This window comes from Aphelocoma coerulescens, chromosome 1, assembly GCF_041296385.1.
Source record: "Aphelocoma coerulescens isolate FSJ_1873_10779 chromosome 1, UR_Acoe_1.0, whole genome shotgun sequence".
Taxonomy (NCBI): domain Eukaryota; kingdom Metazoa; phylum Chordata; class Aves; order Passeriformes; family Corvidae; genus Aphelocoma; species Aphelocoma coerulescens.
Genome location: NC_091013.1, coordinates 76,391,816 through 76,535,994, shown reverse-complemented (window position 1 = coordinate 76,535,994; position 144,179 = coordinate 76,391,816). Strand labels below are relative to the sequence as shown.

At 42.5% G+C, this 144,179-nt stretch overlaps 4 protein-coding genes and 1 long non-coding RNA gene across 12 annotated transcripts in view; 1 reads left to right on the top strand and 4 right to left on the bottom strand.

Annotated features, from left to right (window-relative positions):
• GJA3 (gap junction protein alpha 3) overlaps positions 1-8,991 on the bottom strand; it is a 13,620-nt gene extending 4,629 nt beyond the window's left edge. Inside the window, exons 1-4 of one of the 3 annotated variants that reach the window (XM_069013902.1) lie at positions 8,176-8,991; positions 7,281-7,358; positions 6,963-7,064; positions 1-2,026 (exon numbers count right to left, since the gene is read on the bottom strand). The exon at positions 1-2,026 is cut by the window's left edge and continues 4,629 nt beyond it. In XM_069013902.1, coding sequence (XP_068870003.1) covers positions 474-2,009 — 1,536 coding nt within the window. In that variant the 5' untranslated portion in view covers positions 2,010-2,026; positions 6,963-7,064; positions 7,281-7,358; positions 8,176-8,991 and the 3' untranslated portion in view covers positions 1-473. The remainder of the gene's footprint in view (positions 2,027-6,962; positions 7,065-7,280; positions 7,359-8,175) is intronic. The other 2 variants (XM_069013922.1, XM_069013912.1) reach the window with 2 other exon arrangements.
• Positions 8,992-17,769: 8,778 nt separating this feature from the next.
• GJB2 (gap junction protein beta 2) lies at positions 17,770-23,110 on the bottom strand. 2 transcript variants are annotated; one of them, XM_069013885.1, is made up of 2 exons: positions 22,894-23,110; positions 17,770-20,926 (listed from the first exon to the last, which is right to left on the bottom strand). In XM_069013885.1, the coding sequence occupies exon 2, from the start codon at positions 20,902-20,904 to the stop codon at positions 20,227-20,229; it is 678 nt and encodes a 225-aa protein (XP_068869986.1). In that variant the 5' UTR covers positions 20,905-20,926; positions 22,894-23,110; the 3' UTR covers positions 17,770-20,226. The 2 variants fall into 2 exon arrangements, with proteins under 2 accessions (XP_068869986.1, XP_068869975.1); XM_069013874.1 differs by having other exon boundaries at positions 22,900-23,110.
• A 20,954-nt stretch (positions 23,111-44,064) lies between these two features.
• Positions 44,065-85,083, bottom strand: LOC138109774 (gap junction beta-6 protein). 5 transcript variants are annotated; one of them, XM_069013835.1, is made up of 3 exons: positions 84,998-85,083; positions 82,083-82,178; positions 44,065-45,868 (listed from the first exon to the last, which is right to left on the bottom strand). In XM_069013835.1, exon 3 carries the CDS (start codon positions 45,849-45,851, stop codon positions 45,060-45,062), a length of 792 nt encoding a protein of 263 aa, XP_068869936.1. In that variant the 5' UTR covers positions 45,852-45,868; positions 82,083-82,178; positions 84,998-85,083; the 3' UTR covers positions 44,065-45,059. The 5 variants fall into 5 exon arrangements, with proteins under 5 accessions (XP_068869936.1, XP_068869926.1, XP_068869943.1 ...); XM_069013825.1 differs by lacking the exons at positions 82,083-82,178; positions 84,998-85,083 and adding exons at positions 54,922-54,998; positions 55,367-55,509; XM_069013842.1 differs by lacking the exons at positions 82,083-82,178; positions 84,998-85,083 and adding exons at positions 54,922-54,998; positions 55,371-55,509.
• On the top strand, positions 55,601-63,216 carry LOC138119076 (uncharacterized). The gene is made up of 4 exons (XR_011155378.1): positions 55,601-55,679; positions 57,920-57,989; positions 62,035-62,140; positions 63,127-63,216. It is a non-coding gene; the product is annotated as an uncharacterized lncRNA (long non-coding RNA).
• Positions 83,471-142,018, bottom strand: CRYL1 (crystallin lambda 1). The gene is made up of 8 exons (XM_069013809.1): positions 141,909-142,018; positions 139,105-139,212; positions 131,495-131,621; positions 118,848-119,009; positions 114,666-114,860; positions 105,748-105,853; positions 87,538-87,644; positions 83,471-85,734 (listed from the first exon to the last, which is right to left on the bottom strand). The coding sequence occupies exons 1-8, from the start codon at positions 141,938-141,940 to the stop codon at positions 85,621-85,623; spliced, it is 951 nt and encodes a 316-aa protein (XP_068869910.1). The 5' UTR covers positions 141,941-142,018; the 3' UTR covers positions 83,471-85,620.
• Positions 142,019-144,179: the final 2,161 nt, after the last annotated feature.

Here is a 144,179-nt window from a genome sequence, read left to right as displayed (position 1 = left end):
AGGGCTACGTAAGATTCAAGAGGAATAAAGTAAGTCATTGCATCTGCTCATGTAGAGCTTCTGTGGACGAGTGGAAGTGAAGGCAAGGGCAAGAGGGAGATGACAGCAAGGTGCACGGGCACTAGGGATATTAACATTTTTCTCGGATGAAAGTCAGCCTCAGGGCACATGGCCAGCTACCATCGCCACCTGCTATCTGTGCAGGCCTCCCCTATGGCTGCCCTTGAGGGATCTGCCATGAACATGAAGGAAAGTGGGACTGGTCTCCTGGCCCACAGGCTGCGCTTTGGTCACCCCTGACCTATTAGAAAATGTTGATAATTTTCCCCACTACAACTCACAGAGTGCAAAAACAGCAAGCGTCTAAGTTTGAAGCCCAGGCCTTCTCACCCACGCCAGGCCTGGCCTCCCCGGGCAGCTCCCCTGCCCACTCCGCCTTCCACCACCTGCTCCCCCGAGCAGGGGCGACCGCCCTACACAGCCAGGTCGTCTGACCGGGCTCTGCAGCTGCTCGACTTACTGGCCCTGCTCAAGCGCCGCGTGTCTACGAGCAGCGGTGGCTCGTGCATCTCCACCGTGGTGCAGGCAGCCGAGACGGGCCGTGCCCCCGACAGCTCCACCTCGCCCTCCACATCCCACCTACTGCCGCTCGCCCCGCTCAGGCTGGTGCTGCTGCCGCTGTTGGCTGTGGCAATGGGCAGCACAGCTGGGGGTGGGAGTAGCTGCTCCAATGGCTCCTCCTGCTCGGGAAGGGGATGCCGGACACTGCTGGGGGTAGAGGAGCCTGCTGAGCTGGAGGAAACCTTCCCCTGCTGCTCAGCTGCCATGTTGACCCAGTTCTGCTCAGATGTCAGGGCACGGCTGCTGCTGTTGAAGTAGTTGATGACGGCTGGTGTGGGCGTGGGCATGGGGGTCGGGATGGTGACAGGAGTGGAGATGGGTGTGGGAGTCACAGCACGGTGCCTCTCCTCAGGAATTTGTGGAGCAGGAGGGTAGCTTGCCATGGACGTTGTGTTGGAGGGGGGTCGTGGTCTTGGAGCAGCTGTAGCATAGTATGATGCCATGGTCACTGGGGCCAGTAGTGGTGTGACAGCACGGGTGTCAGGCAGAACAGGGGCCGGCGTGGCAGTCGTGACCACCACAGGTGGTGCTGGTGGTGGCAGGGAAACAGGTTTGGACTCCCCTGTTACCATAACTGGTGTCATTGTTGCAACAGGCATCTCAAGGATGTACTGGCTTGTCATGCCCTGCTTAAGCTTCTTCCACCCCAAGTGATATATCTCAAGCATGTTCAGCAACAGGGAGACTGAGGCCACCACCAACATGAAGATGATGAAGATGGTCTTCTCCGTGGGCCTCGAGATGAAGCAGTCCACAGTGTGTGGACAAGGTGAGCGGCTGCACTGGTAGACTGGCTTTAGCTCGAAGCCATATAGGAAGTACTGGCCCACAATGAAGCCCACCTCAAACAGTGTCTTGAATATGATATTGAAGACATAGGTACGGAGCAAGGCACCCCCCATACGGATTCTACCACGTTCATCACGGATTGGGAGCTTCTCTTTCCCCCTTTTGACAACAGGATCTTTGACATTATTGCTGCCTCCTCCACCACCACTGCCAGATGCTGCTGCTACTGGGTAGTTGCCATCTTTGCCGCTTCCCTTCTTTTTCAGCTCCTCTTTCTCTTTCCTCTTCTCCTCCATGCGTACAATGTGCAGGACATGGCCCAGGTAGATGAGGGTTGGAGTGGAGACAAAAATGATCTGCAGCACCCAGAAGCGGATGTGAGAAATGGGGAAGGCTTTGTCATAGCAAACATTTTCGCAACCAGGTTGCTGAGTGTTGCATGTAAAGTCCGACTGCTCGTCTCCCCAGACCTCCTCAGCAGCAGCCCCCAGCACCAGGATCCTGAAGATAAACAGTACCGTCAGCCAAACTTTGCCAATAACCGTGGAGTGCTCCTGCGCATTCTCTAACAGTCTCCCCAGAAAGCTCCAGTCACCCATTGTTTCAGATTTCTAACCTACAATAAGAACATCAGAGCAATTAGAGCAACGTTAAATCATCTTATAATTACACAACACTGGGGCAGAACAGATTGATCCTCAACAAATGATATTTCTTAAGGGCATTTGCTTTTGCAGAATATTGCACACCTACATTAAGAACTAGATAACCCCAGGACCATGCAACCACAGGCTTTGGTGAGCACAGAAGGGAGATGTTTAGTGCTCTCACAGGCTTAAGTGCCTATACACAACTGGCAAGAAGGATTCATAAGTTAGAATTTCTACAAGATTTAAATATTTTAAAAAGCATTACTTCTGTTTCCTCTGTCTGAGATGGCTCTAACTGCTCCTGCTCATATTTAGAAAAGAACAGGTAGAAATCAGATCAAATAAACAGAATAATCTTACTATTAACACAACTGCACTGGTATCCAGAGTGTGATGCGAAGTTTGCCTAACTCTAATAATTTTATTGTTATCAGAGCTTATTTATTCCAGCATTCAGAACGTTAGTAATGTCTCAGGCCTCTGCTATTTTTGAACTGTACAAACACAGAAAAATAATTACTCAAAACCTACGGAATTTAGAGTTTAATTTTGGAATCTGTACAACTCAACAAGCATGTCCTCAAAGCCTAATCATGTTCAAATTTGTTTATTTCTAATAAAATCCAGACATGTTAATAACTTGAAATATTGGGAAGAATGGGAAATTCTGAGACAAATGGTGAAAAGGTTTCTATGCCATTTCCCCTACTGTCCTGGCAGTTAGTGTTACTGAATCATACCTACTGCAACATCATTAAAACAAAACAAAACAAAAACCAAAACAACAAACTCAAGGTCACTTTGGCAACTATATACAGAGATTTTCCTGGAAAAAAATAAAAGTACATCCTATGACCTTACTTCTGTGACAAACAACTGGCATATATTCTCAGCAGTTTCCACCAATTCATGTATGATGGGCCTCCCAAGTCCAATTCTAGGCAGAGACACAATTGCTGATTTGGAAAGGCTTAAAATGCAAGACTTTTTTTAATATCAGATTCCTCGCAAGTTTCCTCCAATTGAGAAACAGGAGAAATCTGCTGGTATCACTTCTGTTATCCTGGGCCTGTTCCTAACTGGATTATATGTAAGAATATTGGAATATATGTAAGAAGTACATTTCATTCTCCTGATAAACTCCTATGTTTTATATGTCAACCTTCAACCGAAAACAATAAAAATTTTTGCTTTCAGTAACTTCAATACCTTCAGAAATACTTGTATTGTAATTCAGATCTAACAATTTGCATACCAAAAAAACACTATGAGAAAGGCAAATATCTTCTTGTTTAAAAATCTTAGAATATTTTATAAATATAACTTAATTACTTCTTACTATACCTATACTTCTTATCCAAACACCTGGGTGTCTTACAATTCCCAAGAAAAAGAAAAGGTGTTCATCACCACAGCTAGGAATTTACACCTGAAAAAGTATACTATTCTCATCATTATATGAGTGTAATTTCCAGCAATTATGTCACTGTTTTTCCAAAAGAAGTATTTCCAAAGTCTGTCCTGAACTTCTTTCAGGCTTTTAATTAAGGCAATTAAAGAAATAAAACTTATTTAAGGCACTTTTTTATAACTTGATTTTACTGTGAGACAATGAAATACCTCGAACTGCAGACTAGTACGCTTTCACACAAAAAGCAACAACACACCCGTTAGTATTTTGCAGTTTTGCAAATCCTGGAATACTAATTCGCTTTTTTATCCCACAAAGTTAATTGAACAAAACCTCCCCCTAAAAATACGTATTTGATATTCTTCAAAAACACATTCCCTTTAATGTAAGTGAATTCTTTTTCCAACATAACACGATAAACTGCAAACAATGATACTAAAAACAAAATAATGATTTTGTGTATGTATGTTCACAGTCCTGAAACATTTTTTAACATATATTTAGGTTCTTTTTGAAGAATGTATTTTTTCTCCTCTTAAAACAGTAGCCCAAAGCTGAATAAATTTTTATGGTATTTTTATAGTCTTAATATGTTTATATTATTTTAAAATTTAATCATCAATCTTGATTTTATAAGGTTTAAAATACTTTGGATGGTTAAATAATTTTAACCTTGACAAATAATGATTTTTAAGGGAATAATGAATTAATTTTGTGGGGTTTTTTACTCAAAACCATTTGAAGATATACCCAGTTTAGTTCCAGGTTTGAACAGAACTAAACTGTTGTTTGGGCATGTTCTTATTATGAGTGGGAAAATGTAGGAAAAGCAAAATGAACAATGTGATATTTGATGGATTAAAGAAGTTTAGCACAAACCTAAGTTCAGTATTTCCTTTCTCTGCTATTCTTGACATTATTCTGTGCCTCTCAGTTCAATACTCTCTGCCTCACTTTATTTTCCATTCAGATCAAACAAAATAGGCAGCTCAGCAGCCAAAGTTATGGTTTGTTCTTTTGTTACTAATACTTGTAATAGAAAGTTTATTAACCAGCAAAAAGATAGACCATTAAATCTTCTTGAATTCAGCACTCATGTCCCATTTTCTTACCCTTGTATCCAATGCCACAAAGGCCACATACTGGTTTTTTTATAAAAACAGATATTACCTTCTGTTGCATACAAAGAAGGAAGTTGGTCTGCCCTCCTGAAAAATGATAAGCCCTGCACTTGTAAGGTACCAGTTTTTGTCCCCTACAGGCACGCTGCTGTGCATCCCTTACAGAGATCAACAGGCAATGATGGCTACAATAAAAACAGGATATTTTGTGCTTTTCTGAGGATTTATCTAGTGATTAGCAGAAGAACAATAACAATCTGTAAAACTTAAAGATGACAAATAATATAGCCATCTAACTTATTCTGAATTGTTCTCCATTCACCAATACTACTCAAGAATTTTTTTCTTTTTACTACAGGTCAGCAATGCCCAGGCTGAGATAATTCAGGACACCAAAGACATGACACAATGCACTTCTCAAAGGATACACATAAAAAAGCTATTCTAATGCTTACATTAGTTAAAAGATTTATTTCTGTATATCGGAGTGTGCAAAATCATCCTGCACACAAGAAGAAGGTGTTTAAGCCGTGAGCAGATACTTCACAGCATCTTAACTTCACAGAGGTGAAAAACCTCAGTGTACATCTTAGTATGAATTGCAGCAACTGTTGCCTTCACCACAAACGTGTCTTGTCCCTAGTACATAAATACTGGAAGGACATAATTTCCAAGGGCAATGCAAAGTTACACATCTCCACTGGCTGGAGAGTTCCCAGAAATCCAGGTCCTGTGTCTTTCTTCAATGTCAATACATTCTTCAGCGAGCAATTCTTAAGGCAAATGTAACTCATCCAAAAATCCGACCAATAATTGTAAAGGGGTGCCTTGATACAATAATGTTTAAATTACATCAAATGAAAACAAAAGGTTCACAAAGCTCTCAGAATATTTGATTTTTCACTATTGAGTTCAACAATACCTATATCTAAATTTAAACAGCCACAACTCAGTATTTTAATTGAGAATAATCCCAAGCTTGCTTTTGTAGTATTACATAACTTCAGCTATATAGTATTACTTTCAGTGCTGCCGAAATACAGAGACAGGCAACTATTAAGACCTAATCTTCAATATGGATTGTGAAAGGAGACATTTTTTCTTTTTGTGCTTGGAAAAAAATGCAGATTAAGAAATGAAACATCTTTATCTGCATTTCATTATGTCCATGAATACCCACAAGGGAATGACAGAGAATCTGTCTCAGAAAACAATCTAATTAAACAGTCGGAAAAGCAAGGACTTCATGAACTTTGTATCATTTAATAAGAACTGGGAGTCTTGTATTATTTGGTGTATTGAATTGTATTGTATTATGTTTCTTGTATTAGAAAGTCATTCCTCTGAGACCAACACTGAAAAACGGACATTCATAAAAATCGGCATGGCATTTAAGAATCAATATTGTGTTATTAATCACTAGTTTAGTACATGCACAAACACACTTTGCATGTGACAAAGAGAACAAGCAAGCAAGAATAAACTTTAGAAGCTGCAATGTCATATCAATCCCTCTGCAGGAGAGGAATAATTATAACGTAACACAAACTGGCCAGTTATTTTTATTTTGGATGACATCACTGAAGAAGTTCATCACTATGTATTAGGTGTACAAAATTCGACATTGTATTATTTATAATTTTACTCAAACATCTATATGTTTATGTATTTATATACACATATGCACACAAATAAGTACACAGCTGTGTTAAATACATTACCAGATTATGACACTTGACGTATTTACAATTTCATTATACTGGTACCTCCAAAAAATGCCCCAAAATAAATATTTAGAAACCTAACAGATATCCTTGTCTGAATACAATTTCTTAAATTCAGCCCACATTTCCTTTGATTTCTCTGGACAGTCTAAAAACTTGGGATTTGGATTTATTTTCTTCGAAATTATCTACATTTTATAAAGCAGTATGACAAAAAAAGCTGTTAAAACAACTTGAAATAATTTATTTGTTTTTACACCAAACAATCAGGCATCTCCCCTAGTACCAGGTTCTTAACTCTGCTAATTTAAATCAGACAAAAGCAGTCATCCTGCAGAAAAGTCTGTAGCGTGACCATGTAATTCCAGACAAACTGGCATATATGCTGGCACAGAATAAGATACTATAATTTCCAGTGAAACTTAATGGTATTTGGCCATGTCCAAATATATGAAACACAACGGTGAGTGTTTCATAAAACACAATAGAGGTTTCACAGTTCATTTTATAAACTTGTTTAAATGAGGATTTTAAAAATACTTTTCTTCATGCTCCCAGTGTCATACTTTCAGACACATCTATCACCACTCTCACTGTATTTTAAACACTTGTTAAAAATTAATTCCTTGACTGATCTTGTTATTACCTTGAACTTACTTTACTGCTATGGAGCCTCCTCCTTAAATCCCAGGCAAAACTTCTTTTGACTTCTTCTTGACTCCACTTGACCTCTGAGTGAAAGTTTGGCCTGAGTAAAGGAAAAGCGTGAGGAGTGCAGGGCTGAGCCCAGGAGGAGAGCTACACTCCACCTGTGAAACTCCTCTCTTCCCTGCTGGAACAAACCCCTGCCCTGATTTGTTAGCCACAGGAGAAAAACAGGAACAAAAAGCAACCCCGTTTGTCCCCCAGAATACTCAAATGCCATCTTAGAGCTCTACATGGGAATGAAAAGACAGTGACTTACCAGTAAAGCCAAAAGGCGTGAAGGGTGTGGAGCTACCGGGGGACTGCGGAACAGCCGTGGAGCATGAGGGCAACAGTCCTACATCCCGAGTGAGTGAAGCATGAATGAGACAGAGCTGTCAGGTGCCCACATATCATCAGCCACACAGATCTAAAAACTGCACAGTGAGGAGTGTCCCGCCCCCTGCCCCAGATGTAAAAAGAAAAGAAGAGCCTTTCTGGCATTCAAACACTCAAGACCCTTTTTCACTGCAGAGAACCAGGGACTCCAATGTTTGAGTATCCGTCTGAGAGGACTTCAGGCAAGTTACAGTAACTGCAAGGGAGACCCTGTTCAAACTTCTTAAAGTACACTTTTGTACTATGAAAACCATTTAAATTTTTTCTAGTTTAATTCTAAAATGTTCTAGTAGGATTCTTTCATTTCCCTTTAAATTTACCTTAAGGGTAAATTTAAATACCTCTAGTATCTCTGGCTACTCAGTTCAATTTATTCTTCATATCTATGTCAGTGTCTTAAAGACCAAACACATTAAGGATTCCTAATAACATGCTAGGCTTATATGATTTCTTCAGTGCATCAGCAATGAACCCAAATACTTTTTGCCTACAGGAAAAAAAAAGATACAAATGAAACAACGTTTTTGGTTATAACATTGGCAAGTTTTTACTTAATCAAGCTTCATACCTTCCAAAGAATATTTATTCATCTCAGTACTTTGCATCACTTCTGAGTCCTAAGTGAACAAGTGAGTAACTGGCACGTTTTGATAACTCTCAGACCAAAGATGTGGACAGAGTGAGGTAAAGGTCTGGTCAATGCAGGGAGGCCACACGGCCGTTTTCCCTACTATCAGTAGAAAGTGCTTGTATGGGCCAGATAACTTAGAGCTCACCTCAAGGAACCCCGGAACCGTCTTGGGTTATGCTCGTGAACTCCATCATTCTGTGTGGCACCACTTACAACGCTGAAAGAAATTCTGGCTCTGCTTTATATTTAAGACTTAACTTTACTCCGAGTACAAAACTGGCTTGAGATGCACATCAATGTTCACATGTTAGTGGCAACTTCTAAGAAGATATTACGTGCCCCTAAACAACAATCCTGGATATAAATACTTGTTGCTTTGTCCTCATCTGCATCTTCTGAAGCATTTGGTGACGTTTGGACACTTCTCCCTGCCACACCAGGCTCAGTGACCGTCCCATCTGCGAGCGCCGCTGCCTGCAGACGGTTCCCCCGGTGGGGCAGGAACAGAGGGACACTCGCGCCAGGGTTCCTCAGGAAGGTATTCAGAGCAGTAGGGCCCCTGCCTCGACTCCTCCTCAGCAGGATGACCAGGCTCGGCCCCGCCCTGCCCTTCCCCGGCGCCCATCCCACGGCCGGGGGACACGGCAAGCGGGCAGCGGCCCCGGGCAGGCTCCCGCCCCCAGCGCCGGCTCGGAGCGTGCCCGCGGCCGCGTCCCCTGTGCCGGGCGGCGCGTCCCAGCCTGGAGCCGAGCGGCGCAGGCCAGGCTCGCTCTACTTACGCTTGGCGGGAGGAAGGCTTTTTTAAGCAGCAAAGGCGCGACTCGTTCGGAAGAGTCCGGGCGGCGATGGCGCACAGGTCGTTTAAGCGGGAGGAAGAGGCTCCCCCAAACTTTGCTGGGGCTGTGGCAGAAGCGGCGGGGCGGGGCGGGCGCCGCCGGGAGCCCGTGCCCAGCGCCCTGCCCTGCGCCCTGCCTGTTGCTGCCCGCGCTCCCCCGCCGGCACCTCTGGCGGCCGCCCCGCAAGCCACCGGGCACCCGGCCCTCCCTCTCTCCCCTCCCCTCCGCTCCCCGCCTCCCGCCGCGGCTTCACACGGGACGGGCCAGCCGCCCCTCTCCGCACCCGCGAGGTTCCAAGCGGATTCTCTGCGTGGATTTTGAAATGTTTGTCACTGCGCAGATGACCCATCCCACCTCCGCGGGATTTCCTGGGAAATAAAAGAGTTTCTTTCCCGCGGAGGATAGAAGCATGAGGAACCCCTCCCCGCCCCGCCGGGCTGCGGCGGAGGCAGCGCCGCGGGAGCCGCCGCCCGCTCGGTGCCGCCGCCCGCTCGGTGCCGCCGCCCTCTCGGTGCGCGGGGCGCGCTGTGGCCGGGGTGCGGCTGCGGCCCCGCGCTCAGAGGGCGGCTCGCCCCTGCCGCCGAATGCACGGCCCTCCGTGAGGTGTCAGAGACACCTGAGCAAAACAGCCGAACAAGTTCTTCACCAAAAGGAGAGTTTTCTCTCTGAGAGCAGATAAATCTCGCAGGTGGCTGCCTGTGCTTCCTGCATGAAGAGCCCCAAGGGGCTGCCATCCCCTTTTTTCTTTCCCTCACACCCTCCTTAGTCAGGATTAGCTGTCAGGCTATTGTGCGCAGAACTGTTGGGGACAAAAAACCCAAAACCCCCAAAAACACAGATCAGTTGTCACTGTTCCGAAAGTTATTATCTAAAAGCAGCTCTTGATATTTTCAGCATCAGTACTCAAAAATATTACTATCATGTATGTTTTGGTTAGGCTTTTGTGTGTTCTGTAGTGTTGCCCCAGAGAAAGGATAACAGCCACACAGCCTGGGCAGCATCTAAAGCAGAGTGGGACGTGGTTCTGTTCAAAGCAGGTCCAGGGAGGTGATTCTCCCCTGCTATTTCGCTCTCATGAGACCCCACCTGGAGTGCTGCGTCCAACTCACGGGGCCCCAACATAAGAAGGATGTGGACCTGTTGGAGTGAGTCCAGAGGAGGGCCATGAAGATGATCAAGGGGCTGGAGCACCTCTCCTATGAAGACAGGCTGAAGAGTTGGGGCTGTTCAGCCTGGAGAAAAGGGGGCTATAAGGAGACCATACAGCAGCTTTCCAGTTCCTAAAGGGGCCTACAAGAAAGCCAGAGAGGAACTTGTTACAAGGGCAGGTAGTCACTGGTCAAGGGGGAATTGCTCTGAACTGAAAGAGGGTAGATTTAGATTAGGTATTAGGAAGAAACTCTTTAGTGTGAGGGTGGTGAGTCCTGGGAACAGGCTGCCCAGAAAAGTTGCAGATGACACATCTCCAGAAGTGTTCAAGGCTAGGTTTGATAAGGCTTTGAGCAATCTGGTCTAGCAGAAGGTGCCCCGGCCCTTGGCCGGGGGAGTTGGAACTAGATCTTTCAGGTTCCTTCTAACCCAAGCCATCCTATGATTCTATGGAAGAATGACTTAAAGTGGTATGATGACTCAACAACTATTCAGCAGTAAGACAGGAGTTTCTCTTGATAGCCACTCTACAAAAAGCTGGAGCCAGAACCACACCAGTCATTCTCAAGGCTTTATTTAGTAAAAAAAAAAAAAAAAAATAATCCATAAAATTTTGAGACACTTTGAGGGGCTGTGTGTAGCAGAGGACTGTTGAGAAACTGAATCTGACCATGCCCACGTTCTTGTACTCTTGCAATGCTTGATTGGTCCCTATAAATATTTCAGCTGAAAGCACTAGAGAGGAAGATCACTGTTGACCCTAAGCACTAGAGGTGGCACAGGGACAAATGACTGTTCAGAGATGGGTGATATATCTGAAACACAGTGCTGCTGTGATTGTAAGTGTAGTAGTATCACAGGGTTGATCCTGAAGCCAGTGGGGCATGAGAGGCCATGTTGGGGTACCGGATGGAATCTCAGCAGCCCCAGTAACTCCTAAAATTAAAGCTTCCCTCGTGCAGTGAAGTTTCTCAGCTCATAATGTCAGTTGAAGGGCAGGAGGTTTGATTTTAGGGAGTAGACAGAGATCTCTCATTTTCAACCATCTGTACAAAAGTTTTAATAGCATGAAGTACTGGTATTTCTCTGATGGCTTTTTCCCTCTCTCTAAGTTTCAAGTGGTATTTCCCACTATCTGTACAGACTGGCCTTGACACCTGTTTTTTTAAGAAAAATATTCTTACTCAGGGGGGCAGGCAATTCTAGAGCATCCTTTTAGTAGTGCTACAGAAGGTTTTTATGGTAGAATCCTTTACATTTCAAACTAGGAGAAGCTGATGCAGTCCCTGCCTGCCACGGGACTACACCCATCAGCTAACAATCTCCTTTCCAAGAATTCCCTTCTGGGTTCATACAAGAAGAGGTTTGGTCTGTCAGCAAAACCCTCTGGATCATTTGTAGAAAACGGGATAGGCAAGGATGCAAAATCCATGAGGAAAACTTGAAGAAAGCAGTTTTAAAAGTAAAGAACCAATTATGTACTGGTGAAAGCCCAAGCATGAAAGCATGTTGAGGACATATGGAGGGCTACTTGTTAATCATACACTAACAGGAGGTTCTGTAGCCAAACAACGGGGAAAGAGAAAAAGCAGGACTTGTCTCTCTGAGGATTTTATTCAGAAAGAAAATAGGCTCAGATTTAGTTAATGGTGTCTCTTCATGTGGACTTTCTGACAGAAGGATTTCCATGGAAGAGCCATCCTGCTAGTTTCCTCACTTATCTTTAAAGCTGCACAGCACTGCTAGTCCTCATTATGTTTTCTGTCCCTCATTAACACTAGACAGCAGCACACAAGGTGACATTTAAATTTTTACATTAAAATGCACACTTACGAAATTTTCAGCCTTTTAATTAACACAGAATCACAGAATGGCTAGGGTTGGAAGGGACCTCTGGAGATCATCCAGTCCAACATCCCTGCCAAAGCAGGGTCACCTACAGCAGGTTACACAGGAACGTGTCCAGCTGGGTTTTGAATGTCTCCAGAGAGGGATTAATTATCTTCTTTAGTACCATCTTTTGTCTTCCATCCAAGCCTCCACACAGGTGACAACCCCTGTTTCACATGTAGACAGATATTTAGCAGGACATGATTTGGCTGGCACAGAAACAAAGTGAATTCAAGAAGTGGGGAGACAGAGCAGTCAGGCAGGTATTTTTAAGATTAGGTGAATTGTGTTTTCATGACAAGGTACATGGAAAGAAAAAAAAAAATAGACACCAAACTTTGTGAAAGGATAAAAAGATCTCATAAGTTAAGGAAGTATTTCTTGATTGATCTTAGTCTGAACCTGAGATGCTGCCCAATAAGAAAAATGGACTTTTTCAGATCAGTATTGATCCAAAACAGTGTTTTACCCCTTGCTATTTCTAATTTAAACATCTATTTTGAAATACAAAAGAGGATCACTCTTACATAACTGTGCATCCAAGCATGGTCTAGTGGAAGGACCCCTAAACTGCAGTACATGTCATCAGTCATAAACAAGCCATGCCAAAGTGACACATGGCTCAGCAGTGCTGACAGTTCTGTCCACGCAGTCAGCCTAAAGAAAGAGCTACAAATGCCGTCAGTTCAGCTCACTGTGGCACTGTATGGTATGTCAATAAAGAGAATTGCACTTGACATGCTGCTGCCCTACAGAAGATGGCACTAAAGATATTTAAATGCTGGGAAAGGGTACTGCTACCTCCGGAGGCAAAGCTTGACGTGAGAAGGATTAAAATCACTGTTTGTTTTCTACATGGATGAATCGAAGGGCTTTAGAATTAATTAAAAAATAAATATCATGGCAATAAAAAGACTGAAGTTGTAGTTTGATCTCATATTTTATTATTGTACCAGTTAGTGATTAGTGTTCTGTTCTGTTCGACACTACTGCCAAGCACATCAGAGAACGCAGCATAAGAACTGGTGTATTATGAAGAAGTATTATTATTCCTAATTTTTAGGACAACACTGAGAGTTCTAGTTTTTAGGAATGGAGGCACAGGAAGACTAAATATCTCGTCCTAGATTATATGGTTCTGAGAATAGCACTGAGACTCTAGGCTGGTGTTTCACCTACCAGAACCAGCTTCCTCTGGTCCTTTCTGGTTCTTTTCTTTGGAAACGTGGGAAGTCTTCTAATACAACAACAAAGGAAAAGTCTGATTGTTCTGGGATATGTAACAGTGAGATGCTTTCCAGTCATCTTCATGAAAGCAAAAGCTCCTTGTAAGGTGTAGCAAAGGAAGACCTATAACTGCACAAGCCAGGCATCTGTTAGGAGGAAGAATCAAAAAGAGAGACACAGGACATGCAGAATCCTAAGAGGAATTATGCCTGCTATCCTTCTGTCATGGTGTTAATGCTATTTTTTTTCTGACACTGCAGACAGAAATATGAAATAAAAATATCGGTGTTTGAAACACAATGATTGCTGCCACAAGTCTGGCAGAAATCTGAGCTGAAGAAAACAAATTTAAAATGCAGAGTTCAAATAGTTCACTGCTGAGTTAGTGAGCTAAATCTACTCATACAGAAGTTGAGGAAAGATTGTGTTGGAGCAAGGAAGAAGATGACCAGTAGCTGAGAAGCAGGGCCAGGAGAGGTGAATAGAGAGCACAGAAGGAGCAGCAAAGGGAGAACAGGCATTTAAGATTTTTGCCTTTCTAGTAGCAGTCACTCAGGAAAACACAGCCAGAGGCTGTGGTTTGAAACTGCAGCATGTGTAGCAGCAAATAACTTCATGCTGCCATTCCCTCCACCCCTTCCACTCACTCCCTGCTGCTCTTCTTGCCCAACACCATGGCCTACTGCCCCGCAGTCTTGTCAGTGTGGAAGTTCATATGGCCTCCCTGTAAGGCAGGTCAAGGAATTAATCCATCTGAAAAACAATCCAGCAAAGCAAAACATCTGTTTCTTCATCAGCTAAAACAGTGGGCCAGTCCAGTGCTGAGCACAGCTGTGCAAACAACTAAGCTGGCACAGTGCAGGTCCTGGAGTGGAGGCACCGTGTTGAGTGGGAGAGAGATACATACAGGATAAGAGTGAGCAGGAAGGAATGACATCAGTATTAATGCCCTAAACTAGTATTGCCAGTGAGCAACTGATTGTGCCAAACCACAACCAAGGCTTCTAAACAAGGATGTTTTTTTTCATTGTGTTCAGGATAAGAGCAAATATGGTATGTTTTACCAGGAATTTACCTGGGTGTCATGTATGATGAATTCGTAAAGCCTCAAATAATTACTGCCTTCTACAGAAAGGAACAGCAATAGGCATCTTGCTTTGAAATAGAAAAAACAGTATTACTTGGGGAAATTTCTCTACAAAATTCAAACTGCTGCACGAGGTGATGATTTGCCTTTGGAATTGAAGAAATCAGTAGCAAGAAATGGCATGCCATTGGTGGGAAATAATCTCATGGCTGCAGACCAGGCTTCAGTGAACTTCACCAATGTTTGCACATATAGTGAAATGGGCAGCAAAACTGAACAGCGTTCTGGGTTTCCATCTTCCTCCGGTTGGGATGAATGCCTGTTTTGTGATACACACAACCAAGGCATAAGGAGCTTTTTACTAACTGTGCTGAGGAGAAAAAAAAAAAATCCATCACCAATTTCACTTATATTAATTGGAATTTTATTTACTCACAATGCCACCTCGTATACTTAGTTAGGTGGAACATACTACAGCACACAAATGTCTTACTTCAATTGCTAAAAGCACAAAGGGATCACGTTGACAGAGATCGTGCTGGACAAACCCTGCACTGGCAAATAGACTTTTGGGTGCTAACAAGACTGAAAACTTAATTTCAAACATCCTGGTTTTGACAAACCTTTAATGGGTACCACTATGATGTTTTTTCAGTCAATCGTTATTGTCTCAGGTTCCACCGATGATCTTCCACAAACTCCAGCTCTTCTTTACAAAACTGTTCTTTGCTTCAGGTCTCCATATGACAGTTTGCAAATGCTTTATGTTTCACAATAGAAGCACTTAGACCTTCCTACCTTCTGAAACTGCTATTATTAAACCATTTCTCCTGGTGATAAAGATTTTATTGAATCCTAAGCTTATCTTTTCATGTACCTGCAGCTCCTCCCAGCTGCATACCGTTTATCCCATTTGGTGGATCCTGATGCTCTGACAATGAGTCATTAGTAACTATTTTACTGCAATACACAAAAGCTTCTATCATGGCATAGGCAGACAAATCCATGTTGCAATGTCTCATTCAGTCTTCTATCAGATAATAATGAGAGACTGATGTAGTCAGTTTGCTGCTCTGTCTGTGTGCATGTATGTGGGCAAGGGAATAGACTGGTTTTGTTTATCTGTGCTGGGCAGATTGTGGAAGCTGTTTAAACTGTATATTAAACACTCAGTCCTTGGAAAGGATGCAATACCTCGGGCAGGGACATGACTAACTGTAAGCAGACATTACACTAATGATGCAACATACAATAGGTTTGAAATGTTTACCACACAGTAATTATATTTTTTCTGGCACCTGTTGCAATGATCTTAACAAACAATGCTCGATTAAACTCTTCTAATCCCTGTGAACGTGAAGAAGTTGTCACCTTTATCTTTCAGTTGGGAAAACTCAGGAACAATGCGAGTCTGGGTTGACTCTTTGTACCAGGACTGCCATAATACTTTCAAATCAAGTGAAAGAAGTATTGTGACAAAGGAAATGTTGATAGTTGGATACCAAACAGATAACAAGTTTTCCAATCATCACAACAGAAGTGCATCATTCCTCCTGCTACTGTGTGGATCGCTGAGTGGTGTGGGAGTTTTTATGTGTTGTCATAAAGATTGAACCTCCACAGAAGATTATCTGCAGAACACTTTTAAACCAGATTCCATTATCTCGACTCACACAGTTTTAAGCCTGCTACTGTCTTTCCTAGCTGACATGTCTAAGTTGCCATAATAGCTAAGACAACAGAAAAGATACATCTTGCATAAGCAAGTAAACCTGCCCAGCACAGCTTGTCCATTGAAAAATGCCAGCTGCTTCAGACCAGTGTGTCTGCACCACACACTACAGTATTCCTTTTCCTGGGGACTGTGCCAGGCTAAGAGCGAAATGCTGGTTCTTAGCAGCACACAGAATATATGCTGCTGTTCAAAACATTCATCTACAACATGCAGTCATTCATGGCTCAACTCTGCAAGTTCTCTCAGTTTGCTGAAAACATACTTCCCTAAACTGTATATCATCCTGATACTGTATGACTCCTTTACCACAAAGAATTATGCAAGCATCTGTCTACCTGGTGGTATTCTTGTAGAGAATATTTTTTAGTAAATAGCTAATTAAAATACAATGGATTTGGCTATTCACATACATAGAGCAGATAGATGTGAAATAATCTCTGAGTTAGTGGCAGTGATTAAATTTTTTCCTCAGAAAAAGGGAGAAGGTAAGTGCAATGATGTGACCAATTCTGACATTTAAATCTGTCGTAGGATGGGGGACCAACCATAGCAAGAGCACGGAATGTTCTCAGAGGTGGAGAGTCTGAGATGCGACTAGTTTCCTCATCTGGGCCTTCCAAATTAAAGATCAATGCATTTCCAAACCTAGGTTATAAAGACTTTCTTTTGGTGTCTAGGAAACTATTTAGAAAATAGCCAGGTCAAAGCCAGCTTTACAGAAGAGAAATATACTCTGTAAGAGAAAACAGCAGTGACAAGCTAGGTTGGTCAGATGGGGACAAAAGTGTAGGTACCTTCTGAACTGTCTTGAAAGTCATTACCATTAGTCTTAGCTCATTAAGCTTCAAATAGTTACCATTACTCTTGCCACTGCCTGCAAACAGGTTCAAATGACTGTGTAGATAATAAGATGGTGAAAAATCAAATGAACCTGTAATTGGCTGTCAGGGTAGTGGCTGTCCTGAACATCAGAACAGGTGACCAAAAATACAGTGCAAATCTTTGTGACTTTGTTGCATGGTAAAACCCATTAGCCTAATTTTCAGGTGAGGAAATTATAATTAGGGAAAAAAACAGATTAATTTTCACCAAGTTTAGTTTCTATCAAAGTGATCTTAGCTGTTGCTTACTGCTGCAGTACACCTTTTACAAAATAAAGCAGCTTTTAACAGAGTTGCTATTTGGAATTGAACCTCCATAGTACAGGAGTGCTCTTCTCTGTTATCGACCATATAATTTCTTTGATATTTGTCCTATCAGACACAACTTAGTACATTGGCTCGTAATAACTGTAAACAACCAAAGGATATTTTTATTTTTATCTAAGAAAACCTTTAATAAAGGTACTTCTATATCCAAAAGTCATAAATACAGAAGATTTATACTTCCGATTTTCCTTTTCTCCCAAGGTAGTTAGGATTTTTTCTGTCTGAGTCCATGACTTACTAATGAAGCTTGCTTCCCCTCATCTCCTTCCTCTTCTGACAAACATTTGTCATTTTGGTTTCAAGGTTTTAGATGGAAGTTTAACCTGATTGAGTCAATGGTGGTTTTTCCTGGCAATTTCAGTCAAGGAGTAATTTCAGCCAGTCCCATTCTTACACTTCCCAGTTCTGATACCAATTATTAGACACTTTACATCCTGGCTACACCAGACACTGAACAATGAGGAATCAGCCTCTTTTACAGTCATGACCTCAGATTTGCTGCTTAAGTTTTCAACATGCTTTGCAATCTTTATTCTGAGGAAAGCCTAGGAACCAAGTACCAGAAATGCAGACACTACTAGTGCATTTCAGGAAAGAACACACACAATTTCAACACAGCAATATATTTTAATCTGTATGAAATCAATCAGTAGAAGGTCAGCTATGCAGTGTAGCACACGTAGAAATAGGTGCAATTCCCATGTTCCGACAAAGTATCTGATTTTTTTTCGCATGCAAAGCAGCTATTCAGTCAAATTAAATATACACAGAAAACAAATCTCAGAGCTATTATTGCCTGATGTTGCAGTCCTGGATCAAAGCCCTCTCTTGGCTACATCCAAAAACTTTCCCCAGTTCTATCTTTTTTGCCTATCTGATAATCTGGTTGCCAAACTGCTATTGAAGATAACTTTGTAGTGTTAGTGTTAACAGTTTTGGTGTCTCATTCCAAGTTCCAGCTAAATTCAGAGGTACGTGGGGAAAACAAACTCTTTCCCTATGGAGCTGGTATCACTGGCCTTTTCCAGCTGCAAGGCTGTTTTAAGTAGCATATTTGATTTCAAGTAGAGCACATATGTGACCTTCCACTAGGAGCTCAGGAAACCTCAGGATAACAGGCAGTGTAACGAATTGAAACACCAACCTGCAGCAGAAGGCTAAAATCCTTACCCTACCCTTGGCTGTTAAGGATAGTATTGGTGCAGACATTTTTCATTATAGTAAACAGATTTTCATTAGACACATTAGGTAACACACAGCACATACAAGTAATACAGAAAACAGACACAAGAGTGCTTTAATTATAATTTCAGGAAAAAAAAAATCTTGTTACAAAAGAAATGTAATACTAGAGCACTGGGACTAGTTTGTTCTCTTTGTACTTGTACATGAAACAATGCAGGAACTGTGTCAAGCACAACCCTGATATGTGCCAAACTGTGTTCTTTGGAGTTGAATTGAGGTTGTTTTCACAGTCTAAGTTTCCAGTCCAGCTCATTATGAATGACTGTCTATCTTTTTGTTCATGGTTCTGAGAATGGTGTTGTTTTTATGGTTTTCTTGCTTCCCTCTTAGATGACAGACTTCCATCTGCAGTCAAGTTGTAACACTGGATGTAGCTCACAAGCAATGGAAGCCTGTTTATGTTCCACTTTCAGTGCACAGTGAAGGGTCATGGGTCTTAATTCATGCAGCTTTGTTTACTCCAACAGTGACAAAATTAAATGTACAGTAAAAGATTAATACAAATCGAGAAGCTGAGAAGCTGGGGAAAAGCCAGTTATTAAAGTTAAGGAGGAGAAACAGACAGCTTTCTAGAAGTGAGTTCAATGGGAGCACAGCAATGTGAACTTTGTGGGTCCCTTTGCTACTTTAGCTCTGCAAGCTGTGTGTAATTCCTGCTAGACCAACTCTAAGAAAAGAAATGGTGATTTAATCTCACAATGTGGAATGTCAGAGAGACCGGGAGTGGTTTGCTCAACTCATTTGAAAGGTACCTCAGATAGGGAGAAGGTTTTATGAAGAAAAGCTGTGCAGGCTAGACAGAATAAAAGGAGCAATGGAAGGAGCACTGGATATCACGCTGTAAGTTGAAGCACTTCTTTTGGATAACCAACAGAATGAAAAAAGGTGCTTTTTTCTTGTTTTTTACTGAAAAAATGAAGTTTTAAAAGCGTACAGCAGAGTGAGGCACAGTTAGGTGGTAAAAAGTCTCTTCATCAGATAAAGTCTGCTGTACTGAGATTCTTAACAAAGTATTGGGGGAGAACAAGAGAAGGAGGAAGACAATTGCACTGCCTCCACCTTCCCAGAGATGACATTCCTTTTTTTCATCTGATCAAGAGAATGAAAAATGAACTTCATTCCTCCCACTGCTGCAGTCTCTGTGACTATGGAGAGGCAGCATTGACCTAATGGCATTCACAGGCAATTGAAACTGGCCACCTCCAACTCTTAAGGAAGTGCTTCTCAGTGCAGGCAAGAAGATGAGAAACAAAGTAAGATGCTGGTGCCCAGCAAAGCTGATAGCATGCATTGCCAGAATATCTGTGTTCCTACACCATCTCCTTGCTCTCCAGATTACTTAGAGAGGACACCTACTACAAACACAATCACCTCCCTGTCTTCTTCCTTTCAAAAGCTGTAATATGCCCCAAAAATCCTTTACCCCACTTTTAAACCAAAAACTTTTGTTACTGGCTTGCATCTGAGCCAACAGTGTGCTTGTGATTCCTGGATCTCCTATGGGCACTAAAGCCTTCTCTGGTCCTTTCCACTCCCACTTTTTGAAGTGACAACAGGATCCCAGCAGTAGGCATACTTGAAGAAGCTAGTGCCAGAAGGCTGCTTCCTGTAATTGTGGATGCAAGAATATTGAATTAGCTTATGATCTTTTAAAACCTGCCTCTGCATCAGCTTCCCAGAGAGGCTATCATTTTTAAAATACAAATGAACATTCATATTTTTATCCTTTTCCTTGAGTGTGAAAATATTGTTTATTGTTTTCTTACACCTAAGAAAGTTTAAGGGAAATGGGGAGCTAGTAAATCCTGAAACTGGGGAATTATTTCGAAACTGTTGTTCTCCTGGATTCTTTCATGCAAATTTTTATCACTAGGTAGCACAACTCAGCCAGATTCAACATCATGCAGATTCCAGATACAGCAAGCATGAAAATAGTAAATGTGGTTTTCTCAGTGGGCCGAGACACAAAACAATCCACAGTGTTGGGGCAAGGCCAAGCATCGCACTTCACCAGGCGAGGCATCTGGTAGCCATCGTACATGTAATAGAATATGTACATGAAGACAGCTTCAAAGACGATCCTGAAGAAGATGCTGCTAGTGTATGTCCACCACAAGGGGCCCCGAATGTGAATCTTTTCATTTTTTAGCTCTTCAATATCAATTTTCTCACCATTTCTGAACCGCCTTTTCTTCTCATGCCTGGTGTAAGCCACATGCATGGCCACAAGCAGCGCAGGTGTGGAGACAAAGATCAGCTGCAAGGCCCAGAGTCTGATGTGAGAAATGGGAAAAAAGTGATCATAGCAAACATTTCTGCAGCCAGGCTGAAGTGTGTTGCAAACAAAATCTTGCTGTTCATCTCCCCAGACTCTTTCTGCAGCCACAACCAGGATCATGATACGGAAGATGAAGAGGACTGTGAGCCAGATCTTCCCGATACTGGTGGAGTGCTTATTTACACCTCCTAAAACAGCCTGCAGAGTTCCCCAGTCCATCTTCTTTTCTGTATCCTTCTACCTGCAGGATGACACAATACACAGAATGGTCACTTTTTAAATTGTGAAAAATCAGATCTAGACCTCTGAAAAAGAGAACTGCCTCTAGTATTTTTTACAGAATTTCTTTACCAACACCACAGCCCTAGAAGGCTGAGCTGCTTTGTCTCGGAGGTAAGTACTACTTGGCCTTCTTCAGCAGAAGTCCTCGCTCCACCCAGACACCTCCAGCAGACCTCCAAGGCTTTCTGTTGCAGCTCAGACAAGGCCCGTAATCTCAAAAGTACTACGCTTGAATTTGCCAGCACTGGTGAGAAGCCTCAAGCCAGCTCTGTCAGGGTTGCATGCTTGTATAGCACAAACCAGCAGGCAAAGGCAGATAGAGCAGAGCCTGCCCTTCCACATTTATTGCTATGTCATCCAAAAAAGGAGGCAAGCAGAGTCACAGAGTTGAGAAGAAAAAGTCCTCAGCTCTAAAGAGTTTATGTTGATTTTCTAGATGCCATTGCACTCCAGCAGAATACAGTCAGTCAAACTTCAGAGAAGCTTCATTTCAGCTTTCCTCCTACTCTTAAAAACTAAAATCCACACTCTTTCCCCTTTTGAAAGCAAGTTTTACTGAAGTTCAGACTTCAGTCTCAGGGCTCAGCTTTCACTGATTGCAGCCATTTGGAAACTATCACTGAAGTGGACAAAACACGTTGAAACCCGAGCTAGGAACCTGCATAGCTGGTTCATCATCTCTCAAGGCTAGACTGAACTGTGCTGTGTGGGAAAGCCACACCAGGCCATGGATAAGAGCTCCATCTCCTCTTGGCGCTGGCTGTGTGCTGTGGAGAGAGCTTGGTACCTTGCAACGCAACACTGGCCGAAGTTTACAAAAACCTCTCATTCTCACACAGCAGAAAGAGAAAAGAACTTTTTACCCTCGTGTAGTTACATCTCAACCAAAGGACAAACGTGCCCCAACACATACCCGTGGTACGAGGGCCTAGCTTGTATGGACAAGCCTGGAGGCAAGAGGGAGAGGTCAGATTTACTGTGATGCGGAAAGGGGAAATTGGGTAAGGCAAAAAAAAAAACCAACTTTGAGAAGATGGCTGGAATTCCTGAGACTTCTCATGCTTTGTCTCTGCTGCAATTGGCATCATTTTATGCAACGTTTTACACTGACCTAACCTGCAGGCTATGATCAGATACCTGCATCGTTCTGGTAAGAATTTCCTCATGTCTGTTGCATAGTCATTAAAATATAGTCAATGAAACCTTCACAAGAGGTTAATCAGAATTGAAGGAAAGTACTGGAAGTGCATATCGCTGAACCGAACAGGTTCCAAATGCCGTCTCACACTGCAGTTTTGAATCAGTGCTGAAAATTTTGGGGGGAAAAAACTTTCCTCCCTGCTCATCTGCCACTACAGAAACTGCAATTGGCCGTAGGGAGCCTGTCTACCCGGACACCCAACTTGCCAACCAAGACACCATTACTGAAAACCACTCCAAATGTCCACTCTGGGGTTCGTAGCTGTATCCCAGCCTCTCCCTCCCTCCCTCCCTCCACGCCGACCTTTGTTCCGCCGAGTTCCCGCGCGGTTGCGAGCCTTCAGCGGTGGCCTGCCGTCCGCTCCTGTCAGCGGGCACCGCTGGCAAGCACTGGGTTTGGCTCGGAGGTCCGACGGCTCCTCCCGGGACGGGCTATGCGGTCCGAACGTCCCGGCCGGCCGCAGTCACAGCCCCTGGCCCGCTGCCCCGCCGGTCCCGGGGCTGGGGGCTGACAGCGCCCGCCCAAGCACGGCTTGCCGGGGGTCGGGGCCGCGGCGTGCCTGCCCCAGCCCCGCAGAGCTCCTCTCCGAGCGCAGCCCCGCCGGGACGGCCCCGACCCGAGCCCCACTCGGGCACACTACACGGACCGCCACCCACTCGGAGGGGCGCACAATCCCAATCCCGATCCCGATCTCACTGGTGCGGCACGCGGGAGCCGCTCCGGACCTTCACCTGGCACGGCCGGGCAGGACACGAGGAAGCCGCTCTGGACCTTCAGTGGCACACCTGGGCAGGACACGCGAGAGCTGCTCCGGACCCTCGCCTGGCGTGGGCGGGCGGGACACGCGGAAAGCGACAGGCACCGCACTGCTCCGCTCCCAGGTCCGCCGGTACCTACGGAGCGGGCAGCCCCAGCCTCGCCGCCCCAGAGCTTTAAGGTCCCTCCCCGTTCACCTGCCGCCGCTTTTAACCCGCCCCTCGCCCGCCCCCGCCCGCGCCCCGCTCCTCCGGCCGCCCGTGGAGGCGGCGGTGGGAACCCGGGGCGGGGCCGGTCCGGGGGGCAGAGCCGGAGCCGCCGGCGCTGGGCTCTGCCGTGCCCGCGGGGCGGGAGCTGCTGCGGACGGAGCGGGGCTGGGGACGGTGCCCTCCGCCGGAGCGCCCTCGGGTTCTCCCGGGATGTCCATGAACACAGGGCGCGCATCGGGCGGAGCGCACCCGGTACCTTGCAAATACCGCCCTGCGCCGGGATTGATTCCCAAGTGTTGGCAGAAGACATGTCCCGGAGGGAAATCCAGTCCCGCGGGACACTCCGAAACTGCCCCAGAGCCGTGGCAGCTGGAGGAAATCGTCACCGTGAGAAAGTTCGGGCAATGGTCAGATAAAACGTAGCTCCCATAGATTTTCTGTATGGTGAGGTAGAGCTAGAGAACGAAACCTCAGAGACCTTCTTAGAAGGCCTGAGTTTGGAAGACAAGGAATAGGTAAACTAGCTAAGGAATTGATAATGAAAAATGGATCTTGGTAGCCAGATGTATGGATGACAAGGGCATCAGGCAGCTAAGGGCAGGATAGAAGTAAGATGGTTGTTTTTCTTTTGAAAAGGAAATCCTCACTAGGGTGCACAGCCTTGATTCCACTGCTACTGCACAAAGGGAGTGGGGGTTAAAGTTGTTTTTGTGGGAGAAAGTAATCTAGCAGGAAGTAAAGAGTGACTCAAATACGAATTACTTGCCATGTGAAGATCTGTCATTAGGTGTTATTTGTCTGGCGATTGAGCTCTGTTGTTCACAGTAAAAAAAACAAAACAAAAAAGTTTCTTCTTATTATAGTACCCTTTAAGCCCCATCTTTAAGGAAAGCTTTTGTGGACAAAGTCCAAGCCAGCCAGGCATGAATTACTTGCATCAGCACCGCAAGCCCTTACCTTGGGCTTCGCTTGTAAAGTATACCTAGTGTTGCTCTCAGGCTCGGGTTTGCCTCACACAGTGTGCACTTCACCCAAAGCATGCAACCAAAGAATGAGTTCTATTAAATGATGCTTGATTACAACTTAGTAAAGAGTCTTGGCTTTTCAAAACACTGACAAAAAATCCTACCAGGAATGAATGCTGTGTTAAAAAGGATGTGTAGGAAAAATAATAAAAATTTGTCTGAGTAGGTAAAGTACTGCTGAAAATGCTGTGTTTGTTACTGTATACTGAAGTAAAGCTCTGTGTGTTACACTTAGTACTCAGCCTGTTTTTGTGACATGTGTCTGGAAGTAGAAATGCTTTCATCAGTAGGGACTTAAATAATGTTTAAACTTGATCTAGCAATCTGTATAGACAATAATTGCTAGAAACTTGAACTTGTGTGTGTACCTGCAAAATGACAAAGTTAATTTGGCTTTGCTCTCAGAGGTTTAGAAAATTAAGTTGGACATCATAGAATATTCTGAGTTGGAAGGGACCCACAAAGATCATCGAGTCCAACTCCTGGCCCCACACAGGACACCCCAAGAGTCACACCATGTGCCTGAGAGTGTTACCCAAATGCTTCTTGAACTCTGTCAGGTGGTGCTGTGACCACTTCCCTGAGGAGCCTGTTCCAGTGCCCAACCACCCTCTGGGTGAAGAACCTTTTCTAATATCCAACCTAAACCTTCCCTGACTCAACTTCAGGCCATTCCCTCAGGTCCTGTCACTGGGCACCAAAAGGAAGAGGTTAATGTCTGTCCCTCTGCTTCCCCTCATGAGGAAGCTGCAAACTGCAATGAGGTCTCCCCTCAGTCTGCTCCTCTCCAGGCTGAACACACCAAGTGACCTCAGCCACTCCTTGTATGGCTTCCCCTCAAGGCCCTTCACCATCTTCGTTGCCCTCCTTTGGACACTCTCCAATAGTTTTACGTCTTTCTTACATTGTGGCACCCAAATCTGCCCCCAGCACTCGAGGTGAGGCCGCCCCAGTGCAGAGCAGAGTGGGACAATCCCCTCCCTTGCCCGGCTGGTGATGCTGTGCCTGGTGCCCCCAGGACAGGGTTGGCCCTCCTGGCTGCCAGGGCACTGCTGACTCATGTTCAACTTGCCACTGACCAGGACCCCGAGGTGCCTTTCCACAGCTCTGCTCTCCAGCATCTCATTCCCCATCTGTCCATACATCCAGGGTTGCCCCATGCCAGGTGCAGAATCCAGCACTTTCCCTTGTTAAATGTCATCTGGTTGGTGACTGCCCAGCCCTCTGATTTGTCCAGGTCTCTCTGCACGGCCTCTCTGCCCTCGCAGGAGGCGATAGCTCCTCCCAATTTACTATCATTGGAGAACTTAGTACATCTTTGAGTCCTGCATTCAAGTGATTTATGAAGATGTTGAAGAGCACAGGGCCTAAGATGGAGCCCTGTGGAATCCCAGTAGTGACAGGTCACTGGTCTGATGTCACCAATTTCACTGTAACCCTTTGTGCCCAACCTGTGAACAAGCTGCTCACTGTGTTTGCATGACGTGTTTATCCAGCTGTGTACTGAACATTTTGTTCAGAAGGGTGCTGTGAGAGTACTAAAAGCTTCACTGAAATCTAAGATCTTTAAATAATCTAAAAAGAAAGATCTTGAATAGTTATCTATGTTTTATGAAATGATACCCAGGTTTGATAGTAATAATTGTAATTGCTTGGAAGAAATTCACAGCTCATGTTGCTCAGTATTGCCACAGCATTTTTCATTTACAACCAAACAAAATCTATGTTAAAGCTGAGTGCTATTTTTAGTTTCCTTGATTTTTGTTTGCTTGCTCTTGTATGTAATGCTTCATTTGGGAAGGAGAGGGAAATCCTAGCAAGGAATTCTGACAGAACAAAAATCCAGGGTTGCAGACTTGTTGCATACACTTTTCTTAACACCTGTTTCATTGGCAGGAGATGTGAGAGACAAGTTTTAACAACTCTGGAATCTGTAAAGGTTCATCTGTAAGGAAGGGGGAGCATAGAAACTGGTGACTGCTACCAAGTGTTTGTGTATATACAAAACATTGCTTCTTGTGGATCATAAAGTGAAGCTGAAATAAAAGCTTTATAAAAATAGGAAAATAAATACTGTTTTAACTTCCTCAACTCAGAAACAGGTTTTAGCTTATCTCAGGCTAGCAGAAATCTTGGCATCATCTTCTGGTAATTCCTTATGGCTTTCCAAAGACTGTGTCTGCATCTCTGCATTCAGCAGCCCCCAGGCACCTCCAGAGGCTCTGTCTGGATCTGTAATTTTAATAGCACTTATTTCACTCTCTGCTTTGCCTAACTATGTTTTGATGTCATCTGTATATGGCTTAAATACTGTATAAGTACTTAATATTTATCTCATATATATATATATATATAAATCCACATGATCCTGGAGTAATTAACTCCATAGCTTAATTATGTGTGGTGAAAGAGAAAAAAAGTTTCATTTCCTGAAAACTTACTCTTAGATAACTTCATGGGACATTCCTGACTTCTCAGCATTGGGAGCAATAGCCAATCTCCTGCTCATCTCTGCTCTGCTCATCTCCTTTAAGAGTGCATAAACTTCTGTCATATCTTCTCTCCATCCTTTTTATTCTGTGCTGAAAGGCCTAATTTGTTGAAGCTGTGCCATGCAGGAGCTGTTACATATCTTTATTATTCTCATCACAACTTTGTGTGTCTTTTTTACAAGAGCAGTCCAAGTACCTGTACAGTTTAGAAATTCACTGAGCAATGCTTCCTGTGGCATTCACCATCATTTTCTAGTAATTCCTATTTACTTATTTTCATTTTTAGGACACTGTATAGCAGTAAGTTGATTTTTTTCATAGTCAGACCAAGATGCTTTCCCAAGCATTGTTAAAAATTAGAACAGTACCTCCTGGGGTACATATATGCCCATACACTTCAATAGGTGTATTTTGAGCTAATTTTCACCCTGTGTGGTTTGCATCAGCAGATGCCCAGGTTCACTTGCAATTTTATTATCCAGTTACATGGATAAGACCTGCTATTCTCTGTGGTCAGGTTTAGTTTTGGTTACCACAAAGCATCACTTTTATAATTCACAAACGTTTTGAGTTTTGCTGATTCATGTGTGGAGCAACTTCCTTATTCACCACTTTTGCTTCAAATGAGGCTCTTTCAACACCTAGCAGCTTACTTGCCACTTGTCATGCACAATTGTCATTAATCAACTGGAAATGCAGCTACAGACTCAGACCACGCTTTGGAAATAGTTTTCATTTCTTTGAGGACGGATTAAACATGTTATACCTGACATTTTTGCACAAACACCAGCAATAAAAGCACCTTCCCAGTTCAACTCAGCATGTGTAACCAGTTTGCCTCTCCTGTTCAAACACTCATTTTAGTCATTCTATGACTTAGCCCATGAGCAAATAATTTTGTCTCCTTCAATATCTTTACATGTATATTAGTGAAATAGGTACCCAGTCTTTTTTATTATGTTCACTTTAATTGCCCTCCCAGCTTTTTAAGAAATAAGCTTTTGTATTTTGTAGAAAAATGCCTGAAGTGCTGTTGGCAAGGTCTGGCTAATAAAACTACATAGTTGTAGGAGCTCAAATCCATAAAGCCGTAGCTTCCATGTCTATTACACAACATTGAATTCTTAAAGCTTACACAGCCACCATGTTGGGTACAACTCTGCCTCCTCCCTCCCCACACAGAAGTAATGGGCTCGTGTCATTTTCAAGGAACATTTTATTTGCAAAGAACAAGCTTTCATTGTTTGTCATAAATACTTTGCTACTTTGTAATCTTTCAGCTTTTTTTACAGTAAAATATTAATGTGATAAAAATACTGCTGTGGTTTATGCTATAGTAGGAGGATCAGAGATTGAGAGGCTCCTCTGTGTGTGAAAACAGCACTCAGTGTGCTTTGTAAACTCAACTTGATGTAAGGACTGCAAAGGTGCTGGTTTATGTCAATGTTGCTGCAGGAGACTCTCAGTTCTCTGGCCACAGGCATCAGTCCCATGATCTCCGAAGGCTTCTTTGCCAGACAAAGCTTAAGATCACTGATAAAAGAAGCCAGCACAGGAGACCTCAACCTTCATTTACGTTCGCTGCCTAGTTCAAGCAATTCAGGAGACTTCTGGAGAGGGACACAGCCCCTAGTTTACTTCTCTGAGTTAGAGGTGTCTTCCACCAGAAGTTCCTCAAAATCATCTTCCAAATTTACTTCATAAAGCAGCATGGGCTCTGCCTTTTCTGTTGGCTGTGCAGGATAACAAGGAAGTTAAACAGGTTTCATAATTTCATCCAGCTGTAAAAAAGACACTTTAACACAACACTTAATAGACACATTTTAAAGTGTCATAGCTGCCCGATCCTTTGTTTCGACCCCCTGTGGCAACTAGAATTTTCTTTGTAGTAGCTGTTTGCCTTTTCTCCCTAATTAGAATAGATAAGTGTGCTTCCCTCAACTTCTCAGGTCTTTTGTCCAAGTCCTGCGGCTCCAGAGACACCTTCACAGGGCTGCAGCCTGTCCCCCCAGGGGAGCATCTGGCTGGCCCAGCTCGCCTTGCAGCTCTCAGGGTCTCCACTGCCCTGAGCTCCACAGCCTCTGGCCCTCCTTGTGCACAAGGCTCACACCCCTTTACAGGTAAGACAGAGCTGGTGGGTAGGACCCCTATTTCCTACCCGTAGTAAAAAAAAAAGTTTTGTGATAGGGTGGGGAGTTTCATGTGAGAGAGTGATACCTTTTCACAGAGAGGGTCACAAAGATGCACCACAAGGCCAGGCACAGGCAGAGCAGGGTCTATAAAGGAGCTTTATAGTGATTTTCTTTGCTTCTGGGGAGATGCTTTCCACTGTCTCTCAGAAATAATCTCTCCCTAAAGAAGAGGGGTGTAGGGCACAGCTAGAGCTAGGGGCAGACCTTACTTTTGACCAACTCCCGCCCTTTGCCATGCATATTCCATGTCTGTAAACGCACTCTTAGGGTTCAGGCAAACTCTTCTCAGGTTTGCCAAGAACACTTTTAATCTTTGATGCTTATCTGAGGAGGTTTTGTTCTTCTCTATCTCTTGGAGCACACAGAGAATAGAAGAAACCCGCATTTATTCACAGATAAGGGTGGGAAGAAGACAATGAGAGATATCAGTGACAAATGCTGGAGGCTGGGGAGAGAAATTGCTAAAAGCTGGATTGATGAAGCAGCCATAAAAGCTTCTAAATACAAAGGGTAGTGCCAGTGAAGCCTAAGGAGAGGCTGGATGCCAACAATGGGAAAAGATCTGATACTGCACACCCCACAAGGAGAAGGGGAAGATGTGGGTGGAGAGCGTTGTGATTAAAATATCTGGTGTGAGTCGGACTCGGTGACAGGAGCTCAAGGGGAATGGTTGGGAGAGCAGGCAGTATCTGAGAATGATGTACGATTCCTCCATGAAAGGTGGGCTGGAATCACATCTTTTGCATTGTTTTAATTTAATCCAGATAAAGTACATTTTCTTCTTCCTTTTGTCAATATTCAAATCATTGACTACATGACTGATCCAGCAGTTTGCCAAGGTCTGAAATTCAAGTCCTGAATCAGATTAAAGACAAGAATAGGATGATTCAGTAACGACCTGGTTGCACCTATGTATGCATCATATTAACCAAGTCATTTCTTGCATGCAAATATATAATGGGAAACGCTTCCTCTTGCTAAACTACTCAGAGATAAAGGAGTCGAACTGGGAGTTTAAAGGAGTTGGGAAGGAAGAGTCATGAGGAACTAAAGGGATGCAGTTGAAATCTCATGCTGTTAACAAAATTAAGAAAAGCAGTGACCATTACAAAGAGCTTTCCAGACAGAAGCTACGGTCAAGACCACACCAGCATGTTCCACCAACAGATCTGTGCTGGATTACAGCTGTGACCTGGAGGTCATGTGTCTATGTGGTGCTCTCAGTCAGTGACAATCCCAGGGCCCTTTGGGTGCTATCCCCATGCCCAGTGCTATTCCCTGGAGCAATGCCCCTGAGAACATGCTTGTGAAGCTGTCTGGGATGTATCCAGGCTGTGCCCCAGGGACGTAAGGAGACAAGTCAAATTCTCAAATGATCACTTTGTTTTTTCATTCCCTAGGTTTTCTTCATTCCCCACTTTAAAACTTTTTTCCTGGCAATTCAACTACTTGTGAAACACCTGCCACACATCCCATCAGATAACTCCTTCACATGGCAAAGCCAAGTGGCTCTCTCTTTGTTTGTGAGTATCCAAGAGCAAGGGCTCCACTGCCACTGAGGGGGAAGAAAATTTAGCACATTGCAAGGGGATTATGCACATAATTTGGAGAGTGCTCAAAATCTGCTGACTTTCGGCAGCCATCTATATTCAGTGGAGGCGATTAAAAAAGAACACAGGGTGACAGAGTAAGATTGTTGTGCTGATGGGGCAAAATCTGCAGCACCTGAAGAGCTCTTGGGCACTGAAGCACACAAAGCTGTGTGCAAAGCCGGCACTGGTGCCCCTGTGCAGAGGCAACATTAGGAGAGCTCCTGACCTGACAGAAACCAAGCAGGCAGCTGCACACTCAAACTTGACTGCAGTTGGTCAATGGGGAACAATTTAGAGCTGTAAAGTTAACAGAAATTATGCAAGACTGCGGGGTTCTGCTTTGTACGGGAAATAATAAAGGAAGCTGAAGTAGGCTTCAGGAAGTCTTGTTTGGCCAAGGGCCACTAAGTCTTTCATAAAAAAGGATATACATCCCGGTTATACGCCACCGTGTACCTGAGGGAAATGTTACCAGCAGAGTGGGGAGTGAAGTCAGCTTACTGGGATGATTCTGCTGACTTGAAACAACCAGACAAAAAAACAAACAGCAAAGTACACAAAAATGCTGTTGAGCTGAGGGCATTTTCCTCTGTCAGAGGAAGGTAAATCATGCTTCTTTGGGGTTTGGGGGGGGTGGGGCTAGACTACAGCATAAGCATTGATGCTTGGAAGAACTCTTCTGAGTTCTATGGTACTCACAAACTCCAGACTAGTTGCACAAGTCTCAGATAGTGTATTTGATATGTAAAACCTGAAAAAAAACCCACATTAGTTAAGCCAGGGAAAATGTTAGATACCTTGCTAACATTAAAATCAAACAATAACAAGAAAATCCCAACAACTTTTTTACTAAAATAATTATTCTGCAGCTGAATAAAATGTTCATGGGCCAGTGTGACCCTTTTCTTGCCCAAGTGTTTCTGGTTTGTTGTGTTCCTTTCCTGCATTTCTACAGATGATAAACAAATGTTAGGTATAAATAGAAGAACTTTTGATTTTTAAGGGCTAAGTAATGGTCAATTCTTATAATTTATGACCCTTACTGATAAATTGGGATGACAGTTGGAGATAACAACTAGGGACTGAACCATTATTTTATTAAAAGAGTCAATCATTTATGACAGTATAAATTATTATGAATAGTTATGGGAAGGGTGAAGTGGTGGTTTTGTATTCATCAGTTTCATAGCTCTTGTCTGTAACAGGTTGGAAAGGGTTAAGTATGTTGCCTCTTCCCCTGCTTTGTGCAATAAAAGGTGGAGAACACTGAACATGGCAGTATCCTTGGGGTACAAAGGCTGCTGGTAAAGAAATCCCTGGAACTCTTGCCCAAGTAATCTGAATTATCTGCTATTTTAGGCTCTTCCTGACATCCTTACAAAATGTACATCTTCTTCCCAATCCTGACTTTTCTCACACCCCCTTTTCCTTGCCCAAAGGACAGTGTCCTTTCATCTTTGTCACTCTCCCCAGTCTTTTTGTCAGCAGCTGCCACAGGCGGGAGAAACTGAGAACTTGTTTCACTTCTGTGTTTGTTTTTCTTGGGTACCAAGAAGTCTCTGGTGTGCAGAATAGTCCCAGAGAGAAGAAAGACTTTTCCCTGGGTCTGACTAGGTGGTGGAAGGTGACTTTAAAGCTCTTTGAGGAGACTTGTACTGTCAGATTTGAAAGGAAGGTAAGCTGCAAACTGCCAGGATGTTCCCTGAAAGATCTCAAGGATTTCTCTGCAGATGCAGGTGCATTTTAGCTACACAGAACCAGGGAAAGGAGCTCAGGTGGTTATTAAGTCTACACATAGACTGAATTAGCTGGACTTGGAACAAGCCAAAGGGACCAGATCATTTAGGATTGGATCGGCAATTACTGCTGAATGGATATGAGGAAGGAGTCCTTTATTTCTGGACTGTGTGGTGGAGCCCCGGGGAAGATAATGCTCCAGGTACCAGTGTCTCTCCTCCTTGCTTGTCATCATGCTGCTAACCACAGGAGTCCCAGCAGAGCCCACTGCAGAGATCTGTGGGAAGGGATCTTGTAGACTTGGAAGAAACAGAGATATCACGCCAAGAAATTACAAAGACCCACACAGAATCTCCTCAGAAAGGTCACTGAGCTTATTCCCAAGCAATGTAGGCATTCAGGATTACAAAAACTCCAGATAAACAAAAGAAATATCCCTTTCAACCAGCACCCCAAAAGAAGGAAACCAAATCCCTTTGGGTCAGGAATGTTTCTACCTCTGCTCTTTACTTTATTCAAGTACACCATAAAGGGATTTGCTTCAGGCAGGGAAAGGTGGACATCCAACAAAACCACTGTCTTTTGCAATGTTTGCATTATCCATGTACTCTCAGTACTTAAAACCTGGCTAGAAGTCAAGGGCTCCAGCTGAACAGGTGCTTGGTGACCTGCTAGCATAATTTAATGGGTCAGTAGATAATTTCTTTTGCTAAGAAATACATTTTTTTGCCGGGTTGCTGCTCGTTATTTGAGATTCTTTCTCAGCACCACCACATGTCTGCTGCTAGGTGGTTCCTGTTTGAACTGATATTTTTATGAATAAATGGTGGGTGGCAGAATAAAAGGACAATGGGGGGGGGAAAAAATCTGTTCCTTTGTTATTTGACTACATAAAAGGGTAGCATTTTGAAAAAGAGGTTGGAATTGTTTGAGGCATGCTCAAGGGGAAGTACCCAAACCCCACACATTAAGCACATGCAGAGCTGTATTAGCTGAGGCTTCCTTACCAGAGTCCCTCTTGGCTCAGCTGCACTTGGCCCTAGCTCTGCCCTGCACCCCCTGTGTACCTGCTCCCAAGTGGTGACAAACACTCTGGAGTGTCACAAGAGACCCCCAGTATAACTCCCAACATTTTTGGCAGAGCACTTTTGCCCCATGCTGCTGTGTCTGATCATAGCAGCAGCTCCAGACTCACAGTCCCTCTGCTGCACACACCTCAATTTCTCCTCTCTGACCTGTGTGTGCAGTCCCTTCTCAGTGAAGTCTTTCCTGGTCAAGACAGCACAAGGAACTGGGTGTTGGCTGTCTTGGCACATAGCTAAGTGTACAAATGTAAAAAGAAGGAAAAAGTCACTCCCCAAATATGTTGGGCTTTCAGAGAAAATTGAGAGGATGGGAAGACAGGTAAATTTGGGTCTTGGTGACCCACAGGCTGTGAGGCTCCAAACCAAAATGAGACCAGGCACTACCAGGAGGGATTCACAGTGAGGCTCACCTCTTGGGATCAGTGTGGGGAAGGAACATGGTGCTCCTGCTGGCATTTGCCTGGTGTGGGCTGGCTGATGTCCTGAGTTGTACAGGGAATATTGTCTGTACATTGGAAAAATGGGATTGAAATAACCTCACAGCAACTCTGTTCATGTCTAGTTTGTGGAAAAAGTGTAAAATAAATCAGGTCTAAACCACACCAGGTGTTTTACTGCTAGATATTTTGTCATTATGGGTAGAGTGTCTGGCAAGTGTGCTCATAAATCCCTTGCCGTAGTTTCTATCATTTCAAAAGAGATAGAATCTACTGGAAATTATTTGGATTTGTAGCATTTATGCGAAGCCACAAGGAAATTCCATTCAAGATCAGAACATGCAGAGTTTTCAGTTCCTGTCAGGGACTGCAATTGCTGTTGAAACACTTGATTTCCAAACTGCAACCCACAGCCTCAGGTGAGGTCATTCTTCCTTGTGTCGAGACATGCTGCATTGTTGTGCAGCCTGTTGTATGTCCTGGGAACAGGTATTTTGCCTGTAAGTCAGCAAAACGCACATGCATGTCTATAACTTCAGAGACACGAAATGAAAAACATAAGGACATAAAAAACAAGATTGTTCATGCCCTTGTATAGCTCTAGTTGGCATGGTTAATTGTATTTGCATCTCTTTTTCCTTTTCTATGGCATTCAGTACACTTCCAGCACTACCCAGTAATGTAACTGCCTGCTGATGTGAAAATCACAGCATGATCTCTAAAAATAGCTAAATTAATTCTTATTTTTCCTTTTGCTTTTTTGACATGTGCTATGACAGAGTTGTGGCCACAGTCCGGCTTCAGGAATAAAACAGCTTGTTGAAATTGAGAGAGCAATGAAATTCCTTTGAAATTCCAGAGAGCAAAGGAAGTGCAAAAGAAAGTTGTCTAAATACTCTCCAATTAGGCCTAGAAGCTAGTGGCCAGATTTCTGAAATCCACCACTTTCTGGAAAGCATTACATTTCTATACCACAGCCCAGGACAGCTAGCGAGGGCTTGTGAGCTGTGCCAGTGGTGGGGGTGATACTCTCGCCTCTCTCTCCTGAGGTTAAGGTGGAGATGTGGGTTTGAACCCTGCAGTCTAAAGGAATCACTTCAGCAACATGTTTCCATCGTCAGTGGTGTCCTCCACCCTCTGAAAATGATAGTTAAAACCCAAAATAACAAGTATTCGGGTTTTTACTGTCAGTGTTGCTGGGCTTGGTTAGTGCTGTGAGTTTATCCGGTGTTCAAATTGTTTAGCAGCACCGACAGCTTACCAAAATAAGCTAAAATAATGCATCCAAACTTCAGATTAATTGAAATATACCTACCACATGAACTTATCAAGATAAATATAAAATTAATTTAGTTAATCAAAGCAGCCTTTCTGCTATAGGAAATGCTCAAGCAGGATCAGGTAGCCCTTATTCTTCAAGAATTCTTCAAGTCAAATACACCTCAAGTATAACCCAGGTGAATTTGATTCTGCTTCAGATTTGCAGATTGGGCTGTGTGACATCTCATTTTAATATTCACCTTTTATCATTGGTTAGTTAAGTGTGGAAAAAAGTAACTTCTCTTCCTATTTTTCTAACAGATTCATGAAGAAATAACGCATTTACTGCTGGCTTTTAATCATGTTTAATAGGTAGCTATTCTTCAGTGGTCAGTTGGATAATACCTCCCAGCTCTTTCTTTAGTGAATGAGGTTGTAAAATATCAGAACTGTTAAAAAAGAAAAAAAAAAAGTGAGAGTTAGCTTGCTAAGGAGTAAGTTAAGCTGGTGAATTGTGTGTGAACCAGGTGATGTCACAAGACCATTGGTGCCGAGGACATACAGCTGTATGGGTTGGGTCGGTCCTCCAGAGGCTGTGAAGTGTTCCCTTTGGTTGGTGATTAGCTGGTAGGATGTCTTTGTCTGCCAAAACCTTTGATAGCTAATCAGGGTTTCCCTACACAGTGATAAAGGGGTTGGATAGGTTTTGGGACGAGATCCAAGAGACTATTTAGGTACTTGATAGGATTTAAATAGATGTCAGACACCTACGTTCAGCGCTGTAACAGAGGAAACCCCCATCCAGCTGCCACCCAGCCCTCAGGCACTGTATTCACTGGACGCCTTCCATTATCGCCTGCAAGTTCACCCACAACTCCTCTCTCTGGTGTCGCTGGAGGGACCAGATGGGTGGACAAGGGGCTTCTCCATGTAACCCCATATAACCTCCGTATCAACCCCACCTCGGTGCTGGGAAGAACAAGGGAGATACCAGAGGGAGAAAGTGTGGGCGGCAGTTCGGCAAGTCAGGCTCTCCCTCCACAGGAAGCCCCGGGATGCCTTTAATCTTTACAATAAGCAGTGCATAAACACAAAAATAAGCTTGGAATCGAGGTTATCCCTCTTGGCTGTGAGGAGGGAAAACTGAGTTATGCGGCATTCCCCTTTCATCTCTAATTCCTGTGGAATAATACACAGTAAATGCAGTTCCAGATTATCAGTTTCATGTGTCTGTGAACAAGTGAAAAAGTTACTCTTATTGATGCTGCGTTTTCTCTTTACAATAACCAAGAAAAAGGAAGCTGTTTCTGGTCATCACTTCTCACCTCTGCTGGGTGTGGGCACACCTTCCAGCTCTGTGCCAGAAATCACGGATGTCTTTGGGAGCAACCCCCTTACGTCTCTGACCCCCAGGGCAGCTGAACCTGCCTCCCACCTGCCAGCACAACTGGGTGATATAATTATCTATTTCATTACCAATTTTCTTTCTTTACACATCTAAATAGTTTTAATTTTGTTTTGTTTTTCTTTCACCTCAGGGCACAGAGCAGAGCTGACTGAAGTGCCAGCCCAGGCAGCTCTTGCTCCTGAAGCTGTTCAGGCCACTGGAAACCAGGGAGTTGGATGAGGAGTTTAAATCTTTCCTTGAAATTAATTTTATTTTTCACCTACCATAGTGTGACTGCTAGAAAGATTGTTCCCCAATGTGCTTTAATTCTTCTCTGATCCAAACTAATTCTCTCTCATCATCTAATGATTTTATCTTCTATCAGCCTCTTCTGCTGAAAAGATCCCTTTAAACATAAATAATTATCAGAGATGCCAAAAGAAAACTTGAGTCCTTAATCCAGCGTTTAAAACATTTGCTGGGAACCCTACCTTTTGCTACACTTTTTCTGTGTCAATACAAACTATTATTTTCATTATTCCTCCCTTTGGAACCATGGTATCAGAGCTGGGTTCAGCCCCTTTTGGACACCTGTGGTGTGGGAGACACGAGTGTTCTGGCTCACTGCACAAGGCTTATCTGCCCTGGGAAAATTTGCAGGGACTGGTGAACTAGCTAAATTTTTACCAGATAAGACTTTTACCAGAAAACTGAGTAACTGTGAGTGTGGCAATTTTTTCAGACAGCTTCTGTTGGATGCTTTCAAAAGTTTTTTTTATTATCTCCAACTGAACACACACTGTGTGCCTACCTGGGCAATATTTTAATTAAACACAAGCTATCATCCCTAAAAACAGGATTAAATTTTCCCTCCTGTGTCACCCACATCTGGCTAAAAGGGTTCCAGGTTCACTGTTGTAAACTTCAGTCCCAGGGACATACAGGGAGTTTTACCTGGGCCACGGGGTTCACCAGTTGCTTTTCTTTCCAGGCTTTTCATATATCCTAAGTGGCATCAAAGGATTCTTTCTCAAGGTTATTGTCATTCGCTGTCATCGTTGTTGTTGTTGCTATTTAACACTTGCCTTAATTTCCCAGATGTCCCAAAGACATCACTGAGACTAGTCCCTTGCCTGAGAGGCGTATCATGTAAATTGTAACAAGGGGATGGTAGCGTAAAATACTGGGAGAAATTAGATTAGCCAGGACTCCACTATGGTTTTGATAATACAGAAAGACTGCACCATGCTGCTCTGGATTGTTAGGAGCAGAACCAGCTCTGTCTCTGGGTCTGAAGGAAGTCAAATAGCCTGACTGCCATGGTCCAAGAGTCCTGTTGGGTCGGGAGCCAGCAGGGTGTAAAACCTTCCTGCTTTACTGATCTTGCTGATCCAAGCTTCTCTGATTCATGGGCTCATACACAAGTAAATGGCTCCCCAACATCCAAAACAGCAGAGAAAAAAGGCCCTCGGATTTGTTAAACCAGAACACTCTAAGGAGCTCTCCCCCTCCTCCTCTAAGTAATAAAGTCTTTTCTGCAGCCACTAGCAGAAGCTGGAAATGGCTAAAATGGCTGTGAGAGCCATCACATCAGTGTAGGCTCTTTGGCCTGCATAATACCAGGGCAGCATCACTGCTGGAGTGGGTGGGCACAGCCTGAACTGGGAATTACGTATCCAATTTGGAGATCTGCTGCCAGGAGGTAACAGCTGCTGTGTGAAATGGGACCTGAAGTTGCAAAAGGAGAGCGCAGAAAGCGTCTGGGTGGTATTGCAGTGTTTTTAAGGAGTTACACCCTTCCTAAGGGCCTGGCCCAAGCCTGCTTGGAATCAACATGGATTTGCTGAGTGACAGTGAGGAGCTTTGGATCTGGCCCTGAAACATCTGCAAGCTTGCAGAAAGGGCCAACGTGATGTTCACAGCATCGGCGGGCGTGGGGAGGCTGAAGTACAAATTCAGGCATTGATGGGTGTCCCAGCAGCTCAGGCAGGTGGCAGCCAGCTGTGACAAGGTGCAGCGAGCGGCACTCCCACCCATACACCTCTTGCCAGGGATGAAACAGGGTGCTGACTAGCCTTGCTGGGACTTGATAGCTGAGTCAGGACTCTGCAAGCACCTCTCCCTGTCTTCTCCTCCCACAGACCCACCTGTCCATTGCTTTGTGTGCCAGACACAGCGTTGGGTGCTTCTTTCTGGAGAAGCCCACCCGAGCCACCCGGCTGTGCGTGCATGCTGGAGAAGCAGTCGGACTCCAGAACAGTATTGGGGTGCAGGGCCAAGCGGGTGGGAAACTGCAGAAGTGTTATTTGCACCCCACCCCCATATCTTTGGTGAAGCCAATTTTTGGCTTCTGTGGAAGTTGAAAAGGAGGCCATTCACCTTTACATGCCTAAGCTGAGAAATACAAGCCTGCCAATACAGGCGCTCTTCAGGGAAATGGGTGTACACGCTGCCTCTGGCAGGGGAAAGGCTGCCACACCAGTCATGCTCTCACTGCAGCCTGATGCAATGTCCCTATGAGGAAGTTTGCTGAGGTGGAGATGGTCTCTGCCCACAGGCCCACCTGAGGGGACAGCAATGGCCAGCATGGCATAGGGTCTCAGCTCTGACAGTCCCTCTGGCTTCAGAGGCCATGCTCTCTGAGAGCACAGCTATGCTAAGGCACATGGAGGAAAGGGAGGCGATTTGAAACAGCCAGCACAGCTTCACCAAGGGCAAGTCATGCCTAACCAACCCAGTGGCCTTCTGTGAGGGGGTGACTACATCAACGGACAAGGGAAGGGCTACAGGTACTGTGGCAGGACCTTTCACCCCCTGATACAGCAGAAACTTATCTCCCCATCACATATGGCTAAAGTCAGGCCAGAATGGTTTGTCATGGGATGAATTAACTCGGCTGAAAACCACCTTAGCCAGCAATAAACATCCTGTCTTGGCTTGAGAAAGGATGAACCAAAAAATAAAGTGACTGCTAGACAAGCATTTTTACAACTATAAAAGACCACTATGATTTCCATTAAATCAAATCTCTTAATACACTCTCTAAGTGTGTGGAGAGTTCTCCTTGATGACCAAGATGTTGGCATCGAGATACTTCCCTGGGGATTGAGAGGAATTAGGAGATTCTCTGCACACCACTATCATTTGTTGGTAAATGACATTGGCTCCTAAACTATACTATTTCTTTGCTAGCTCTAATATAGGTACCTTTATCGTGCGCTGTATTTTATTTACTGGTAGTATTTCTTTTGTTTATCCTGTGTAGTAAGTAAGTCTGTTTAGAGCCTGTTTAAAGTCTTATGTCTGTTTTCCTTGGTCTGTTCAAATAAATATTTCATGTTGTAATAGGCCTAATCGGTCATTATTAAGAACTTGCGAGCAAGACTGGGTTTTCGGGTGCTGGCTGCCTCAATAAAGCTGCTGTCTACTGCCAGAAACCTAGAAAGGCAGGGATTTGTCTAAGCTCTCCCCTTGTCTCCATTTATAATAATGGAGAGATGGATTTAATGGGCATGCTGTCCAGTAGATGAGTTGGGATATCCCAACCTCATATCCAAAGAGGAGTGGTCGATGGTTGAATGTCCCAATAGAGATTGGTAAAAAATGGTGTCCCTCAGGGACCACCTCCATACTGGGACCAGACTGTTTAATATCCCCTTTCCTCTGCCATGGCAGGGGGTTTCACACCAGATGACCTTTAATTTGAGCCACTGAGATTATCTCAGTTGGTTAGAGCATGGTGCTAATAGCACCAGGGTTGTGGGTTTTATCCTCATGTGGTTGTGGGTTTTATCCTTCACTTAAGAGTTGGACTGGATGGTCCTTGTGGGTCTCTTCTAACACAGAACATTCTGTAATATCTCCATCAGTGATATGAGACATACACAGTAGGCTCAAGTGCACCCTCAACAAGTTTTCAGATGACACCAAGCTATGTGGCACAGCTGAGGGACCTGGACAAGCTCAAGAAGTGGGCCCATAGGAACATCACAAGATTCAACAAAGCCAAATGCAAGGTGCTACACCTGGGTCAGGGCAACCCTAAGTATCAATAGGATGAAGGGATTAAGAGCAGCCCTGTGCAGAAGGACTTGGTGGTGCTGGTGGATGAGAGACTGGACATGAGCTGTCAATGTGCACTTACAGGCCAGAAGGCCAATTGTGTCCTGGGCTACATCCAAAGCAGTGTGGGGCGGCAGGGCCAGGGAGGGAATTCTGCCCCTCTGCTCTGCTCTGGTGAGACCCCACCTGCAGTGCTGCATCCAGCTCTGGGGTCCTCAGTATAGCAAAGATGTGGACCTGTTGAAGTGGGTCCAGAGTAGGGTCTAAAAAATGATCAAGAGGGATGGAAGGCATCTCCTATGAAGACAGGCTAAGAGAATTAAGGTTGTTCAGCCTGTAGAAGGGAAGGCTCCAAAGAGACCTTTTTGCAGCCTTTTAGTACTTTAAAGGGGCTTATAAGAAAGATGGTGACAAACTTTTTAGCAGGACCTGTTGCAATAGGACAAGAGTAATGATTTTAAACTAAAGGAGGGCAGATTCAGACTAGATAGACATAAAGAAGATATTTTTTACGATGGGGGTGGTGAAACACTGTAACAGTTTGCTCAGAGAGATGGTAGATGCCCCATCACTAGAAAGATTCAAAGTCATGTTGGATGGGACTCTGAGCAACCTGATCTAGATGAAGATACCCCTGCACATTGAAAGGGGGTTGTACTAGATGACCTCTCAAGGTCTCTTCCAACCCAAACTATTTTTTGGTTCTATGAAATAGATTTATTTCAGCAGGACTGTAGCACAGCCTTGGCTCAGTGAGGGGAATACAGACATCAGTGGCAATAGAAAAACCTACCAGGCAGCTGGGAGCAGAGGTCTACCTTGTGTTGGCTGTGGCAGTGCTTCCCAGCACGTTCTTGCAGGGCAAGGGTGGGTGAGGTAGTGGGCTGACACAACACACACCAGCAGAGGGGCTGGGGAGCCAAAGTGACTCTAACCTGGCAGCAAAGAGCCCATGGCTGCAGCACCTCGAGTAGGGGAGGCAGCCTGACTGTGCAAAAGGAGGAGAGTAGGTTAAGACCATCCCACAACTGGTCTCATTTGCTTTTAGAGTTTCAGCATGCAGGGTTGCTGGGAAGGGCCTAGGTCAATGGAAAACCAAGAGTCAAAGTTGCAATGGGACTGGGCTGAGAGGAAGAGAGAAGGATGGAGGAGGGCAGTGGTGCTGGAGTCAAGGGCTGTGGTGTGTAATAGGAATAGAGTCCAGCAGCCAGTACTGCTGCACGTGTAGGTGGTCAGGACTCCTGCCTATTTGAAAGGAAAGCAAGACAAGAGGGTGGGAGGGCATGCGGGGAATTTGCAAGAGAGCTTTTCCAGAGGCTCTGATTAATCATTTGGCATTAAAACCAATTTAAGCAATCTCTGCCCCAGGCATAACAAAGGAGAAATCACAGGGTGGGGAACTGTAGCAGGGATGGGCAGAGACAATTAAGCCAGCTGCCATCAGAGAAAAACTGGCTGAACTACCATGGGAGGATGGTGGTGCCAGTACAGTACAAACCAGTCACCAGTGGGTCAGAGATTTAGAGGGCTGGGGAGACCCTCTCCCAGAAGGATGGCCGCAGGGCAGGAGCAAAGGCAAGCACAGAGAATGTCTGGGGGCAGGTGTGCTTTGCAGTTCAGAGCAGCCCCAGCCAGCCTGGGAAGACACAGCCTGGGAAATTGGAAACCAAGAAAAGCACCTTAGCTTTTCCCAGCAGAAAGGGTTAACTACGACCCTACTAAACACAGCTGCCTCCTCTGCTGAGGCCACAAAATGCAGCAGGCAGGGGGAAGCGGACTTTGAGAAACAAGTTACTGAAGCTGTCATTTCATCATGATGCCCTCTACTAGGAATAATTTAAAGAAGGCACTAAAACTGTCAGGGACTTCACCTTGGCAGTAACAGAAGTTAGGAGATATTTCAGAGGAGAGTGTCCATAATTAGACTGAGAAGAAATATTCCAGCCAAACACATCAGTCACAACTGGTCTTGCCTGCTGAGACAATCAATGGTTTAGTGCTAGTGAAGCCTTGGATCAGCTCCGGCTCTTTGATTTACAGCTGCCCTTGGTGTAGATTGGACAGGGACTGGCACATTTGTTCCCAACCCATCTGGCTGCCAGGACACCACAGCAACAGGACAGTGTTGCCAGACTGCACCTTACCAGGTCCTGCTACCACACAGGAAATGTCCAGCCAACCCAAATCCATTTACAGCTCAGCCACACACAGAGTTGTGCTGGCCTACAAAGGACCACAAACAATCAATTTCTTCATTGAAACTTTGCCCACTTACCCAGGATGGAAAGAAAAACAGTCATGGAACTGATGTTCTAGAAAAAACTAGCTGCTGGAATAGAACTCACTATTTGAAAACCTGTGAGCAGGACAAGAAAAACCATAGAGAGAGCTATCACCATATCCCCATTTGGGGGTTTGCAGGTCTGCATTTTATCATAGACCAAGAAAAACTACCCCTCCTCCATTTGAAGAAAACATATCTATCTTAAGGTATGTTCACAGGTTTACTGGCATTCAGCTTAGGGCTATTTCAAATTGATCACCAAAGAGGTAAGACACAATCAAGCATAATTATTAAGTGATCTGCATTCATATTCACAATATGGTATGTGATCCACAGCATGTCCCAGATGAAAGTCAAGTCTCAAGTTGTTCCATGAAACACAGTCCTGGGAGAGGAGCAGCTGTATCTCCACACCCTGAAACCACCACAATGCTTGTGCCCCTGGGAAGACTGGGGGTGATCCATTGAGGTACAGCCTGAGCACTCACCTTCCTGACCCTAAGGGAACAGCTTCCTTAAATCTGCAGAGAGAACAATATACACTAATACATTTGTGTATACTTTTTCCTCGAGCTTGCTGGTAGACACGTTCAGAAGACTAGCAGCAATTTCTTTCCACAACAGTGATTGAAAAAGAAAATGTGCTGTGAAGGCAGGAAAGATCAGGAGTTTGCCAGTGGAAGAGAAGAGATAAATGACAGGGCTCAGCTCAGGCCCTCATGTAGGGACAGAGCTGACTCTAGGTATTTTCTCTCTCCTGTTGCTTGTGCCTGCTCTGTGTCAGGGTTTTACTGGTCACAAATAAAACGACCAACCTACCCAAGCCCACTTACAGCATGGACACACATAGAGCTATGCCAGCACCTGTAAGAAGTGTTACTACACAACAGCATGAGGAAAAGGGCACTCTGCAATCGCTGCTCCTAAGGATACCTTCTCTTTGTTATGCCCCTTGGAAGAGCAGTTACATTATACAAAAACAGTGAGGCTAATCCATTTATTAAAAAAAACAACAACCAAACAAACCCCCAAACCTTAGCTATACAGAGGTCAGTGTATCCATGCTGGTGAGAAGTGCTCCAAAATAGGAAGCACACAAGACAATATAGCTGGGGTCTTGCACTGTGCTCTTTCAGGTTCCCCTGCTTTCACAAGCATACCCTCCCACAAGCACATACTGCCATGCACTCAGAGTTACCTGCTTATCTCCATTAGAGTATGGACAACAGAATTAGGGCATCAGTGCCCTGGAGGGGAATGGGGGGTGTCTAGGGGTTATGTGCACTTTGTATGTACTGTCTCTACTTGAAAAAGTTTTTTGTAAGTTCCTACTTAAAATCTTGCCTAGCATTCACATATAGACTCTCACTTCTCTAGGAAAGGTTAAAGTGTTTGCCTTTTATTCAGAAGACTTGCTCCATTTCCAGTAATACTTTTCCATGTCCTTGAAACCAGACAGCCTCTAGTCTCGTAACAGCACCATCAGTCTACTACAAAAAAAGCAAACAAATCAAAGCCGAAGAAGTTCCATGATGTGATACAGCATAAAGAAACAAATACAGCTAATACATTAGAGAAATAAACATCTACATAAACTTATGCAAGTTGCTATAAAACTGGCAGTAAGCAATTAAAAGACTGATAAAATTATGAGGTCTGCTAGATGTTTAAGCAAGTCTACATAGGCTGTAACTATATTCTTGTGCTGTTTTTAGGCATGACTTTGCACTCAGAATCTAGCTACCTCAATTATCCACACCGGTGGGCTTTCATACAATTCCTCTACAGCCAGCAGCATGTATGCAAGTATCTCAAGCTACCTGTCCAGACTCAAGCAGCACTTGTAAAGCTGTGAAGATGTATGTAGCCTATTGCTGTCTCTTCCCTATGAATATGGTATTACAGGGTTCATCTGCATACGCCTGGTTAAGAAACAAAACAGTCAGTTGTGTGCTATAACACCTTAAGTAACATGGAATCTTAGATTTTAGAAAAATATTTTAATCATCAGTTCACAAGTAAAAACTATCACTATTACAAAACATCATGTAATACTAGAATACCTAGCTTGGAAAATTTTGTTCTTATTGCTGTTGCATTTAGTTTTCAGGAGCTGTGTCAGCATGAAGGTGGGAGTGGGCTTCCCACTTGTCAAAGTCAGCTTGTAAGGGTACTCATAGGAAAGTGTATCTTCCTATTTAATCCTCACACAATTTTCACATGTTTAGGCTGCCCTGACTTTTTCCCAGACGTGTACATCTGACACTATGCATCAAAATCTCACCCAACTTTGTTTCATACAACAAATTTCATTTGCAGCCTTTAAATAAAACATTCACTCCAAAAAGAGTGAACATCAGCATTGACACCACTTTAGCTACTTGAAAACCCTATAACTGTGTTCTGGCAGCTATCAGATATTAACTCATTCATTTCATTTTGTTTGGTTTCCTCCTTATTCTCATGGTTGGGTTGCTGTTTCGAATTTCCAGCTTTTTTAGACCTTCTGAGGAAAAATTTTGTCAGTAAGTAACATAATTCAGCCACATTTAAAAGAATGCAAATGCTGGACACAGCAATCATGAAAATAGTGAACACCGTCTTTTCAGTAGGTCGGGAAACAAAGCAGTCTACAGTGTTGGGGCAGGGCCAGGCATTACACTTCATTAAGCGAGGCATTCGGAACCCATCGTACATGAAATAAAACGCGTACATGAAGACTGCTTCAAAGATCAGTCTGAAAAAGATGCTACTGGTGTATGTCCACCACAAGGAGCCCTCAATACGAAACCTCTGTTTTCTGATTTCTTCGATGTCCTTGTATTCACATTTCTGGTCTCCTTTTCTGAACTGCCTTTTCTTCTCATGCCTCCTGTAAGCCACATGCATGGCCACCAGTAGTGCAGGTGTGGAAACAAAGATCAGCTGCAAGGCCCAGAGTCTGATGTGAGAGATGGGGAAAAAGTGATCATAGCAAACATTTCTGCAGCCAGGCTGAAGTGTGTTGCAGACAAAGTCATCTTGTTCATCTCCCCAGACTCTTTCTGCAGCCACAACCAGGATCATGATACGGAAGATGAAGAGGACTGTGAGCCAGATCTTCCCGATACTGGTGGAGTGCTTATTTACACCTCCCAAAATGGTATGCAGAGCTCCCCAATCCATTGTCTCGTTTCAATCCTCTGACAAGACAAGACAAATATACAAAACTAAGATTAATCAAGACAGGAAACAAATACCATCAAGCATGTGGTTTAAAATAAAGGCAATATCATAATTGTAACACATCCACTGGCTGTGGTAACATTTTGTTGACGCAGTGCGTTTACCTACAGCTAGTCATAAATAATAACCTAATCACATATCAGCAGGTAGTATTTCATTACTGGATAACACACATGGCACCACATTCATTTGACTTCTAGGTGTATTTGCTAATGCCACATTAAGAAAGACAGATGGGAAAATGATGAACACAGCCTTAAATTAAAAGATACAACTTTCAGCAGATTGATAACAGTAACAAAACAATAAAAGATATCAGCCAAAAGTAAGCTAGATGTTATGTTAAAAAATAACATGTTAGACAGATAGAACTCCTATACAAATCAAGGCAGATTGGTTTATCCTTATCTTCAGAGAGTAAATAATGATTTGAATACGTTCCAGCAATAAAGACAGACCCTGAGTAACTGCTGCTAATGCTCTGCAACTTGCATGAGAAGGTCTGGATAACCTGTGTCCACCAGTTCAAAAGAAGTGTGACTGCATTCTTAGTCAAAGCAAACTCCAGACTACCTTGAAACAACGAAGGTAAAATCTTGGTTATTATCCAACTCGAGTTGGATGTTTAAAATCAATGCTTAAGATTCATACCAAAATTGCTTTTCTCTCCACTAACTACAAAAACAGCCTCGGGTAACTAGACAAGGACTCCTTTGTGGCTGTCAGGTTGGGGGTTTCTTTTCCCCCCTCATAACACAGAGTTAATTAGTCCTGGAATAGGGGAGATATTTCACAGGCTGGAAGAGTGCTATGGTCAGCATTTGAAGAGTTCCAACAGGCTAGCAGTAGCTCAGAGACTTTTTCAACAGAAGCACATAGTTTCCAGCAGGTCAGTTACAAAGTACCATGACTGTAATAAATTGAAGATTTCACCTTTTTGTCTCCTCAGGAATACCACAACTGTCTGGGTTTCCACAGCTTCCACAGTGTTTCACATAGAGCATTCAGAGGCATTTCAGCCCATCTCCCCACACCCCTCCAGTTCAGATGGATTTACAGAAAGTTAGTTTGCAAGCTATTGTGTATTCAAGAAACTGGCATTTCTTGTGCCTATCAGCCAGGACCCTTTAAGAGGGCTAACAGATCTCTTGGCTCTGAAATTCCTCATGAAGGTTTTTTTATTTCACAACTTAGTTAATTTGTTTGTATCTCGGAGAGTATTTCTTTGGAATTTACAGCACAGGACACCAGTAAGCAAAATCACCTTTTCAAAGTTGCTTTAAAGAGCAGCTACTGGCAAAAAGGTCATCATATCAATCACAAGATTTTCCTGACTCTGAGTTGGATCACGCTGCATGAGGAAGAAAATGACGACGTTATTTTGTAGTTGTCTTCCACATCACACTCCCATTCTGAGTAATGTCAAAAACATTTCTGGTTTACAGTGAGTTATATATAATCAGTAGGTCACACACAGTAACACAGAGTATCAAAGTACACAACAGCTCAGAGAAAACGAGGACACTTAATTGTTACATAACACAATGGTATCTTTTCCTGGAGTTACTGGAATTTAAATGTAATCTCCCTTCACTAGCTGAATAAACTGCATTTCCCTTAGATCCTGCTGGTTGTGTGGGGTTATACTCCAGGAGGTGAAAACCAAGGGGGAGGCCCAAGATCTTATTAAGATTGGAGAGAACTTTTCCTGAGCCTCCTCCAGGATGCAGAATCTATTTGAGCTATTTCCTCTGTATCTGACTCAAAACAGTCCTGAAACAGACTTACCTTGCTAACCTGCTAGGCTTTTTTTTTTTTCCCAAGAATAAAGATTCTTTTTCATTAGCATACAGTTACAGAAAGTCTCTGTAGGTTAACAACCCTATAAGGACACAGGAAAGACCCTTAATACCAGAGATACTTACTAAACATATCAGGTGGATTCTTAATTGTTTGCTTCCACCCCTTTTTCTGTCACCTGATTGAAGAAAATTCTTTCAGAATTTGCCTTGGCAATTATTGCATTTTAAACAGAGGGACAGTTACAACTTTTTAGTGTTCTCTGTTACTATTACACACATATGGCCACTACACTACTTATAAAATGACACTACAACTAAGTATTATGACTAGAAATACTTATGAACATTTGAAAATAAATCCTGTAGAAGACTGGCACCATGTAAACACACATTATTCACCTATCCTGTAACTCCACCGGAGTCCTTACTTTCTTCTCAGTCATTCTATCTTCTTCTCCCTGCCTGTCAACCATCTTCTTACAAAGTGAAAGAGCTGTGAAGAGAAACCTGAATATTCCCTCTTCATAAACCCTGTTTCTTAGCTTCACATCTCACTGCACACCAATACTGCTGCCATTTTGTTATAACTTCACATGGATTTGTTTTCTCCTTCCTGTACAGAAGGGGATTCAAAATACTAGTTCCCCAGTGTGTAGTCAGTCAGCTCAAGAAGCTCCCCTAACCCTGTTTTCTCCTGAGGTCACACTGCAATTCATCTACTATGACTTTGTGAAGGTGTGTTATGAAACAGGGGACTTGGGCATAATTTCTTCCTAGGACTAGTATGTTTTGGTTGGTTTGGTTTTTTTGAACCTGATCCATTTCACCAATCTACTTCACAGCACAGACCAACAGATCATCTGAAAAGGAGAGCTTCATTAAAAAAAAAAAAAAAAACAACAAAACCAAAAAAACCCCACAAAACAAACAAACAAAAAAAACCCAACAAAAACTCCTGGCTGCAAATTGCAAAGCATGGGTAAGAATGAGCAGTCATTGGGGAAGAAGGGTTGGCAAAGCTTTAATGCTGAGGATAATGCACACTCCTCTTCATCTGACTTGCTCCATCTTCTCTGAGAGTACATTGTGCTTGCTAAGCCAAAAAACTGTCCTTCAATTCTAGCCAAGACACATCTGTATCTGGGTCAAGAAAAAAGAGAAAGCCACCACAGTTTGAAGACGCAGTCTTTTGCCCAGACTCTCCTAGTGGCACCTCCTTTCCAAAAAAGCCTCTCTCTTTCATATCTGCCCAAACACTCCTCCCTTCACCCTTCCCACATACCTTTCCAAATCTTCAGGCTATCTCTTCAGCTCCTCCTGCCACCATCCACTGTTCTTCCCACTGCTTGCCAAGCAAGTGACCAACCTTTGCCCCTTCTTGTTCATGGCCTCTCAGGCTTGTTTTGACACTGGTGGAAAGTCATATGACTTCTGGACTACTCCAGAGTGCTACAGGCACTGATCAGACACCAGTGAAGTCTCACTATCTTCTCCCTAAAAGGTGGCACATGTAAGACTGTAGTGCCATATCCAGGCAGCCTGAATTCCATCCAAATACTTTGGACACAGTGTTTCCTACTAGCTGGCTTTAAACAGCTCTCCTCCGTGCAACTTAGAGGATCCAATGAAGGCAATTCAGACACTGCCAAAATGTCAACCCCTCTCCAATAAACAGACACAGTGATCCAAGCAGAATTTAAGTTAGGCAAGTATGGCCCTTCACACTATTAAAGCCACCAGTGCAGATCACTCCAACTAAACATCCCAGCAGGGCTGCCTGTACTGATGTGATGGCTCATTTACTCTTTACTCACCCAAAAGCTAGAACCTTGATAATAGGTTTTCTTTCAAATACTTGTTTTCCTTTTTACTAGCAAGTAAAATATTAACTGTCTTGCTGACCAAAGGAGAAGAAAGCAGGAAAATTACATCCCTTTAATGGGTTGGTAAGTTCTGTTTTCATAGAGCCAGTTCAGATACTATTTCTATGTGAGCAAATCCTGCCAAATGCTTACAGAAATAGCATGTAGACAGGCAAGGACTTACCTAGCTTGCTGGTCTTAGAAGTACAGCACACTACAAGAATACACTAAAGAAATGAAAGCTTTGGCAAATTTGGGGGAAAAAAATGTAAAGTAGGAATAAGGATAGGGATTGAGTATAAAGGCAGAAACTGGGAACAACAGAAGACAGCTGAAGTTAGCGAGGTTGAATAACTACGCATTTAGAATAATTTCTAACATGGGAGTGCATTAAGTGTTAAGTTCTCCTTCACAAAAATTGCAACTGGACATGAAAATAAGCTTTTCCAAGCATCTGCATAGACCTCTGTTCTACTACCAGCGGCATCTTCTGTTTCATTTCAACAATTAGAGGGCTACAATGGTATATGGTTGTTACAGTAAGAGTTGAAAACAATCATAAAAGATCATCATGCTCGACTGAAAAGTTAAGTTACAAGGGGAACAGTTCTGTATGATCACACAACTTAGCCACACAAGCAGGCATTTCATTTGGGGTTTAGGTTTTTTGTTGTTGGTTTGGGGCTTTTTTCACTAGTAAGCTAGACAGCAGCAAGAGAACTACAGCTTAACTGTTTCTGTAGTTCTACAGCTTATGGGCAGTATTTTGAGCTCTGTGTTGTCATGGTTAGACTGCCTTCTACTTTAAAGCTAGCTCCTGTAAGCCTACATTAAACCGCAATCACAGCACGGTGCATACATCCAGTGAAAATCCCTGCAATTCACAACACCGAGGACAATTATCACTGAGCTGCCCTGTTTATGAGTACAGCCAGCTTGTTAACAGACACCATTTTCCTCTGCTAAAGACTATTATACTGGAAAATTATTAGTCAGTGGCTAAATCCACAACTAGAATACAGTGAAGGTGAAAAAGCAAGAGAAGATACGTCTCTATCATATACATATATGGTGCCTCTGCTATAGGATATTATCAAGCAAAAAAAGTAGTCATAAGCAAGTATTACAATATTTGCTTATGCTACAGGAACACCAAGGAGACCTATTCAAGAAGAGGTCCACAGACCCCTAATGTATGCATAGATTCAGAGTAAGATTATACCCTTCTCGCCTTCAATTTGGACACCAACTTCTTTACCATACTGGATTTACACAGAAATTTAGAGGGTGTTCACAATGACTCCAGTTCTATCCGAATTTTAGTGTAGAGTGTACCAGGAGCTACCAGTTTGGTGTGATATTTCACCACTTTCAGCAGTATATCCGGATACTGATAAAAGATCAGCAGTCTGCCAAGACAAAAGTCACTTCATCCCATGTGGGAATGTATTAACCAAGATAATCTTTAAGCAAAAAAGCACTGGTCTCAAGTGTCTCTGCCTACCTCTCAAGTTGGGGACAAAGGTAACTCACCCTATAGTGGCAGAACTTTAGCCACAGAAAAGCTTTAGAACATCTAGACTAACAGATGAAAAATCATTACCAAAATTATTTTATGACCCAACTTAGCACAAGAAGTATTGCTGCATGTTGAGGTCTAACATGCATTCAAAGGCAGTGCTGAGACAACTTTCCCTTCAGGTGTTCATCTCAACAGTTGCACTGGGAGCAGTGGCTCATAGAGGGGCTGATAACCAGCATTGAGGTGTCCCAGAGCTATAACGCTGTGTCATTACCCAGATTTGAAGAACACGCTACTCTGGGTTTCAGCAGTTTTGCATGATGGCAACCTGGCATCAATTTTACAGCAAGCACTTAACTGCTAGTGTGTAGATTTTGTTATTCCTATCACTGAGTTAGTTTGGGTGCTGTACCACAAGAACAGCAGCACTGCCAAGGCTGAAGCAAGGAAGCTTCTAATAAATACAAATTAACATCTTCCAAACGACAGCATCCTTTTATTTCACCAAAAACGGCTGGTACACAGGCTACAGCAATCACTTACGAATTTGCTCAGACTTCCTACCTAATTTGTCAGTTTGCCCCATGCCTCAGTTTCCCAGACATTACACTAGAGAGAACAAAAATCTCACCATCTCACAGGGCTGCTCTCCTGAAATGCTCCACTGTAATTACAAGCTTCACAGGCTCAGTGGACCAAGACAGATAAGTATCAATGCAAAGCTGAAAGCACAGAGCTTGAATTCAATCATCCAGGATGTTTCTGACACCTGAAAAAGAATGCAGCTCCCTATATTGCTATAGCTTTAATGCAGAGTCCAAAATGCAAGAAGACAAAGCTTTCAACTTAGACCTTGACAGCTAAAAATCCTTTAATAGGTAGCTTCCAGCTATTTTAATTTTACAGCAGTATATTAAAAACTTCAAGGAATATGCAGCTGGAAGACTCTGGAATATCAACAACTCTACTTCTTTCCTAAAAAGCTGAAAAAGATCAAAGGAGCAGTCTAACAACCACAAAAGCCTGTGCAATTCTCTCTAGTAGCTCTTAAACTCTGTTCTGAACAGCTATCTCCAGATCAGAGTGGAAACTGGAGAGGAGAAGAGCTGTGACAGAGCGATTACAGCATATCTGATTTGACACAAGAACAGGCAAAGACTAATCAGAAACAGGAAACCTCTGACAGTTGCAGGTCTGAACACTGCAAGCATTGTTCTTTCCTTCTACTCAAGTTTAGGAAAACAGGAGGCATTCTTTGCTCTAATTAAACCCAGCATAAAACCCAGAGAAACCCAACAGATTAGGACCCAATTTGTATGTGGTTAAATGTTATTAAAAAATGATGCTACTTAAATATCAACAGCATTTAAGGGTTCAGTTTCTACCCACAATGACACCCTTGTGACTGTCCCATATTCATGCTCTCACATAAGTTTTAAGTCATTTTCCAAGGATGCTTGGAAATATCCATATCTATCTCACTAGCATGCAAGTGTAACTGAAGGATTACTATCTCCAGAATATCTCTGCACAAAATTCATTCCACTCATACAAAACAGGAAATCAGAAGTTACACTTGAAGGCATAACAAGACAGCACAAGTCCTACTAGAATTTAGCCCGTCTCAGCTGGTTTCCCTGTAAACCTTTCCTTCAAAGCGTGCTTAAAGCTTCTTGCTTTGGAAGAAAGCCGAATCCCAAGGACTATGTCTTTGCTGATACAAGTGTCCTATTTCCCATGCTTTAAAGAAAGTTTTAGAGATACTGTACCCTGCTCCCAGTCATCAAAATAACTTTATAGTTGTAACATTTTTATGTTGCTTTTTCTTCTTTTTTTTTTAAAGCCTGTTACCTAATTCATATTTCCATCCCCCTACACCTAAGCAAATGTCTACATTCTGTCTACAAATCTCTCTTTTCCTCCAAAATTGGCTAGACTCTGTCTTCTTTCACACACAGAATTTGTACTCTTTTGGAAACACTAACTAAACTTACAAACACTAAGATTTTATACCGCACTGCAGCTTTTCCTTGAGCATGTATTTTGTTATTTCATTCATCAAGAGTAAAGTCAAAAGCAACTTTTTCCTTTTTAAAACTCTATTACAGAAGGAAATGCAGCTGTGAGATAAGGAATAGAATTAGTTTCAACATTCTTTTATCAACTAATGTATTTATCTTTTTCCACATTCCTGCTGTTTTGACAGCATGTTACCTCATATCATCACTTCAAGTTTTCCTTACACAAACTGGTGTTTAGCCAGACAAGAGCCACAGTTCTCCTTTCAGATACCTCATCAGTCATCATTAAGTAACAATTAAAATCAACAAGGAACAGAACAAGAGAAAACATCAAAAGAAAAAACAGCTTCAACCCATGCTCCTATTTCACACAGTGTCTGGGACCACTGATTTAATTGAAACTTTTCACAAGAATCAGGCTTGTAGAAGCATCCTCTTTACTCACAAGTACCCACTGAAGTTATGCAATGACTGTTATGAAGAACTTGTATGTGTAACCCAAAGCGCTTGTATTTTTCTAGCTACTGAGAGAGTCTGCTACCTTTTCCAATGTATAATTACTTTTTTTTTTTTTTTTCACAAAATAAATGAGGTTGCCCAAATAATCTACCTGGGCTGTGCATCAAGGGATGGAAAACAGCAACACTGTCAGAGGCTTCAGAGGCTCAGCTTCAGCAAACTGAGACAACTGGCCCTGTCAGGACAGAATCAATTTCTCCATAGAAATATTTTAATTAATGGGGTTTTACTGTTCCATTTTTAAGCTCTGCAATACATCGTACTACCAGTTATGAGACTGACAGTTCAGGGGACTGTCTGAAGTCTCCTAGAAACCTTGACACATGCAGTACAGATGTAATCTTATGGCTCTGGAAATGTGTTGGAAGGCCCACCTGGAAATTTACATTGCAATGCCTAGTTGACAGATGGAGGTACCTCCTTCTTCCAGGCTGAGGCTTGTCCCACCATTGCCTTGTTCTCTAAGACAGATCTAACAATCATATGCACATCCTTTTGCCTACGCTCTTTTCACTGGGGCTCTTCAAGGGATATATCTGGCAAGTAGAGTTCCCAGGCTGAGCAGTGGAGGCCAAGAGACATTAGGAATTACCTAATTCCTTTAACAAAATCAAGGATGAAAATACATTTCATTCTGCTTTTGACTCGGTGTACACAAATACACTGGGGTGATACCAAACCAAATCCACACCCAAACCCTCATATCATTTCATACAGGTCACAGACATTAATCCCATTAATGATCAAAGTTATAAAAACTGGGTTTAAAAGAACATTCTTAAAACAAATGACTACTTCCTTCTTTCAACCCTCTGCCTGTTCTCTCAAGAGTATTTCCAGGCTACATGGTGAAAACTAATGGAGTACAAGACAAGGAAGTAATTTCCTCTGTTGGGGGCAGGGAAGAGATTCTTCAAACACAAGAGACTGTGAAAGTAACACCCAGCCTAGGAAAGCCCGATGACGGAAAAAACAGTCATGCCCAGAACATGCCCAGCTACCAGCTAGTGCCAGGAGCTAAGCAAGCACTCCTGCCCTTACTCCAGCACGTCCTTCGTGTTTTATTCAAGGCCTTAAGTACTCATTCTTTGTGCGATCTTATCCAGCCCCGATACTGAGAAATACATTTATTTCTGACTCACACCTCATTTCCTATTCCTCCTGTAATTCTAAGAAATGTTTCCAGTGTGTGATCAGACACTCACAGGACCTGTCAGTTTTACTGATGCAAGCTGTTTACCTTCCCGCAGCTCTCTTAACATCTGTAGGCGTGTCACAAATTACCTGTAATTGCAGGAGCCTTGATTTTGCTTGGTATTGTAGCTGGTCGTACGTACTTCACATAACGCGCTTACAGAGAGCTGGTGGGAGGTGGATACAGATTTCATTGCAAGTTAAACGCGTAACCAACGCAGACATGAGCATTCCCAATCAAAACTGCTCGCGGGGTTCGAGCACTCCCCGTGACGCGCAAGCTGGGGACGGGAAGCGGAGAGCGCCCATGCCGAGCAGGGGAAATCCTGGCGGGACAAGAGCAAATCCTACGGGGGCAGAGTGGGCAGCGCACACGGCGGCTCCGCTCCCGGCCCCGCTCCCTCCCCGGCGGGCAGCGCCACCAGAGCTCCCGGCTCCACTGCCGCGGCCCCGCGCTGGAGTGCAACAAGTGCGGCCTCAGCTGCCCGGGGCACCTGCCCCGCCGCGCCCCTTCCCTGCCCGCCGCGCCCCTCACCTGCCTCAGCGGCGCCCGCTGCTGAGGGGCAGTCACCCCGCCGGGAGCTCCCGGCACCGCGGCCGGCCTGCACGGATCAACGTGGCTCTGCCGGTGCCTACGGAGCGGGCAGCCCCAGCCTCGCCGCCCCAGAGCTTTAAGGTCCCTCCCCGTTCACCTGCCGCCGCTTTTAACCCGCCCCTCGCCCGCCCCCGCCCGCGCCCCGCTCCTCCGGCCGCCCGTGGAGGCGGCGGTGGGAACCCGGGGCGGGGCCCGGCGCCCATCCCCGCCGCTGCGCCCCGCGGAGGGGGCTGTGGCGAGCGGGGCTTCCAACGTAAGGAGGAAAAAGCCAAAATAAGGGGTGGGAAGGGCTCGTGTCCGTCCCGGGGCGAACGCCTCCATCCGACCCCCGGCCGCTTCCCGCCGCCCAGGGGCTGTTTTGGGGCTGCATGGGGAGAGCGTGTGGGGAAGGGAGATGAAGGTACCAGCAGATACCGGGGGGAGAGGGGGGCGCGGTTTCAGGGGAAACGCACGTCTATTTAAGATAACAGGGTTGTATTTCTATCTTGAGGAGGCCAGGTATTCAGAAGGGCCTTGGGACAGAAAAAAGCCAGGTCTTTTCTCCTGGAAATCATTAAAAGAGTTACTGGCCAAACACACAGGGGAGAGCCAGTAGTTTCTGGCTTTTTGAGGTTTGTTTTCCAAGTGCGATTGAAATGCTACAGCAGTGCCCTGCAGACTCGCAAGCTTTCACGGAGCTGCGCATATTTGCCAGTGCAAAGACTTATTTTGGAAAGTTTTCTGTTTCCAAGGAATATAGTTGCTGAGGAAACAATTTACTTTAGGTTCAAAGATCTCTGCCCAAAAGGGTGTATTCTGTCTTGCACACAGGCACATCAAACTAAATAAGTGGTTTGCAAACCTCTTTAGTTCTAAATTTCCAAAGAAAACGTACACCACAACTGGACAAACAGGACATTTGCTCAGACTTCAGGTGAAAAATGCATGTGTTTGTGCTTGTTTAGAGTATGAGGACTTGAATGATAAATGATTTCCAATAAAATTGTACTGCCTTGTTTTTCTACCTTCTAGAATACAAATAATCCCCAGGAAAATGTTTAGCAAAAATAGAGTTACTTAGTTTTGATTTCATGTTCAGGAAGAAGAGGTAGAAATTTCTAGCACAAAGAATCTAATACTTGAAAGATAACAAATCATCATCAGCTGTGGTTTAAGCATTAGCCTCTGTCTCTCTGCTATTCATCTTTCCTCCACCACCCTTTCTTACCCTTGCAGTTAGATCCATAGAACCTGAACATTAGGACCGTAGGAAAATTCATGTTGGAAGAGATCTGAGGAGGCTTGTGATCCAACCTATTGGTCAAAGCTGGATCAGTTCTGGGACCATTCATTAGTTAACCCCATCCAGGGGGAACTCAGGGAAATTGGTTCACTGAAGCAGCTGTAGGACCTGGCCTAAGGTATATGATGTGATGCTGACATAGACATGCAATAAATACCTGAGGCCTGAGTTTCCCTGTGCTTGCTGACTTCTATGGAAGTTGTGTGTTCAGATGACGTTCAAGGTCCATGTGTATGGCATGTGTGAGGATGGGAGGTGGCTCTGGACCTGGCCACGCATCTGCACTTTGCAAAAGGGAAAGCTCATCTCCTACTGGCAGAAAAGCTTTAGGAGAGACATCTGGAACTCATGTGTTGTTCTCTCTCCAGTCACCTTCCCACTTGATTCAGTGACCTTGAAAAAGTGGAATGTGTCATTTTAAGGTGCAAAGTACTTTAAACATTCGGTATGTTTAGCTGCAGCAGAGGATTTTAAGTTTTGTCCTCTTTTTCAAGTCTGTGTTTGCCGCCAAAAAGAGGTTTTGGGTTTTTTTTTCCCAGTGATAGAAATATAATGAAAATATAAATCTAAATTTTAAGTCCTATGAGCAGCAGTTTGAGGGAGCTGGGAGTGTTTAGCCTGGAGAAAAGGGGGCTCAGAGGAGACCTTATTGTTCTGTACAACTTCCTGAAAGGAGGCTGTAGTGAGGTGGGGTGGGCCTCTTCTCCCAGTCAGCTAATGACAGAAGAGGACATAACCTCAAGCTGCACCAGGGGAGATTCATGTTGGGCATCAGGAAGAATTTATTCACTGAGAGGGTGGCCAGGCATTGGAACAGGCTGCCAAGGCTGGTGGTGGAGTCACCACCCTTGGAAGTTCCCAAGAAACGACTGGACATGGCACTTAATGATATGGTTCAGTTGACATGGTGTTGGTCAAAGGTTGAACTCAATGACCCTGAAGGTCTTTTCCATGAAAAGCTAGTGGGAGCAAGGCCTAAAGGCAGGTAAGCCTAAAGGAGGTAAGCCATAGGCAGAGGTACAGTGTGGAGCCCTCTGAGCTGCCTTGTAGCAGGTCTTCACTGCACTGCCTTCAGGAGGGTGTCATGGTTGGAGGTCAACGCCTGGTGTTTCTCCCAAGGCAGAAGCATCCAGTTTTGACAGCAAAGAAAAAGTCTTAAATGATATTCTGAGTTTCCAAAATTAGGTAATGTCAAACTGTCTATTCCCTAGATGTGACCACAGTGGAGAGCACCGGATGAATGAGTGGCAGGGAGAAATGGACCAGGTTCTCCTCTACTGGGTAATTTTTCAACTCTCATCTGTTGAATGCTTTCTCTGACCCAGTAGCATCAGCACCCTCTTTGATTATAAATGATGACTCAAGGGACATTACATAGAAAGAATGAGACGTGTGTCAGTGCTGGAAATTTAAGGAGTGGAAGTCCTAGTCTTATTCACAGTGTTTTATCTTTATTTATGAGGGTAAAATGACATATATTTAGTAACTGACCACTTAGTAAACAGAGTTAAATTGTACTTGTTCCTTTACAAATGAGGAATCTTTTATTTAGCTAGCATATGAAAATATAGTGTATTATTTAGCTAGCATATAAAAATTACTGTTTGATAAAACTATGAAATAAATACATGTGAATTGATTACTTTGAATTATGACAGTCCCTTCTCCTGCAATAGCTACAGCTGTGCACTATAATACATTTAAGTATGTTTTGTTTTTTGACATGATTTTAAGGTAAAAATTGAGAAGAAAGGGATGGGTAAACATAAACCCCATCCATTTCTGACAAATAAAGAGGAAAACTGAAGTTACAGGGCTCAGAAATTTTGTGTCACTAGGTGCGTCACAAGATAATGCAGTTTGAAAATAAGGTTTTTTTGAAAATAGAGATAGTTGTCACTACATCCTATTGACCAAGAATAGCATTAGATATAAAGCCCAAACTCAGAATAAGGTCAGTCTCTTTGATAGTGCATATCATCATCTAGAAGGTCATAATCACAATCACTGCCTCTCCTGTAGAGCATATAAATTATGCCTTTTGAAATATTGGCATAGGTCAAGTTTTTCTTCTGAGCACTAATAAACCAGAGTCTGAAATGACTAGAACTGTTGACTGAAATTTTAACCTAAATTTTATGTACTTCGTTAGTTTGAAGATTTGTACGAGAACAAGTCCAACTGCTCAGTCTTAATATTATTCAGAAGGGATAAAAAAGGAGAAAAAAAAAACCCAGGAAGTTTCTTTTCCATTTTTCCATGGCAGACAGCTGCCCAAACACTGTGGTGCAGACTGGAAGCAGGAGGGTTTTCTTCTTGAAAATTTCTGGTTCCTTTCCAAACCTTCACATCTCTAATTAGACTCTTTTTGCCTTCTGACTATTTAGCAGTTCAGAGCAGGGAAAAGAAAATTATGTCCAGTCCTTCAGTGTGAAACTATTGTGCCAGTGTGTCTCAAAGTTCACATTGTCCTGTGGCACATTTATTAGGGCATAACAGGGATACACATGGTACTGATAAAATATATACTAAGTCTTGGGCCAAGCCCCATCTTTGTTGTATGCTGCCCAGGAAGCTGTTCTTCTTCAGCTTTTATTTTCAGTTTAATTTACTGGTCAACATTCCTACAGGGATTGTGTTGATCCTGATTTACACACTCTGGGCAAATCCCAGGGCCTCATCTAGCCAGCAATAACACCCAAAGAGTCATTTCCTTTTCAATATAATTACTTTAATGACAATGTGTTGTATGGTAAAGGTTGCCCATGTAATATCCCTGTTTATTAACCATTGCAGCACATCAAGCATTTGTACTCCCTTGAAAAGCAGTACATTTTTTCACCTGCAAGGGCCTTACAGGCGCCTGAGAGAATGATTATGATTGCACTTCCCTTAAATAATGGGCAGGTGGCTGTCTCCCTCATATTTTTGACCTCACATTGTCCTCATCAATGAGACCTCCTCTTTTTTATTTTCAGTTTACTGATATGCATGAAATATCCCAAGAGAAACATAAAGGCTGCTTTCCTGCTAAGGTAACTCGGTGATTTTAGTGACATCCCCTACTTGTGGAGCTAGAAGGAGCAGGAAAGAACAAAAAAAACCCAAAAACCGACCCCCAAAACAAACTTCAATCCCAAATGATATGGGGAACCAACAAAAGGGGATGAAAATGGTTCTTAGCTTTGCCAGTACATGACCAGCCTGACTCACACCAATCCATATAATTTACGCTTTCTATGTCAAAATGGGCACGGGCAGCTGTTTTAGTACATAGCCGTGCTCTTCCAGGATGCCCTTGGAAAGTGTACCTCTCCTGCATCCTAGTTAGGATAGACCAAATCATCATCAGGCACCCATCAAAGCCTCTCAATTTCTTAAGCTGACAGCTCTGGATATCCAGCATCAGCCTGATTTGAAAGGCAGAGCTTTCTTCATCCTTAGGCAGCCCAGTAATTTCTGCAACACTATTGCTAATTTGAAAGCTGACAGTTTCCATCTCCCCACCCCTTTGTTTTATCACAAGTATTTCATCAGACTGGCTGTAAACTGCTGTGTCCTTCTTCGTTCTGGGCAGAGGGGGACAAGCAAGGCTGTCAGCAGCAATGCTCAGTTGCTGTCGTGATGATTCTCCTGAAATGGGCGGCTGCAGCAAGTCCCCCAGCCTGGTGGCATCAAGCCCAGGCTCTGGATGGACCCGTGGAGGCTTCCAGCTGATTTAATTGGTTCATTGTTCCCTGGTTTGATGTAATAAATTCATTGTTCCCCAGTTCAACTTAATTGAGTCATTGTTACCCGATTTAACTGACTGATGGCTGCCTGACTTGATTTAATTAATTACCGCCTGACTTGCTGAATAAGCAAGCGCCTGCTGCCAGCTGCCAGCGCGGCTCATGGCTCCTAATCCGTGCTGTCTACCTCAGCCCCTTGTCCTATACCAACCTGCTCCTCTCCTGGGACCTGCTCTCTGTTGTCCTCTAACCGCATCCTCTGTTGCCGTCCTGCTTCCCTATTCTATTCCTGTAGCTTGTCTCCTACCCAAAGAGCTCCTCTCACTCATCCTCTAATTCTCCTTTACATTCTCGTCTGCTTTTTCCTACCTTTAGCCCTGGGACTACCTCCAGTTTTTCTTCTGGAGGTCTCACAGTAATCCTCCCTGCTTTGCTTCCTCTAAAGCTGCTCCTGAGTTCCCCTAAAGGCTTTGCATTTCACTTGTTTCATGCATGACAGATTGCCCTTCCTGTAGTGGGATTTTTTTGTATCCTGTTCTGCTTAGGAATCCTGCACAGGCATCAGCACTTGCCCAGTGCTCTCTTTTTTTCCTTCATTTCCACTACTTGCCTGTACCCATTTTTTTCTTCCTTTAAGGTATCATCCAGAAGCCTTTCCCTCCTCTTGTTGCATGTTATCTAGCATCCTCTAGGCTCTTGGCTCTTATTAATCTGTTCCCTGCCCCAGATCCATTCACTTGCTTTGAGATTTCTGTGTCCACTGTAAGAGTATCTTCTCTGATTGCTCCTTCTCTTTAGCCTGTTGTTTTCACCTAAGATGTTCTGATGGTGGTTCAGGTTTCTTGCTGATCCTCCACTTTCTGGCTCTTACTTCATTCCCCAATCTCCCCAGATCTCTTTCATTTATCTTTCTGTATTTCATTGTCTTCATTCAGCAGAAACATGAGATATAGGTAGATCTTGTCCTCCTTTCTCTGCTGTTCTGCTCTATCTGATGTCAGTCTTGGAGTTGGTCTGAATTTGTATTAATGATCAGCATGAGCCCAGACTTCCCCATGGCCACTTCAGTGCCTACAGGTGAGGTCAGCTTTACCCATGCTGTCAGTCCAGTATGCACAACATCTCATGTGAGCAGATATCCCTCCTAGCTTTGCATTGTCCCAGCCTTGTTCACCATGTCATACTTTCTGTTTATCTTCACTCTCTCTATTTATCCATTTTCGCATTCTCATGTATTGGAAGGAAGTCCAGGAATCAGTGCTTGTCTCTCCAGTGTAAGCACCATCATTCAGTTGCTGAGTGACATCTGGCTTCTCTATTCTGGGAACAGATTCGGGATGTGTTGCCCCTCCTTCCTCTGGCTCTCTCTTTTTCACTGGTGTGTCAATGTTTTCTTGAAGAGAGAATCTCATTGTCTGCAAAGACACCTCTCTCTCCCTCCAGTCTTTAAGACACCTTCACTCATAGAATCACAGAATCATTTGGATTGGAAAAGATCTCCAAGATCATTGAGTCCAATCTTTGACTGAACACCACCTTGTTGACTAAACCATAGCATTATATGCCATTTCCTGTTGTTTCTTGGACACTTCCAGGTATGGTGACTCCACCACCTCCGTGGGCGGCCTGTTCCAGTGCCTGACCACCCTTTCGGTGAAGAAACCTACACTGCGTGGCTGAGGGTCTTCCATTTCACTTGCAGTGAGTTAATCTGTCTCTGCCTTGTTTTTCATGCATGGAAAAGCCATTGTATTCCTAGGGCATTTTTGTTCAGACCCTTCAAGGTTTCATATGGCAGATTCCATTGATTTCAAATACCTAAAAACCTTGGAACATGCTTTAGGAGAGCTCAGGTTTTGGGGTTTGGGGCTTGTTTTTTTGTTGGTGTGTTATGGGTTCTTTGGTGGGATTTTTTTATTTAGTCACATTTCAGTTTATTTCTTTCTCTTACAGTCTCCTAAACCTGAGTGCAGTTCTCTTAAGTTTCTCCCAGCACAGCAAGCAGAATAATCAGCTTTTTTGTACCCTCAGCCATATTTCTGTTGCTCTGACATCCATTCTGTCCCCTCTATAGGCAATTCCCTTTGAATTAATCTTTGCAGTTCCTCTCCTGTTGTTGGTGTCTGCACATTTGCTAATTTACAGAGGCCATCAGATGATACAGATACTGGCAATCCCTCTCACATTACTAGGATATGAAGGTGTGACGCCCAGTCCTGTTCCCATGAAAGCTGGTGCCAAACTTCTCGTAAAATGTTATGAGAATAGGACTGGGCCTCAGAATCTTCATTCCATTCTCTGTGATGGCAGTTAAAATAACATTAAAATTAGAAACAGAATTAGCAAGTGCCAGATCTTCTTGTTATCTTCCATCTTCTCTGTTTGGTAAGGCGTCTTTCTGATAGTGATTCCATTCACTGAGCTGATACATACAAAATATGGATGCCTCAGGCTTTTCATAGTGTAGAGCACATGTTAAGAAAAATTGAGGACTGCCCTTCAATGTACAGTCTGCCTTTTTCCATTTGTAATTGCAAAGCACTCTCATGGCAAAACCAATGCTGCATAGATGGTTAAACACTGTTTGTGTCCTTTTACCTTTATTTGGTGTGAAGCATTTTGTCCTTTTCTAAAATGTTAATGACTGTCTGAAGTTGTTCCTTTTTTAACCCCATCCTGTACTTCAGGTAATTCTGCCCTTTGGGAAAACACTGATACCAAGCACACTGCACTTCCTTCAGAAATTGCAAATGAAGTTGGATCTGTGCAAGTCGTTTCATCAGAACTTTCAATTGGTATCATTGCATTGATTACCGTGGTGTCAGTATGCTCTAATAAATACAAGAGATAAAAACCCAAAAGTTTTACAAGATTATTTATGCAAGTGGTTTTATCTCAAACTGAGAAACAAACACAAAATCAGACAGGTAGCCATTTTGATGCACTTGCATGCAGGGAAGAATTGCAGTGCATTGTGAGATGCTTATCATAATGCAGTCATGAAAGGCAGTGCTGGTTATGCACTGGGAGGTAACTGAGGTCTCTTTTCTCCACATTTGGAAATCTGAAGAATTATCTGTCTCACTCTGTCTTAATCCTGTTCTCCTTCCTCTGCATTTCAAATTACAGAGCTGTGGTAAAAGACAAGATGTTTCTCTGGGCTGTCCTGATAGGAGTCAGGATCACTGGGTCAGTGTGTGGCTTCACCTCGTGTCTCCAGAGCTGGAGGGAGGGTGTGGGGGGGGGGGGGGGGTCCCCTCATGCTAAACAGTGTCAGCAACAACAGTTTTAGCCAATAACTTCCTTTTCTGATACAGCATCCTTCTGGCTTTCCTTCACAATGTCTTTGCCATGTGATTTTTATGAACACAGGACAACTTCTAACATGCCGACCTAGGACCTATAGTTAACGTTAGTACCAGGAGCTGAAAAGGCCATATCCTACACACATAACCTTAGAGATACATATTAACAAAAAGCCCCATTCCTCTCATGCATGCTAAGAATACCATCAGCAAATGTCACCACAGTACGTTCAAGAGTTGAAAATTCTTCAGATAAATCATGTTGGTAATTATGTTCTCTGACTCTGGGCAGGGGTGGTTGAATAGCCCTAATTTGGAAAGTATTTGTTAGACACTTCTGAAAGAAGGTCAACTTCCAAGAAGAAAGAGGGGCCTCACTAGGTGCATCTTGTAGAGGCAACATTTCAGGGCCTAGGTCAGGGGGTTCTGCATAGGTCATAGAAAATCAATGAATATAAATAACAGCAGAATTTGGAAAAAAGGAGTTTCACCATTTGTATCTGCTTGTATTTCACAGCCAGTAAGAGACATGAATTTGGGAGAGAATATATAAATACAGAGTTATATAAACATACAAGTTGTCCATTTGCCTTACTGGCTCAGACAGGCAGAGTAAATGTAGCTCTAGTTCAGCTACTTCATTGTCAGAGGATCTGGACTCACCTCTAAAAAGCTGGTGTTCCTCTAAGATTTGCCTTTTATTTTCTACTCCAGCGTTTTTTGTTAAAAAGTGTTTACAATGTTTTATGCAGCTGTGCAAAGAACAACAAACCATGTTCTGCAAGACAGAGGCTCTGTAAATTAACCCTTAAATGTGAGCTGATAAGGGCCTACAGGATTTAGCCTTAGAAACACGATGTGTGAGAGAACTTAAGAAATGCAGTGCAAGAGTCAGAATGAATTAGCTGCCAAGTTCCCAAATGAGTTGTCTCCTTCAAATGTTTTACTCTCTTCTTCCATGATTATTTAGAAACCTGCATAATTCCACAGTGTCATTGCTTTCATATATTCTTTATGCTTTTTCATGCATTTCAGCTGTGAAAGGCCACGGTTTCTATTGGCAAAAAGGATGATGATGGTTAAAGTGTGTTTATGGGCCCTTGACTTCGCCCCATCACTTGGTAACTGCAGCTGCATATTCACTTCCAGAGGTGTAATTAGTCATGAGAAAATAGCTTCAAGTATTATTAGTTACATGGACATTTTCACTTTGTAAGTGATCATGTCTGAGAAATGCTGTCATTTACCTTCCTATTGGAAGTGTCACAACTAATGTCCATTTTCACAGTTCCAGGTGTGCATTTTCCTCAACGCCTTTGGGGCTATGAGGATCTGACATGGATGTTTCCATAAATCCACGAAATCATTCACAGGGACCATTGAATAAGCAGGTAACCTACCTACTTATTTGCAGAATCAAGCCTAAATGAGTAAATGGCATAAATCTCAAACCCATGTGATAGAAATGCACAATGTCAGTGCTGTCCTCATGTGCCAAATATTCCTTAATATCTTTGTCCAGAGTAGAAAAATGGCTTCCTGCTGGTGCAGAATGGAAACCTCAGCAGTAATTCACATTTTTCCTCATGACTTAAAGGAAAAATTCCCCATTAATTTGCTTCCCGTTCCCGGACTTTCAAGTTGAAAAAGGAGCAGGCTCTCCGAGAGCTTCCACATCTCCCCAGACAACTGGGCCGGGTACCCTCTGTTGTCTCTGTCTTAAGGAGTGCTGGGCTTCCAAAACATGGCAAGGGCTTTTGCCTTACTGGCTGTTTAAAAGAACTAATTCACATTACCTTCCTCCTAACCTCCCTTGCACCTTACCAATGAAATGAGAGAGCAGGTAAGAGCCTGCTTTGAAAGCATTACATTTAACTGTGATGAGGTCCTTGGGACTGAGGCTCCAGGGGATCTCATGGCTCATACCCTCCCAAGTCCTCTTTCTCTGCTCCCACACACCCTGCTGCTTCTTGCTTGGGGTGTGTCACTGCTCTTTGCACCTTCTAGGCCAAGAGCAAGATTTTTTTCCCTGTTCTCACAAGCATTTTGATTATCTAAGCAGTTCAGCAAGCAGTGGCAAAATAATACTGAGTTTCCATGAGTTACTCCAAGTGGATTGTGACTTTGATTTAATGATTTGCAACAATGGAGTGTGAGATTTTGCTATGTCAGCTACTGGATTAGAATCATTCCCAGCACGTGTCCACAGAAGCATCTCAAAAGCAAAATGCTTTAATCACTCCTCACGCAAGCTGAGTAAACCGGACTCTGCAACACGAGCAGAAAGCTAGCAGCATTTTCTTGCTCAAGCACCATTGTCCCCAGCCCCAACACTTGCCTAACTTTTGAAAGAGTTAAGTTATAGAGATGGAGTTACTAAAGAGGGTCTTGACAAACCTCCCCTCTTCCTTTCAGGAGAGAATAACTAAGTTAAACTGCCAGTCCCTGCAGAAAGAGGAAAGAGGAAGAGATCTTTCCAGCTCTCATCCCTCCTGTGGTGATTCTCAGTTGTCATCAATTGAAGCCACTGAGATAATCTCTCCTTTAGTGCCAAGATCCCCAGGTGGGTAGGTCAAGGTAGTCAAGCCAGTTTCGTCAGAATAGTCCCAGTTCAAATCACAGTCATTCTTCAATTTGGTCAGGTACAACTCATACCTCATGGCCTGTATGATATCCTACCTGAAGAAGAAGAAATATATACTTTGCCCCACAGGACATCATTACAGTAATCCCACGGGGTGTCCTCCATCCCCTGAAGTATGTGGGCTACTGTCAGAGGCAGCATGCTGAGATCAGCCAGTGACTATTATCACCTCTCTGGCCTGTCTGCTGAGCCCATTAATATTACCTAAGAGTTTTCATTCAGCCAACACTATAGACTTTCAGTGGCCAGTTAGTGCCTCTCATCTAACTCTTGCTCAGTAGAATGGGATGATGTCTGCTTAGCCAGCATTTCCCATCTGACTCTCCAGTCAGGATTACACCTAGGAACAGCCCATCCCATCAAAAACCAGGCCACAGTTGTTCCTAGGCAACCACGGGTCAACAAGCCAACCAGCTCCCCCTGTCCAGGTGCCTATCCAGCCCTCTCCTCTCTTCCCCAGCATGGCTAGGGAGACATCAGCTGAGTGGGCAGAGGTTGGGCAATCACAGGACAGTCACACCCTCTGCTTTGCCTGGTTTGACGTGATGACGTTATTTTCTGGGGCAGCAGGAAGATCTGTGGAGCACCTCTGGTTCATGAGGGATGCAATCTCCCATTTTTTTCTGCTGCTTTGAGTGCATGTCTGTGTGGTAATCTACAGTGTGGGGATTACTGAGCTGACTCAGGTTGTGGGAAGCCTTCTTGTCCCATGACACCTAAAGGTCCTCGCTGAGTCTATGCTAGACATGTTTAGGTTATGGGAGAACCTCTTTCTTCATCATCCAGCAAACCAGTTTTTCTCTTATGGAAGGACTCTTCCCATTTATCCCAACCTTCTGCCAAGCAATGAATGGACTCCTGCTTAATTTGTCCTGACAGTCATCGCCTTTGTTGTGTGCAATCCTGGCACTCAGAAGTTTGGATGGTTTGGACTGGTTTTTGGATGAGATAACATGGCCTGGCTATGATCTCCTGTGGCTGCAAACCTCCAGCCTCAGGAGTGTCTTCCCACTGTGAGGTCTTCCTGCCTTGCTTTGTAGAGCGAAGAAGGGAGGTCACCCTTTGGAAACTGCCTTTTGTTCTTCCTTCCTTAACCCTGTGCAGCAAAACTGTCGTCCTTCCACCATGGTCAGGATGTCCTGTGGCTGCAGGGAAGGAAAGATTTGCTTCTCAGCCATGAAAACAGATTTGCTTTGGTTGTAGATTATTCTCCACCTAGTTAAAACAGCCAGGAAATTTGTTTTGGACTATGGAGTTCAGCTTCTCTGTACAAGATTTTCAGCCTCTCATCTTGGCTGGGATTGGAGAGATAGGAGAGAGGGGAGAGACCATCAACAGAATGGAAAGTGCCCCTGACATAAAACATGAGACAAAATCCATATGAAAGCCAAGTGAAAGGCAGACACAAAGATACACTCTGCTCTGGTTATCTATGTGGTCTTCTGCCAAGAGGGTAGGAAGACTAGAAAAAAGGGTCGGGCAGGTATGAAATGGGATTGGCAACCATCTACAGCACAACCAAAATGGACACTTAATAATGTGTAGAAGAAGTGACTCAGATTTTGATGCTATCTTTTAATTTAGGATCGATGCCTGTGTAGATTACATGGCGCATTTGCAGGAGGAGTACTCACGGAATATAGATGTTACCAGAGCAGGATAATTATTTCTATTTTGTGCCAAGCCAAAAGCCACATTATAGAAAGGTTTTAAATGCAAGCTTAACAAAATTATTCAAATACAGAAATGAGAACAGGAAGGTTGATCAGTGTGTGAAGGATGATTCACATCTAACTCAGACTGCTTCCTTTTTTATGTGAGTTGCCCTAAATTTAGCAAAGAAAATCCTCTAACAGTAGTTTCAACCTGGGCAGGCAAAGGCTTCAGCTATTGAGAAACCAGTGGTCTCCTGCAGAAAAAAAAGATGTGTAAATAATCCCCACCGGGAATTTTGGAGGGCAAGACTTGCTGACGCTTAGCCACATGCCTGTTCTGGTGTTTCCTCAGTCTCCCTGCAGAAGATGGGGCTACTCAAACCAAGCTCTTTTCTGGGCTGTTTCCCTGTGCTGCAGGGCTGATGCATTGCCCTGAGGTGCTCAGGATATGAGAGAGAGGCAGGGTGCCTATGAAGCCTTTTAGCTCTTCACAACCCTAAACATTTCTGTTTAACTTCCAGAATCACTCTTCCCTCAGGGGAAACTGCTACTTGTTTCTCTTTTTCCTGTGGATGTGAGAGCAGGCCTGTTATTACTGGCACTTCCTTCCCATGGATGCATTTTTCTTGGTTTAAGAGACTCTGAATTTTTAAAAGGGAAACCTGAGACTTTTTTGTTAAATCCTCCTGTATTTTATGTGAGCAGAGGAGTTTTCTGAGTAAGTTTTACATCATCAGGGCCTTGAGCATGAGGGGCTCCTTCTTTATCCAGTACTACATATACAATTCTGCTCTTTCTTCAGCCATGAAATAACCACACCAATGAGAAAATAAAAGTCATTGTCTACCTATAAAACAAGATTAATAGTAAATTAGCAAAACCAGACTACAAGGCAGAGCTAAATACCCACTCTTCCCCTGTTTTTATGAGAGATGAGTCTTGCATGTAAAATCTACATCCCAAATGTAAGCAGGAAGGAGAGCTGCAAGGCACAGATATCCAGAGGGGTTTGGGTTGTCAGGTCCTTCTGTGGTGTTTCCCAGCACAGCCCATTTCCTACCAGGACCATCCTTACTCAGCAGCCTGGGACCCAGCTGATGCAACTGCTTGAGTGTCTCACCTCCAGAAGAGACCCTGCCTTCTTCTGGGGTGTAGAGCCTTGTCTGACACTTTTGGGAAATCACACATCTGCTTGGCTTCCCTGCTCAGTTTCCCAGCCTAACCCCAGAGAATAAGTGTTCCCTGGGACTTTTCCTTGGGGAACCCTGTGGCATAAGGCAGGAGTCTTCAGAAAGAAAACTTTACATGAGCCACTTACGTTTGTGACCTGAATCTGTCCTCTTCCCCCTTTGCAAAGTCAGGGTGATGGTTTCACCTTGGCTATGGCTGGCTGGGGGCTGGTGGTGACACTGAGCTTGTACCTACAGGATTCCAGACTTCTCTGGAGCACTCCGAGTTCTCATCTGCAGCTCTTCTCCTGCAGGTGAAAAGTTTGCACTAATGGAAAGAATAATGGCACACACCAGACATAAACATGCTGAGGAGGGAGCAAAGGAACTTACTGAAAAAAAAACAAACCCTAACAAGTACAGGATACTAATTTTAAGTAGTAATTCACACATTACTTCATGCTTAAGGGCAAAATTCATGCTGCCTAAGATACTTTCTCAAGTCTGCAATGCATGGCATTTGGAACACACCAAGTAGGTATATTTTAACACTTTTCATGTCCACAAAGATGTCTCTGTAACCCATACCACATTAGATATTCAAAAGGCAACAGCATAATATGGGAATACGTTTTAGGGTTGTAAAGGAGATCCCAGAGGAGACCCATTCCTGCTCTCCCTCCCTGAGGGGTCCCGGCTGCCATTACAACCATATTGAGCAAGACGCAGGAGGAGATGTCCATTAACCCCCTAATTAAGTGCTGAGATGGCAGTCACAAGTCAGGGTGTGTCCAGAAGAGCCAGATGAACAACTGCAAAGAGCAGAAATCCCATTTGAATCCCACAGGGCTGTGGACAGTCCCTGTGGTAACAACACTGAGTTTTGATGCAGCTTTCCATTTCTGGAACTTAAAGAAGCCGATGGTAATTAACCAGCAAAATCTGCCATCAGGAGGCAGGAATTTCTGTTTTGGAGCATGGAGGAAACAACCTGAGTGCCCTAACGTCAAGCAGCTGTCAGCAGAGGACAAGGAGACAGGCTTAAGGGCACCTTTGCCACAAGACCACTCATGTTTTATCACAATTCCTTTTCTTTGTTTCCCGAAGTTACGAGCAAAATGTGATTATAAATTCTGCGGCTGTCTGTCCTGCCCAGAGCTATGTACTGCAGGAGACCACAGTGAGGTGTATCCCACCTGATTTGCCTGCCAGGTACAACGATGCTCACATGCAGAGATGGCGATAGATGGTGATGGTCTACTAAGCTGTTGTTTTTAGCATCTTCTCCATAGCCTCCCACCAGGACACCAGGGAGACAAATGACATTTCCAGCCATCCTCAAAGATTTTGGTAGAAGAACAAAGGATCACTGAGCTGCTCTGCCCAAAGTCATGGCCACAGGAGTATCGTTCTCTCATACAAGGACTAAAAGGTCCCAAGGAATGGGTGTTCCTCAGCCCCATAGGTTGCTTTGGCAGGTGAATGGTACTTGGGTTGGTCACCTGCACACAGGTGCTGCAACACCTCTGCTCAGCAATCTGTACCCAGATCTCAGCATCCCCTGTTGATCATAGCCAAGACAGCATCCCATAAGAGGAAACTCTGGGAAAAAATTAGCAGATATACAGAAGAACAGTAAAAATGTAGAAACATTATCCAGGACTGGACTTTCAACATCCCTGGCTCATTACAATCCAAGTTCTCTTGAGGCCTTCACCAACAACCTCTCTCAGCATTAGCAGGAGCTAAATGTGTGGGAAAGAAACAAACCAAACATCTCAAAAATCAAATTACCATGCAAACTAGAAGGCAAAGAATATATTGCATGAGATAAATCTCCCTGTATAGAACTGCCAATGTGCAAAAGTGAAACCAATTCATTTTCTAACAAACATCAGTGCAAATTTCAAACAACATTGAATTTTTACCTTTTCTCCTCCCTTTATTCTTTCTTCCCCATTTTCCCATCTAGATTTCATTTTGGTAAATATTTCTCCCTGTTGCTCAGATAACCGTATCTGATTGCAGAGACTTGAAGCGTAACCGATGATGAAAGACGACCTGAGGGATATCGGAGTGCACACACCACAGGGGTGTGGACATAAACCCCTGAAATATGCTGGCAGTATGACCAGAGTCGTTCTACCTGTAGGTTAAGTCAAGATAAGAACTTGCCTGATGGTTGCACACACAGGATTAGACAAAACCAATCCTTCATGCTTTTTAAAATCCACCAGGACTGTTGACTTGAGATGGGGCTGAGCCTGCAGGTTGGAGGGTGAAAGAGGGGGGTCTATGCCTCGTGTCTTTTGACACAAAATTTGGTAGTGACTCTCTATCCCAACAGTGTACTCCCAGCTGGGAGAGTGGGAGGAGAGGGTTAGCTGACCAGCCAGGACCAGGGGGTTTGCCCCAGGTGGGCTTTTCAGCTCAGGGCTGGCACTGTCACAGCAGATCCTCCTGCACCTGGCTCACAGGCACCTCCACCTCTTCATGGCAGGCTTCAATGTCACCCCACCCAGAGCACAAGGTCCCTGCTGGGTGCTGGGGTGCTGGGTGGTGGCAGTGGGAGTGGTGGCTGCCCCCCAGCAGCAGCCAGCCCTCCTGGGAAGTTACATAAAGGCAGTGGAACACGTCTGCTCGAGGCACAGGCAGTGAGGCATGTGGTGAATGGATGACTAATGGCCCCACACTGGCCTACTTAGAGCCAGGGCAGCTTGGCTACCTACTGCTCTGGTGGGTCCCCACAGTGCTGGCAAGCAGGGGAGAAGGATCACATCTTCCTGGAGTGGAGGGCAGGTGAAAAAAGCCTTCCCTCACTCAGAGATGCTGAGCAGGGTTCTCCCATTCATACGTAAGGAGGGCTTAGGTTTCACACAGGAAAGAAATAACTGGAAAATACTGCTGCAGCATGTGATCCAGCACTTCTTGCACTTCTTCCTCAGCACGTTCATACAGAACCATCTTAAAAATTATTTACAAATACCAAGCAAAGCTGAGGGCTCAACCATGCAATGCTGGTTATGGGTTTGCAGGATTTTACAGGTGTTGGCTAGTGGTAGGTTACCTCTTTGAAAAGCCAGGGCTGCTTGTGTCACCTGGAGAGTATGAAGATCTCTACAAACAGCACAGGCAAGCAGAAGACATCAAATCAAAACTAGCTCCCACAGTGCATTTTTAATCCTGCATATTGTGCATAGTGGAAACAAAAAGTAATCTTAAAGTTGCCAAATGCTCTAATATAAATAGCTAATTAACTATTAACACTATTAACAATAGAACTATTAACAATAGAAAGTGTTCTTGACAATTAAAGTTTGCTTGATTTTTACCCCAGACCTCTGACTGTCAGATGCTGGCAGTACTGGAGCAGTGCCGGGTGAGCGCACTCGCTGTCACATCGCACAGCTCCTCCAGCACAGCCCAGGCAGGGTCTGTCTTGCCCCACCACAGCTGGAGTGTGGACAGGCACTGATGGAGAGCATCTCTCTGTGGATAGCTTGTGAATTTGAGAGGCTCAGGTATCCAGGGGAAGTCCCAGTGGAAAGCTATGGCCATAGACATATTGTTTTCAACACTGAAAAGCTATCTAATGTTTAACCCCTTGGTTCACCTCTCCCTTCGGGTCTGTACCTCTGGCATTAATGCAGCTATTGTTCAGGTGTTTAAACTTTCCTTGCTATCAATCAGCTCAGGAATTGTAAACACACTCTCCATCAGGTGTTAAGATGTCACGGGACAGCTGCTGCGTTTTTTCAGACTTTTAGACTGATTTTTAATGCTGAAATTCCTTATGGTGAGGCTGTTGCTTGGGCTGTGCAGCAGGACAGCAGCAGGCATCTGCTGCCAGCAGTGACACAGAGGAGTGCAGGGCTCGTCTGCCAGAGCAATGGAAAGGGAGCGCTGCTCTACATGGGGCCATGTTTGTGCCACAGCAGTGGATATGCACAGCAAGGGAAGATTTTTTTCCCTACAAACATGGGGCCAGGGCCTTGGCCATAAATTGCAGCTGGCAGGGAACACACAGCTCCTGGCTTAGGAAGAGAGCAGGGAGTGGAGGATGACTCACAGCCCAGCCCAGTCCTCCCTCCCTGCCAGCTACAAGTGCTGGGCAGCAGATTTCAGAGAGGAAGAGAAGGACAAAGCCACTTGTCATCCACTCCTGTGTCCTCCACTGATTCACTCTTTGCTCATCTAGACAGGGCTGAAAATAACAGCATGCAAAAGGAAGGGCAAGAGGTGCAGGCAGCCCAGGTGGGAGGTCTGAGTGTGCCAGAGTTTGCCTGGGATCATCACTGAGCCCAGTGTGGGCCACTCTGGCATGGCAGGAAATCAGTCTGAGGACTGGGAGAAGACAAGCCTCATCTTTACTCCTCTTAAAACAGAACTGAGCATTGATATGGTGTGATTTAATAGAGGCTAAAGATCTTTGAAAGAATTAATTGGAGTGCGGGGTCCTGGTCTGGACATGGTGCTTGCAGACCTGGACAAAGTGAGAAGAATTCAAGGAGCACAAGAATCAAGAGAATTATACACCAAGGGATTCAAAAGGAAAAACATGGCTCATTTAGTCCAAGGAAAGAATATTAGGAATGGAGATGGAAACAATCCTCTAACGCATAAAGCCTTCTTGAGGAGATGATTGTTTTGTACTATCTGTGTAGACAAAGACATGAAGAAATCAGTTTTCCTTCTGCAACAAAGAGTGCTTTGACAACCTACTAGGGAACATTTCCAAGATATAGAAGGTGTGGAGTGTGGGGAGAGGCTGGAGAATCCCTTTCCAAAAAGATTTTTCAGGAGTCCTTAGACAAACCTTGCTGTGATGTTTCCCTGCACTGCACTGAGTGCCTGTGGTGGGGGTCCAGCAGGGCTCCCTGGCAGGGGGGTGGGTGTCTCAGTGCCGAGGGAGAACCCAGCAATCCTGCCAGGTCTCCTCCTGGTTTAAATTTCATCGCCTCAAACGTGGCATTAAGTATTCTTGGCAAGAGTTGTGACTTGGCTTGAACAAGCATTTGATAAGACCCATAAAGCTAAACACAGATTACTGCTCTATAAGAAAGTGTTGAACGGCAAATATGCCCCACTTTCTATGGTCTAAACCATGTTAATTCTCTAAGCACAATTCATAACACATCTGGAGCCAACTATTTCCATTTACTTATAAACAGTGTTAAGTGAGATACTGTTTTAATTTTGCTGAGCCAGACAGAGATAATACCCCCAGGAAACAGTTTAAGTCTGTAAAAAGTAAAAATGGCAGTGTAGGTTGCTAAGTGATAATGATTTGCAAAACATAAATACTTACACAAAGGAAGTGATTAATTCAGGACATTCTTTATATATCACCATTATAATCTTTTCAGCTGCAGCCCATTATGTACCTTTATCTCACAGCATACTCACTTTGTTTTACAACCAATCCTTTTAATCTGCCCGTTTTTTTCAAATTTACATCTTTAATTTACCTAGCCTTTTGCCAGCTGTAGCCATCCTCACTCCATGGAATGACATCCATGGACCCATTACACACAGGATTGGAGACATTTGCACTTGGACACCAAAGAGAGGTTCAAAGAATGGTTCCATGTACCAGTGTCTGTCCACATCTCCGTTGGTTATCATCCATGGAGGAGTCAGTGGTGCAGAGTCCATCTCCTGCAAACATGGCATCTGTCTGTTATTTATTAATTCCTGCTTGACAGCATTTTGCCCTTTGCCTTAGATGAAGACAAGAGATGAGAGGCTGTAAATCTAAGGTGGAAGAACTGATGTTTGCAGAACGATGGAGAGTGTTGTCACTAATTTAAATATGTCTGCTATTTATACTGTCTTACATGCAGTGACCAAGGAACAGCATTCACATCTTCAATGGGAATATCTCTCCCAGTCCCTAAATGCCAAATTGCTGCTCATGGAAATGAGAAGCACTGGAGCTCCTCAGCTCTTTGGCTGCCCTTAGCACTTACCTCAGACGATGGCCTGAAGGTTTGCTAATTCTTGAAAAAACTGCAATCTTGTTGAAACCTTCATTTTGTTTTATGACAGTGCTGTCATTTGAGTGTCTGTATGACATGGTTTACCCTGTAAAGTGTTGCTTCCTGAAGCAGATGCCTCTTGCAAGGAATGAGCAGCCCATGGCATCCCCAGCTCCTTGCCCAGCTGTTGGGCTTGACTGGCTCCTCCTTGCTCACTGCTGCCTTTAAAGTGATGTGAATCCACTGACGGCAACTTTCACCAAGGCTGCCTCCAATACTGACTCCCATCATATCTCTAAGGAAGCATTGAGGTGACCTTCCACAAAATCAGGAAAGAGCAGTAAAACCTGCCAGTCGGTAGCTATTTGCACTCTCCTGGTTTTGCAGACTTTTTTCTGATGTTCCAGTGGCCTTTCCCCACTAGTTTCACATCCATGTCCTGTTTCCCTCTTCTGCTCTCTCATCTGTCACAGCCTCAGTGTTGACAGTGATTTTTCCTTCCCTGGTTATTTCAACACCCCTTTGTCTTGACTTTATTTCCTATTTCCTTCACAACTTCCGCTTTCTGAAAGTTATGGGTATCTGCTCTTGTGATTTCTTCATCACTTTGTGCAATGGGGATGTCTCAGCAGCCCTGGCTTGCTCATATGCTGCCGGAAATTATCGTGCTATGTATTGTTTGTGTAGCTTTACCATGTTTCTGCAATGCCCACCACCACTTTATCTTGGATTGCTTCCTTGAGTATTTGTCTTGTTGTTTACAGTAAGTTTGGGGCTGGATTTTTGTGGGTTTGGGTTTTTTTTTCTTTGTACAATAACCTAAAATGCTCCCAAAATAGCCCTTTGGAAACCCCCTTCTCAGAGCTAGACTCTACTTATTGTGATCAAGTGTCACCCCACCCTTTTCTTCATCTTCCTCTTGGTCTCTTTAGATAAACTAATTTGTGGCTGCATGAGCATTGGGTGTATGCTTATATTAAGCATTAGGCCATGTTGTGTATTTTAATTGTTTCTAATTTGCATGTTTATAGGGATCAAGGATCTCTGATTTGTACTAACTGTATCTGCATCATCTCCAAGAGATGTGTATCAATCCTTTACTAAAAGAACTCAAAGACCTCTGCAACTAAATAACTTGTTTAGTTGCTTAGCTTACACTTAGGAAGACTTTTAAAAAAAATCTAAGCTGTGGATCAAACTCTCTTGATACTTTCAGCTACAGTGAGCTTCGTACAACCTTGTAAAAGCTTGAAAAATATTTTTTAATCTATTTCATAAGCAGTGAGTCCAAGAGAGTAGATAAGTATGTGAAGACAGTCTCCATGCCCACAAAAAGGAACAAAGCTGAAGACCAAGCAAACAGTTAAAATAACTGTCAGCCAAAATCATGGGCATCAGAAGGAGGAGATGTGGAAGTGTGAGCAGCAGGTGATAAATCTGCTTGGCCTATTGCTCTCTTGGGCTGACAGGGGGTCAGATCCCAGTCAAGATTTTTTACTTGCCATGCTCGGGGCTGAGAACATGGCTTGAGTAAGTGACCTCTGCCAAGGTGCCGCCCTCAGATCAGGCTCCTGTGTAGCTTTTGCAGCCGTTCCCTCTGCCACCTCCAATCCTCTTCTCCTGGGAGAGTGCATGACCCAGAGCACTGCTGGCCTCCACTGAGGAAAAAATGGGAATGCAAAGATGCAATTGAGCATTAAGTGGGCAACTGGAAAATGAGGGAAACTGTATGGGACCTCCAAACATGCATGGATTAACAAAAATAAAAATACAGGGTAGTAGGGCAGGAACTGTAAAAAGGTACAAATGCAAAAAAAGAGGGCTGCTAGGACAAGGCACAAAGCAGAAAGAAACAGAGAGGGCCAAGAGCATTGCCCATCTTCCTGGGCAGTGAAGGGAGATGCTGACACAGATCTGAGGATCCCCCAGTGCAGCCTCCCTCTGTCTGGGCTGTGCTCAGGGTGTTGTTCAGCCCTGTGCTATCTGTTGTGCTGTGTATTAGATTATTGCCAAAGGTGAAAATTTACTGTCATAAAATTTTCCCTAATAAATTTGCCTTCATTAAGTCAGCTTATGTTTTAATTGTGGAGACTATACTTTCTCCACCCAGTTACTGAGGTTTTCTCAGGTATGTAAACTGGGGATTTTAGCCAAGGGTGGAATTGTGTGAACTGTAGCTGGTTCCATTCCAAACCAAGAAAAGATTAAAAAAGTAGAAGCATGTATTAGGCATTTTATAATTACTCACAAAAGGAATAAAAAAAGAGGAAGAGCTGTCACAGATTTGCCGTAAGAGCTTTCTCCAGGTAAAATTGTTGGATATGCCACTAAAAAACTCGTGAAAATAATAGTTCAAGTAACAATAATAGTAAGGTCTCCTTGAGAAAACAATGACTGGAAGGACAATATTTGCAAAACAGGCCTGGAAACCAGCAAAAATGTATCCCATTGCTGGGGAATATAAAGAAAGAATATGAAGTGAGAGCTGAAGGGAGTGAGGGCTCAGAAAAGCTACACCAGTGAGCACTGGTACGTCCAACACACATCACCTGTGTGGGGTCTCTGCTTCTCAGGGAGGATGCAAGGAGCTGAAAAGGCAACAGGCAGGAGCCAGGGGTTGGAAGACCTGCCCTGAGTGGCTAAGAAAGGAATATAATGACCCACATTACAGGGACTGTGTTGACCACAAGGGTCCTGCTTCTACTGCCCTGTGCCTTTCAGATCCAAACATAAAATCCCTGTGGTCTAAAAAGGCCTTCTGCCAGTAACTTTGATTTAAGGCTCACAGAGCAGTTGATCACCAATGATCTGAGCAGGCACTGAGCTGACAGATAAATACTGAGTCAGACATAAAATAGGGAGCAGCTTCATCTTGGAACCTATCATGAGATTAAATCAGAGAAGTTAAACATTGCTGTCAACAGAGAGGATTAGGAAAAGGCTTTAGTTTGCACTCCTGCACCTGCAGCACACAGCACTGTCCTGGGAGGAATGTGAGTCAGAGGAGATGCTGCCAATGGGAAGCTGAGCTGTGCCTGGGGATCTGCAATGTGCTGCAGGGGAACAATCAAAACAGGTGCTTAAGACACCAGCCATGATGAAGCAGGGTCCAGATGGCCAGATCCAGAGTTTGGATCCCATCTATTGAGTGAAAATAATCAGTAGTCACCACAGAGAGTTTGCTTGTAGAGGCTGGAGTGGGAGGTTGGTACAACATCTGGATAGCAATTAATTAATTAATTAATTATTCATTTGTAGCTTTGAAATTAAAGATGATCCTCTGAGCATCTGAGAAACATCAGTAATAAAGGGTCATCAGAAGAAACTAATGTGGAAAGAGAGGTGGATGGTGAATGGACATTTCAAAGAAAAGCTGAAAAAAAGGAAAAAGAACAAAGTGCAGAATATAACCATGTGGCTACATGAGCTTGGAAATCATGCAAAGGATCATATATTTAAAAATAAGAGCTGGAAAATACAAGGTTTTGCTTCCCTCAGAGAAACTTCTTGAGGAAATGCACACTAAAAGGATGAGAAGCCACTAGAATAACACTGTTCCAGTGCTACTATTGAAAATAAGCTCACTGAGCATTGCCAAAAGTAAGGAACAGCTGTGATCTTAAAGCTAAACAAACCAGTATTCCCATGGTAGCTGAGATTTATTCTGGTCTTGGTGCTTTCCTGCTATAAACAAGGCGATCATGTGTTTTTCTAGAAGTCTCTCAACATTGCCTTAATTAGGCAGCTTCCAAATTATCTGGTTTTTGTACTACTCATAAATCATGAGCTTGGCCATGTTCAAGCCCTTCTTGTAGGCTCTAGCATCCATCACCTCTACCTTTTAACACGAATTTCAGAACCTTTGACACGACCACCAGAGGAAGGTCCTGCAAAAGAGCCCCATGCTGCTGACAGGTGAATATTTACCTCATGGAAAGTTCTCCAGCTTTCCTCAGACTGAAGTAATGCCATCAGGTGGATGGCAGCTGGTGGTAGCCCACATTAGGGAAAATCGGAAAAGCTGCAGCAGAGATCATGGAAAAGAGCTTGGACCAACACAGCACCAGGGCATATGAGTATCAGCTATTACAGGTAAACTATCTTGGAAGGAAAAAAAAATTATTTTACAGGTGAATAGTCCAAATTTGTTAGCCTGGAAAATGGGTAAATGAGGATGAGCTGTTAACATCCATTTCCAGCTCTGCAGCGGGCTGTGGCTGGCTTCCCATGAGCTGGGCAGACTGACCTATACAGGCAGTACAGCCAAAACCCTTTTGCTACAGAAACAGGGCAGCAAGCCACACTGGAGGCCAGCACAGACTGATCTGGCCTAAGAAATTGACCAAAACCCAGGACTGTAGGCAAGGCTGCCCACATTGCCTATTTACTGACCTGCACCAGCACAGCCAGCAGCAGGGTGTCGGAGCAAAGTCCTTTTGGCAACATTCAAGAAACTCACCGGCAGCTTACAGGAGAGGCGGCTGGAAATTACACTTTCTTTTGCTCTTCATAGTCATGGGGACAGGATTGCCAACAGGGTGGACATGGCAGTAACTACCTGAGGCTACAGTCAGTAGCCACTCTCTGGACAGCTGTCATGGCAAGTTATATGGCAGCACACTCCAGAGGAGTCTGGACTGTAATTTTTGTAAGAAGGACCTTGAAACCAAAAGCTATTTTCAGGTGCAGTAAGCACTGTTCACATAGTGCAACCAATATGCACCTACCTCACTTTTACTGATGATTAAATATGTTTGCATCAATCCCTATCTACTGGTTTTCCTAATAATAAGCTATTAGGACACTCAGATCAGATTAAAGCATAGTATCTGTTTACTACTTAATTAAATCTGATTTTAATTGCAGTAATATAAATAATACCTTCATATTGATTAAAAAAATTTGTATTTTCTATTTTTCTCTGCTGTCATATCCTTAGTTTTAGTTGCTTTTGCTTTGTAAACAACACACTGGAGTAATATGAGATGTCTCTTTCAGCAATTGAAGCTATATTCAGACTTCTGTAATCACCCTTTACTATGCACTGAAACAGATATTCATTGAGGGGAGATGATGTTTGTAGTTAACTTTTCTTTCTAAAGAAGGAAAATCAAAAGCAAACAGAAACATTTCTGGTTTGTAGAAGTACAAAATGTGACTTCGTGCTACTCCATAAACTTCAGTAAAACATGGACAACAGGCACTGCTCATTCCATGAATCACCTGGCTATGCAACTTGCTGTCCCCATGAGCCCATGTGTTTGGAATGGCAAAATTACATCTTTCCATTACTGCATGGCTTTGAAATGTCATTGCTGAGTAGTATCAGGAAATCTGATTTTGTGGTTGCAAGGTGCTCTGGAATGCGCAAAACCACACACTTTTGTGACTGCTGCCTTTGTGTTTTATTGGCAATTCCAGAAATATGTTTTTAACTGCACAGAAATACTTTCTATATTACTCCTAAGGACTTAGTATGCAGATTTCACCCCATTAAGTAGGGCTTAAAAAAAAAAAAACAAACAAGCTCCACATCAACACAGCCTGGAGTAAAACTGACTCATAAACAACAACCTCATTTTTTCAGTAATATCAGAGTCACAGTGAGGACTTTCCAGCCTCATCACTTTCTCCTTGGGCTGCCAGAAAATGCCTCCATTGTATTCCTTAGGAGCATTACCTGTTTAAGCAGACCAAGAATAAGCAACCATGGCTTGATGTGGAAAGTAGGTACCATTACAGTATTGGAAAAATTAGTGCAAGACCTGATGTTAAACACATCGCGAATGGCAAGGAAGGTTTTCCCAATGTTTCAAATTACAGAGCCTTTTTAATGTTTCTATCAGAAAACATCTCCATTGTGATGACACAGAGGTGTTGGACCCTTATGGAGGCCTTGGGCAGTCTCTTAAAACTACACCAGTGTCATCATCTAGGCTTATGCTAAACAGATCAAACATCCCAACTTACAGCTCTTATTGTATAGAATCTTTTAAAAAAAGTAAGTTCAGCACAAAGCTTCCCCATATCCACATGGAACTACGGACTCTTAACTTTTCCATGTTAGACTATATTCTACTCACAGATAAAAGGAAACAAGTTTCTGGATGATTCTGCATCTTACACATCTCTGCTTCTTGTGAAAACAGATGTGAAATCCAAGTACCTGGAAGAAGTCTACCAAGCCATGGGTTAAGATCTCCATTTCACACCCATGTTCAACAGTAAATGCTGTTTTATTCCAAGCATGTCTCCATTTAAATGTTTGGTGAAGAGCAATCCATCCTTGCTAAAGGGACAAAGATCATCAGAGAGAGAAGGGAAAATGCTGAGGGATGTGCAACCCCATGGAGCATTTCTTTGAATATGTTAAGAAAATAAGTTATACTGTTCTGTAGAAAACTAGAACACTACTAGTTTCTTATGACCTCCCATTTATAATAGAAGATGTTTGTGTAGCCTTTCTAGAGAAGAAGGTTTGACCTGAAAAATGAACTGTAACAGATACCAGTCCATGGGTAAGTCCCTGTAAGTGATGTGCTCTAAGCTGCACCCCTGCTTAACTCTGAATAACATGCTGAAGGGAGGAACTCCGTTCTGTTTCTGAAATCACAGAAAAGAACAGAAATAAATCCTTGGCTGTTGGCTTGGTACATACAAAGCCTTACCAAATCAAATGTGGGTTTTTCCCTGGGGTCAGTTTTTGTCTTTCCACTCTGCAATAGCACCCACATGTGCTTGCACACACACTCTCACACTGAAGCTTGAGGGAACAGAGCAGATGAGCAGGCAGCTAGAGCAAACACATTCATTTACACTTGTTTACTCTAACTAGATCCAAATTAACTTGTGAAACACTCCCTTTGGGCCTGGTAGGCTGTTGAAAGCAGACCATTTGGTTTTCCTCCTGACAGTTCCAGTAATTGTAGGTTCCCATCTGCTGGGCTCCTCTTCTCATGGAGAGCTCCTGTCTTCTGTATCTCCATCCCTGCAAGAGCACCACAGTTACAGGTTCTCAAACACCTTTTTGTAACTCCATGCTATGGCAAAGCAATCCTGACATGGCAGCAGATTTCATCTTTAGAGAAACTGAGACTGACAGCGACATTAGTTTGTCCCAAAATGATGTTTTTCTGTTTTTATACAAGCACCACAAGCACTTCTCCTGCTTCCCTAATGAAGCGCAGTTCACTCTGCCTAGAACATGGTATAGATAGGATAACAGTTTAATACCATTCCAATTAGATAATAGAGCAATCAGAAAAATGCTCACATTTTAACTTTCAAACTTAGCATGACTTAACAGAAGAACAGGGAAACAGCTGCAGAATAGGGAAAGTAAATTAATACAGCTGCTTTGCAAGCTGCAAACTACTCCATTACACTCAGAGATTTCAGAAACAGAGGTATTGGACTTCCCTCAGTGAAGCAGGTGAGTATTTCCCTGCATCTCTCCTTCTTCCTATCTCACACATAATAGATGTTTTATTTTTAATGGCATGAAATCAAACGCTTTGGTATGAACACATTGGACACTGCTTCCAATAAGCAGCAGTAACTTACAGTAAAATACATGCAATAAGGAAAACAATAAATACCAAATTGGTGAAACAGAGAAAAACACAGTGCAACAAAGACAGGGCCTTAGAAAATTCTATAGGTGTAACCTGAATAAAAAAATACAGGATTTTAAAATATGCAATTGTGTAAGAAAGAAACCACAAGATAAATTATTTCAATATATCTCATAGTTTACCATAAAATAGTTGCTTGAACATTTAACTACTGCTCATTCTGTTGACAATCAAACAAAATAAATACTTGACTGTGTCTGGAGCAACATTTCTGATACAAAATTATCCAGAACCAAATAAAACTTGGAATCAGGAAAAGCAAGCCAGGAGGGAGCTTAGGAGGTATCTGCTGTAACCTCCTGCTCACAGGAAGTCAACTCTGAGGTCAGACCAGGCTGCTCAGGGCTTTATCCAGTCAGTGAAAACCTCCAGGTTTGGAGACTACACCACCTCTGTGGACAACCTGTGCCTCTGCCTGACTAATCCTCATGGGGCAAAATGTGTCTCCTGGAGGCTGGAACTCCTATGCAAATGTCAGCTAAAATACACTTTGTCAAGAACCTCCCTCCCTCCTCAACTTGTAGCTGTAAACCTGTGTGGGACCTGATGTTCCAAGGTGAGATCTGCTGTAACCCTGTGGAGCAGCTGCTCACTGTACAGAAGTGCTGTCTCTAAAGCATCAATCACACTGGAGCACACAAGTTAATACCTTCCTCATTAAAATATTTTATTAATAAGTAAATAATAAAGATGGCAGCAAATATTTCATGACATGATCAAGTTTTAAAAAATCTCAGAGTAAACAGAAGCACTGCAAGCTAATTAGTTATGACAATGTCATATGCCCTCAAGAAAAACAGGTCAAATCTTGAAAATAATCAGAACTTTCTTCAGCCTTGTCTGAAATGCAAAACCACACACAAAATGAGGAAATCAACCTCATAATTAATTTACTATTGCTTAGTAAGGCCTCAGGAGTGAGGACTGACCTCTCCAGATATCTAAATGCAGGTTGAACCAGTCACTGTGGCAATAAAAAAACAAGAGAAGAAACCTGACAATTTTAAGTCTATATTGGGATAAAATAATTTGAGCTTACAAATTTTCTGTTCTCTCCACTGATTTTAAAGAAGCACAGGACAACCTCTCCACTGTGCCTCCCATCCTATGTTTTACATCCAGAGATGTGTTCTTGGCCCACCACTTGTGTCAAACAATACAAATTATCTTATGTCTCTTTTACTGTGAGCTAAGCACAAATAAGAGGCTTTGGTATGTTCATGCAGACAGTTCTGCTAAGCTCAAAATGTTAACTAGTAAAGTTACAGCTTTACTAAACAACAGTTTGTTTGTGTACTGCATCCTCTATAAAAAAACCCATGAGAATTAGCAGAATGACAGCTTAAAACTTCTGCATCTGTACTGTGAAGTTACATGACCAGCTAGCACTGGTCAATTCAGAGCTGCATAACTCAAGCAGGGTGGGTATGTTGCACTGTTCAAGTTATTCCTACTATCTGCATTAATAATAATGCCTCAAGGTTCCAGGTAAGATCAAAGTCCAACCATATTACAGAATACAGATGTTCATAATAACACTTTGCAGTGGACCAAAACATGCCACTGCAGCACCTGAGGTTGATCCTACTTCCAGGTGTATCCTGCGTTCTTCTATGTGGAGATGTTGTATCTCCCGAGGAAAGGGCAGCAGTTAAGCATAAATGCTACATCTAAGCCACTGCATCTTTCCCTTTGTAGGGGACCAAAAGAGCAGATCATGGAATCATCAAATGGCTTGGGTTGGAAGGGACCTTAAAAATCATCTAGTTCCAACTCAGATATCTGGGTTCCTTCAGGTACAATTGTTACAGCCACTACAGCTGAGTCTTAAAGAAGCAGATCTTGCTTCAGTTAATGTATAAAACAGACACAGCACCAGACAGGTGAACTGGTTTCCCAAGATCATTCAGAAGGTCGTGGAGAAAGCCCAGACAGATGCACTACACCATACTGTCTCCCAAACCAGCTACTGAATCAAGATCTCTTATTTCTCACAGACAAGTCATAAAATCAGGTGTGTACTTAAGCAGCAATGCCAACAACCAGCATCAAACATCAGTGAGCAAAGCCATCACCTATCAAGTGCATGGTCTTGAAGACCAAGTAGGTCTCTGGTAAGTCTTACAGAACCAGGGGGAGGGGATGAAGGGGGAATTCTTCTCTATTTACTCACATTTAGATCACCATACAGGTACAGAAGTGCCACGGGGAGAGAAAGGAGGAGCAGTTCTTTCCCCTACATTGTGAAACAATAACAGAAACGAACTGAAGTGACCCTTAACTGCTGCTGAGGTCTCAGCTCACTGGCCAGGGAATTCACGCTTTGCTCAATACAACCTTCTCCTATCTGCAGTCACTGCTTTACAAATTAACCTCACTGTCACAGTGACTGGCGGGGGAGGGCTTATTTTCTCCAGTGACAAACAGCTGATGTTTGCCTGTTTCAGATCCCTGCATTAGCAAATATTGTTCAAGTGCTGAATTCCTAAGCAAGCTGAAAAATGCATTATTTAAAACATGATTGTGTTCTGGCATTGCACAATATTAACGCTGCTAAAGCTACTTAATGCTTACACATTTAATGCATTTATATAGTAATTTGATAAATTTTAACAGAACTTTTTAATAACTGTTTCTAGTTATTAATGAATTTGGCAAATTTGGACCAAATGTTTCATTGGTCTCCATGTATCATTAGTTCCCCCCCCCCCGTCTCCTCTTCTGCATGACCAAAATTCCTGCTTTTTGATGAAGATCTGCTCTTCATTTGGTCTCTCCTGTTAGACAACGTGCACCTCAGTCAGATTTCATTTGTGTTTTCAGTTTGGCAAGACCAGTGAGACATTCATCTCTCCATTTTCTCCTGGCATCCAGGACTTTTGGAACAACTGGAATTTTTTCAGACAGTGCCTGGAAGAGAAAATTTAAGATGATTAAATTTCACGTTCTGAGTGAAAAGTTTTTCACCAGCATTGTTTTTCTGCTTTCCCTGTGTCAGACCAAGTCACCATCCACACAAACTATAATGCAGGCTATCACAAGAAAGAGGTCACTAATTATTTATGAGTGACTGGAAAGGAGCCAACCTGTATGGGAAGAAAAATGCTCCTACTTGGATAATGGTATCCTGAATGTGGCAATGAAGATGACTACAGAAACAACAAAGCATCAGCCTCTCATTTTGCTCCAAACAGCCACTGTCTAGTCTCTTTAATGATAATCTTTTATTAAATAGAAAAGAGGCAACCTGGCAATTTATGTTTCTGAAAATGTGTTCTGAACCAGATTCCTCTGTGTAGTTCACCATAAATGCAGTGAAGGATATAATGTTTATAGCATTTTATATATAAAATATAACATTTTAAGAATACCAGTTATAATAAAAATTACAGGGGAAGACACATAGCAAACTCAGGGAAAAAAAGTATTTCTGAGTGCACAATCAAAGTTGTCTTAGAAGTGCCAAAGACAAAAAAGTTGTTTTGAGAGTGCAGATAGAGACCACAAGGTCATCTTTGCCAAAATAGTAGCTGAGGTCTTAGGCTTAAAAGGCAAGTGTCGAGAAAGTGGGTAAAACCTGGACCTGCTACCAATGACTGGCAAGCTGCAGTCACTCCAGAAAAAAATCAGAGGGAGGGATGGAGGAGAAAGATAAGAAATGTTTAATGATTTACTCTAACAGAGGATCCCTGCAAGCCCATCTTTGGCACTGAAGGTAATAAAGAGACAGAGAAACAGATGGTGAAGTGGAATCCAGCCTTCTATAAAGAAAGCCAAACTGTTTCATACCAATTAAAAGCTTCTGATTGTGAATGACTCCAAAATTATTACTGATTGTTATTATAAGCAGTCTATGTTGTTTAAGCATAAAAGAATCTCTTTCCTCAAATTGCATTAACATAAATAGGAACACAAAATGCTATCTTCCAGACAGACTGCCTCCATATTTGGAATTACTCTCTGACAGCTGATCAGAAATTATTCAACCCCTAACATTCTTTAGTGAATCATTAAAAAAGGCAGCTTTGAAAAGGGAGAGGTAGGAAATTACAACACTTCAGTTGATTCCTATGGTCCTTCAAAATTACTACATAGTGAGTGTAAAGAAACTGTGGGCTTAGAAATGTTAATAAACAAACTAGATCCCAATCCAGAACAGCACTTAAACACATTTTATCTTTAAATGTGCAAGGAACCTTACCAGACTGCTCACATGCTTATCTTAAACATGTATTTGTACACATTACAAACTGGAACTCTGGTTTGTAAAGTATAAAAAGAACACCCTGAAGGAAAAAAGCTATGGGTTTGTGCAGGAAGATGGAGTAGGAGGAAGACACAGGATGAATATTCATGCAGGAAAGGAGGCTGAGTATAATACTATAAGAGAACACAGGAGAGAAGTGGTAAGGAATAGTATGAAGGATTTAAAGCCAACAACTCACAGCTGTTAGCAGCTGACTCCTCTGACTAGTAATAATATTACTGGTAATAATGTGACTGCTAGGTCACTTTCCCATGGTGTATGTCCAAGTGCTTTCAAAAGGGACTCACATGCACGCTGTACTGACCTTTTTCCTCAAAGCACACATTCACATAATAAATACAGGCTACAGATACCCCCAGCAGTAAACTGAAATAGTTCAAATGTTAAAATAAAAACTAATGTTCTTTGTTCTGAATGTCACTGTTTTTTATCAACTTGGTATTTACCTGATTGACTTTCTGCACAGTTTCACCTGAAAATTCTGGAACTGGCCCAAAGGTGTTCAGAACAAGTCTCATTCCTTCAGCATATCTTTCACAATAATTTGAAACACCTGAAAATAAGAGTGAAAAGTTACATTTCAATAGAAATTCCTGGTTAAGGTCAGTAAGGATGCCTGTGCTTAGGCTGTAAAGAAGAAATTCCAAAACACCACCTAGGCATATAGGAATGGTGTCAGGAAATCCAAAGATCAGCTCCAGTTGAAACTTCCAAGGATGTCACGGGCAACAGGAAGGACTTCTACTGTTAGTAACAGCCCCTGCTGTTACTAGCATGCCCTTGCGGGTCTGCTTTCTACTGCATTTTAAACATCAGGTCAGTCAATGCACCAATGTCATCACAAGAGCTTCAGATGACTGAAGGCAAATATTGCACCCAACTTCAAAAAAGGTCAAAAAAAAATCTGGGATACTACAGGCCAACCAATTTCTCTTCTGTCCCTGAGAAAATTAAGGAGCAAGTCCTCTTGAAAGACATTCCTGGACACAGGAATAAGGAAGTGATTGTGACAGTCAGCATGTAGTCTCCGATGGGTACATCATGGTGTAAATCGTCTAACTGACCTTGTTGCCTTCTATGATTAAATAATTGTTTGTGAAAAATAGGAAAGTAGTGGATATCATTTACCTCAACTTTAGAAAGGAATTTGACATGGTCTTTCATTATATTCTTGTATCAAAGCTAGGACATTAGGGTCTGTCTGCTTGGACAACTAGATGGACAAAAAAATGGGTTGGACAAGTAGGCTCAGAGGCAGTGGTTAATGGATTGCACTCCACCTGGAGGCCAGTAAAAATGGAGTATTGCAGGAATCTGTCCTGAGATCTGTACTGCTTAGCAAAATATGCTCATAAAGTTTGTGAATGGTATCAAATTGGGTAAGAGTGGGAGCTAGAGTAGTATGGACCAGCTGATAACATTGAAGGGCAAGACTGCCCTTAGAAAGGCTGGAGGAATGAGCCAATATAAAACTTTAACAAGGACATATGCAAGATCTTGCACCTCAGAAGGAAGAGCTCCTTGCAACAACACAGCCTTGTGAACTCCAAGAACTCCTGGTAGTGGCAGGCAGAAAGCTGCACATGAACCAGCAGTGCGCCCTGACAGCAAAGAGGGCCAACAACAGCCTGGGCTGTGTTAACAGATTGAAGTTAATTAACAGTAGACTGAAGGAAGTAATTAATATGCTTTACTCAGCACTCATGAGACTGTGTCCAGAATACTGCATTCAGTTTGAGACTCCCCAGTATAAGAAATCACTGACAAAACAGAGCAGAGGCCACCAAAACCATGGGGCCTGGAGCACTTGTCCTGTGGGGAGAGGTTGGGGGAGCTGGGTTTGTTCAGCCTGGAGGAGAGATGACTTTGGGGAAACCTACCAGCAGCTCCCCAGTGCTGCTGCAGTGCCTGTGAGGAGGTCAGTGAGCAGCACACAGAGACAGGCTCCTTATGGTTGTTGCACAGCATAAGGACAAGGAATGACAGGTGTGGATACAATATTGCTGTTAGGAAGAATTTTCTTGCTTCTTTCTAAGCCCGTGGGATACTTTTCTCTCTCACAAAGAGATTAGCAGAAGTCCTATAAACTATGAACACCTGCGACCTTGTAGAACTCTGTTTATGGTACAATAGAAAAATATTTTGACAATGGATGTTTAGGATTTTAGCCAATCACCCCAAGGGGTGGCTGATCCTTTGTCCATTTAGACTATGAAGAAAAAAGTCTATAAGAGAGTTTGTAAAATAATTAAATAAATCAATCTTGCTGCACAATTCCTGCCTGCTGGATCCTCTCTCATCTCCTCCCTATGGCTGCAGGATACAGTAATAGACAGGCACAATTTAAAATTAGGGGTTCAGACTGGACACTCCTCAAGCACTGGCACAGGTTGCCCACAGAGGTTGTGCAGTCTCCGTCTCCTGGGTTTTTCAAGACTGGATGAAACCCTGCAAGCTTGCTCTGACCTCAGGACCTGCTGTGAAGATGTTAAACAGATGGCCAGAAAACGACCCAGTTTCCATCAGCTCCAATAGGAATCTCAAAAAAAATTATTGTTGAGGCACTAGAGAGGAACTGAAATCATACATGGACCAAAAAGAGAAATTAGTCACTTAGCCAGACATATAAATCTAGTAGACTTTTTAGTGCTATCAGCTACCACATAATCAAGAAAGAATAAGGCAGCCTTTCCCAATCAGGACATCAGGAACTGCACCACAACAGTAAATGAGCAATGCTTGTCTGGCAGTAAGCAAGCTGACACTGGTAAGAATCACAGAGTCACAGATCAGCCAGGTTGGAAAAGACTTTGAGATCATCAAGTCCAACCTATCACACCTATGTGAATATCCTGATGATCACCCCAGATCTGAGAAGTTCTGGATATCCACTAAAGGCTTCTGAGAACCATAGAGACTGAAGAATTTGCATCCTTAGTTCTATTTTTATTAGCTAGTTATCAAAGCAAAGAGGAGAAACATGCAAAAGACAAAGGCAAGCAGTTACAGTCACTAACTCTTTCATGAAGACTCAGGACATTGGACAGACTGAGAAATATGAACAGGAACTGCTCATGGTCCTATCAAACCACAAAATGCAGGAAATATAAGTGGGTAGGCCTGACTAGCACACAAAAGAATGCAAATCAGGTCAAGAGTCATTAAGTGATCTCTTTCCTCAACAGTTTCCTGGAATGCAATACTGTATGATATCAGTATCTTAGAAATCACACCTGTCTAACCCTAAAAGGGTTGATGTTGGAATGAATGAATGGAAACCTCTGACTACTGCCAACTGTGTGTCATAAACTACAACACTTAGACTGCTCAAGATGCCTGAAATCGCTGAAGTACAGCGTCTCTGAAAGGCCTCTGAGGTCAGTAGGAGGATGGAGAACACTTGTTTCTGGGCCAAAGAAGAACTTTCAAAGGACAAAGCCTCAAGGAAGTATTAAATTTCCGTCAGCATTCTGAAGTCATGATGACCATCAGATAAACATCTGGAAGGACAGAACAGGAGAACATGTCCATTGCCTAAGAGCAACGTGGGGAGATTTGAGAGTATTCAACTCTCTTAAAAATGGACTAGAAACATTCTCCAGCATCTGAAGGAAGGAGAAGACTCAGAAAAACAGCAGCCTTGTTAAGTAGCTTGAACCTATATTTGGTGCCAAGAGTGTGACAATCAGCATTCAGTTACTCTGTTTCCTTGTGTTATCTACCCATGGAGTATATGTGCTTCTAGGATACAATCTGGCATGTTCCGGCCTTCCCCAACACAAGAAGGAATGCCAGCTAGTCATACAGGCATATCGGTTTTTAATTATACAGAAAATTAGTATTTTGCTCAATTTTCTTGACTGATACCCAGCCAGAAACCTCCAGATTGCCTAGTGGGCTTCAAAACATCCCTGGCAGGAAGTGAGATTCAGGAAGAGAAGCATTCCTGTGGGATGTGGAACAGGCTGTGATATCATCCTATCTCTTCACTGGGGGAAGAAGCAGAGACCACCATCCACTTCCATAAGCACTCTGGAAAGGAGCACTGGTTATAAGGGTTTTCTGACCATACCCTGCCATTAGCATAAGTGCTTACCTATTACATTTTAACAGCTGGGCTCAAAGACTTTGGCACCTGAAGCCAACCCAGACTGACCCACAGGAGATATGTGATCCACGTGAGCAATCGTGGGAACCCAAGACAATGCTGGACAAGATTCATGCACCAGCCACAAGACAAAGATAGTTACGTTTCAACTTGCTCATGTGAGCGTTGTCTTCTAACAGTGAGGAGTCTGAGCAAAAATGTTCTCGCATCGTGCAATATCATAGAATGTTCCCAGATGCAGAAGTAGAAATGACTGAGGCTGAAGAGTGCAGATCTCTGTTGGGTACAGCTTGCTAACCCACAGCTTATAGCAGCAGCTGTTGCCAGCTGGACAATGACAAAAAAATGGCAACTTTTAGAATATGGCAACTTAGTAGAATATGAAAATGGCAACTTAGTAGAATATGGCAATTCAAGCAAATCCCCATGAGCAACTGGCAACAGAAGGAATGGTAAACTGAGTAGTGTCAGTTATCAGTTAGTCTGGTGTTTACCCAGCTGACACAGGTCTATGACACTTAGACTAAATAGTTTGGATTTGGTACTTTTCCAAAAGTCAACGGGAACCTTTCAAACATCTGGCAAGCTTATGCAATAATACCCTAGATCTGAGTAGTTTTGATTGTGGTAGTCAGGAGAACGTAGAAGACTGTACACCAGAAATCTTTTTCACAAGCCCCAAGCTGAAGAGATAGCATTAGTATCTTGGGAAAGCTGAATGCTTAGATATGGTTGAACCATTTACCTGCTGAATACGAACTCCCAAGCTGACATGGCCTTTAAAGCTCACTCAGCCAGCTAGACCTGGAAATCAAGCTCCTACTGGCAGTTCACCTACTGCTTGAATGAATCAGAACAATTTTGGGGTGGGTGTATGTGAGGGTATACTTACAGCTTTTACCAGCTAGGCTAGTAGTTTAATGCCTTAGAAAGCCTCAGGCAGCCGAGAGGGCTAGCACAGGCAATCCAGCATTTCAGTAGCTCTAAAAGCGGCAAAATGGTAGCTGCAAATCCAATACCACCAGCAGAAGCAAAGAGGGAGAAATACAGCTCTTAGCTTGCTTAATTTCCTGCAATTAGAAGCTTTCAAAGAAACAGAAGCACACAGACGTTCGCAGAAAGAGCTGCAAAGCCAAAAGAGCGCGGGCCCTGCCTTGGTCCTCTCTTTTATTGGGAGAAGGGGAAAGGGGAGGACTGGGGGCAGACCTGGGATGACCGGACAATCAGACACTGCTAAAGAGTTTGAGTTACATTTGGTTTTGCTCACGCTTGGAACAAAGGGGTTCAGCTTGGGGAGGGGAAGCTCAGAGCAGGCAGCAACAATTCCCTATATTTTTTTCTTTAAAGCTGGGTTGTAACTCTTAGTAACTTAAAGTCCATAAAACAGTAACAAAACAACAGTGCAAAACATAATTGGAATCTATCGGCCCTATAACTCGACAGTACCTAGGATGTCTTTAGACTAGTTCCCCAGTCAAAACTCAGGGGGTTAGTCAGGACATCTATGGTATGGGGTATCAGGACGAAGATTTACAAAATACAGTGCGAAATGTGAGTGCAAAACAGTGCAACTTATGGGATTAACATCAAAACTTGCAGTAGGGGGTTTACATGAGGGTACAAAATCAGGATCCTTTTTACAGCGTCTCTTCCAGGAGGCAGTTTTAACCTCCTTAACTTTTGAGGAAGTGACGTAAGGTTTTACCCATTTCCCTGGGATCCACCTCAGTCCTTGAGGGGTAGATACACTGGCATACCCACATCCCCAAGTTACAAGTTGGTATGGTCCTTGGATTTTTTGAGTCTCTGGGTCCCGGATCAGGACTTCTGGATTTCCCTTCAGTTTCTGTCTCCCGGTGTTCTGGAAGTGACGATAGATGGGAGGGTTCGGATCCTCAAAGGTGCTGTTCAGGAAGTTTATGGTAAACAGTGCTTTGCTGAGTCTGAGGACAGGTGAGTTGAGTTTAGTGGTCCCTGACTGTTGTAGCAGCATTCGTTTAAGAATTTGATGGGCACGTTCAACAATGCCTTGTCCAGTTGGGGAGTGAGGAATACCTGTAACATGTTGAAATACCCACTGCTGACGAAAGTTTTTGAACTCCTGAGAGGTGTAGCTAGGGCCATTATCAGTTTTTGTCTCCTCAGGTATACCAAGCACAGTAAAAGCTTGGACAAGATGTTTTTCAACATCCTTAGCTTTCTCACCTGCATGTGCAGAGGCATACATAGCACCAGAGAAGATATCAATAGAAACATGAACGTATTTTAATCTCCCAAATTCAGGGAAATGTGTGATGTCCATCTGCCACACTTCTCCACTATTAATGCCTCTGGGATTGACCCCCATGCCCAGTGATGGAAGCTGTAGCTTCTGGCAGTTGGGACATGTTGCCACTATTGTTTTTGCCTGTGTCCGCGACAGATGGAACATGCGGATAAGAGCAGGAGTATTTTGATGGTAGATGGCATGGCTCAATTTTGCTTGTTCAAAAACTTGGGGGAGCTTTGGTAAGTCAGCTGATAAAACTATGTCTGCTGGCATAGCCAGAGCATCAGCTCTACGATTACCCTCTGCAATAAATCCTGGCAGGTTTGTATGTGACCTCACATGCTGACAAAATAGGGATGCTCTCTGTGGGAAACCAGATAAATTAGCTTTGAGAGCAAATCATAAATTTTTTTGTTTGAGATTTCTTTTAGGAGAGCATGCTCAGCTCTTAACAGTTACTCCAGCTACATATGCTGAGTCTGTGACCAAATTAAAGGATTATTTGAACCTCTCAAATGCTCTAATGACAGCTGCTAGTTCAGCTACTTGTGGTGATCCCTGGATTACCTTGATGTCAGATTCCCACTTTTGCATCTTTGGGGTTTTCCATGTGATCACAGACTTTTTACTTTTTCCTGAAGCATCGGTAAAATGGTAATTGCATCGAGGGGTTTTCTACTTTGAATCTCTTGAGGGATGAAAGAGAATGTCAGATTAAACAATGTATGTTTTGGGTAATGATTGGAGATTTGGCCTGAGTAACTATCTACTGCAAATTGTAAATTCATATTATTTTGAAGTAGGTGATCTAATGTCTCTGTTCTTACAGGTAAGTAGATGCATGTAAAGTCACATCCTGCCAGGGTGCAGAGCCTTGCTCTATCCTTCATGATGATTTTTGCCATCAGTTCTTGTGGCTGTGTGATGGTCTTAGGTGGTTGGAGTGGAAGGAATACACCCATTCAATTATGATGAGGGGTTCCTTCTGCTCTTTGTCCCACTGAAAAATGAGGCCATGAAAGCGTGGTACCTTCCCTAGAATGACAAGCTTAAAGGGTAGGGAGGGCTGATACCTCTGTGCTTGTCTGGTGGAAATGAGCTCTTGTATCTTTTTGAGAGACTGCCTTGCCTCTTCTGCCAGGGATCTAGAGGATGCTGGACTGCCTTCCCCTTTCAACAGGTTTGCAATAGGAGCTGCATCTTCTGTGGTGAGTCCTAACCAGGACTTTAAATAATTCAGTGTCCCACAGATCTGTTGCACTTCCTCTAGTGTTTTTGGGTTATTATTAATGGTGACAGGTGTTGGGGTGATCAAAGTCTCTGTGATTTTGAGTCCAAGGTATTTCCAAGGGCTTGTTCTCTGCATTTTTTTCTGGTTGTAATTCAAAGCCCTTGGCCTCTAGGGCCTCAATCACCATGTTAAGTGTCTGCTCGAGATACTGATTATTGGGAGCACACACCAGCACATCATCCATGTAATGTAGGATGATGGCTTTCTCTGCTTTGGCACGGATGGGAGATAGAATTTTAGCAATATACTCTTGACAGAGAGTTGGGGAATTTTTCATACCTTGGGGAAGCACAAGCCAATAACATTCCATGGGGGCCTCACGATTAATAAAGGGCATGGAAAATGCAAATCAAGGGGCATCTGCAGGGTGGAGTGGAATATGAAAGAAGCAATCTTTAATATCAAGAACAGCTAAATGCCAATGTTGTGGGAGCATTGAAGGTGGTGGCATACCTGGTTGAGGAGTCCCATGTCTTCAATAACCTTATCGATTTCTCTAAGATCTTGGAGGAGCCTATATTTGTTCTTTCCCAGTTTTTGTATTACAAACATGGGTGTATTCCAAGGGCTTTTAGTTGGAACTATATTCCCTTTAGCCAATTGTTCAGCTACTAATGTTTTGAGTGCCTTTAAGTTTTCTTCTTTTAGCGACCATGGGTAAACCCACACTGGTTCATCTGTTTTCCAAGTTAATTTTTGTGGATGGCACTCAGCTCCAGTGGCTGCAAGGGAAAATTTTGATGTCTAGGGGTGATATCAATTTTTGTTCCCCACTGAGACATGGCATCCCTTCCCCACAGGGTGAATTTGGTGTCTAGGACATATGGACGAAGTCTTGCTATTTGTCCTTCAGGACCTTCAATCTGAATGGTGTTTTTGGATTGCTTCGCAATTTGAGTACCTCCAATCCCTTGTATGATGCCCTGAGATTGCAATTCCCATTGCACAGGCCACTTATCAAATGGAATGACTGACACATCAGCACCTGTGTCTATCATTCCCATGATACTGATTTTATGTGATCTGTGATGGAGTTTACATTCGACTATAGGTTTATCATTTCCCAGAACCTCAGTCCAACAGATGGCTGGGATGTGACCATCTGTGGGCAGGTATTTGGGCAGTGGAACGGCCTGTGCAATGACTTGACCCTTTGGCATAAAGTACAGTGGATAGATACATTGTACAATTAGGCTAGAACCCCCATTCTGATCCACTTTCATGAGTGTGGGTGTAACCTCTATCCCAGCAGGTGTTTCCCGAGTGTCCCCAGTAACAAAAAGGTCTGTAAAGTCTGGCATGTGGTCCACAATCTGGAATGAGATGGGTATCACAGTCTGTTTGTTGTTGTTGAAATGGTGTGTTTCATCACAGGTCACCTTAAACCTGAGTCCAGAAGTCCAAGCTGCTTTGTCTGGAGCTCTATTTTTGCCAGAACGCGGAACTGTGACGCACTGGGCCGTTAGTTTCCCTGCTGTTGACCTGGGGAAACAGTCTTTGGAGAGTTTTTATCAGCAGTTATAATTGCTCTGCAATTGCGAGCTACATGTCCCTTTTTCTGACAACGGTAACATATAAAGTTACCTCGAGATTGAGTTTCCCCTGTACCCACAGCATTCTCCACAACCTCCCCAACCATCCCCACTTTTTTCAAAAAGGGAACAGCTGTGTTCAGCTGCATCTTCTTTGTACAGACTTCGAGGATGGATTCAACAGTCGGAGCTGGGTGCAAAGGGAGAGTGAGGATGACTTGTTTGCAAGCATCATTCGTATTCACTTGGAGTAGTTCGAGTAGGAGTGCTTGTTGGAGGTCGGGATTAGGGACCTGGGAAAAGTTAGCTTCGTGCAAACGGTTATAAAAGTGAGTAATATTTTCATTTGGCAATTGTTTAATGTTGGTATAATGAGATGTAGGAGTCTGAGATGGTAGTAATGTTAAGGCTTTTTCAGCAGCACGTGTGATTTCAGTAAGAACTGGACAATGGATAAGCATTGCTTGTTTTTGAGGATTTGCCATATTATTGTCACCAGATAAAAGGTCTAATGTGATATAACTGTTATCAAAGTCTAGGTAATTATCTGGAGTTTGCCACAGAATTTGCAATAAAATGGATAAAATTATTTTTCACTGTTGTTTCCACAACACAAAATCACCAGGTGTGATAAGAGTTTGCATTATTGTAATTAAATCATGAGGTACAAGTAAGGGAGTTGCAAAAGTAGCACTTAAAAGGCTCTTAAAATAATTACTATGCATACCAAACTCCTTAATTGCTTTGCACAAATCCTTAATATTAGAATAAGGAAAGGGCGTCCAGCCAGGGTTAGCTCCTGTACGAGAGAGTGTAGTAGAAGCAGTTGGGGTTACGTCCTGGTAGCCATGGGTTCCCGGATTTAAGGAGGTAGTCACATGACTGTGGGAACCTGGGGCGGGACAATGGGAAGCAGGGGTGGGGAGTGGAGGGGCAGGGGTGGAGCTGTCCCTGGGAACAAAGAGATCCGGGAGAAGGGGTTTTTACGCGCGCTTAAAACATGAGGGCTAGAAACGGGGGACAAAGGAGTGGAGAAAAGGTTTTGGAAAGGTCCTTGGACTGGGTCCGGATTTCCATCCAAGGCAGGGTGCTGAGGAAACACAGGTGAGCCAGGAGGATGATGGCTCTTCTGAGATGAGAAGTAGTCTGCTCTAGCCGTGTTTTCCAGTGTAGGGGAAGAGGGGTCAGGGACACAGGGGTTGGAAGAGGGTGTAAGGGAATTAAAAGAGGGGTTTTGCAGTGGCTTTTCATGTACTGCTTTTTTCTCTGGCAAAGTATAACTTAGTAACAGGAGAGGAAAAAATTTTGAAACTGTTTTGTCTCCTGCACCCTAAGAGAAGAGAGTTTTCTCCCCACCTTACCCAAAATTCAGAAGATCTCATGTCCTCGGAGGTAAGATGAGGAAAGTACTGAAAAAGCCAGCGCACAAAAGATTGAACTAGATTTTTAGGGTACTTATGCCCAGTACAAGAAAGGTAGCTTTGAACTTGGTAGTATATTTCTCTGTTATGTGCAGAAACCTCAGATCCCATTATGAAAGCAACACCACAAACCTCAGCCCCAAATCGCCAAAAAGGAGGGAAAAAAAAGAGAAAGTTTGCACCGGCACCAGCTTAAGACAAGAGCCCCTAAACCAGCAGGGAAATACTCACCAGAATTCTGGATTCACCGCAGGAAAGCGGGTCCAGAGAAGAAAAATAAGCGAAATGGGTCTTCCACTTTCCAGCCGTTCCCTCACTGCGTGGTGTGGGGGAGGGTGCAGGCTCAGGCTCTGGGCTCGCTGCTACACAAAAAGTAACAGCTCACTACATAGAGCCGGCACAGCAGGAGGTGCAGAGCTAACTCCAGCAGAGACGCAGCTGCTGGGACACCCTAAAATTTGGGCGCCAAATGAGGGGGTATACTTACAGCTTTTACCGGCTAGGCTAGTAGTTTAATGCCTTAGAAAGCCTGGAGCAGCCTAGAGGGCTAGCACGGGCAATCCAGCATTTCAGTAGCTCTAAAAGCGGCAAAATGGTAGCTGCAAATCCAATACCACCAGCAGAAGCAAAGAGGGAGAAATACAGCTCTTAGCTTGCTTAATTTCCTGCAATTAGAAGCTTTCAAAGAAACAGAAGCACACAGATGTTCGCAGAAAGAGCTGCAAAGCCAAAAGAGCGCGGGCCCCGCCTTGGTCCTCTCTTTTATTGGGAGAAGGGGAAAGGGGAGGACTGGGGGCAGACCTGGAATGACCGGACAATCAGACACTGCTAAAGAGTTTGAGTTACATTTGGTTTTGCCCGTGCTTGGAACAAAGGGGTTCAGCTTGGGGAGGGGGAGGGGAAGCTCAGAGCAGGCAGCAACAGGTATAGCTCATCAATGCAGCAGAGTCCTACCAAATGCAGGCTGGGTAACGCAATTCACCCACTCCATGTAATGTATGAATGAAAACCCTTATGCAACATCAGCAGAAAAGGGCAAGGTGAAAAAAAAGTTAGGGGTCTAGAGAAGAGCAGCAGCATTAGTACAGCTGATCCCAGCATTGTGGCTGACATGGCACATATGCTGCATGCCAAGCAGGGGGTGGGCACTGCAAAATCTTTCAAGTCTCAAGTGAAGGAAATAGACCAAAAGTTAGAATATACACACAGTCTCACTCAAGGATTCAAAAAATCAATAGTTCAAAATTAATAACTCAAGATAGTTCTCCCAGTGTGAAATGCAATTTTGATTTTATTCCAGGATTTATTAATCAGGATCAGCTGATTGCCTTCTTGAAGCTGGCACTTGAATAGTGGGGAATATTGCTGAAAAAATCACTTTGCTTTTCAACTGCAAACTCATAGCAAATATTTGACTCCAGGCCTTTAGACGTCGAGTCCTTTGGTTCAAGGGTCAGGGCTATTGCAAAGGTGGACGAGAAGAGCCCTTGGCTGGAGCATAGGGACAAGATGGAGGAAAACAAGTATGACAGAATCCCTTTAACTTTAATCCTTGTTGATGCTACCAAGGGAGCATCTTAAGCTGGAAGAATTAGCATTGGCAAACAGTGTGAAACAGACAGGAGCACCCGGGAGATGGAAAAACAGTGAGATGGTAAATGGGGTTGATAAAAACAACCATCTCTCTTTGAGTGCCACTGCTGTGGCCATGCTGTGCCTCGCCATCTCCAAGTGGAGAACAAGAATGACACAAGATGCATCTGTGACAGAGGAAGAGGATGATAGCTTCCTCTTGTCTATGTGGTTTGCTGGCTCCCTGTGTAAGCCTTCACCTTCCTTGCACACACTCACCTCGTCAATTTTGGAGGAAAGAGGCCATGGAAGGAGGCAGATGTTGCAGCAGGCAACTGAGAACTAGGAACACAAAACGGAAACACCTCCAGGGAAGGTAGGACTTCCCTGAATCTTCCTTCCAGCACTTAGTCACAGCTATGGCAGGGAGTGAAAGAAGAGGAATGAGTTACAGAAAGTTCTAAGGGGGCAGTATATGCAGGATTATAAAGATGAAAAGGGAAATACTCTATCTTCCTTCAAAGCATTTCTGACTTCTACAGTATAGTTACAAGAACATGTTACCACAAAGGCATTGATTCAAGACTCTTCAGCTGCCCATATGTATCCAGGACACACAAGGCTCCAAAAATGGAATAAGCTGCTGCTTATTCAGTTTCAATGAGAGTCCAGGCAGTCTCCAAAATGACTAATGAACTGTCCCACAGGAATTTGTTCTAATAACCACACTTTAGGTTTGCAGATCCTTACCTGAGGACTTGCACTGGTGTGGTGCAAACATGGGACTGCTGCAATGCTAGTTGCATCATCAAGATGAACACAGTATTGATGAACGAAAAGGAACTCAGGACAGATATTTAGCTTAGAAACATGCATTAAATGCTTCATTGCCCTGAGAGAAGACACAAATGAAGTTCATAAAGAGGACAATGAATGTAGTAGTAGGAAAAGAGAAATGAAAACACAACACTATAAAATGTAGTATATTCATGCATTACAGTTTGCAAGCATCTTAAAGTATCTCAGCTTCTTGTGTGCTGTCTCATCCCTTTCTCTTCATAAGAAAGACAACAGGCATGAGGGCTGAAGGATGCAAGCAAGCAAACTTGGTAAACCAGCCTGGCAAGGCACTGAGACACCTGTGAGAGAGAACTAGAGTCAGGAGCAAGTGTTACTGACATGGACAGGGAACATGCTAAAGAGAGGGTGCTCCACCATACTGCGTATTAACTTGATGACTTTTAACCTGATGAGCAGCATCTTAAGATACTGTAATGACTCAAAGAGAGGAGGCACGATGGTAAAGCCACTGATGCAATATCATCAACAATTTGAAAAGACTGGGGTGGGGTTGACTTTAGCACATAAAATCTAAGAAGAGGCTGCAGTGAAAGATGCGTATGGATGACAACATAAAAAATGGCGTATTTTGGGAACATCAGGGACTATCTGAAGTGATTAGATTATGTTCAGAGAAACAAAAGTCCCAAATTTTAAAAATTATTTTAATGAGAGATTACATTTCTAGACATTACAGCTCCAAGGGCAACTTTCTAAATGTAATCCTATCTTCATCAAGGGTGTGTCTGAACACAGATGCATGCTCTGAGTTAGGGTGTGAATTCACAGGACATCTTGGACACTACCTTAACTCCCATATGAATTCACTTAAGGCTCTAGTTGCACAAATACTTGGAACTACACTAAAACAGTGGTAGCACCAAAAAAAGATTTATTCTCATTGTACCAGTGTTACCATCTCAACAGCAATGCACAAGTATTTCTGCAGGCCTGCTGTGAGCTGGATCAAGGAATTAAACTGAGTCATTATGAACTGCTTGTTTTGTTAGATCAGTTTCAAACTTGGGATGAATTCCTCAGTCTGAGCCACTTGGTGATCATACAAACTTTCATTAATGCGCCAAGATGTGTTCTTTGGGATCCATCTATAATGACTTGAGGAACAAAGCATAAAGAATTCCTGTGCAAAGCCATGTGTTCCTTTCAGAAAGCAGAGGGAACTACTTTACACCTAAGAGCCTAGAGAAGGAAACTGGTGCACAGCAGCCAGTATCCTGAAAAATTCACATCTTGACTTACTGCGTATAAACTCTTTCATACAGAAAAACCTTGCAGCTCCACAGAGGCAAACAGCAGTTCTAGAAGGGCTATAAACTGCTTTCTTCAGCCTATTGGAAAGGGAATTGAATGCATGCAAACACATGTTAAATATATGGTGGGGTTATGAAAATTAAAAGGGTTTGTAAACCACTGTGATACTTCATATCTCAATAGTACCCTGTTACAAGTACCCTGAATTGGGTTGAGATATTTTATTATCCTAAAACATAACACACAGGTTGGACAGAAAAGGAGGCAATCTTCCTTTTCTTAGATGTTGCTGCCTTAGAGGTTCTCACACTTGCTGACCAGTTTGCGGTACAAAAGCTCTTGAACTGGGTTAAAGCTTGGTTTGTTCCCTGTACAGCAGCACTGAAGCATGGCCACAGCAATGGAAATAATCTCTGCTCTTGAACCAGCCAGCATACCTGTTTAGAGTAATTCTTAGAAACCACGCTTGGCTATGTCTTGCCCAACCAAATAAGTAAAATTTCCTCCCTTTGAACTATGACTTATGATTCTCCACTCTTTCCTTGTCATATTTTGTGCTTTTCACACAGTACAATCACTCTGCTCCTATCATCCAAAACCAATTCACCTGGCAGATGCTTCTAAGATGAGCAACTATTCCCACTTTCTGTAAGAGAAACACAATTTTGATAATGAAGACTCATTCCTAGCTTACTGGATATTTGTACTTACTTTATGGGGATCATGCATCAGCCCCAATTTCCACAGAAGTCCTGTAGACAGCTGTACGAACACCTCAGTAAGTGACAGGTAGTATATAATCCTGGAATGGTGTTTATATAAATGCAGGAGAGAAAACAGCAACAAAGATCCTTCAACCTCCCCCCATCCAGCTTTTCTGCTAATATTGGCAGTTTAGATCAAGTTCCAATTATATCTCACTAAATAACCTACTAATAAAATAACCGACCTAATATTGTGAAATATATACAAAGAACTTTTGCTGCAAACCTGTAAAACACAGGATATGACAGCCTAGCCTCTGCTTCTACAGATGATTGCTTGCAAGGGCTTAAAAAAAAGAAAGAAGAAACGAGATTTCTCAAGAAACAAGAGACTCAGGAGATACAATCTTACTGAGGCTGGACCATCCCCACTATATTCACAGACTGCCTGGTATGTATACAGGTGGGATGTTGTGTCTGCTAACATAATCCCACAACAGTAAACAGGCAAACTGACTGTAGTGAAGTCTACTGATCTTCCTTGTAAAACACGTAACAGCATTTGTTGTGATGCGGCCATGTGAAATCGTAAGAGGACAAACTCAAAATCTGAAACAGATATCAACATTAATTTTATTTGCTGAAATCAACAATCAACATTATAACATTATGCAATCTGCATATGCTTTTTTTCCTCCCCAAAGCAGTGTCCTTCCTGTCTGTTGCAATTCAGTTCTCAAAACTGTTGTTGCTGTTTCTGCTCCTTTTAATGACTTGACACTGTCATTTTATTCCATGTTCAAGGCTGTTGGCTCACTGCCATATAGCCAGCATTCCTAATATTAATGCATTGATTAAATGGTAACCTAAAGTGGCCTAGATAATAGGTTTGATAGGATCATTTACGAATATGGAGGAAAGGATATAAGAACTAACACAGGCAAAAAGTGACATTAGCCCATAGGAAGTTCATGGGAGGATCTTGATGTATGCATCCCACAGGGAAAGAAGAAACACTGATGTCAGAAAAACGAATTTGAATAAATTTATTCAAATCCAAACAACGTCACATCACCCAAACAAAACAAAACAAGAGACTCTCCCACAAATAACACTATTTTCTCTCACATGCTTCCTCCATCCTTACCATCCTTCCTCACCGATTGACAAAGAATTTAAGTAATAATATCTTATAGCTGTAAAAAAAGGCAGCTGCTGTGAAGTTGGTGAAGCTGATAGGCTACCAAACAGGATAGAGGCAGTTTCTTGTATCTACCTCCATTTCTTTCCACTGATGAAAGACAGTATTAGTACAATGCACCAGAGCAGGCTGTCGTAGAATCATAGTCATTTAGATTGGAAAAGACTTCTAAGATCAAGTCCAACCATTAACCCAGCACAGCCAAGCCAAGTTCACCAGCAAACCATGTCCCTGACTGCCACATATACAAGTCTTTTCAGTACCTCCAGGGATAGTGACACAACCACTACCCTGGGCAGCCTGTTCCAATGCTTGACAACCCTTTCTGTGAAGAATTTTCCCTTAATATCCAATCGAAACCTTCCCTGGTCAACTTGAAGACATTTCCTCTTGTCCTGTCACTTGTTATCTGGAAGAAGAGGCCAACCCCCAGCTGGCTACACCCTCCCTTCAGGCAGTTGCAGAGAAGGATAAGGTCCCCCCTGAGCCACCTTTTCTCCAGGCTAAACACCCCCAGCTCCCTCAGCTGCTCCTCACAGCACTTGTGCTCCAGACCCTTCCCCAGCTCCGTTGCCCTTCTCTGGACACGCTCCAGCCCCTCAATGTCTTTTTAGCAGTGAGGGGCCCAGAACTGAGCACAGGATTGGAGGTGTGGCCTCAGCAGTGCCGAGTACAGGGGGACGGTCACTGCCCTGGTCCTGCTGGCCACACCACTGCTGATCCAGGCCAGGATGCCATTGGCCTTCTTGGGCACCTGGGCACAGCTGGATCATGTTCAGCTGCTGTTGACCAGCACTCCCAGGTTCTTTTCCACCAGGCAGCTTTCCAGCCACTGCCCCCAGCCTGTAGCACTGCCTGGGGTTGCTGTGACCCCAGTGCAGGACCTGGCACTTGGCCTTGTTGAACCTCACACAATTGGGCTTGACCCATCAATCCAGCCTGTCCAGATCCCTCTGCAGAGCCTTCCTGCCCTCCAGCAAATCAACACTCCCACCCAACTTGGTGTCATCTGCCAATTTACTAAGGGTGCACTTGATCTCTTCATCCAGATCATCAATGAAGATATTAAACAGGACTGGGCCTAACACTGAACCCTGGGGGACACCACTAGTGACCGGCCCCCAGCCAAATGTAATTACATTCCCCACCACTCTCTGGGCCTGGCCATCCAGACAGTCTTTACCCAGTGAGCAGCCAGTTTCTCCTGGAGAATGCTGTGGAAAATGCTGTCAAAGGCTTTACTAAAGTCCAGGTAGACAATATCCTTTCCCTCATCCACTAAGCAGATCATCTTGCTTTAGAAGATCAGGTTAGTCAAGAAAATCCTTGGCAATCAAGAGGAGGTCCATATTATTCCATATTATGTGAAGCTATGCTGGGCAACCAAGAAGTTGGCACTGGCATGGAACTATGAAGCCATAAGCCATCACATGTCCTGACATCAGCAATTTTAATTTAAACTGTCTCTGATGAGAGCAAGAGCCTGAGTCACTCTGTGAGCACATAAACAGGAGCAGCCCTAGATTCAGAGACAACACATCTGCAAGTGCAAGAGTGAAGCAACACTTCTCATGATCCATGTTACTGAACCAGCCAACAAGGAGCTGTTGTGGAAGTGGTTCAGTGCACAAGTGTATTGCAGCATTGCCTAAAAGATCCAGCAGCAGAGCAGGAGCCTACCATTTCAGGGACCATACAAAAGCAGAATAAAGACATAGCCCATAATATAAAGAGCTAGTATTATAGCTGATCTTAACTTTTTGAAGTTTTTGTGTTTTGTTAAAAGTCTTTGCTCAAGTCTTTGTGATGCTGATCCATAATTTTTATTTCATTTTACACAATTCATTTTTTATTTACCTGGGATTCACATGTATTATTCCAAAAACATCTAAAAATCTGTATTAATTATGCAAGACAGATGCCAAACTTACTTGACTGCTTTGTCAAGTCAGCTTTGTATGCACAGGATTTTGCTGACAAAAGCAATTTTATTTCACTCAGGATCTAAGCTTAAAGTACAGCAGCTCCAGGGATATTTACACTGAAGCTTTGCTACAAATTCAGCAGCAGAAGAGTACTCATCTATGGAAAGCAATTTTCTGTTGACACTGGATTATAAGATAAACTTTTTTTACCTGACACTCAGCCCTGAACTATGGGTACAGCAACCTTATCAAAGTATGATGGGATGAATCTTGGAAAAAATTTATTACACAGCTAATCTTTTAATAACTTGTTGTCTTTCATCTGATCATTTGTAACAGGATAATCAATATCCACTTCCTTCCATTGACCTCACATTTTAAGTAAGTTTTCCTTATCATTACAGTAAAAAAAAGACAAGTCATAGTTGCAGCAATCCTAATCCGGTTTGTTACATAACACTTCCAGAGTCTTGTGCAATGCAAGCCTTCCCTTCATATTCATAACATTTTGCACTACCTACCTTCTGCATTAAGATGCATGGTTTCCAGAGGTCCAATAAATGCGTATCGCATTCCCAATCCATCAGACATCACAAGGTCTAGATCAGTAGGAGATATTACTCCTTCCTAAGCAGCAAAAGGACAACAGGAAGAAAGACTGGTGAATGTTTGCTTTTAATGCAAAATGCCCCATTTTTTGTATATAATTAAAAAATTAGAGAAGTTATAAAAATTAAGGCTAGAAATAGCAGTTAGATTGCAAAGAGAAACACAACTGTTTGCCAGAAATGTCCATCTATTATGCAAGCCTTCCTGTGGTTCAGCATAGGCAGTCATTGATATCTCTAGGACTACTGTACTTCATAGTCCCAGAAACCGAGAATCGGAAAAGAAAGCAAGCATGACACTCTTAATGGCACATGGCCAAAAGAGTTTATATCAAATCCAAGTACTACACCAACCCTTTTAAATACAGGAGTTTTGGCTCAATGTTACATCTCCCTTCATATCCTCTTAGTTTTGGATTTTTGGGCAGAGTCCCAACTAGCAGAATGGCGGTGCAACAGTGGATAGTGCTCCTGAGGCCACCTGCAAAAAAGGCTGGGTCCAAACATGCAGGCAATGCAGTTGCCACTCCCTCCCACAAAACTCACCAAACATTAAACCTACCCAGCCCCAACCTGCCCAGGGTTCTTGAGTTCATTGCCAGCCTGATATCTCAAGAGCTGGCAGGATAAGGAGCAAGCAAAATGAAGCATTTCTTGTGTTAAAAGTTGAGCACTACTATTCCACCCACACATAGCACTTACAAGAAAGCCAATGTCTCCATCAGGTTGGGGCAAGCACAGAAAGGCTTGTAAAAAATGACTTACAGTTCTTTACCGTAATAGATTTACTTGAGAATATTATTTATTATATGAGGTTGTTTTCCACCTACTAGAAAGATATGAATTAATGAAGACTTGTTCTAACCACTTTCATCAGATAAAGCTTGGTTTCAAGAACTTGTCCTCTTTATTCCCAGAGACATAAAAACATTTCCTTCTGGGTAGGAAGGTGGAAGAGATGCTGAACTGCTCCTAATTTGTCTTTTCACCCTACTCTGAGGTGCTCAGCCTACTCAGTGACTCTTCCCTAACAAGCCCCTTTGAGCTTCAGAATACAAGTACATATATTCTATTCATTTGCTTGGCCAAAACCATACTGTTTTCTGTTAAATTTCTCTCTGTCTGAATGCCCCTTTGTATCAGGCAGGCATGGGCTAGAGTTACAGGCACGCAGGACAGCTCTTCTGATCTGCAGCAGACATTGACATCTGAGCTAGACATCTAGACTCTCTTTATAATCACTAGGGAGAAAAAGGAAATCAGCATCCTAAAGCAGGCATCTAGAATAGGTGAGTTGTGTCCTAAAAGGGCCTAATTCTCCTCACCGACTGAAAGATGAGTAAAGAGCTTAGATGTCACTGTCTACACTGTAGATATCCCATCTTAAAGGAGCTGAATCTCACCCACAGTGTCTTCCTGTGTCCAGCATTTACATCATCCACTTCTACTTTAAAAGAAACTTATAAGCCACGAACCAACGTAACTTCTACAGCTGGCCACAGACATTGAGTTTCATCATCTCAGGCTTAAACTGAGACTTTTATAAGACAACCTCAAGCCTCAACCTGTTCGTAGGCATTGCTCCTATCAAAATCAAGCCTGTCTGAAACCCTGTTGCAGAACTCTACCTTGAAAAGGAAACACTGACATAATTATTAAGACCTATGCACCATATATGGAACACACAATTCTCCTAACAATTTAATCAGGCATAAAATGGCAGGGATAAGAAAGCATTATTTTCTTCAAATTAAAGGTAAAGCACAGACATGGTAAAGTAACTCATCTAGAGGCAGATAGAAAGGTCTGCATAAAGACAGGACTAAACAAAAACCTCAGACAGAATTCAGATTACAGACCAGCATCAGGGTAACTAACCCAGGCACCATATGTTCTGTGAAAGCTTTTTCCCCTGACAGGGCAGCACAACTTCTCTGAACAACATCAGCAAAGTCAACAAAAGTGTTCTTCTGTTGGGAGTGCTTCATCCAAACAATGAGTTGTGCTGGTAAAGCTGTGCTTGATGAGTGGTTCCTCCCTGCCCCCCTGGTTGACATGGATTTGTGGACAAAAGACTAACTACAAATTCCAGACAAGCATTTGAACCACAGCAGCAGTTAAAAACTGTAAACAATGTTAAAAGAGTTAATAGGCTCTTGAAGCACTTCAGAATCATTGCAAATGAATTTCCAAATTAATAACTTACTTTCTTTAGACACCATAGTCCTCAGCTATTACACTGACATTTGAAGACCAGGTGCCCTCAGAATCATGAGATGAGTGCTTTGCTCTTGGCCTTTTGACTATAGCTGCAATTTGACGTTTACAGCTGCTAAAAGGCAAAAGTTGTTGCTACCAGAAGGAAACCATGACAGATCCTTTCAGCTGAGGGATATAGTATTCTATACAAATGAGCTCAGCTTCTTCCTATCTAAAAAAGATCCTCCTAAAGAAAAGCTTTTTACTTCTTCTCTTCATAAATTAAAAACACATAAATGATAAACAGGTTAGACCATCCTCTCCTAGGGAATAACCCTACTCCCATTTATAATAAGGACATCATAAGTTGGTGGAATGATTCACCAGGGTGCAAGGTCAGCAAAGTGTTTTCCACAAGGATTGGTGTTTATGCTAAGAACTAAACAAGAAAGAATTCCTATCCAGTTTCACTAAGTGTAGGTGTGAAATAATCTTCCCAAGGGGATTTTCCATCCTGGATTACCCTTCTGGTAAGCCTTTGCCTCCAGCACTTGTCAGAGGGAAGAGGAAGTATGTTAAGAGTTCACTAGAAGCTCTGACAGCTACAGAATTAAGATTTAAAGTAAATTCCACCAAAATCCTCAGTGATCCCAATGGCCAGTCAAATGTCAAGATCTAGGCCATCTCAGAATCCTCCACACTTTTTATGACACCATTTATATACCACAGTCTCATTTTCCTAGAGATTTTTACCTTTAGTGATACGACAAGATTATCCTAATGAGTCTTTGGTACTTTATTGGTGCTTCTCCCTATGCACGGGCTCTTTTCACTTTTCCAGAAACCCGTGGTGGTTCTGCAGTCTCCGCCTTTAGGGTCTGACCCAACCTGCTTGGTTTTAACCAGAAGTCTTTCTTTCAATCTCTGAGTCACACCCACATTGCAACTTCTGTCATGGACTTGGTCTGCAATCATATCAAATGTAATGGCCAAAAAACCCCACAATCTTACTTTTTCCTCATTCCACCAATTAATCATGTTCTCCTACTCACTCCAGTCTGTCATAGAGTTATTTTGGACTTCACTGCCTCCTGGACCACATACTTTCTGTCTCCAAATCTGCCACTTCCTCCTCTCTATCTCCCAAATCCAGTATTCTTTTTTTTTTCTGATTGCCACTAATATCTGCATTCTGTCTCAGCAGTACTTGTTACACCGTTCTCTTCACTATCACTTCAATCAAGTCCCTTCCATCCACACCCTGATGAGATCTTTTTCCAGTCCTGTCATTTTGAGCATATGACTTTTCTCCTACATCCCTCTACCACGTCTTTCCATTTCATAATGTTTAAGAAACTTGTTGTCCTACACACTTCACACCTCCTTGCTTTGCTGGCCTTTATCTTCCTTCTTCCACAGCACCCTCAACTCACCTCACCCTGTAAGAAACACTTAGTATCGACACTATTTTTCTTCCAGTCCCTTTAAACTTCCTTTTTATGATATTCCTCATTTTATGGGGCACTGTAACTAAATGTTTAATCCTATACCTTATCTTCAATCTTTTGGAAAAGTCCTCTGAATAACACTGTAATATAATTAACAGTAAGGAATTTGGACTTTAAAAAGTCTTGCCAGCATTTAAGGACTGCTAAGCACGTCACTTGAGAAAGGAGAGGTACATAAATGAATGATTGAAGCCAATGCACCTGATTGCTGCAAAAACAAACTAAAATGGACACATAGCCAAACCATGATTTTACTTTCCAAAAGATTAACAAAAATGGAAAAGTTGCCCATTCTTTTCATGTTTTACAATGACTACAACATAAAAGAAAACCCACCTTTAAAGAAAAAAACACATTAAGACAGTATTAAAATCTTATACAGAGATAAGTAGACGACTTACACAATCCATCCTGTAAAACAGTTTTAATATGTTCTTAAAAGCAGCTGAAACTCCTGTATTATATCAAGGTTAAAAACTGTCATGCTCCACTTGCTATCTCTGCCACTGTATTTTATGACCTCCTTGCAAATTCCAGGTGATGCTTAGAAAAATATTTCAAAAAGGTAAGATTTCACTCAGTGGTCCACAGTTAAAGGGCAGAGTAAGGCTTGAGACTTCTGAACTGAAGTGTTGGTGAAACTGGTTGTTATTTTCTGGATTATACCAACCAAAATTTTACCTTCAGAACAAGACAAAGCCAATCTATTTAATTAATACCCTTTGCAACATAATCCTAAACTATTCTAGAATGTACTGGTACTGGTAAAAGTACAAAAGTAATAATGTCTACAGTGCACAGTGTGCTTCCCAGGCAAATAAAGGCAGTAAGCTTCTCCTCCAAGAGTTATGAACAAAATCAGACACACCAGTGACCACCGTCAATGGAGATGTGAGAAAGTAAATAAATGGTAACAGATAAAAGCAGAGAAAGCAGTTTGAGGTATTTTTCCTGTTACTGGCTAAAGGTTATTCTAATCACTCCAAATAGGTAATATAAAAATTTAGGGTTGATAAGAGAGGAATAAAGATCTTCGGCATCTCACAGTACACCTTTTACTCTCATCATTATCAGCTTTGCAACACTTCTACCAGAGCCCTAACAATTAAATACATAAATAAGAAACCTAACATGAATGCCAGTCTCAGATAGGCTATGAGGTCCTACAGAAAGTTCTCAGATACATGACCTTAAACAGACAGATGGGAGTGCTCCCAGTATCTGCTTTATCGTGGAATAAATGAGGAGCATGAGGAGACAGAGATAACTGATACAAAAATTTCCTGCCAGGAACACCTGCACTGCCCAAATGCTAGTGACTTGCAAGTCAAAGCAATCTTTGAAAAGACATCTTGTTACAAAAAGACTAACTCAGATCCAAAATGAAACATCTCTTTGTAGCACTCTTGCCTCAAAAGGAAGCACTTGCTTGAATTACATCTTTTAGCCCCATAAATGAATCCATGGTCTTTGCTTCTAAGTTCTTGTGAAGTCAAACTTCGGCATCCTGTAGTCTACATTCCTAATTATCCACATGAGCAAAGTTCGCAGCATTCAACTGTACATCTCCAAATAAGTTTTCTTTCTCCTACTTTCCTACAAATCAGATCTCAACTTTCAAGCCTATTCATTTTTTACCACTTTAACACCACACTTCCCACTCCCACATTCAGTCCGGTCCTGCATTCACAGCACTCATTTTGTGCCCAGCTGTAAAATCCCAGCCTCCCAGTGTGCGCAGCTGGGAAGCCCAGCACCTTTGGCAAAGACAAACTGTATCCTAATACTCAGGTTTCTCATTGCTACTTTAATCACTTTGCCCTGAATTATGCTTCTCTCTGTGCTTCAGCATCCATGCCACGTGCAATTTGAGCACTGTGTGGAGTCTTGAGCCTGCACCCAACATGCTAGCAGAGCCTTACCTCAAATTTCTGGCTGTGTTAAGAGTGTCTCCTACTCTTGGACCCATATGGCAGAAGTCAGTGAGCCCCACACAACATTCAGCAAGCAGATATATTTACCACATTTCTTTCTATACAGCTCCACCTTCACTTCCATGCTCTGTATCACAGCCTTTCTCCCATCACATGATTCCTCACCCAAGTCTCATCCATCCCAACACAGCACTGCTTAAGAAAACAGAAAGACTGGCAGGTTGTCAGCTTCCCAGATAGATTTGGGAACTAAAACATATTCTGCAAGCTACTCAGCCTATTTATGATAAAGTTTTCAAGATAAATGTTTTAAGTACAGCGTACTGCATGTCTGTCCTACTACCAATGACTTTAATAGTACATTAGTAGTTCAACCAGAGAAACTTCCACTAGTTTCTTTAATGAAATAAGCTCAACTGACTGAAAAAAAAAACCAAACCAAAAAACCCCCAACCAACCAAAAAAACCACAAACCAAAAAAAATCCCACAAACAAACAAACAAACCCCAGTGCTTCTTAGAGTAATGAAAACATTTGTTTGAGATGTTACTAATGGGAGTAAAACTTGATTTTTAGGAGTCTCTCAAAGACTGAGAGTTGGGGAGATTGACATTTTCAACAGTAAGAACTGCAAAGTGACTTCACAATCAGAAGTATGTTTCCCCATTTGGAAAGTGGAATTCACCAAAAGAAAATGACTTGCAATGAAAATTACTAAGTTGGCAGCACAACAGTAGAAACACACGAACTGCTCCAGGCCTGCAGCTCTCACCTATCTCCAGTGATTCTCCTCTCATCAAAGGCACTGTGCAGCCTGAAGTCACACAGCTGAAACTATACACCTTTGACAGCTGCTATTGTTCAGGCTTCTGGCATGGAAATACAGCCACCAAAGTTGTTACTGTTTAAATGTCTATTTGCCCGAAACTTAGTAAAATTATACAAGAACAGAACAACTGGGAAACTTTGATTTACAACAAAAGCAACTTTCTTTATCTGGCAGTCCTTCAAGCACTACTTTATTACTACTCACATAACCACCACTCCCAGAAAAGCATCCATGCAGGTTCATACTAAAGGTTTGCCTCAACTCAGTACCTCCTTTCCAACAGCAGCCCATGAAGTGTTCTTACACTCCTTCCACAGCAAGACCAAACAGAGAATGATACTTTCACTGACATGTACTGTACCGCCTCAGCTCCCAACAGTCCAGCCTTTGAGACTTTGATGCTGGAGTTTGCTTCTGCACAGTACAACATGAATGTGTCTAAATGATCCCTGGACCCATTCAATTTTTTAGCATCCTAGGTTACTATGGCAGTGGCTTCCACAACTGAGTTTATGCCCTCAGAGATGTGAAAGAATCCTGTTAGAGTTTTGAGGCATTACCTGAATGCCTGTGCTGACCAAGGGTATTTTATCAATGTGCCTACACATTACCAGCCTTACTGGTCCACAGTTTCCCATCAACTCTTTGAATTCTTATAAAAGAAGTAAAGATTAACTTCCATTTTTGCAGTATTGTGCTAGATAGTGTATAAAAAGGTGCTTAAATTAGTATTTAATCAACTTTGTATTTCAGTTTTGTGATCTTCAGAGAAGTTCAGTTTCTCCTTCACAGTCTGTCATTACTCATTTACTCTTTCCTCCTTCAAAAATCTTGTTCCCAGCATGACTTATTTTATATCAGATCTCTTCCTTTCAAGGAAAGGTTACACAGTGGGAACCTCTCTAACAGTGAATGTTGCAGTTGAGCTCGCTTTTTTCCTCATGAACTTAACCTTCCTTGCTCACAATTTTTTGTAGTTGTTTTTACATTTTTATTCTCGAAGATATTTTTTTTCACCAGTGTTTCTATGGTTTCAAAAATAATTTAGAGGCTAATTTAGATAGGGCCAGACTCATCAGTGGTGCCCAGCAACAGGACAAGGGGCAATAGGCACAAACTATAAACTCAGAAAGTTACATCTGAATAGGAAGAAAAAAACCTCTTTACTTGGAGGGTGACAGAGCACTGGAGCAGGCTGCCCAATGAGGCCATGGAGTATTCTCCTCTGAAGTTACTCAAAACCCACCTAGACATGATCCTGTGCAACCTGCTGGAGTACAGGGGTGGAACTAGATGACCTCCAGAGGTCCCTCCCAACCACAACTATTCTGTGATGCTATGTTACTGTCTTTTCTATCCTATGTTTTCCAACATGACTACAGCTTTCTGAAGGGGTTCTTCTTATCATAAACTTGAGACTTTGTATTAAAAGTTTAACAATAGAAGCCATTTTTGAAATTTAAATAAACGTCTCCAGTAGGAGATCAGTTCCTTCCTCACAACACTGTTTTACTTATTGTTATTCACCACCTCCTTTATATTGTTGTATTATGTTGCTAGTGAAAACCAACTACAGGTAAGCAAAATCAGTTCAGCAATTAGGTTTAAATACCTCTTTGGAGAAAGGGTTGCTTTGTTTACAATAATATTACCCTGGTTTTAAGATCTTTACCTATATTTATGTGCATGGTTGTTTTAAACAGCTTGAGAAATCAAAACAAAAATAAGTCCTATTAAAGCCCAGTTGAAACTCTTCTCAACAGAATAGCAACAGACATAACTCAGCTCCTGCTGATGAAAGATCAGACTTTTCAGCACAGAACAGGTAACTGTGGGAAAAGCTGAAGGGACACAAACAAATGATTCTCAGTTAGAAGTCTGAACGGGCAGGAGGAGGAGAAATCTGTCTCAAGTAACAGTTAAACCTATGAGTACAGTTCCTGAAAGGCCAAAGAGAAAACCATTTAAAGTATTTTCATGACTGCTGTACAGCAGGCTAACAACACTAGAAAAAAAACCAAACAGGAAATGATGAGAAGCCTACAAAAAAGAAAAATCAGTATTTTGATTCCTGTGCTTTTAAGATTATTCTTTTCATTGCCCTGAAAATAACACTATTCTGAAAAAAGAAAGCAGGATAAAGAATAATTGTTATGATCGCATATGACCTTGTTTTTGTCACTTTGGTTTTTATAACTGACATCACTTCTTACTGGGTTTAATTTACATTTAAATACACATTTTATGTTCATAAGGGACAGCTGAACAAAGATGACACAAACCTAAAGGACATTTAAATATACAATCTCACTTATCACATCTACAGAACTGACCAAGTACTGAAAAAAAAGATATACATACACCCACAAGTCTCCAAGCTTCACTTATCACTGCATACTGTAGTCGATTCAGAACAAAGCCCTCTATTTCTCTGTTTAGTTTGACAGGAGACTGACCAATCTTCTTCATCAGGGCGTATGTTCTCTCTGTAGTAGAAGGATCTGTTTCTGGATGAGGAACAATTTCAACCAATGGCACAAAGTAAGGTGGATTTACCTCAAGAAGAAACACAAAAGAAGAACATCAGCCATCAACAGAACAAGTTAAAATAAAGCATCCTTATACCTAGCACTAGCTTGCATAATTTCCAGTGAACACAGTAAGCCTGATATTCAGACCTTGAAAGACTTCACCAATCCAATAAAAGCTGGTGCATTAATTCAAATTAAAAGAAATAATTAAACTTGTACTAAATCAAACTCTGTTTAATCCCAGCAAAATTCATGGAGCTACACCAGAGATGACGGCACCCAAACAGTACTAGAAGACTCTATTCCGAGGTATTGAGGAACTGTTTGCTCAATACTCAGACTGCTTTTTGTTCTAAGACATATGGTCACCACCTGTCTCTCCAAATTAAGCAAGGCATTTCCTTTTAGACAGTCAGGAACTTTATAACAAAAGTATTGCTAAACACCACCTGTAAGATGCAACACTTAGCAGATAAGCTGCTACTGGCCCAAGCCTGTAAATATACGCTAAACACAGTAAAAGATATCACATGAAACATACTTTAAAAATGTTGCAGAACAGGTTACCTTCAAACACTGTACTTCGAAAAAAATAAATTACCTCTCCCTGACTCTTCCCAAATGTAATTTCTCATCAAGTCAAGACCTTTGTGTAATGTATTTTTGAAGTAAAAAACAAAAAGTCCTAAAGAACATCCTGGAAACAGCTAAAAGTTCTTCAGGTCATAGTGTTATAGATGGTAATGCTGCATGCATGCTCTTCCCAAAGAGCCTAACTGTCCTTCAGCTGTATTCTTAAAGGTATTCAATTCAGCCTTCCATCTAGTTCCAGGCAATAGAAGGAGCTAACATATAATAAATTACTACCAGGAATAACACTGACATTCAAAGGATGGTAATTAAGTACTGATTCTTTCATCATACTCCCTTAGAGTCAACTACTCTTAACTGTGCTCCTGTAAATGCAAGTACAGGATTTAATCACAACAACGTGCAAGCAACCTTTCCTCTCTGCATGTTCTCTCCTTTCAGTATTTACATGGTTCCCTTTCCTGCAGGGTCTGACCAACACAATCTGATGTATGGTACATCTGCTGTAACTACTGATGTAACACACTTCATTCCCTTTGGAGGGTCTTGTGTCCCAACACAGCCTGTCCCACATCAGTCTCTTTGGCAGTGCCACCACCAATATTGAGAACAGTGTGGTGGATGGACACCATTCAGCAGTGCCAGGCAATTGAGCAAGACCCAAAACACTGCAAGCACCAAGACATTCTCTGAGGCTTTTCTAACCCTTAAGTATATCACAGGTTCCAATCAGAAAGAGGCTATGAAAAATTTCTTCAAAGATTAGTGCTGACAGTGATCCTATTGAAATATTCCATTTCATGAATTTGGCACCGGGAGTATATGGGTGTGTTCGTGAGCACACTGAGGAGACATAGGAAGACAATGTTTTAGGAGTGAGAGAATAGATATTGATAAAAACAGAAAGTGGTAGAACATAGATGAAATAGGGAATGGGGAAAAGTTTCTAAAAATGGGAAGTATTTCAGAGAACAGAAGGTCACCTTAGTCTAACAAAGTGACAGCTAAAAAAGGAGACGACAAAGAAAACACCGAAAAGAATTAAGTTATACAAAAGCTGCCAAAAAACAAATATTAATTTTAATGGACCAGTGATCAGATTGGAACAAAAATTAGAAGACACAATTTCTAACAGGAGTAGAGGAATTAAAAAAATAATCTAAGAGAGAGAGTTTAATACAGTTTTAAAGTTATTTGATTACAGGGCGTCCTGTACAACAGGGGACTTCACTCAATGGCACACTCTCCTCTAGCTCCATATTTCTAGTTGTGTGACCTAGCAGGCATATGCATCCCATGAGAAGAGAACCACTCTGCAGCAGACCTCTACTGATCCACTGCCTGAAACTGCTATCAGAGAACAGCTGTACCTGTTTTCTATTGTAACATTAAGTATTGTGTGCATTTCAATCATACAGCTGTGCTATGGGATTTTTTTTTTCTAACTACTGAACCATGTTAAGCAAAGGGATGAGCTGCTTCTGCCCTTTGGGCACTTCATTTCATTTAACCTCAACACCCGCACTCACCCGTGCCAGAGGCTCTGCAACTTTAGCTTTTAATTTTTCTGGTATATCAAATTGCACACTTGTTTTCAGTGTCTGGCAGAGCTGCTTGCTTCCTGCAGCTACCAAATCCTACTATTGTGTTCAAGATCTTAGTAAAAAACAACACAAAACAAAAAAAAAATGCACCCAAAGCCAACAACTACTACAAAGCAAGCATGTTTCCTGATGCAGAGGCAGAAAGGCCCCTGGAAGTACACTGGTTTACAGCTTCTTCGGTACACTCAGTACAGCTGAGTAAAGCTGAGATTACTAAGAAAATAGTCTCAGTTGGACTGCAAAGCCATTTTGGAACAATTAGACATCTTAAGGTACTCCGGAGCATTTGCTTTGAAAAAAGACATATCCTTACAACAGCAACGTAGAAAATGTTTACGCAGAGACTAACTACCTTTCAAGGTCTGACAAAACCTGGTTTCAGGAGTGACTCCTATAAAGACTGCAGTTCAGACTAAACAAAGTCAACTGGTACAGACCAACTTGGGAAAACAGTAAGACAGAGAACAGTAAAATCAAAGACTGACAAACAGTCAGGCAGCCAGGAACTGGTTAAAAAAAGAAATCGTATCGTTACTTAATATAGAAATGTTAAAGAGATATTATCTCTTCTCTTGCACTAGAGAAAACTACAACCCTGCAAATAAGAGACAAGGAACTACTGAATTTTAGACTGGAGAAAGGCTAGATCTAGGCACAGATACATACTTTGACATTTGATTTTTTTTTTATAATTAAAAGGGATTGAAAACTAATTATACAGAAACAAACAAAACCAAGCCTTTTGTTCCCCTTGCCACCCAGTCACCCCATGGCACAGTGGTGGTGGTGGAGAAGTGTCAGAAAGGGACTGACCAAATGCTTTGACACTACAGTGTTAGGCTACAGGTAGCTGTAGAGACAAAGCAATGCTGTATTTTTGTATTCTTGAGCATGCCCAGGGAATTGACATTTACTTTACACTCTGAGGAGTGCCCTGGAGAGACATCATACAGTTACCAAATTGCAGAGAGCAGAGGAGTACCTTTCTTCATGACAACAGCCCTCTTAGCTGATCAGCTGACCACCAGACTAACACTGGGTTAACAAATTCATTAGCTTATTGAGTAGTGGAAAACAGAAGTGGTAAGAATCCCAGTGATCAAGACAAAATGCTCTTCCATGCTGAGGAGCATTGTGATAAACTGATGTCTGGCAGCTCCAAACAGATCTCTACAGAAACTCACAAGTGCTTTTGACCACTTTGAGGTACTGCTGCAACCTCTAGTCATTCCATTTTTGCATCACTGCCCTGTTCCAGTTGGTCATGAAGAATGCAAGTTCAACTCCAAGTCCAATTTGTTCCATTTCATCATTCCTTAATTCCTTTTTCAGGTATACTGCTTCTGCATCACAAGTCTGAAGAAACTGGAATCTAAATTTCCCATCTTTTATCAATATTGTCTGACAAGCACATGCAGCTCAGTGTTTGGATTCTTAATGTTACCCAGCAGAAGCTGAAAAAGGATACTAGAAAAGACTAACAATGACACAAGAAGAAAGTAGCTATGTTATGAGTTTGTACCCAAAACACAGAATTCCTACATTCTGAAAGCCAGTAGTTTCAGAAACACACAACAATATGAGCACACACAGAACATATCTTGAGCCAACAGTATGCAACATGCTACATCCTCTCAATTTAGTAGATTAGTGCTGCTGCTCACAGAACAACCAAACTACAGCTTTTTTGAAAAGTTGGCCCCATGCACACCAACAATGGCACACAAGAGCCCCAAATACCCTTCTGTGCCTTTCAGTCTGCAGGAAGGAGTTTGGGATGCAGTTTACACAAAAAAGAAACAGGCCATCATACTTACAGGATGTGACACGATGCACTGCTTAACGTGTTTAAGGCCAGTGAACAATTTGCTGGGTAAGAGACAAGAGGTCGAGCTGCTCAAGATAACACTGTCATCCACAATAAGATCCAACTGACCGAAAATCTTCTTTTTCAGTTCCAGGTTCTCTGGAGTACATTCCTGGAATAAAAACAAAAAAACAGTATTAGAAGTCATGTAGTTCAATAGTATCTATCCATACATTTCAGACTTCATTGATCCTATGCTGACACCTAGGAATTCAGCACAAACCACCTATTTTAATCAACCTAGATATACCAGTGAGCAATATACCATTGACACAAAAATATCTTCCCACAGTTTAAGAAATGGAAAGCCCAGGAGTTTATGTACAGCAGAAGATGAACCACCACAGCCCACAGGAGATTTAACACAAAAGAAAAGATTCTGCTTTATCTAAAATACAGACTTTAACTCACACAGGGAAATAACACAATACAGAGCATTAAGACCTGGTCTCCACTTTTTTTTTTTTTAAGAGAATCTCACATGATATAAGTCAATATTCTCTCTCAGACAAGATGGAAATGAACAGGTGTATCTCAAAAGAAGACAAACTTACAATCTCCAGAACTATGGCAGGAGATTCCAAGGTACAGCTCTGTAACCTGTACTTAAGCAATTCCTAGAGTTGCAATTGATGAAGATACTTAAGCATTTTAAGTGTGAGAGTCACTGAGAAAGATTTCTGAAGTAGAATGGACGCTATCAAAACTTTTCTCAAAGCTACTGAGTATGTTCAGCTGTACACTACGGTGTGGAATTTCATATGTATGAGCCAAGAGCCACAATCTACAGTCATTAGATTTCCAAAGTTATATCCTTCTGCCTGAAGGAGAGCATGCAAAGATCCACCAGTCTGGGAGGAGAAAGACATGGGATAATAACTACAGTGGATCCCATAAGCAACAGAAAAGTCTTTGGTCTTCAAGAAGAAAATGGAGGAACAAGGCCAGCTTGTTTTCTAGGGTTTTTGGAAGAGTTAAAAAAAATCCAAACAGGATCCCAATGCTGCAAAACCTCAGCTTTCCCCTTAAAACACACTGAAAACATCTGCTCTTTTCCAACTCTAACCTTCTCTCACCTGTCAGTACTTTGTTCTGTCCCTCCTGTTATGCTGAACTATACATGGCAGGGCTAGGAAAAAAGGCTACCCATTTAATATAATTCAAAATTTACATTCATGATCTGCAGCTTCAGACAGGCTCTGTGGCAGGAATGCCCAGGGCCAGAGTTTTTAAACCAATAAGTGGGTTAAAAGTAATTTGAAGTCTTAAAAAATAAGTTGCATGGAACAGTACTAAAGGTTCCATGATGCAGAAGAGACAAACAGGGTCATTTAAGAACTCCAGATAGAGCCCAAAGTATTAGACGGCCTTATCAAAACAAAATGATACTCTGCTCATAGTTCCAGAATCCCTGCTTGTTAGTTAGGTTTAAATAGTTTCTTTTAGTGAAGCCAAAGATGACGAGAACTCTGCAGATACTGTTCAAGCTAATAAAAGAGCTGCTCTGAATAGGTTTGTGAACTTGAAACTCTAAGCCTGCTCTCACATCAGATGATAATCAAAAAGGCAAACTCAAATCTGCTGGAAACTCAAACCTGCCACAGTTATGTAAGGTTTCCGAATGGGCCATTTGCTTGGAGTTTCTTGTATAGTGTCACAATTGTATTCAGGTTGTTGGACCACTGCAATAAAGTTTCTGTTCTCAAGCACACAATTATATTCTCAGAGACACCAATTCCCTGAAGAACAGGGGGAAAATTAAGACCTAAACAACCCATTAAACAGGAACCTCACTTGCTGACAGTTATGGAGCCTGGAGAGGTCTGAAGCTATTCTGTTTACCCTGAGAAAGAGAAGATCAAACAGAGAGCAGGTAAGATACAGGTTTAAAGCTACCACAGTTTCTCTCAAAGAATCAGTGCAAAAAGGTTAGCATGCCCCACTATGCATTTTAAGTGACACTGTATATTTCTGTGCCCTTTTCTTAGGGAAGATCATACTTCTCATTTGCAGTGAACAGTACACCTTTATTCCAAGGCCTGGTCACCTAAACAAGGTTGCTATAAATCTGACTTCCAATTTAAACTTTATTAGACATCTCTTAACAGCCTGATCAAAACACAACAGCTGTTAATTTTTAAAACCCATCTCCTGGAAGTGTTGTATTGAATTAAAGGCTTAAAGGTAATAAGAATTACACTATTCAAATATATGTTCAGAGAACATACAGCAGCTACTTGAACCAGTTTATGAACTCTTAAAGAGCTCCACAAGATAAATATATGCTAGACTCCCTCCCTAGCTAACTGATACACCACATGATTGAGGTCTAGTTGCCCCTAATTAGGAAGCTGCAGTCACATGACACAACCCCTGAAATGCCAGGAAAGCCAGTGAGTTTTATCTGTTTAAATCCAGTGTCTCTGTGTTTTTGCATAGGCCTTTCTCACCATGCTATCCACCATCTGTGCTCCCACATGCATCCATGCTCATCTAAATGCACAACTTCATTTTCCTATATTTAAGTGCTGGCATCTACCCAGATTCTTCCCATCCATTCTCAAACATGCCAAGGTAGCAAATCCTCTGTACCTTCTAGGAAAACACTCCCCAAAACACTACCTTGCAAAATACCTTTTCCTTATACTATCAATGAGAATTGCTGCTGAGCAACTTATTAGTACTGGGAGGCAAAAGGAACAGACTATGGCCTGAAGCAAAGTCCTGCAACACAGTGGTACGGTTCTAAAATAAGTAAACATCCTACACAAGCAGTATAAGATGGCAGTGTAAGATGAAAGCCAGATACTTAAACTAGCATGCAGAAAGTCAAAGATTAGCAACCAGTCAGCAACAAGCAAGCCACCTTCTGTAAGATCATCTGGAGATGCTGTCACACAGAGCAGCATCAAGCCTTCCCAATAACGAGTATGGAGTCTGATGGTAGTCACCAGCATAAGGAATTGCTGAATAAAGTAGTCGGAAAGCCACAGTTGCACAATAATGAATTCCTACCTCCTGACTAGATGCTGTCTGCTGCAAAGTCAAAACATAAACAAGCAAGTGTTTCTTCCCTGGCAATCTTAATATGAAGATTTATGATAATATACATTCCTGCAAGCAAAGATAAATCTGTCCTGAGCTCTCCTAGACCCCTCTTCATTCCAGGAGTGTATCCCATACCATGGGGTGCTTCCAAGTAGATTTTGGCCCAACGAGCCAAAGTTGTCTCTCCTGAAGTCTAGAGCTGTAACCCCAGTTTTTGTCTTGCTTCTCCTCCCAGGATCCTCAACTTCACCATCTCATGGCCACTATAGTCAAGACTTCCCCCTGACCTTCTCATCTCCACCCAGTTCTTCACTGTTTGTGAGGTCCAGCACAACATGTCCTCTCTTCTATTCCTCAACCACCTGTGTTGAAGTTACCATTAATGCATTCCAGAATCCTTCTGAATTCTTTGTGCTCTCCTGTGCTGTCCCTCCAGCAGATACTGATCTTGTTGAAGCCCCACCATGAAGACATGGGCCTGTGAATGTGAGGCTTCTGAAGAAGGCCTTTCCTTCCTGGTCAAGTGGTCTGTAGCAGATGTCTACCACAAAGTCTCCCGTACTGGTGGTCCTGATAATCTTGACCCATAAGCTCTCAATTGGCTCCTCAATCACACCAAGGGAGAGCAAGAAATACTGTATTCCCCTCCCACAGCTATTCCCCTCCTACCCTCATCTTGCACCACCTAACCCAAAGAGTTGCATTTCACTGCCATGCTGCAGCTGCTACAGCAAGGGCACCCTGTGCCCTTGCCCAACCATAACTGAGGTAGAAAATTATTTTCTAGAGTTCTGCAACTTCCCTTTTCCCAGTAAATTCAAGAAGGTTTTAAGGAGCAGGTAAACTGTTTAGGAGCCATGACTACTTTGACTGCAACAAGAATGCTCCTCATCTTCTGCAGATAAGTGAGGATGTCCAAACATGCCACAAGCCCCTGCTCTGTTTACACACATATAAAACTTGGAGCATTTTAAGGAGCCTCACCTTGTCAGTGCTGTGATTTAGCTGACATTTTTAAGGCCTCCTGTAAAACAATTTCCAGAGTCAAGCGACAGCAATCCTCTCCTCTCACAGAATGAGGCCATAGCAGCAGCTTTCAAAGCACAGAACTATCCTACAAGCTGGACCCAGACTGTCAGTACTCCTGCAACAGGAACCACATTATGTCCAGCTTTTTATGGGAATAAAAAGAACTTCACAGCATTAAGAGACAAAGAGTTCTGCATCTCAGAAAAGGAACTGTTCTGAAAGCTTGGTGCCTAATACATTTCTACAAACACTTCCATTATCTTCTATAGTTATAATCCACTAGGAAAAGAACTTCACAGAGAAGACAGGCATAATTGTTTTATTTTCAATCTAACAAGCCACTTGAGAATGTTTTATTTCTAAAATAAAGCCTGATAAACAAACCTACAAAAAGCTTTGGCCTGTGGATTTTTATACATATAACCTGAATGCTGTTTAAGACAGACATTAAAAATCCCTGAAAAGGAGACCTGCAAATTTAATGAAATGGAGATTCCAAATCACTATTTATAGATAGCAACTGTACAGTCAAATACAACTTTCCATAGAATTTTACTACATCTAAATAATATAATAAAGGATTCTTGTAAAAGCCTCTTTGGAAGAAGTATATATGCTAAAATAAGGTCTCTGCAAATTAAACTCTACAATTTGAGAACCAGTTCTGTTTCCCCCAATATCACTGGCAAAGTTGAGGTTACTGAAGTTACCAAAGCAAGATTCCATCTATTTGCTCCATCCTGCATACAGACCGCTGTGTTTCAGTCACCATTTTATTGAATTCACATCAAATTATATTTTAAGCAAAAGAGCATTTAAAATGCTCACTATCATTAGTATTTCAGTCCTAATTATTATTATTTCTCTTTAGGTTTTTATGTTGACATAGTAGTATGTTCTGTTCCTGCACAGTTTAGGTCTGTATTTCCATTCTGGAAGAGTGAAGATGCACCTTCTATTAAGGAAACTTGAGCATTTTTCTATTGTATTCCATGTCAGACACTGAAGTGCACTATAGTCAGTCAACAAGAGTCACACACATGAACCTGGGAAACTACACCACCTGCAATTAAAAAATGTGACATTTTGACAGCAGAGACTGGGAGTTCACCTAGTGAAACACGCAGAGACATAAAACTGTATTTATAAAATCAGAACAAATTATTATATCACTGTATCAATTTTGCTTCTGATATTGTTAACCATTAGAACTTACCTCAAATATTTTTTTTCATACATTGAATAGGTCTAGTAATTTCACAAAATTCAGAATCATTACATATTTTAAATGCAAATACTTGAAATCAAGTATTTTTCGACTTTTCCATCATGCTTCCCTCATGCATATTTTGAGACTCTTTAGGAATGGATAGTATGTGGATCTAACAGTATACCAAGACATTAATTAAGACAAGGTGGCAAACAAAAATTCATTATTTCAAACTTCAAAGATGGTGAAGGGAAAACATATTTACTTCAGTCTTTTTTCGTAAAGTCTTGCTTTCCTTTTTTATCTTTGAGGATAAAAGCAGGGCCAGCAGCTGGGTAGGAGGCACACACAGATTTGCATGGCTTTGGGATGAGACACACACAGAGCTGTTATTGAAGGAGGCCCCAGGCTGTTGCAGACCTTTCAGTGCAGTGTCAGGATTTTGATCAGTTAAAATGAGGAAGAAGAAGGAAAAAAACAAACCAAAACAAACCACCACAAAACCCCTGAAACACTTGGATGTGATGCAGAAAACCAACCCAGTGGGATACAGAGAGGGGAACAGGAGCTCATCTGGGCTGTCTGCCCCTTTCCCACAACAGATACTCATTCCACTAAGCGGGTACATAACTTCCTCCAAGATGGTTTCAAGTTCATGAACAAAAACCAATCATTAACAAAAATATCTTCAGCAACAAAAGCCTCCTTAGGTGTAAACCAACTCTAGTTAGCCCAAAACAAGCCACACAACCTTGGCAACCAAGACTTTTATTTTGAACCTGAACTATCTTGCTAACTACTGCTATCCTGGAAGCCAAGGGTAAGAAAGCATAATAAGGACAGCAGCTCCCTTAACTGAAAAGCAGACTGGCCATTAGGAATGGCAGGGCCACATAATCACCATGTGACACAATTATAAAAAATATGAATAAAATACAGGCATGTGGGCTTCACATCCCAGGGCTTCAGTTACAGACTTTCTGTGGGTTATGTATGGACTAGAGCAAAATGCTAAACGTGGGAGGAGAGGAATCACACCACAAGAGAATTTTAAGAACAGGTTAACACATTTTTGATAGACAGCTGTCTAGGTATGACTGATCCTGCCTGCCTTTGGTCTCATCAGTAGATGAGGAAGCTCATTGTAAAAGCATCAGTTAAAGCACCAGCATTTTCATGTAATCTAATTTTAAAAAATAGTAATTTAGGACAATAAATCACTTTAGATCTAGAGTGATAACTTCTTATTTGTCTTAAACAAATGAGCTCATACAAGTGTGAAATCTGATGCTTCATAAATCAGTACCTCTTGAGTGACATGAAAGACTGTTGACCACATGATACTGTGCAAGTAAACAACACTGAGGTGAAATCCAGCACTTGGATGGAAACATTTTGTACTTTCCGACATTTCATAAACATACTCTGCTAAAGAATCTGAGCAATAAAAATATCAAGTTACTGTCATTTTATACTGTTCAGGATAAGTGACTGAATTACAAGTGTCTGTTCAACCTTTAGTAGAAAAAAGCAGGATTTGCGGAGGTACTAGTTTTCAGAACTACATTTTCTAAAATCAAACTTGCAGATTTGGGAGGGTTTGGGGGGTTCTGTGAAGGGCTTTTTGGCTAGTTTTTTGTTTAAAACAAATACAGCAAATGAAGACAAGTTTTGCTTCATCTCCTGTTAGTACCATGGCATGAAAAGATCCACCTTTTTCCATGATGTTCACATATCCTACAAAACTTTCAAAAGACAGACAGACAAGTCGATCAGGCTGCTACAGATGAAGATCCTTTTCGTTCCCTCAGGAAAGGGCAGTAAGATCTCAAACAGGTTGAGTGACATCCTCCTCCCCACATCTTCTCCCAAAGAACTAGATTTTCTCTGTTTTCTTCTACCCTGACCCCATCCACCCTGAAAAATAGGGAGTGATACAGGAAAGGCAATGGAGACACAATACCGCCCCAGAAAAGGGACCAGGGAGCAATGGAAGATAACCTGAAGAGCAAGATTTGTTGTTGGGCAGGATGATAGTCTTGGCAATGACAACCTCCTGAAACAGGGACCAAAACCATATTCAAGACTGTAATGGTAGATGACACCAGCTGTTATATGCACAGAATAGATGGGAAATGAATGTCAGAAAATTTGGAAGGATGTAAGTCCATTCAGCAGCAGCACCACTGCAGTGACACTGGGAAGCTGTTTACCTAAACATCATTTTTCAATTCAACTCAGACACGACTTCATGAAACATTTTACAGCAAGTCTTTAAGATCCGATCATTTCAATCTTTAAAATTAGAAGGAATTTTCTCAAAACAACTACAAAGACAGCAAGTCAGGTCACATGCTTAAAACCTGTTCCCTCAAAAGCCAAAAGAAAATTTCTGGTGCCTCAGGCCAGTGTTTAAGCTCAGTAGGGTAAAACCAGGCCTAAGGTTATATTTGCCCAGCTGAGAGCAAACAGACCCATGTTTGTCTGTCCAGGGCTCAATTCAGAAGAAGCCATGTTACTGCAATGCTTGTACATTCTGCCTGCCAGCAGTTTTGTTTTTACAGAGGTATGTGACTAACAGAGCCTCCAAACCAGTATGGTCTTCTAGCCTGTGAGCACAGGGCAGCTGAAGACATCTTCACCCACTGTCTGCAGACATTCCCTCATCCCCAGAAGCAAAAGGGCTCTTGAAAGCCGTCAGGAAAGTCAAACAAAAGCTATGAGTAGAAACCGGTACCAGACAGTCAAAGACTAATTTTTATGACCAGAGACACAAGACACCTGTTGTCAAAGCTCCAGTCAATGCTAGTTTTGCACCCTGAGGCACCACCAGACTTTTTGAAAGCTGTTAACACTGTTTTTAAAAAATATGTCTAACTGGAAAAGATAAAGGAGCCAGCAAGATCTAAAAGATACCGGGTTGAAGATCTATCAGTGTCATTATCACAAGCTTCACAGTCTGTCTGCAGGTGTAACCCGGGAAGGAGGAGAGGGGGCAGAACACCCTCTCTTTTTAAAGGGGTGGGCGGGAATGAAGATACTGTTCTAAGGCTTTTAGGCAGTGTTCTTTTAAAAGTAAAAAGGATAAATACTTTAAGAACACAAGGTGAAAGTTAAAAGCCTTAACTTCATTCCCTTGCCCAGTCTGCTCTGTTCAATGCCACAGCACAACAGATGGGTTCAGAGATCATCTCTCAGTCACCTTTTCTGTCCATCTTCAACCAGCCCGGCCACTCCTCACAACTCACCAGAATACACAGCAGCCCAGGTGTCAAGAGTAAGATCTTAGCAATAGTTAGCCATCTTATCTTTCTCTGACAGCTAGTAAACTCTATTGTTCAGTTAGTAAATCGTTTAATTTAAAAAGCTCGGGTTTTATTTTACTAGTGTTGTGGTAAGAGATCATATAGGTGCTGCACTGACTTCTGTTGATGCCTTAGGTTTTAACTTTAATATTTTTCAAATTCTGTACTGCTTAGTGTGTAACTTTGAAAGTTTCTTGTAGCCTGTTAATTTCTGCTCTTGTGCTAGGTAAACATAACAAAGCCTCTCTGGGCCTGCTCTTCAAGGACACTTAGGCTGTCCTAGGCCCAAAAATATAAACCAAAGAGCCACTAAGAGGGGCGAGGGGGGGGGGTAAGCTGAGGGGAAAACTGAAGCTTTAATTGGAGAATTAACCCTGCTATGCAAATGAACCAAACCTATAAAAGAGTGAAGAACCTGTGACCAGTCATCCGTCTTGGGGTCCATTTTGGCAGTACCCTCTGGCTCCCCAGGGTGTACCTTTGAAGGCCTTTCAAATAAATACCTACTTTTATTCCCTTACTCCTGTCTAGTCTCTGTTTCTAGGAGGTCTCTTAAGGCATCACTATTCAATTTATATTATTTATGAACTAGACAGATTTCCATTCAAACCTAGTTTTAATATTCAAAGGAGCACTAAAATGTTCAATACCTAATAGTCACACAAGGATAGAAGACAAAAGTCATCATTTATTTATGCAGGAAAGCTAAGAGCACAACAGTAAGAAACATTTAACTCATCCATGATAGCCCATGACAGGGACATAATAGTACAAACATATCCATTAGTTTATCTCCATGGAGTTTTCAGCTAATGGAAAAGTTATTTCAGAATTAAAGTTTCTAGTGATATAAAAACTTGCAGTGTACATGCACCTACATGCTAGAGGTTATGATTCCAAGTAGCACAGGAAAGTTCTGAGAAGTGAACCTGTGTGAATACTCAGGTTGAGAGCAAAACATGGACTGCTTTCCTTCTGAAGTTGATGCAAAGCACACTACTCAAGACAAGTTACATGAAAATGCTCAGAAGAGAAAATATATAACCTTTTAAAAGGTTCATGACATTACTTATATGAATTTTCTTCTCAGTCCTCCTAATTATTTCTTGCATCTTTTTCCCTTTTATATCTTCACTGATATAACTTAGGAAGTTCCACTTTTTACTACTTTATCCCACCTGTTTTAAGTTACATCCTATGAAAATTACATAGAAGGCAACTGTCTGAAGAATTTACTCACGGACGGCAAACATCAAGAAGTTTTTTAAGCTTTAAGTGGACTTATTCTACAAAGGCCAAATTTGAAAAGAAGTTAAGATTTAACCAACTGAAATCCAGGGTAAAGAAATGCAATTCTCATGAAAATTTTCAAATAAGCTAATCAGTAGGTTATATAATTAAGCATGAAAATTGAATTCTCTATATCCAACTAACATAAATGCAACTGGAATCTTATTTTTTAAGTAACTAAAAGTCAGAACACTTGTACTCACAAGTTACAATTAGTACATTTTGTCCTTCCAGGTTCAAAGCTGCCCTAAAGCAGCGTTTCTTAAGTTTAATATGGTTCAGCCATAATGTAGTCTGCTCACTGCTGAAATAAGGCTGTGAGCCTAGAATTAAGATTGTTTCATTCTATTCCACCACCCTCCTTTCAAGAGAAAATTAAAGTCTATTTCAAATAAGTTGCCTGCCCACTTCCACTATGCGTTTGTTAACAATTTGAATCAAACCAAACTTTAATGGTATAGTTTGGAGAGTTGATACAAATAGTGCCAACCATGTTTCACACATTTGACTTGTTATCCATGGGCATACTGCAGCCATTCATTTATTTTTATTTATATACTAAACAACTACATGTTTAGAGACATCAGGAGGCTAAGGTAACATAAAATAGCAGCGGAAAGCTGGAGTTATCCCAGGTACATTGTTGTTGTTTGGAGACTACCAACACAACACTGCTGCCTTCAGCTACCTGAAAGGAACACACTGGTTCTCTGAGGTGCAGGCTGATAGGACAGAAGGCAAGAGACTGAAGTTGCAAGAAGAGACTTCAATTAGATATTAGGGAAAAGTTGCACAATTACAGTAATCAAACATTGTAACAAGTTACCCAAAGAGACCAGAAGTGTTTATCCAAAACTCAGCTGCAAGAATTCTGCGCAAGTTGATGCAAGTTGGTTCTGCAATGGGTTGGGCCAGATGACTTCCACAGGTTCCTTCCAACATAAAATTACTTTGATTTTGCAACATTTGCCCAATGCCCATTTCGTAGATGAACTGATAGTGGTGGGGAAGGATGCAGCCCTCGATTTAATCTGACATGGCATGCAAGACCTTGCTCAAAAATCTTAAGATTTTGCAAAAGACTCTCTCTAACAGGACCAATAGCATACCAAAACTCGAAATGCCTGCCAGAGCAACAAGACCCAAGAATTCCATCACAGCTATGTTCAAGAGAAGATGGTAAAATAGAAGTCAGAACGCTAAAGAGATACAAAGCTGGCACTAAGAATGATTAGATCCTTACCGGTAGCATACAGAGAAAGTAAAGATGCTATACAGACATACCAGGTAGTAAGAAATGCTTGAAAGAGCAAAGGAAACAAGCAGAACTATGAGAATACTGGAAACAAGGCAGCAGCTTTCAGAAGAAGAAGGTAGGAAGAACGGTCAGTTCTTACTCACTGGAGTAGGATGGCCAGTGCTGTTTCACAGATAGCTGTGCCCTTTGTTACATCCATTCATAAATGGCCTGAAAGTTAGCTCATGAAATTTAAGTTGGCCATCATTATTACAACCACAAACATTTGCAGAAGGACTTTACAAGACTGAGTGACTAGACAATAAATTTGCAAATTAAACTCAGCAGAAGCAGGCAATACATGCATGAACACAATACTATGAACTAACAAGTTCTGAGCTCATTAGCGATGAAAGAGTAAGATACTGGGGGTGATAATGTATAGTTTCATGCTATGAAGAAAAGGAAGTGAACACAAAGGACTGTACCACCGTAAAAATCTAGAGTACATTCACACCTTGACTTCTGTGTGAGGCTTTGCCCTGCCTCCCATTCTCTCCTCCTCACTTCACCAAATTGGGAGGAATAAAAGGTCTGAAAGTCTGTCCTCTTTCAGTTCGATTTGTTATTAGGGTTGCACTGCAGCTAAGCAGACTGTGGAAATTTACAGTCTGATGCAGTGTGAGTTGTAAACTCTGAAGTACAACACAAATAAATGTAGAGACAGCTAATGATTCAACACTGGAATAATACTGGGGAGCCACGTAGGGTCGAAGATGCCAATCCTAATGAAAATTCATCTATACTTTATCCCAGAAATGGTCCCAGATTAGCCTATTCTCTGCACTATGTCCAATCCAATGAGCATATTAATAATTAAGCACCCACAAACTATCAGGTCTAGCAGTTTAGCTTGCTCCCCATTCCAATTTTACTTAGCAGCACAGATTCCAAACCTATGTATCAACCCTGGTTTTAATACTCTAATATTCCAGGATAGCTGTGTTTCACTACAGCACTCCCTCACAGTCAGAATAGTCAACCCATATGTCATATTCCCTGCCTTCACTGGGTACCTGGAAAGGAAAAAACACATTTTAGACCCAGCTCTAGAATGTGTGGTGCTCCCTAAGAGATAATCTGTCCCCAAAGAATCTCCTGCCCACCTTCACCTCACATTCATCTTTCTAACAGGTACAGTTGTTATTCTACATGGAGGTCAGCAATTCCCTCTCAGCGTAGCTGCCAGCCTCTCCCCCCATAACTCAGAATAAACTTGCAAGGAATCTAGTGCAGGAAATTCTGCACAGAGGCATGATCTCCCACATCAGGATACCAGGCTAGAAAGAACTTTAGCAAGCAGGACTGTATCTTTATGAGGTCAGGATGTTGAACTCTCCAGTGCCCACCTACTGCATGGCTCAGCTTTTGATCATCTTTGTAAACTGTTTGCTAGGAGTTGGCAAATCTTTGCTTACCTGAATGAAAGTAGCACCCTCTACTGCTGCCTTCAGGTCTGTACAAACGCTAATGAGAGCCAACTGCTGCTCCGCACTCAAAGCTCCTTTCAGGAATCCCGACTTCTCCATCTCTTTCATTTGTTTGCTGACAGAAACAACATAGACACATTTAAACACTTTATCACTGTTAAGCTACTATCAATTATTTGAAAAACCCTATTTACAAACCATGTACTATATTAGCCATGTCACTGCACACATCTATACAAAGGTTAATTTCAGTCATTTCTCCTTCCTCCCCCATCTTATCAGAGGTTTTTCTTCTCTTCAAGCACAGACATCTAAGATCTACTCCTAGATGCAAGATTGTCACCACTTCAAATTTGTTTTAACTGGTGCACAATCAGCAAGAGTTTTTTCCTGCTCATATTTAATGGGAAGCAAGGTGCCTTTAATATACTTCATCTAATTTTACGAACAGCTCTTTTGTTACACAGCCTCGCTGTAGAAACAGATTTTTACCAGTATAGAGATAAATAAATACATGTGATATAGCCAAGACTCCTTCCTAAAAACCCCATGCCACTACATTTTGGGGTTTTTTTAATGCCTACAGACCAAGTGTCAAAAAATTCAAGTAATTACTAAACTTGAAATGAATGCTCAAGTACACACCAGGGCTGGGACTGGACATGCCATTTTCTCAGAAAAGGTCTCTATAGGTTGAAGCCCTTGAACATCCAGAATAAGCAAGCCATTTTTCTAAACCATTATAAGCCACTTAGAGGAACAATGGCCACAGAAATTAGGTGGGATTAAACTGTCTGATCACAATCAACCTGAAGCTCTTTGATGTAGTCCTTATCATGGTTAAATCTGTCCAGTTTTCATCAGTTTCATCAAGCCAGAACTCCTCTGAGCCTTTGGTTATTAGTCAGCAAAAGCTGTTCATCCTCATGAAGACATGAGGAAATTGAGCTAATGAGTAGCAGCAGGAAAAAAAAATCCTTTACTCTTCCTATCAACTTAATTAATGACACAGCAAATGGATGGGTGAAAAGCACAGACTTCTACTTCTTAAGCAATCTATGGCAAGCAATAGGAAACAGAAATCTTCAGCTCCCTTTCCCAAGCTCAGAGGGAATATATACCACAGCGTGCTGGGCAGAAACTTCATTCAACACTTAAGGTTTCTAGCACTAAAGGTGCCAGTGCTTCATCTGTAAAGAAACAGGTGCCCTAAGATAGCATATCCAAACTTCTGGCTCCCTCACACCCTGTGAGGCAAGATAAGTAATTCAAAAGGTCTTAACAATCCATTCATTAGAAGTTCATTTCCCAGGTGCTCTTGCCCAAATCCAGCATACTCTTGCTTGCATGCTACATATATTGCTTAAAAAACCCCAAACCAAACTAAAAACACACACAAAAAAAGTTACATTTGAAGAGATCATATCAGAATTACTTCCTTCATTCTTTGTTCACTCTCATTGCAATACTACATTTGTCTCATCCTCCCAGGTTCCCCAAAATGACAGTACATGATTGGTGACTGAGGGATTTAAAAGAGCTAGAGTCATAGACTAAGAGATCTAGCTTCTATTTTTCTTCCCCAAGCTCTCACAGAAGCTTGCAGCACCCATCTCCTGTTTCATATCTTTCCTTCTCTGTCAGTGATAACCATCCTGCATTTCTGCTTTTCTGTCATAAACCATTAAGAATACACTGTGCACTGAGAATACCATTTCTTAATTAACCTTCAAAACTATCATCTTCATCTTTGGAACTTGAGGCTGGATTGATTTTTTTTACTCCTAAACAAAAAATCTTCCTGTTATCATAGCCAATCTTCATGTTAGCCATGTATTTAAATCAGTTGAAGCATGGAGTAGGAATTATGTGCGTTACTTCAATTTTGGCATTCCCTCCTGGAAAATTTTCATCTTTCACACCCTTTGCCAATCTACTTAATGATATTCTGATTGTTTTGTTCCACAAATAAATTTTAAGTCTTTCACACACTAAACCATCTTTATGTTCCCCTGGGGTATTAGATTGCTACAGAACTATGGGAAACCAATGTTCCCTGATACTTACCACATATTAAGGCACAAAGGTTTGTACACACAGCAGTGCACCACTGACCTCTACTGGATGACTTTTTAATGAAGGCAGCCTAAATTTTTAGGAGATCATCCCTCCGATGACCCCAGTCTGAGGGGGTCATTGCAGCCATGTTCATAGCACACAGGGCTTCACTCTGCAGCTGTATTGTTTGTGCAGCTCAGACAGTTTCACTCAATACCTGTAAGGTCTTTGAAGAATGAAGAATTCACATCCTTAAGGAAATACTACTTCCCCTTTGAGCTTCATCTACCCCCAGAGTTTTACTGTTGTACGTGTCTGCCCATGTCAATGCTATTCTGGGAACTGGGCTAGTATTTGCTTCAGGATAAGGCATCCAATCTATGGGAACACTCCCAATCACATAAAATGCCTGGAATGCTTGTGGTTACAAATTCTACTCTAAGAGTCTTTACAGAAGGACCCTGAAGGCAATGCTAAAAACTCACCTTGTTCACACCCCACTTGCCTCACCTTTATCCACAGCTACTACTGGGCAGTTGTCGTATTCAGCACATGCTGTTGCAACAAGAAAATACTTACTAGAATTAAGACCACTTAATCACAACCATATTGCCCACACTAACAAAAAGGGAAGGAAGAAAACACCAATCCTGTTCTCCACAAGTTCAGCCAGCCACTGTTGCCCAAAGACAAGAACCATTCATCAGTCATAGCACTACCACTAACGTGTCTGATAAATGAGAGGGTAGTCGGCGTGGGGAAAGCAACAAACCAAAACAACACCAGTCCCATATATTTAGCCTGAGACAGAACAGACCAAGTAGGTTTTTGCCAAGCTTGAAAGCTTTCAGGAAAGGAAATAACACCGACTCCTTGGACAACCTGTTACTCTGCGTACCAGGCAAATGTGAGCACCATACCTGTTCTCAAAACACAGCTTTAGTAATTACACAAATCACTCTTACTGAAATCCCCCTAGCTGCCCAGGGGACTCGCTACCACGCAGGAATGAGGTGAAAAGACAACATTTCCTTTTGGAGGTGTTTTCAACTCCGGAACAGTCAGACAGAACCTTTGTAAAGACAGAATCTACCCCCTTCCAAAGCCTATCAATACACTCTCTAGTTAGTTCTGCAAATGAAACAGTTTTGCTGAGCTAGTTAATTGCACTTTTGGGGGTGGTGGGTGGGCAGAGATAAAATCAAAAGGTAGAATCAAACGTATGATTTAGCACAAGTTTGATGTGCCAGCATCAGGCACTCAATACCAAACTATGTTCTGAAAAGAATCATCTAGTTAGAAGTTCTCCCCTCAAAGGAGATATATAAAACTATCAAGGAAGACCTAAGCCAAGCTGCATTTTACCCTTGATATATATACAGTACCAACACAACACAGCAATATATAAGACAGACTAGAAGACTAAGCCAGCAAGCCTAGTAATTAATCAATCTTTATCAGCAGCATAATTATGTTTAGAACAACAGCACAGTAACTACTTGAAAAAGTTTACATATTACAAGAATTATAAATTCATTTTTGGCAGAGCAGCATGCATTAAAACATTTCTGCATCCCATGTTTCAAGACTACTTTCAGGAATAGGATAATACCTGTTTTTCTAATTCTCATTATTTCAGAATTTATCAATCTTGCATTCAAACGGCACTGATGCAGAAAAAAGCATGCTGGATATGAAAAATTACATTTCCCAAGGCAGGCTACTGGAGCATGCTTTCAGTAGGTCCAGTGTGGCAAAAGGGTGTTCATTAGTTTATTTCTTCAACAGAATGAAAGGTTGTTCTGTTAGAGCAGACACCGGTTTAGCACACCACTGATACATCCCATTCGATGCAATGTGCAGTCATTCCATGTCCCTGGGCACTGACTGCTACATGCTGCTCAACAGGTAGATGTGTAGTAAATCCATCACACCACGCTGGGTCTTAGGAAACACTCTCCTTTTCTTGCTGCTTCTGGTCTACTGATTCTGTGGTAATCTGACACATATTTTCACTTGTTTCAGCAGATCCAAATTCCATGCTTTAATCTTATCTTTTACCCATAACCAAGTGTTTCAAGTAAATTTACAGAGTACATTCCAGATTTTCTATACAGGTACATGCAGGCTTTCATGATGATTGTATGTCCATCTCAGACTCATTCCAGTCCTCTTGCAGGATTACACACCCCTGCTGTCCACCAGCTGTTTTGAATTCATTAAATTAATGAACCCTCAGATGTTCTGAATTTCTACAAAAGGCAATGATTTATGGGTCAACATACTAAAAGGCAACAACATAAAATAGTTAAGTATCATTTCTGCCATCAAAAAAGTATCATCTCCTTTTAGAAGTAAAGTGGGTGCCGCTTACTACTCAAATCCCACTTTTCTTTTGTTTGGAAAAGGGAAACTACTGTCATCTGTACACTCCAGTTTCTCCTTAATAAGTAGTATCTCCATACACCAGAAGTTTGTGGACTGCAGACCAGAGCAGAATAAATACGTTCCAATACTAAAACAAAATAAACCACAAAATCCCTAAGTCTAAAAATTTCCCTAAAAGTATTTGCTATTTGGAGGGAAAAGGGAAAGTAAATTACATCAAGTTCAGAGAACCAGTCACCAGCTGGCTCTATCAGACAGCTCCAACAGACATTCCCTTGTTGCTCTCCTGTGGGCACACATTACCTACTCCAGCTCTTATACAAGTACCACTTCAGCAACTCAATGTGATTTTCTGTAGGTTGTGTGCTATGAAATGAGCGAAAAGAAGTTTGACCATATTTTGATAGATACAATCATTAAAACAGTGGTTGAAGAAACTGCGTAGCTCATATTCTTGTCACAAAAACTATGTTTTCCTGGAACTAGGCTTTTTAAACAGAGTGTTACAACAGCCAAAATACACAAGTTAATTATAAGTTAAGAACATCTTATGTAAAAGGCAAAACCTGCCTTGAACTCAACTGAACTTGCCTTGCACTTATCAATGACTTGGACGAAGGGGCAGATGCCTCCTCAGCAAGTTTACTGATGACACAAAGCTGGGAGGAGTGGCTGATACCCCAGAGGCCTGTGCAGCCCTTCAGAATGACCTTGACAGGTTGGAGAGATGGGCAGAGAGGAACTCTCTGAAATTCAACAAGGGCCACTGGAGTGTCCTGTACCTGGGAAGGAATAACCCCAGGCACCAGCACAGGTTGGGGGCTGACCTGCTGGAAAGCAGCTCTGTGGAGAAGGACCTGGGGGTCCTGGCGGACAACAAGCTGTCCGTGAGCCAGCAGTGTGTCCTTGTGGCCAAGAAGGCCGGTGGGATGCATTAGGAAGAGCACTGCCAGCGGGTCAAGGGAGGAGATCCTGCTCCTCTGCCCCGGTGAGGCACATCTGGAGTGCTGTGTCCAGTGCTGGGCTCCTCAGTACAAGGAAGACACGGAGCTCCTGGAGGGGGTCCAGCAGAGGGCTACGAAGATGATTAAGTTACTGGAGCATCTCTCTTACAAGGAAAGGCTGATGGAGTTGGGCCTGCTCAGCCTCAAAAGAGACAACACAGGGGACCTCAATAATGTCTATAAATATCTGAAAGGGGGGTGCCAAGCAATAGGAAAAGAGGCAACAGGCAGAAACTGGAACACAGGAAGTTCCACCTGAACACGAGGAAGAACTTCTTTACTGTGAAGCTAACTAAACACTGGAACAGCTTGCCCAGAAAGGTTGTAAGGTCTCTTTCCTGGAGCTATTCAAAAGCTTTCTGGATATAATGAGCTCTAGGAAACTCTGCTTGAGCAGGGAGGTTGGACTATATGACCTCCAGTGTTCCCTTCCAACATTACCCATTCAGTGATTCTTTGAACTCCTATAGGAGAACACATGCAGGCATAGGACAGTACAGACCCACTCAAATGGCACTCTAACCTATTACAAATGACATTCTATGCTTCATGTTTTCAAGCTGAAAACCTTGGAAGGCTAAAATCCTCATCTTGCTATTAGAAAAAGAAAAAATGTGGGGCAAGTGCTGGCTTTAGTAATGAACACCACAAAACTGCCACCTAATAATCCAGAATCTCATCGTGGCTACCACTATGACAGCAACTCTGAAAAAACTCAAAAGTTTGTGTCATCTAGGTGATGCAATTGAGATGTTTGGTCTAACATCCACCTGGAAAGAAAAAAAAGAAAGAAAAAAAAAAAAAAAAGATAGATTTTCCCATTCTTTTGCTATCAAGGCTTTTTCAGCAAATCTCACTAGACACCACATAGTTTAACTTCTGAACTCTGACAACTGACCTGACCTACAAGGGGTTCCTGAAGTCACTCCTGTTTGCTTTAAGCCTTGTTACAGAAAGCAATTAGGATGCAACACACCACAACCTTTTTTCAGGTGCAACCTGAAACAACCACAACCTTACACCCCACAGAGCTGACACACAAGCTGACATATGTCACTCCAAGGCATCGTGAAGGAAGAGCTGATGCATTTAGGTTGATGCTAATTGTGAAGTCATCTGAAGTTCAGCATTAAATGCCGATAGAGCAACATAAGGTTGTGTACAGAACCACTTTATAAATGCACTTTCACCCTCTCTCACAGGCAGATAAAAGCTGTATTTCCAGGCCCAGTAAGAAGAGGGTGCATAGGACCAGTTAGACATCTTCCTTCTAACAGAAGGACCAGGGGTCAATTAAAGCAACTTAGGAGCCAGGTTCAAAACAAACACAAGGGAATGCCTCTTCACGCAGCAAGCAGTAAACCTGCAGAACACAAAGTCCTTTGGCAAGGAGGCCACAGAAGGATTTGTATCAGCTCAAGGGAATGTTAGAGAAATACTCAGAACAAATGTAGTTAAGAGTGACTGAATAGATAGTTAACTTGTTGGCATTGAAGGTTGGGGGAGGAGAGCAGCCAAGACTTGAACTTGTAACTCTTGTAGTGTGAAAAGCACGAGGCTTTAGCCACAGTGGGGCAACAGAAGAGGGCTGGAGGCCTGCTGGCCTCAACCAGTGCAAGTGATCTTACGTTCACAGCCTCAAACCGGCACTCCTAAAGATGCTCTCCACTTCAACTATAGCTGATCAAATGACACTAGCAACCTGTTCTAGGACTCAAAAATATCAGTTTTAAAGTTTAAAAACTAGTTATAAAATACTAATCATTGTAGCAGGCCTTCTCAGCAATCCACCTTAACCCACCTCCACTTTGAAAGAGTCTTTGTTGCCTCTCTGTGCAAAAACTCTTATGTTCATATATTTTAAAGCTAGCCTATAAATAACCTAATGGTGGTAAGTACTATTTTAAAAAATTGAATTTAAACTTTAGCCCTTGAATAACTTAAAAATTAAATTCTCTTCAGGAGTGTCAGTGACACTTGGAAGCACAGTCCTTCTGACCTTAACAGGACCTGTACTTCTAATTTAAAGCCTTCTTCAAAGCCTAAAATCTGTGCTCCCTGAAATAACAAGATATGGCTATTCGTTCATAATTACAAAAATCCCACAGTTTCATTCCAACCCGAGTTATTTCAAGTCAGGTGACCTACCGAATATTTTCCAGTGCACTTGTTAGCTGCTGTTGTGCAATATCATAAAGTTTCACTTTGAAGCCTCCAGCAGCAAACACCATGGCCCAGCTGCGACCAATGAGTCCACTGAAAAGAAAAAAAAATAAATATCAGCCAACTAATAAAACAGCATTTAATAGGGGGAAGGAGGTCTTGAAAGCATCGCAAAAATGAAAACAGAGCTTGGACTCTTCGATATTTGATAAAAACTATCATTTACAAATTGATGAGAAACAAATCTCTCTAACAGAAATACCTTTTGCTGGCTGTGTATAGCAGCTTCTCTGAAAGCTGGAAGGAAAAAAATGGGGAAGAAAAACCCCAAAACAAAACAGAAAAAGTAGAGCAGGATTCAAATAGGAGGAACCACTACTTTGGGACACTGCACTCAATCACCAACAGTTTTGTCAGCCACAATCTTAACCTGGAGTTGGTTAATGGATTCATACTAAAGAGATTTAAAAAAAAATTTTTTTTTGTTCAGTCCATAGTCTGAGGACAGGCAGCAGTCCACTGGTCCAAGGGTGCAGGATCCTGCTTCAGAGATGATCAGAAAACCCAAGGCCCAGCTACTGAAGTGACAGCGTCCTCAGCAATTCAGAAAGTACCACAAGCACACGAACAGGGAAAGAACTCTCAACTGAGCATGGGTTTGATATTATTTTTCCATCTAGCCACCTCTAGCACTACTTTTATTTTTAGATGAAGTACTTTATCATGCTGGATACACACAGGAACAGCCTGCCTACATCGTTTGGTGAAATCACATTATTGAGCAATACATAGAAGAAATCTGTAGTAACTGACAATCTTATTACATCTTTTAAAGCAATGCAGGTTATAATTTTGTTAGATGTGTAGCAGGCAGCAGCCTTTTCAAATGGAAGCACCAAGGCACAGTGTCACAAGCTTACGTAACCTGAAATCACAAAAAAAAAATAGGAAAAAAAAATCTGTAACAGACACATCTATATCCATGACTGTTACAGCTGGGATTTTGATAATTACATGCATTTCCTATCACTTCCAAGATCACTGTATTTGCAGCATTAAACTTTAGTGATCTCTGGCAATTGAAAAATTCAAGGCCATTAGGGCATCAATAAAAGATTAATAGGGGAGCAAAAGTCAGAGATAAAGTAATAGGGCAGATGAGAAAATAAGGAAGAAAAAACAGGAACATGTTCAGCCTTTGGTTTAACCATATGTTTTTTCAAAGGATCAAAACAGGAAGTTTCAGGAAATAGCAGGAATCAGTGGAAATAAGGGACAAAAAAAGAAGTGAAGCTTTGTATTTAGTGCTGTTAAGCAGACAGTAAGGTCTCAAAACCTACCATTTAAAAGTAAAAATATACAGCTTCTCTGTAGTAAGCCCAGACTTCATCAATTCTGAGGCAAGGAACAGAACAAACTTGCAGAATAGGCATGGCCAAGGTTTGTTAGCTATTGTAGCCTCCCAACTAACAAGTATTTAAAAAATAAAAGCATTTGAATAATGCTTAAACCTTAACCTGACACAAGCACATCTGAGCTACCAGTATCTTTATAAACTGGCACTATCTCTCTAAATTGCACTTTAAAATTAAATTTTCTTAAAACACACAAAAAAATTTCTTTCACTTTAATACAGGTTTTTAGGATTGTGGGGTTTTTTTCTTTTGAACCACAGAGCATACAAAGTCAGTGGTAGGTATCAGATCTGCACTGTTACTCCATTGTATACAACAGCATCATTACCACCTGATGTTAGCAGATGTGATCCCAAGGCAGTGCTTTTTGACACTTTAAGCACTGTCCTTTTGGGCCCAATGATAGATAAAGTATTAACAACCAGATCTGCTCACACAGCTTCTACAGGTACTACCAAAACTAGGTTTAGTGCCATAGGAGCCACAGCAGACAAGAGCCCAACTCTCCTAACCCCTCACACACACCTATGGGGAATAAAACTTCCGTGAGTGCCAACAGCAGGAGCCAGCTTGGTCAGTGTCACACAGCAGCACGGAGACTCCCATCCTGAAGCTGCAAGTAGTCTCACTAATAAAGTTTGCTGCAGCACACATTTGTAGCACCAAGGTACAGTGGTGCAGAGGGGACTGTTACTGTGTGGCACATATTTTCTCTCCCCTCCAAACTCTTGTTCAAGTAAAGAACTTTAGGTTCAGCTCAATGAGAGGATGAAACAATGCCAGAATGAAACACAAGCCAGAAATACTGCTGACCTTTGTGGCAAGTAAATATTACTTCAGGAACGTCTAAGACTAATTTAGGAGCTTCTTGACATTGTTGACAAAGAGGATGTTAAAGCTGTGCTTGGATTTCTCCACTCCTCTTGCACTTACACACACACAAGGCATTGCAATGAAAAGGGGCGGCAGTCTTTCAGACCTAAAGGCTGACTTACTTCGGTAAAGATGTTTGTCTGCTGTTTGTTTTAAAGTAGCACTGAGCTGTCAAGGGCTTAAGCAGAGGCGCTCTAAGGAGCCAAGCAGGTGCATTCCCCCCCCCTTCCCGACATCCAGCAGCAGCAAGCCCCCGCAGCTCGGCACAACCCACCACCTCGCTGACACAGCCGACGGCTGCAGCAGTGGGGACAGCTGAGGCAGGGCCGTACCCGCCACTGAGTCCCCAGACCCCCTCCCCGCAGGCCGGGCCGAGCCGGGAGACGGCCCCCAAGCCCCTTCGCACGCCGCGGACATCCATCCCGCAGGCGCCGCGCCGGGCCGGGCTGGCACCTCCTTCCCAGGGCGCTGTACCCGACCGCGGGCGACGAGAGGCTTTACCTGCCGATGATGGCAACCTGCGAGGGCTCCATGGCTGCGGGGGCCGCGACCGGGAGATGCGGGATGGGCAGCGGGATGAGCCACCTCTGCCCTGGGCGGACCCGCCCCTCCCGCAGCTCCCGCGGCTCCCGCCATGTCACGGCCGCCCATTGGCTCCGCGGCCGCCACCTTCCCGGAGGGCCGAGCCTGCTCGGGGCCGGGGCGGAGCTGGGGAAGGGCCGGGCCGGGGCGGGACCGTGGCCGGGCCGGGGCGGAGCGGAGCGGCTCCCGCGGCCGGAGCTCCCGGGTCCCGTCCGCCGCTGCTCCCCGGGCACGGAGAGATGTCTCCGCCACACCACTCACCGCCCGCTCTCAGCTGGGCCGAGACCAGCTCATCTCCTCCCCCGCCAGAGGCAGTACTAGAATACATCAAACCCCATTGCTTCTGACACGGGCACAAAGGGATTTCAAAGTAAAGTCCAAATTTGAAAGCAATTCTGTCTTTCATGTTAAGTAAGGCCTTATTATTATTAAAAATACTCTCTTCTTGAATTCTGAATGTTTTTTCCTGTTCTTGGCTTTCGTACAAAATCTGTTTAAAGTTGTGCCAAAATGTGATGTTACAATGTTAACGTAATACTTTAAGCCGCTCTGTAACATACACTGTTCCTATTGTCGTGCTGCATTACACACTTTTTCCAGTTTGGTGTAGTTCTTACTCGTCTACATATTGCTCTGCAATCATGCCAGATATTCCTGAAAAGAAACAAAACTTAATATTTTAAATGCTTAATTATTATCAAAGATTATATTACTGTACTCTTAATATAGCCAAAAAATACTTTTAAGGTTTCTTGTCTTTTTGAAAAAAAAAACAACAGCTGAAAAGCAATACATTTGATTCCAGAATAAAGGTTTGATAGTTACTGATGAATTTCAGTAAACCTTTGTTTGGCTATCCTTTGGAACCTCTGTTCAGTTTATAATTTCTTCTAGTTTCCAAGAAAAAAAAAAAAAAAGGCCAACATAATAATTTGGTACATCTGTCCTGTTCACTGACACTTTGCTAATTCCAATCACATTCAACAATGAGATGGAGAATTCAAAACTATTAATTCCTAAAGGCTTCATGAAGACTGCTCAACGGATAGCAGGTGGAAAACCAAACTAGTATCTCCTTGGCTTCCTGACCTTAATACAACCCATGTAAACTGAGATATGCCAGTAGCTGGGAAGTGTTAGTGGAGCAAAGTAGCAGTAAACTGGGCCATTGGAAGATTTAAGGCAGTGGGACAGAAAAGTGCAGGATGCTGTGCCAGTTCTGCTGCTCAGGGCTTGTGTAGGCTGGCGTAGAAAGCAGCATTTTAAGGTTTTAGCAAGTACCAGTTTTGCTCCTTTGAAGACTAATTCAAAATGGCATGACGTGACACATGTTCTAAACACAAAGACCTTTGTATAGCCAGAGCACAACTGAAGCAAACAATGTATGCTTACTTTGTAAACTCAGGTTTTTACTTCAAAGGAAAAAATGACAAGTTCCTAGAACATAAAATTAATGTCACCTGGGCTTGAGAAAAATGGTTTTTTCTCAACAACATCTTTCCCATCACTTCCATTCAGAAGTACTTATCAGTTATTTTAATACTCTTTGACCTCCTGAGATGTATATTTATACCTTACTTGTCATCAGCAATAGACTAAGTGACAAGAACCATTGCAGATCTACAAATGGATTCAGAGAATTAAAATCTCAGCTCAGGAATGTTACTGCAAGGGTTTGAGAGCTAATCACAGTTGTGATAAAAGCAATTACAGGGCTTTTTCGTTCTGGGGGTGAACAAAGCAAGTCTATGACAATGAAGTCTGAACTATATTATTGTTGTTGTTGTTGTTGTTGTTGATGTTATTTTTATCCATATATTAGTGACAAAGCCCCAGAGCTCTGCATTACTTAATCAAAATTAGGGTATGACCACAGCAATATTCCCCAGCATCTGCAGTGACCAGACACACTGAAAAGTCCAAACTAGATCAAAAGAAGAGAGAGAAGTTTGTGAGAAAAAGGAAAATATAGATAATTAAATTCTCAGAAGTGTAAGTCAAGGGAAGAAAATATGATTTTAAAACAAAGTACAAGTTTAATTTTTGCCTTTAAATAGCATAAGAGTTTTAGGCCCAGTTCTTGCAGCCTCCACAAGTTAGGGACAGTGATTCTCCTCCCTCTTCTGCAATTCACATGGGAAGGACAGAAGGTGCTGTAAGCCCAGAAACATCAAAAACTATAACCAACCA

Bases quoted from the DNA above. Each gene is read 5' to 3' on its own strand.
- CRYL1 (XM_069013809.1), bottom strand. From the start codon at position 141,940: ATGGAGCCCTCGCAGGTTGCCATCATCGGCAG. The intron at 119,010-131,494 runs GTAAGCAAAGAT...TTTTTATTCCAG, and splicing joins AGGGTGCTACTTTCATTCAG to GAATGTACTCCAGAGAACCT. The intron at 87,645-105,747 runs GTAGGTAGTGCA...TCTTATTTTCAG, and splicing joins CATGCATCTTAATGCAGAAG to GTGTTTCAAATTATTGTGAA.
- LOC138109774 (XM_069013835.1), bottom strand. From the start codon at position 45,851: ATGGATTGGGGAGCTCTGCATACCATTTTGGGAGGTGTAAATAAGCAC.
- GJB2 (XM_069013885.1), bottom strand. From the start codon at position 20,904: ATGGACTGGGGAACTCTGCAGGCTGTTTTAGGAGGTGTAAATAAGCAC.